We start from the raw sequence: 142,572 nt of genomic DNA, 5'->3' as shown, positions 1-142,572 counted from the left end.
TTCCCAGGCCATACAGAGAGCTGGATTGGAAGTGGAGCTGCTGGGACACAAACTGGCACCCATATGGGATGCTAGCACTGCAGGCAGTGGCTTTACCTGCTACACCACAGCACCAGTCCCCAAAGAACGTTTTTAACAGCAGAAGTGCTTGGAAGATATAATCTGAAAAAAGGTCTACTAAATTTTTTTTTTTTTTTAACAGGCAGAGTGGATAGTGAGAGAGAGAGAGACAGAAAGGTCTTCCTTTACCGTTGGTTCACCCTCCAATGGCTGCCGCGGCTGGCGTGCTGTGGCCGGCGCACCGCGCTGATCCGATGGCAGGAGCCAGGTGCTTCTCCTGGTCTCCCATGCGGGTGCAGGGCCCAAGCACTTGGGCCATCCTCCACTGCACTCCCTGGCCACAGCAGAGAGCTGGCCTGGAAGAGGGGCAACCGGGACAGAATCCAGCTCCCCGACCGGGACTAGAACCTGGTGTGCCGGTGCCGCAAGGCAGAGGATTAGCCTGTTGTGCCATGGCACCGGCCAAAAAAAGGTCTACTAAATTTTTACAAATCAAAGTAAGTTGGAGACATCCATGAGAAATCTTTCCAGGGCTAGCTGATTAGACAGTAACTCTGGGGGCAATCTAATTCAGTCCATGCTTAAAACAAAGCAAAAAATTAAAGCAGCTATACTTTACTGCACATGTGTGATTTTCCTTGAAATTTTTTTTTAAAAAGGTTTACTTTATTTGAAAGACAGAATTACAGAGAGAGGTAGAGAGAGAGAGAGAGAGAAGTCTTCTATCCCCTGGTTCACTTCCCAGATGGCTGCAGCATCGGAACTGAGCCAGTCAAAGCCAGGAGTTTCCTCTGAATCTCCCACATTGGTGCAGGCCCAAGGAATTGGGCCATCTGCTTTCTCAGGCTATAGTAGGGAGCAGAATTCGAAGTGGAACAACCAGAACTAGAACCAGTACCCATATGGCACACCAGCGCTGCAGGCCAGGGTTATTTATTTATTTATTTATTTACTGACAGGCAGAGTTAGAGAGAGAGACAGAAAGATCTTCTTTTTCTGTTGGTTCACCCCCCCAAAATGGCCACTATGGCTGGTGTTCTGTGGCTGGCGCGCTGCGCCGATCCAAAGCCAGGAGCCAGGTGCTTCCTCCTGGTCTCCCATGCAGGTGCAGGTCCCAAGCACTTGGGCTGTCCTCCACTGGCAGGCCAGGGTTTTAACCTGCTGTGCCACAGCGCTGGCCCCTTGAAATTCTTTTTTTTTTTTTTAATTAATTAATTAATTTTAAAGACAGAGTTGCAGAGAGAGGTAGAGATAGAGAGAGAGAGAGAGAGAGAGAGAGAGAGGTCTTCCATCCACTTGTTCACTCCCCAGATGGCTGCAATGGCCGGAGTTGTGCCGATCCAAATCCAGGAGTTTCTTCTGGGTCTCCCACGTGGGTGCAGGGGCCCAAGAACATGGGCCATCTTTTACTGCTTTCCCAGGCCATAGCAGAGAGCTGGATCAGAAGAGGAATGAACCGGCACCCACATGGGATGCCTGCACCTCAGGCCAGGGCTTTAACCCACTGCACCACAGCACCGGCCCCTTGAAATTCTTTTTTTAAAAAAATTTTTATTTATGTGAGAGGCAGAGAGAGACACATAGACATATAGAGCTCCCTTTCACTGATTCACTCCTCAAAGGCCAGCTACAGCTAGGGCTACTGCAGGCTGCAGCCAGGAGCCAGGAACTCAATCCATTTTTTCCATGTGGATGGCAGGGACTCAAGTACTTGAGCCATCACCTGCTGCCTTTCAGGGTCTGTATTTGCAAGAAGCTGGAATCCAGAGCAGAGCCAGGACCCAAACCTAGGCACTACGATTTAGCCAAAAGTTCTTATCCACTATGTCAAAAATCTTTCCCCACAAATTTTTTGTAATTTGATTTCACTTAAGAAGAAATGCTGAAAAGCAGTATTTTAGAAGATCATTGATATGTGGATCTCTCTGCTTACTAGCATAGACCTGGACCTAGAACTTCCCTAGAAAAAACCTTTCACACAATGTATTTTTTTCCAGTCCTTTTGTTCTACTTTTGCTTTAAATTAAAGACAAGTGCAAATGGATATATATGTATGGGTTTCTTTTGAAAAAGAGTTTTTGCTTTCATGTTTAACACCATGAATTTCTTTCTTTTTTTCTTCCCTCCCCTCCCCTCTCCTCCCCTTCCCTTCTCTCCCCTCCCCTCCCTCCCCTTCTCTTCCCTTCCCTTCCCTTCTTTCTTTTCTTTCTTTTTGTAAAGATTTTTTATTTAAGAGAGAGAGTAACAGAGAGAGAAAGGGAGAGACACAGAGAGGTCTTCCATCCACTGGTTCACTCCCCAGATGGTCACAATGGCCAGAACTGGGCTGATCTGAAGCCAAGATCCAGGAGCTTCTTCCAAGTCTCCCATGAAGGTACAGGGGCCCAAGCACGTGGGCCATCTTCTACAGCTCTCCCAGCCTATAGCAGAGAGCTGGATCAGAGGAGGAGCAGCTGGAACATGAACCAGTGCCCATATGCGATGCTGACACCGCAGGCAGAGGCTTAGCCTACTATGCCACAGGGCTGGTATAAGCCCATGTTTTATGCTTTTTAAATTTTCCTTATTACCAAGAACTCTATTGATTTATTTTCCTTAAAAGGTTGAACTATACTGCTTTTTTTTTTTAAAGATTGATTTTATTCATTTTGGAAGTCAGAGTTACAGAGAGAGAGGAGGAGAGATCTCTGCTGATTCACTCCCCAGAGGCTGCAATGGCCAGAGCTGGGCCAGACCAAATCCAGGAAGTAGGAATTTCATCTGTGTCTCCCACAAGGGTGGCAGGGAGCCAAATACTTGGGCCATCCTCTACTGCTTTCCCAGGGCATTAGCAGAGAGCTGGATAGGAACTGGAGCAGCCGGGGCACAAACTAGCATCCATATGGGATTCTGGCATCACAGGTGGCAACTTTACCTGATACATCACAATGCTGGCCCCTACTGTATGTTTCTTTGTGTTTCCTTCAGTATATAGTATGTTACATATAGGAAGGGAGAAATCTTTCATTATTTCCGTAGTAGGTACTCAGTTAAGTTTTTGTTGAGGTGATTGACTATGTCTCCTGTTATTAGAACCCATAATTTTCCATCATTAGTGCAAACAAATTTCTTTTATTCCTTTTCTCTAGAAAAGACTTCTGATATCTTTTTTTAAAGATTCATTTTATTTATTTGAAAGACAGAGTTACAGAGAGAGAGAGAGAAAGAGAAAGATGTTCCATCCACTGGTTTCACTCCCCAAATGACCGCAACAGCCAGAGTTGAGCCGATCTGAAGCCAGGAGCCAGGAGCTTCTTCCTGGTCTTCCACATGGGTGCAGGGGCCCAAGGACTTGGGCCATTTTATTTGAAAGAGTTTCAGAGAGGCAGAGGCAGAGAGAAAAAGAGAGGGCTTCCATTTGCTAGTTCACTCCCCTAATGGCTGCAATGGCTGGAGCTGCACTGATCTGAAGCCAGGAGCCAAGAGCTTCTTCAGGGTCTCCCATGTGTGTGCAGGGGCCCAAGAACTTGGACCATCTTCTACTGCTTTCCCAGGCCATAGCAGAGAGCAGGATCAGAAGTGGAGCAGCTTGGACTTGAACTGGAGCTCATATGGGATGTTGGTACTGCAGGCGGGGGCTTTACCTGCTACATCACAGTGCTAGCCCCATTTATTTCCTTTTCAATTTAAATTTTTTAACTGTTAACGTTAGAAACTTGTGGTATGTCACAGGCCAATAGAATCTGTGAATGTACCACCTAGCTCACAGGAATTTTTAGCAACCTTGCTAAGAACAAAGGCCATCTATGGTTAAAATAATGATTTATAATATTTATTAAATATTTCATACTTTAAAGTGTATCTTTTATACATTATTTTACTTATGTTTCTATCAGTCGTTGCAACTTGACCATCCAGCCCTATTAGCAAGTATTAGGATCTTAACTTTCCCTTCATTTGAGGGAAAGCTATGACAAAAATTCTCTTTTATATATGTGAGGAGATTAGTATCTGGAAAAGACTTTAACTTTTTTAATATTTTTATTGTGATATATATTTGACATGAACTAAATACATGAAACATGTATGTACTGGTTATGGAATGAGTATAAATGCGGTCTAGGCAAAGCAGCAGAAGATGGCCCAATTGTTTGAACCCCTGCCACTCATGTGGGAGTCCTAGATGAAGCTCCTGACTCCTGGCTTCAGCCTGGCTCAACGCTGGCCATTGTAGCTATCTGGGGAGTGAACCAGGGGATGGAAGATCTGTTTTTCTCTTTGGCTTTTCCCCTTTCTTTATGTAGTTCTGCCTGAAAAAATAAATAACTTTTTAAAATAAATGTTCTTGGGAAGTAAAATTAAAATACTTGTTTATTTTTTAAAAAAGAAGGAATATAAACAAATGTTTGTGATAAGAAACAGAACATTCCTTGTACCCCAGACACACTTGCTGTGGTCCTTGCCTATCACACATAGCTTTCCCCTCACTGCTAGAAGTAACCACCATCCAGTTTTTGTCATAATAATTTCTTTGCTTTTTTTGTAGAGTTTATTGGTAATGTATTATATTTCTAGATAATTCAGTATTGCTTTTTTAAAGTTGATATATATTATAAAATGCTATATGTATTTTTCTGTGCATTATTTTGTAAGTTATCTACAGTATTATTTATCAGATTTATTCATGTTATGTATATAGCTGTTCATTTCATTTTCTTTAACGTTTAGAAGTCTGTAGTATGAACATACTACAAGTTGTTTACCTATGTATGCTATTGTAAGCATTGTTGTACCTGTCTTTTAATGCACACATTTATTTGCAGTGTTTGCTTAATATAGAATTGTCCTAAGATTGCACATCTCCTAGATTAATGTCATTCTCTTTTCCAAATGGTTATGCCAGCAGTATATAAAAGACCTTGCTGCTTTTTGTTTCCATTAATACTTGATATTCTCAGTTTTTGGACCAGGCTGACCCCAGAAGCCAGGAACTCAATCTAGGTGTCCCATTTGGGTGGCAGGGACCCCCCTCCACTCCCAAGTACTGAGCTGTCACCTTCTTCCTTGCAGGGTGCACATTAGCAGGAAACTGGAATCAGAAGCTGAGCTGAGACTTGAATGTAGGAGTCTTAATCATTGTGCCAAGTGCCTGTCTCTGATTTTGATTTTCTTGATTGCTGATGAGATCAGGCATATATTCATATACATATGACCACTTGGATTTCTTTTTTTTGTCCCATTAAATCCTAAATTTTCAATCCTGAAAATATTTCAGTGACATTAATTTTTTTTTTTTTTTTGACAGGCAGAGTGGATAGTGAGAGAGAGAGAGAGACACAGAGAAAGGTCTTCCTTTTTGCTGTTGGTTCACCCTCCAGTGGCCGCTGCAGCCGGCACATCTCGCTGATCCGAATCCAGGAGCCAGGTGCTTCTCCTGGTCTCCCATGCGGGTGCAGGGCCCAAGCACTTGGGCCATCCTCCACTGCACTCCCAGGCCACAGCAGAGAGCTGGCCTGGAAGAGGGGCAACCGGGATAGAATCCAGTGCCCCAACCGGGACTAGAACGCGGTGTGCCGGCGCCTCAAGGCGGAGGATTAGCCTGTTAAGCCACGGTGCCGGCCAACATTAATATTTATTTCAGAGTTACCATAACTGATATACTTATTGCTCAGTTTAAGTCTTTATTATTATTTATTTATTTATTTATTTATTTGAAAGAGTTGCACAGAAAGAGAAGGAGAGGCAAAGAGAGAGGTCTTCCATCCACTGGTTCACTCCCAAGTGGCTGCAACAGCTAGAGCTGCGCCAATCTGAAACCAGGAGCCAGAAGCTGCTTCTGGGTCTCCCATGCAGGTGCAGGGGCCCAAGAACTTGGGCCCTCTTCTGCTTTCCCAGGCCATAGCAGAGAGCTGGATCAGAAGTGGAGAGCTGGGCCTTGAATCGGTGCCTGTATGAGATGCCAGCACTGCAGGCAGTGACTTTACCCACTACACCACAGTGCTGGCCCCTTAGTTTGCCTGCTACGCCACTGCACCGGCCCCTGGATCTTTTGTATTTCTATGTCAGATTCAGAATTGGTTTGTCATGTTTCACAGGAAAATCAGTTGAGATTTAAGATTATATTTAATTTGTACAGCATTTAGAGAGAGTTAGCATTTTTGTAATATTGCATCTTACAATTTCTTCAATTTAGATATTGTTCTTTGCCTCTCAACAAGCATAATTTTTCCATATAAGAACCAAAAATATATTTTCTAAAAGATTTGTTTATTTGAAAGTTGGAGTTACAAAAAGAGATGATATAGAGATCATCCATCTGCTAGTTCACTACCTGTATTGTCCCAAAGGCCAGGGCTGGATCAGACCAAAACCAGGAGCCAGGAGCTTCTTCCAGGTCTCCCATGTAGGTGGCAGGCATCTTTTGCTTTCCCAGGCACATTAGCAGGGAGCTAGATCTGAAGTGGAGCAGCTGGGACTTAAACCAGTTCCCATATGGGATATGGCAGCAGCTTTACCCATTACACCACAAAGCTGGTCCCCAAAAATATTTTAAATATTTATTTTTACCTGAATGAGTATTCTTTTTATTAAACATTTTGTTTCAAATTTATATTTAAATTTATAAAACAAAAATTATGATAGTAATACATACTTAAAGGCAAAACAAGACAGAGATCTTCCTTCTTCTGGTTCATTCCCCCAAGATGCCTGCAACAGCCAGGGCTGAGCCATGCTGAAACCAGGAGTCTAGAACTCAGTCTGGTTCTTCCATGTGAGTGGAAGGGAGCCAACTATTTGAGCAATGAGCATGAAGCTAGGATATTAAGTGGAGCCAGTACTTAAACCCAGGCACTCAGAGAAGGAATGCAGGCATCCTACTCTTATGCCAAACCCCTGCCTCCAAAACTGATTTTTAGACAAGTGGAAATAGATAGGCCACAATCAAAAAGATGTTAGAAAATAAGAGGACAAATTTTACAATGTTGTCAGAAATTGAAAGACAACATACGTAATTCATCTTGATGTTTTTCCCTATCCTGACTTTTCATTGCTGTGAATATCTATTAAGTCCCCAGACACATCCCTAAATGCTTAGCTGATTATCTCATTTTCTGTTTTTAGGAGATATTTTCTGTGTAGCTAGAATATTGTCAATTGTTCATTTGTTGTTGTTTTTTTTTTTTTGGACAGGCAGAGTGGATAGTGAGAGAGAGAGACAGAGAGAAAGGTCTTCCTTTTTTTTGCCGTTGGTTCACCCTCCGATGGCCGCCGCGGTTGGCGTGCTGCGGCCGGCGCACCGCGCTGATCCGATGGCAGGAGCCAGGTGCTTCTCCTGGTCTCCCATGGGGTGCAGGGCCCAAGCACTTGGGCCATCCTCCACTGCACTCCCAGGCCACAGCAGAGAGCTGGCCTGGAAGAGGGGCAACCAGGACAGGATCGGTGCCCCGACCAGGACTAGAACCCGGTGTGCCGGCGCCGCAAGGCGGAGGATTAGCCTACTGAGCCGCGGCGCCGGCTAATTGTTCATTTGTGATGTGTCTCCATAAAATTTCTCATATTTCCTTCCTTTCTTTGACCCTGTGTCTGAGAAAAGAGAATTCTTTTTTTTTTTTTTTAAGATTGATTTATTTACTTGAAAGAGTTACACAGAGAGAATAGGAGAGGCAGAAAGAGAGAGAGAGGTCTTCCATCTACTTGTTCACTCCCCAGTTGGCTGCAATGGCCGGAGCTGTGCCGATCTGAAGCCAGTAGCCAGGAGCCTCCTCCGGGTTTCCCGTGTGGGTGCAGGAGCCCAAGGACTTGGGCCATTTTCTGATTTCCCAGGCCATAGCAGAGAGAGGGATTGGAAGTAGAGCAGCTGAGACTAGAACCGGCTCCCATATGGGATGCCGGCACTTCGGGCCACGGCTTTACCCGCTACATCACCGTGCCGGCCCCGAAAAGAGAATTATTGTAAGAAGGTCCAATGCTAATCTGCCCATGCGTACCCTGATTCCAAGACAGTTGGAATACTTGTGATTGCAGGTCCTTTCCTTCTGGAGTCTTCCTTTGCATTCCTCACAGTTGAGCAAAGGCAGAGCCCTCCTAAAAATAATGCGAAGTTTTCTACTAGAAACATCAATCGTAAAAATAACTGTCATAGCTTCCTTTCCATGTCACTTATGAAATGAGCATTTTGTTGCTTTGACAGAAAAGACCACTCTTTTATCTGAGCTTCTCTGACTTGCTCCTGGGAATTTGCTGGCTCACTGAGGCACTTCTCTATGGAACTCCAGTGGCCAATAAAGATGTCATCTGCTATAATCTGCAAGCAGTTGGACAGGTGAGTGCTACTAGACTGACTATGCTTTGCAACAAAAAGACACTCAGATCTACGTAGGAAGCAGAGATGATCCATTCTGAGAAGTGGAGACTCATTTGTTACATTTTAAAGAACAATACAGGTTAATCATAATTAATCCAAAAATCTGAAATCTGAAATGATTCAAAATATGAAATTTGGTGGAAAATGCCACATCCAACCCCATAAGACAGGGTCACAGTCAAAATGTAGGACCTGGCCGGCGCCGCAGCTCAATAGGCTAATCCTCCGCCTAGCGGCGCCGGCACACCGCGTTCTAGTCCCGGTCGGGGCACCGGATTCTGTCCCGGTTGCCCCTCTTCCAGGCCAGCTCTCTGCTGTGGCCAGGGAGTGCAGTGGAGGATGGCCCAAGTGCTTGGGCCCTGTACCCCATGGGAGACCAGGAGAAGCACCTGGCTCCTGCCATCGGATCAGCGCGGTGCGCCTACCGCGGCGGCCATTGGAGGGTGAACCAACGGCAAAGGAAGACCTTTCTCTCTGTCTCTCTCTCACTCACTGTCCACTCTGCCTGTCAAAAAAAAAAAAAAAAATGTAGGACCACCAAAAATACTCTGTAAAATTACCTTCAGGCTTTGTATATAAAAGGATATGTAAAACATAAATGAATTTTGTGCTTAGATACAGGTCCCTTCCTAATAGCTTATGAATTATATGCAAATATTCCAAAATTTGAAAACCTCTGAACTCGAAAATACTTCTGAACCCAAGCATTTCAGATAAGTAATACTCTTCCTATAACATGTAATTAGTAGTTAAAATCCATGCACTAATATATTACCTATTATGAGTTTTTTTAAAGATTTATTTATTTATTTGAGAGTCAGAATTACACAGAGAGGAGAGGCAGAGAGAGGTCTTCCATCCGATGGTTCATTCCCCAACTGGCTACAACAGCTGGAGCTGCGCTGATCTGAAGCCAGGAGCCTGGAGCTTCTTATGGGTCTCCTACATGGTGCAGGGGCCCAAGGACCTGAGCCATCTTCTGCTGCTTTCCCAGGCCATAGCAGAGAGCTGGATCGGAAGTGGAGCAGCTGAATGTTGAACCGGCACCCCATGGGATGCTGGTGCTTCAGGCCAGGGCGTTAACCTGCTGCACCACAGCGCTGGCCCCTATTATGAGTTTAAAATGTCATAGAGTTGGCCGGTGTAGTGGCATAGTGGGTAAAGCCAACACCAGCATAACCAACATCCCATATGGGTGCTGGTTTGTGTCCCAGCTGTTCTACTTCCTAACTAGCTCCCTGCTTGTGTGTCTAGGAAAAGAACTGGAAGACGGGGTCAGATGCTTGGGCCCCTGCTACCCATGTGGGAGACCCAGATGAAGTTCCTGGCTCAGCCCTGGCTGTTGTGACCATCTGAGGAGTGGACCAGTGGATGGAAGATCTCTCTATCTCCCCATCTGTGTCTTTCAAACAGATACATAAATCTTTAAAAAAGTCAGAGACATACTTTGCTCAGTCCTACTAAAATTTTTTGTTGGATAGTTCTACTATCTTGTCCATTTCTAGACTGTAGTTTGTTGATTTTCTTCTCATAAGAATGAGTCATATTTTCTTGTTCATTATATGTCAAATAACTTAGGATTCCATGGTGGACATTGTGAATACTGTGTTGATAAATCTCTGGGTCCTTTTATAGCTCTCTGGAGATAACTAATGTTTTTAACAGCACTCCTCTTAAGGATTAGAATATAAATTTTGTTTTCATCATCTGTGGGCAGTGACTCAGACCTAAACCTTGGCTGTACTGATTTGGGACTGTCATTCATAGGATAGAGGGAATTGACTGAGACTTGTATAGATTGATACATCTAATTAAGATATCCTCTTTTTCTACCGCTCTCACTTTGGGGAATCTCTTCATACTTTCCTGCCCATAAAGGGCTACTTTCTGGTTTTCATGGCTGGAAAATAGATTTCTTTAAGAGTCTTTTGTTTGTTTGTTTTTGTTTTTGTTTTGACAGGCAGAATTAGACAGAGAGAGAGACAGACAGAGAGAAAGGTCTTCCTTCCATTGGTTCACCCCCCAAATGGCCGCTACGGCCAGCACTGTGCAGATCCGAAGCCAGGAGCCAGGTGCTTCCTCCTGGTCTCCCATGTGGGTGCAGGGCCCAGGCACTTGGGCCATCCTCCACTTCCTTCCCGGGCCACAGCAGAGAGCTGGACTGGAAGAGGAGCCACTGGGACAGAATCCAGTGCCCTGACCGGGACTAGAACCTGGGATGCCAGCGCCACAGGTGGAGGATTAGCCAAGTGAGCTGCGGTGCTGGCCTCTTTTATAGTCATAGATGCCTTCATTCAGCAGCATGATGACTGGAGTAAACACTGAGGCAAAGCTGCAGGAAAGGAGGGGAGTTAGGGAAACTTACCCATATGTAATGTGATTCTCTTCTGCAGTCTACTTTTATTTAATTTTCATAGTCCTCCTGTAGTTTATGAAAGTATTTTTCCAGGGCCAGAGCTGTGGTGAAGTGTAAGGTTAAGCCACTGTCCACAGTGCTGGCATCCCATATGGGTGCCAGTTTGAGTACCTGCTGCTCTCCACTTTTTTTTTTTTTTTTTAATTTGGAAATCAGAGTTACACAGAGAGAGGAGGAGAGGCAGAAAGAGAGTTCTTCCATCTGCTGGTTCACTCCCCAACTGACTGCAATGGCCTGAGCTGCACTGATCAAAAGCAGGAGCCAGGAGCCTCCCTCAGGTCTCCCACGCAGGTGCAGGGGCCCAATGACCTGGGCCATCCTCTACTGTTTTCCCAAGCCACTGCAGAGAGCCGAATCAGAATTGGAGCAGCCAAGACTCAAACTGGTACCCACATGGGATGCTGGCACTGCAGGCAGTGGCCCTACCTTCTAAGCCAGAGCGCTGGCCCTGCTGCTCTACTTCTGATCCAGCTCCCTGCTGGTGGCCTGGGAAGGCAGTGGAGGATGGCCCTGTCCTTGGGCCCCTGCACCCACGTAGGAGACCCGGATGAAGCTCTTGGCTTCTGGCTTCAGTCTGGCCCAGCCCTGGCTGTTGTAGCCATTTGGGGAGTGAACCAGTGGATGAAAGTTCTCTCTCTTCCCTCCCTCCCTCTTTTTCCCTCTCTCTCCCTTTCTCTCTCTCTCTCTCTTTCTTTCTCTCTGTCTCTGTCTCTGTCTTTCCTCTCTCTCTGTGTAACTCTGACTTTCCAATAAATAAATCAGTTTTGTCGGGGGAGGGTTGGAAACCTTTTTAATGTGGACACTCAAGGCCTGGGCATGCAGGAAGGTGGGTTGTAGTAGGCCCCTGCCAGGTTTCAGGAAGGCATGCTGGGCAGTGGAGTGAGGCCCAAGTAGGCAGACTCACTTGGGGCCCAAAGGACAGCCCTTGAGAAGGTATTTGAGGTAGATGATGAGTGCCAAGGCCAGAGCCTGGCTGGGGAGGTGGGGGTGGCAGCCAGGGGCCTAGGGGCTGGCAACACCCAGAGCCTCCCCTAGCTGCTGCTGGAATTCCAGGCAGCTCATGCAGGCAGTCATGGGGGCAGTTGTTCCCCAGATGGTCCACAGCAGAGTTGATCTGGTCCAACGTGGCATTGATAGCAGTGTATTTTGCTTCCCCAAAGCCGTTGTCCTTGCCTTCCACACCCACCTCCACTGGCACGCCCAGGTCCCCGTTGGGGCCTGACATTGTGGGCTCAGGAGGACAGAATGCCACGATGATAGCACCCAAAGCTGGTGTGGGGAGGAAGGTGGAAAAATAAATCTTTTAAAAAATATTTTCCCAGGCCAGCGCCACGGCTCACTAGGCTAATCCTCCGCCTTGCGGCGCTGGCACACCGGGTTCTAGTCCCGGTCAGGGCACCGGATTCTGTCCCAGTTTCCCCTCTTCCAGGCCAGCTCTCTGCTGTGGCCCAAGAGTGCAGTGGAGGATGGCCCAAGTCCTTGGGCCCTGCACCCCATGGGAGACCAGGAGAAGCACGTGGCTGCTGCCATCAGATCAGCATGGTGCGCCGGCCGCAGCGCGCCAACCGTGGCGGCCATTGGAGGGTGAACCAACGGCAAAAGGAAGACCTTTCTCTCTGTCTCTCTCTCTGTCACTGTCCACTCTGCCTGTCAAAAAAAAAAAAAAAAAAACTAAAAAAAAAAAAATTTTCCCTAGAGTTCTTGTTTATGATCAGAGAGAAGATGGACTGGAGAGGGTTTACATACACAAAATTATTCTGTTCATTTGTTTATTTTTTAAAAATTTGGCAAAATATATATAACCTAAAATTTACCATTTTACCCATTAAGTGTTTTACAATTATGGGTAAAAAGTAACAGACTATATAATTATAACATTTTATTTATCTTAAAATTTTATTTGAAATGCCAAGAGATCTTCTATCATTGGTTCACTTCCCAAAATGCCTGAACAGCCAGGGTTGGGCCATGCCTAAGCCCTGGACTCAATCCAGATCTTCCAAGTGGGTGATAGGGACCTAACTACTTGAGCCATAATTTGCTAACACGTAGGGTGCACACTAGCAGGAAGCTGGGTAAGAAGCAGAGCCAAGACTCAAACCTAGAACTCTTATAGGCCGTAGCAGAGAGCTGGGTCTCCCATGCAGATGCAGGGGCCAAGGGCTTGGGCCATCCTCCACTGCTTTCCCATGCCATGGCAGAGAGCTGGATCGGAAGTGGAGCAGCCAGGACTCAAACCAGTGCCCACATGGGATGCCAGCACTGCAGACAGCAGCTTTACCTGCTATGCCACAGTGCCAGCCCCTGCTCCACTTCTGATCCAGCTCCCTGTTGATGTACTTGGGGAAGCAGCAGAAGATGGCCCAAGTCCCTGGGCCCCTGCAATCATGTGGTATAACCAAATGAAGCTCTTGGCTTCTGGCTTCAGCCTGGTCCAGCCCTGACATTGCTACCATTTGGGGAGTCAACCAGAGAATGGAAGATCTCTCCCTCCTTCCTTGTTTGTTTATTTGAAAGTCAAGGTTACAGAGAGTCGGAGGGAGGGAGGGAAGGAGGGAGGGAGAGAAAGAGACAGAGACAGAGAGAGAGAGAGAGAGATCTTCCATCCAATGGTTCATTCCCAGATGGCCGCAATGGCTGGAGCTGCGCCAATCCAAAGCCAGGAGCCAGGAGCTTCCTCCGGGTCTCTCATGCAGGTGCAAGGGCCTAAGGACTTGAGCTATCTCCTGCTGCTTTCCCAGGCCGGATCCAAAGTGGAGCAGCCGGGACCTGAACCGGCACCCACATGGGATACCGGCACTGCAGGTGGTGGCTTTACCCACAATGCCACAGTGCTGGCCTCTATAAATACATTTTTTAGAGAGTCTATATGACTTTGAAAATACTGTTTGATACTATTTTATTCTATAAAATGAAAATGCTCTTGCTGATTTAATCTACTTCAAATGATTTTGAAAAATGTATTAGTTGGGGTCAGCGCCGTGGTGTTGTAGGTTAATCCTTGGCCTACAGTGCCAGCATTTTTTTTTTTGAGAGGCAGAGTGGACAGTGAGAGAGAGAGAGAGAGAGAGAAAGGTCTTCCTTTTGCCGTTGGTTCACCCTCCAATGGCCGCCGCGGTTGGCGCGCTGCGGCCGGCGCACCATGCTGATCCGAAGCCAGGAGCCAGGTGCTTCTCCTGGTCTCCCATGTGGGTGCAGGGCCCAAGGACTTGGGCCATCCTCCACTGCACTCTTGGGCCACAGCAGAGAGCTGGCCTGGAAGAGGGAAACCGGGACAGAATCCAGCACCCCAACTGGGACTAGAACCCGGTGTGCTGGCGCCGCAAGGTGGAGGATTAGCCTAGTGAGCCGCGACGCCGGCCTACTTATTTTTAAATCTGAAAACTTCAAGGTAGGTCAAATTATGAACACTGATGTGTTTGGTATAGGGGATTGAGGAATCTAACAAATATAATGATATCCTGGTTCTTCTATGAAAACACCTATTGCTTCTTTAGGCACCTGTTTCCTTAGAATGGTCACTCTGTTTCAGTGGCAGTAAGTGGAGAAAAGGACCCGAGAGAATAATCACATTTCAGATTTTTACTACCAATATTGCAGAGCCGTGTAATGTAGGTAACAGTACTTCCTCCTGTATTCCATTACTTATCTCACATGCTGAGTAACCAGTACTCGAACTGGCATTCTGATAGGTGTCACAGTGGCAGCTTAACCCATTATGCCACAATACCTGCCCCATCCAGAATATTTTGTCTCTCTGGGCCAGCATTGTGGCATAGCAGATTAAGCCTCCACCTGCAATACCAGTATCCAATATGAGCAGCAGTTTGAGATTCTTTTCCCATCTAGCTGCCTACTAATGTGCCTGGGAAAACAGCTGAAGATGGCCCAAGTGCTTGGGTTGCTGCACCTACGTGGGAAACCCAGATAAAGCTACTGGCTCCTGGCTCCTGGCTTCGGCCTGGTCCCTCCTTGGCCATTGTGGCCATCTGGGGAGTGAACCAGGAGATCAAAGATCTCTCTCTGTACCTCTGCCTTTCAAACAAATATTTTTTTCAAACAGTTATTTAAAAATCTAAAACAAAAAGAATATTTTGATTCCTAGTCTTTTGTTCTTCCTTACAAATTTTGGAGTCATCTTGTGAAGGTCACAAAGAAAACTTGTCGAGATTTTGATAAAGATTCAACTGAATTATTGAACCAATTAACAGAGAATCAATCTCTCTTCAGTTCATGAGCATGATTCTTCATATAATATCAAGGTCTGTATTTCAATAAACTTTAATCATTTTATATGTATATATTCTACATATTCTACATATTTTAAAAGATTGATTCCTAGGTAGTTCAAATTATGTGTTATATTTTATTATATAGAACTATGTATTTATGTTACATGTCAAGTGTTACCATATATCACACATATATTGTGTATTTTTTTTAAGATTTATTTTACTTCATTTTATTTTATTCTACAAAGAGAGGAAGAGACACAGAGAGGTCATTCATCTGCTGGTTCACTCCCTAAATGGCCACAACAGCTGGAGCTAAGCCAACCCAAAGCCAGAAGCCAGAGCTTCTTCCAGGACTCTCATGTAGGTTCAGGGGTCCCAGGAGTTGGGCCATCCTCTGATGCTTTCCCAGGTGCATTGACAGGGAGCTGGATTGGAAGTGGAGTAGTTGGGACTCAAACTGGTACCCATATGGGATGTCAGCATTGCAGGACAGAGCTTTAATCCACTGTGCCATAGCACTGGCCCCTTATTGCGTATTCTTTTTTTTTTTTTTTTTTTTTTTTGACAGGCAGAGTGGACAGTGAGAGAGAGAGACAGAGAGAAAGGTCTTCCTTTTTGCCGTTGGTTCACCCTCCAATGGCCGCCGCGGTTGGCGTGCTGCGGCCGGCGCACCGCGCTGATCCGATGGCAGGAGCCAGGTGCCTATCCTGGTCTCCCATGGGGTACAGGGCCCAAGCACTTGGGCCATCCTCCACTCCACTCCCTGGCCACAGCAGAGAGCTGGCCTGGAAGAGGGGCAGCCGGGACAGAACCGGCGCCCCGACCGGGACTAGAACCCAGTGTGCCGGCGCCGCAAGGCGGAGGATTAGCCTAGTGAGCCATGGCGCCGGCCCTTATTGCGTATTCTAAATAAATTTTAAAAAATGTATTTTAGATATTATGTAAATATGTAGTATCTTCCTAAATTTCATTTACTAAAAGTTTATTGCTGATATATAGAAATATACATGGGCTGGCATTAAGTGGCTCAGCAGGTTAAACTGCTACATATAATGCTGGCATCTTATATAACTACTGGTTCAAGTCCTAGCTGCATCACTTTCTTTCTTTCTTTTTTTTTTTTTTTTAAGATTTATTTATTTATTTTGAAATTCAAAGTTACACAGAGAGAGAAGGAGAGGCAGAAAGAGCGAGGGGTCTTCCATCTGCTGGTTCACTCCCCTGCTGGCTGCAATGGTCAGAGCTAGGCCAACCTGAACCCAGGAGCTTTGGAATTCCAGGTCTCACATGTGGATGCAGGGGCCCAAGGATTTGGGCCATCTTCTACTGCTTTCCCAGGGCATAGCAGAGAGCTGGATCAGAAGTGGAGCAGCCAGGACTCAAACCAGTGCCCATATGGGATCCTGGCACTGCAGACAGCAGCTTTACTTGCAATGCCAGAGCGTGGCCCCTGTACCACTTTATTTTTTCTTTCTTTGTTTCTTTCTTTTTTTTTTTTAAGTTGATTTATTTATTTGTAAGGCAGAGTTACAGAAAGGCAGAGGCAGAGCCAGAGAGAGAGAGAGATATCCTCTATCCACTGGTACTGGTTCACTCCCCAAATGGCCACAACAGCTGAAGCTGGGCCAATCCGAAGCCAGGAGCCAGGAACTTCCTCCGGGTCTCCCATGCGGGTACAGGGGCCCAAGCACCTGGACCATCTTCCACTGCTTTCCCAGGCCGTAGCAGAGAGCTGAATCGGAAGTGGAGCAGCCGGGACTCAAACTAGCACCCTTATGGGATGCCGGCACTGCAAGCGGCAGCTTAACCTACTACTCCACATTGCTGGCCCCACCACTGTCAATGTAGTTCACTGCTAATGTGCCTGGGAAAGCAGTGGAAGATGGCTCAAATGCTTGGGCCCCTGCCACCTACATAGGAGACCCAGATGGAGTTTCAGGCGCCTGGATTTTGCCCAGCCCATCCTGGCCTTTGCAGCTGTTTGGGGAGTGATCCAGTAGGCAGAAGATCTCTCTTTCTCTCTGTATCTCCCTCTTGCTCTGTAACTCTACCTTTCAAATAAATAAAATCTTAAAATATATAGTCACTGATATTTTCATTTATTGTATCTAGCCCAGCAACCAGTGGGCTGCTGGATCCTACTTTACCAGTTTTTCATTTTCTGGAATTTTTTGAGCCAAATTAAATGTAACCATTATTAAAAGTCAGTTATATAAAAAATTCAGTTATGTAAACTTGCAATTAGTTTATATTGTAAACAAAGGTTTACAATAATAAGTAATAAGATAATAATATATAACATATATTTATATAATAATATAAAATAATATATATAATAAGTAATAAGAGCTAATAATTTTCTAATTATTTTACTGTTACCTTTGCTTTGAGGATTGTTTGTGTGTACTGTATCTGTTGTGGTGAAAATACTATGTACTAGAAATCTCCTCCCCCCTCTTCTTTTGAGTAGCATGAGGTAGATAAGGCTGTAGTTCTTCTGTGTAGTCAAAAGGATAAAGTAAGTAAGGTGGGCATGTTTTAGAATAAAGATGGTATGGGACCTGCGTTGTGGTGCAGCGGGTTAACGCCCTGGCCTGAAGCACTGGCATCCCATATGGGCGCCAGTTCTAGTCCCAGCTGCTCCTCTTCCAATCTAGCTCTCTGCGATGGCCTGGGAAAGCAGCGGAAGATGGCCCAAATCCTTGGGCCCTGAACCCCCTTCGGAGACCTGGAAGAAGCTTCTGGCTTCTGATCATCACGGCTCCAGTCGTTGCGGCCAACTGGGGAGTGAACCAGCGGATGGAAGACCCCTCTCTCTCTCTCTCTCTCTCTCTGCCTCTCCTCTCTCTGTGTAACTCTGACTTTCAAATAAATAAATAAATAAATCTTTAAAAATAGAATAAAGATGGTAGGTATGGTAGAATTCTCAGACATTCCCCAGTTGATATACCAGGTGATATGTTATAAATACCAGGTGATATGTTATTAATAGAGCAGTAGATAGGTTTCTCATAATAGAAAATAATGGCCTATATTGAAGAAAATCAGAGTAGAATCATTATGATAGGTTGTTTGGATTTTCACCTAGATACTCTACATTTCCTCAATTCTCTACACCATCAATTACATCTGGTATCTGTACACAGAGCTGAGGATGAAACATAACGAGAGTGGACAGAGCACATCTCCGCTGGTAAGTTTTATTCAGAGTTGATGGTATGCTAAAAGAAACCCATGTATCCTTCATAAACAATGTAAACATTCAGAAACTAAGTGATTTTTTTTTTCATGAAGGCTACTGACTTTATTGATCTATTAAACTTTTTGAGTACAGTCACTGTTCTGCCATAAAAGGAACCAAATGGCATCAAACATACAGGAGGTAAGGGTAGAGTGAGGGAAGGGGCCAGGAATCCACTCAGGAAAGTCAGAAATTATCAGTGTGGAATTGGCAAGAGAAACTGAAGGAACAGAAATGCATACAAGAGTGAGAATTCCAAAAAAGTTGAAATGGTTAAGGCAGGGATCTCCCAAAAATACCCTTGGAGTACACTGGAGGTGAATATGACAACAGCAGTCTATTCCTTTTAAGAGCACAGTGTGAGTCCCCACTCAGTTGCAAACTGGAGACTCAGAACATCACAAGAAGGCAACACATCAGTCATCAGATGCACCCAAAGCATCCCAGGACTGGTTGGCCTTGACACTACGTGTTCTTCAGCCACTCCTGGAAGAGTTTTTCATCTTTCTTTAGCACTAGAAACTGGCTAAGGACCACAGAGGCCTTGTCAAAGCCTCGTTCCTCTAGCTTCTTCTCCAGGACTTCACAGGTCCTAGCCAGGCTCCCCAAAGACATTTCCCCCTTGAGTTCCATCGTCATCCTGATGAGGCTTAATTGGCAGGTTGGCAGGTTCGGCTGCCACAACAGCTGTTCCCACCACTCAGCTGCTCACTAGCACTGTGTGAATTTTTGAAGGTTAATCAAAGAGAAAACATGTTATCACAGTTTCCATTCTGTTGACATCACTTTATCTCCTTTGCTTCTTCCCCCTGTCCCCACACACAAAGGTTTAATTATAGAAAACACCATTTATACTGTTATTTCTGCCTGTTGATTCAGTAAGTGAAATCTTTCTTGGCTCCATACCAATCCATCATAGTTACTAGAGTAAAGAAAATTATTTTGAGGGTTGCATTGTGGTGCAGCAGGTTCAGCTACTGCTTACAATGCCAGCATCCCATATCGGAGTGCCAGTTTGAGACCTCGCTACTCCATTTCTCATCTGCCTCCCTTCTAACGCACCTGGGAAAGCAGGAGATGATTCCCAAATACTTAGACCCCTGACACCCTTATGGGAGACCCAGCTGGAGTTTCAGGCTCCTAGCTTCAGCCTGGCCTAGCCCCTGACATTGCAGCCATTTGGGGAGTGAATGAAAGATCTCTGTCTGTCTCTCTCTCTCTTTTCCCCTCCTCTCTGTTACTTTGCCTTTCAAAGAAATAAATAAACCTTTTTAAAAAGATTTATTTTTTTCTTAGAAAGGCAGAGTTACAGAGAAGCAGAGGCAGAGAGAGGTCTTCCACTGGTTCACTCCCCAAATGGTTGCAACGGCCAGAGCTGGGCCAATCTGAAGCAAGGAGCCTGGAGCATCTTCTGGGTATCCCACGTGGGGTGCAGGGGCCCACAGACTTGGGCCATCTTTATCTGCTTTCCCAGGCCATAGCAGAGAGCTGGATTGGAAGTAGAGCAGCCAGGACTTGAACCAATGCCCATATGGGATGCCGGCACTACAGGTGATGGCTTTACCCACTATGCCACAGTGGCATAAATAAATAAATAAAGAATAAAGAATAAAAAATAAATAAATCTTTTTAAAAAGAAATCTTGGACAAGAGTCAAGGAAGGTGCTCTGTCTGCAGACGGAATTTGGGGCTACAGCTATTGGAGAGGGAGAGTGTTCTGCTCTGGTGTGTTTCTTCAGTATATGCAAGTGACAAGTGTTGCTTTGCAGATGGGCATAGGAATTTCAGTGTGGTAGTCTGAAAAGAAGATGGGTCTAGAGAGTAATCGTCTTCCCTTCTTTGTTTCATAAAATAGTATGGGAGTACTGTCCAGCATTACAGTTATAAAAGATGAGAGAATACTAAGTATATCTGGATTCTTCTTTGTGCGTACATATATTATATATCACATAGTTCATCTATTTCAAGTGTACAATTCAATTATTTCTGTAAATTTACCAAATTGTACAATCAGCATCATAAATAAGATTCAAGATATTTTCTCTGACCCAATAAAATCTTTCACGCCCTTTGTCACTGATACTTTTCTTATCTTCTGTACTAGGTAGTCACTAATCTACTTTCTGTCTCTAAATTTGCTTTTTCTTGATATTTCTTATAAATGAAGTCATATAACACGTGGCCATTGTGACTGATGGCTTTCACTTAGCATAATACTTTTGAAGTCTAGTCATTGTTCTTTATCCTTTTATTTTTACTACTGAGTGGTATCCTATTATATAGCTCACTGAATCTCTTATTTATGAATCTTTTAAAAAATATTTTATTTATTTGGCCGGCGCCGCGGCTCACTAGGCTAATCCTCCGCCTTGCGGCACCGGCACACCGGGTTCTAGTCCCGGTCGGGGCACCGATCCTGTCCCGGTTGCCCCTCTTCCAGGCCAGCTCTCTGCTGTGGCCCAAGAGTGCAGTGGAGGATGGCCCAAAGTCCTTGGGCCCTGCACCCCATGGGAGACCAGGAGAAGCACCTGGCTCCTGGCTTCGGATCAGCGCGGTGCGCCGGCCGCAGCGCACCAGCCGTGGCGGCCATTGGAGGGTGAACCAACGGCAAAAAGGAAGGCCTTTCTCTCTGTCTCTCTCTCTCTCACTGTCCATTCTGCCTGTCAAAAAAAATATTTTATTTATTTGAGAGGTAGAATTACAGACAGTGAGAGGGAGAGACAGAGAGAGATCTTCCAAATGCTGGTTCACTCCCTAAATGGCTGCAATGGCCAGAGCTGAGCCAATCTGAGGCTAGGAGCCAGGATCTTCTATTTTTCCCATGGGAGTGCAAGGGCCCAAGCACTTGGGCCATCCTCTGCTGCTTTCCCAGGCCACAGCAGAGAGCTAGATTGGAAGAGGAGCAGCTAGGACCAGAACTGGCGCTGCAATCAGAGGATTAACCTACTGTGCCACAGCACTGGCCCCTATTTATGATTCTTTTAGTATGTCACTGTGTGATTTTGACAGATGATATTTTTATGATGTTACCAATTTTCATTTCATTAACTGCCTTTGTGTGTTTTGGCCTATATCTATATCTATATCTATATATCTAATAGTCTTTCTGTTTCTGCAACATTTATTATGTTATGGTTTTTGAAAAGGAATTTTTGTTAATGACTTGATGGAGTAAAATAATCTGAAAGCCTCCCAACGCTTCCTAGAGCCTGAAGATCACTTCTAGCACAAATGAAAGTGGTATGCTCTCAGGCACATGATGAAGCTAAATACATATCTGTTGAATGAATAAATGGTACTATAATATAATGAACACTTCAGAGTAAATCAGGAGATGTGTCTTCTAGTCCCTGTTCTGTCACTTACCTCCTATATAACCTTGGCTACGTCATCTTTTCTTGGGCTTCAATTTTTAATCATGAAGTAAAACATTGGTTTCTGTGGGTTTTTTCTTTTTTTTAAGATTTGTTTATTTGAATGGCAGAGATACAAAGAGAGAAAGAGAGAGAGAGAGAGAGAGAGAGATCTTCCATCTGCTGGTTCACTCCCCAAATGGCTGCAACGACCAGGGCTGGGCCAGGCCAAAGTCAGGAGCCAGGAGCTTCTTCTGGGTCTCCAACATGAGTGCAGGGGCTTAAACACTTGGGCCATCTTCTCTGCTTTCACAGGCACATTAGCAGAGAGCTGGATCAGAAGTGGAGCAGGCAAGACTCAAACCAGCACCACATGGGATGCTGGCACTGGAGGCAGCGGCTTTACCAGCTATGCCACAGCGCTGGCCCCAAGGCTTAACCTTCTACACCACAATGCTGACCCCTCTGTGTTCCTTAATATGCCTTGTAGCTCTGAGATTATATGAAATCTTTATGTAATTGACTTTTTTGAAAAGATTTATTTATTTATTTGAAAGGCAGAGATACAGGGAGGCAGAGGGAGAGATTGGGAGAGAGAGGGAGAGAGGGAGAGAGAGAGAGAGAGAGAGAGAGGTCTTTCATCCACTGGTTCATTCCCCAGATGGCTAGAGCTGCGCCAATCTGGAGCCAGGAGCTGGGAGTTTCTTCCAGGTCTCCTATATTGGTGCAGGGGCCCAAGGACTTGGGCCATCTTCTACTGCTTTTCCAGGCCATAGCAGAGAGCTGGGTCAGAAGTAGAGCAGCTGAGACTCTAGCCAGTGTGTATATGGGATGCCAGCATTACAGGTAGCATTTTGACCTGCTAACTATAGCCCCAGTCCTATCCTGAGTAGTTTACCTCTCATTACAAATCTGAGCTTTGGTTGGGGAAACTTTATACCCTTGCTTCCTTAAAAAGTTTAAGGCCTAGAAGCTATTTTCATGGAAGGACTGCAGATGAGAATATTATTTACATATTATAGAGTGGCTCCAGTCTTTAATTGGAGTTCCTAATTTCCTTTGCAAGAACATTGCTGAACAAATGAGGACTACCTCTAAAACACTGAAGATCAGTCCATTCAAAGGCAGTCCATTCAGAGGGATTCTGGGCTTAGTGGCATGTAAAAGAAAGCATCTTTTATTTTTTTAACAGAAGTTTTAATTTTTTAAAAAAGATTTATTTATTTGAAAGACAGAGTTACAGAGAGAGGTTTAGACAGAGAGAGAAGTCTTCCATCCGCTGGTTCACTCCTCAGGTAACCACAACGGCAAGAGCTCCGCCGATCCAAAGCCAGGAGCCAAGAGCTTCTTCTGGATCTCTCATGCAAGTGCAGGAGCCCAGGGACTTGAGCCATCTTCTACTGCTTTCCCAGGCCATAGCAGAGAGCTAGATCAGAAGAGGAGCAGCCGGGACTAGAACTGGCACCCATATGGATGCTGATGATTCAGGCCAGGGCATTAACCTGCTGTGCCACAGCGCTGGCCGCAATAAAGCATCTTTTTGGTGTAGGACTCTGTGCCATGAGGTACATTCAGGTATCTGTGTTAATATAGTGTAAGGATTTGGTACAAGTGGGGAAGTGGAATAACTACCTTATTAATAGTTCTTAAGTCCTGAATCATTCTGTAGTCTCCATTTGGCTTTTTTTTTAAAGATTTATTTTTTTATTTTGAAATTCAGAGTTACACAGAGAGAGAAGGAGAAGCAGAGAGAGAGAGAGGTCTTCCATCTACTGGTTCACTCCCCAGTTGGCCACAGTAGCTGGAGCTGTGCTGATCTGAAGCCAGGAGTGCAGGGGCCCAAGGACTTGGGCCATCTTCCACCTCTATCCCAGGCCATAGCAGAGAGCTGGATCAGAAGTGGAGCAGCTGGGACTCAAACCAGCATTCACATGGGGTGCTGGCACTGTAGGCGGTGGCTTTATCTGCTACCCCACAGCACTGCCCCCCCCCCCCCCCACACACTTTGGCTTTAAAACAGGTGCTGTGGGGATATTCCAGGAAGACTGACATGGAACCAGGACTATATGTTTGAGAAACCTATTAGTCAAGGGTTGGAATCCTCATCTTGCTTCTGGCTTGATGGGTGCTAGTGCTGAGGAAGTGCAGTCCTGCTCTTTAAGAGGCCTCTAACAGGCACAGCACGTGTGGCCTGTCCTGATCTCAGATTTGTGGATGTACTGTATCCTTTATTTCCTCCGGAAGATCAGGCTGGATCTGTCTCAGTGCTCGTTAGCATCATAACCAATGACTTAAACTTGGAAACAGTTAACCTGAGAGATGCACCAGGGTGATAGCAAATCCCTTCCAAGCAAAGGAGCTGGACATCTTCTATTTGAAAAACTGAAAGACAAATTGCCTAGAATGAGGTTTGCTATCACCTCCCATAATAATACAAATTTTTTTAAAGATTTATTTATTTACTTGAAAGTCAGAGAGGAGAGGCATGGCAGAGGGTCTTCCATCCACTGGTTTACTCCCTAGATGGCTGCAACAGCTGGAGCTGCGATGATCCAATGCCAGAAGCTTCTTCTGGGTCTCCCACATGGGTGCAGGGGCCCAGGGACTTGGACTACCCTCCACTGCCTTCCCAGGCCATAACAGAAAGCTGGATTGGAAGTGGAACAGCCGGGACTCAAACCAGCACCTATATGAGATGCCAGTACCTCAGGTGACGGCTTTACCTGCTATACCACAGTGCCGGCCTCAATAATAAAAACTTTTTAAATATGGGGTCCTGCATGGGAATTTAGTACATAGTGACCCCTGTGTCACTTAGAATGAACACCCTTACCTGTGACATCAGCAGTCACCTGGAGCTCCAGACATGCAATGCCTAGGCAGAGTCCTCAGGCCCCAGTAGTCTTCAGACAAGACAACAAGGGAAGTGGGACCCCTTTCCTCTTTTTAAAGGTTGGAAGAGTCCCTCTTCCTTTGACCACTTTTCTTGCATTGGGCATGTGTTGCAGTTGATTTCTCCACAATGTTGCAGTGGGTTCGTTTCTGAGAGGAGCAGCGTGGTAGGGGCAAGAGGCGCGGAGTCACCACACAGACCCCGGGAGTCGGGTGAAAGCAGGCTTGAGGCGAGCAGCCCGCAGACTCGTTTATTACAGTTGGTACAACAGCTTATATAGCCAAGACCAGCCAATCTGGTCAAGGGGCGGTCTATACCCCAACCAATCACAGCCTGTTTCCAGGCAGTTTCCAAAGCCATCCAATCACAGCCTGTTGCCAGTCAGGCTCTTGTTGCCAGGCAGTTTCTGAAACCATCCAATCACGGCCTGCCGTCAGTCAGGCTCTTTTGTCATGTGGTTTCCTCTTTTGTCATGTGGTTTCCGAAGCCATCCAATCACGGTCTGTTGCCAGGCAGTTTCTGTTGTCAGCGGCCATCTTAGCATGACCTTTTCACCTCAGTGGCCATCTTGGCATGAACTTTTCACCTCAGCAGCCATCTTGGCATGAACTTTTCTCCTCAGCAGCCATCTTGATATGACCTTTTCACCTCATTCCACCACAGGCATGAGTTGGGGGGTCCTTCACAGAGGGACACACCTTGTGTCTGTGTCCTACCTTTCCATACCTGAGATACCCTCCTGTGGTCTTTTTTAACCAGACCTAATGTCCCCTGGGCTGATTCTTACATTGCTAAATGCCTGAAATGCTGTTTCTACCATCTGGCTTATGGGTATCTGGAGTCCTATGGCAAATTTTTGAAACTATGCATAGGAGTAAGTCCATGAGAACAAATGTAAAATGATACACAGCTGAAAAATCTCTAGAACCTGAAAGACAAAAGTAGGCTGTCCACAACAATTTATATTTAGTCATGTGATTGGACTCCCTTGTGTTTGATAAAATCTGGTGTCCCAAGATCTCCCTTTTTTTTTTTTTTTTTTAAGATTTATTCATTTATTTGAAAGGAGAGCTACAGAGAGGGAGAGAGAGAGAGAGAGAGAGCGCGAGCTTCCATCCACTGGTTCATTCCCCAAACGGCTCCGTTGGCCAGGGCTGAGCCAGGCCGAAACCAGGAACCAGGAGCTTTCTCTGGGTCTCTCACATGGGTGCAGGGACCCAAGGATTTGGAATATCTTTCACTGCTTTCCCAGGCACATTGGCAGGGAACTGGATCAGAAGTGGATCAGTTGGGACTTGAAGCAACACCCATATGGAATGCCAGCTTTGCAGGTGGTGGCATTACCTACTACACCAAAGTGCCATCCCTGTAAGATCTCCTTTTACATCTCAAGGTGGGGTTCCCTACCCCAGACTCAGAGTTAATCCAGTTCTGCAGTATTCTCCCACACCTGCGATTACCATCTCTAAGCGTGGTCCATGGTGGAAAGAAAGAAATCAAGAGTAGTCCCTCTAAACATGGTCCATGGCAGAGAGTGAAAGGCACTTCTAAATATGATTCTTGGTGAAAAGAAGCCTCTCCCCTTCTCTCAGTCCTTTTTTTTCATGCAGGGGGTAGTACCTTAATTGAATATGCAAATAGGATGTGGTCTTAACATGCACTCTGGTCCCAGATGAGACAGGTGCATCCAAGGAATGTGGATGTATCAAGCTGACAGTTAAAGAGAAAAAAAAACTTTCAGGAGTACAATGAATTTAGCTCACCTAAACTTCAGCTGCCTACTTACATATTAGTTTCACCTTACAATATATATATTTTTAAAGATTTATCTATTTTACTTGTAAGTCGCAGTTACACACAGAGAGAGGGAGAAGCAAAGACAGAGAGGTCTTCCATCTGCTGGTTCACTCCCCACATGGCCTCATTGGCTGGAGCTGCTCCGACCCGAAGCCAAGAGCCAGGGGCTTCCCCCAAGTCTCCCATGCAGGCACAGGGGCCCAAGGACCTGGGCCATCTTCTACTGCTTTCCCAGGCCATAGCAGAGAGCCAGATCAGAAGTGGAGCAGCCAGGTCATGAACCGGTGCCCACATGGGATGCTGGCACTGCAGGCGGCAGCCCCACCTGCTATGCCACAGCACTAGCCCCTCACCTTACAATATTTTTTTAAAGTTTATTTTATAATCTTTTGTCAAGCAATCTGTTCAATGTCTTTCATTATTAAGTCCTAGTAAGTAGGAACAATTCGTTATAAGTATCTAATATATAAGTAGGAGTTTTTTCCTGTTCTGTCTTCTAGAGTCTAATGATCAGACATCCAAGGCTGGCACCGCGGCTCACTAGGCTAATCCTCCGCCTTGCGGCGCCGGCACATCGGGTTCTAGTCCCGGTCGGGGCACCGATCCTGTCCCGGTTGCCCCTCTTCCAGGCCAGTTCTCTGCTGTGGCCAGGGAGTGCAGTGGAGGATGGCCCAAGTGCTTGGGCCCTGCACCCCATGGGAGACCAGGAGAAGCACCTGGCTCCTGCCATCGGATCAGCGCGGTGCGCCGGCCGCAGCGCGCCTACCGCGGCGGCCATTGGAGGGTGAACCAACGGCAAAAGAAGACCTTTCTCTCTGTCTCTCTCTCACTGTCCACTCTGCCTGTCAAAAATTAAAAAAATTAAAAAAAATAATGATCAGACATCCAAAGGGCTTATTTCATCCCACTCTATTATTCTAAAACTGGATCAATGTACTTTATTCTGATCATCTGAATTCCCAGGGTTTTATTCCACCCATGACATCTGAAAATATCCACGCGTCTCTGAATATTAAAAAGAAAATGAGCATTACTGTTAGTATGTGATTTAATGTTTGCCTTTGTTTTGAAGATATTCTATACTAAACTATATAAACAAATCTTACACTAAACTACTTCCTGTAGGCTCTCCTTGTCTCTTTTGTTATTGCTGCTCTTCTTAGACTACAGTAATACAGGTGAAATCCTGTCATGTCCAATGCTAAGGAACTCTGTTTCACAAATTTTATAGCAAATATCGTTTCACAGGAGGAAACTGGCTCTTGGAAATCTTTTTTTCTATTGGTTGGTGATTGATGATCTGGTATTTGTTGTTATGTGACTGGCAATGTCCTAAAACATTTCTCACATTTTTTCTTACCACAGATGATAAATTATACATGTCAACTTGGTCAAATAGCCTTCATTTTGTCAAGGTAAGACTTTCCTTTCCTTCTCTGTTTATAATTCCATTATTGTGATTTCCAAGTGAGAACAAATAGTACAGTGCCCTTTATTTCCATTGTTACTCCTACGTCCTCATAGTGCATACTCTGCAACAAACATTGATTTCATTTTTCCACATGGTATATGCAAGCACTTTAATGTTACAGTTTAGATGTTAGCTCTGATTGCCATCAACTCTATGTGGCCTTGAACAAACCCCTTAAGTCTTTGGATCTCTAATTTCCTTTTTTCTGTTATAAAGAGTAAAAATCAATGGCCTTCAAGATCTCTTCCACTTTATAACAGTGGTCAAGACTCTTAGGATTATAATACCTGGGAAGGGTCTAGATCTCACCTACAGTGATCATTTCAGAGTTGGTTTCAAAAATTATAAGTTTTTGGGCCGGTTCTGTGGCACAGTGGGTTAAAGCCCCAGCCGGCAGTGCCAGCATCCCATATGGGCGCCAGTTGGAGTCCCAGCTGCTCCTCTTCCTATTCAGCTCTCTGCTATGGCCTAGAAAAGCAGTAGAAGATGGCCCAACTCCTTGGGCCCCTGCACCCACGTGGGAGACTTGAAAGAAGCTCCTGGTTTCACATCAGCTCAGTTCTGGCCATTGTGGTCATTTGGGAGTGAACCAGCAGAATGGAAGACCTCTCTCTCTGGCTGTACCTCTCTGTAACTCTGTCTTTCAAATAAATAAAAATAATTCTTAAAAAATTATAAGTTTTGCTCCTTGGTCTTCTTCTCTCTATATATTTTTGAAGATTTACTCATTTATTTGAAAGGCAGTTACAGAGAGGCAGAGGTAGAGAAACAGAAGTCTTTCATCCACTGTTTCACTCCCCAAGTGGCTACAATGGCCAGAGCTGCACAGATCCAAAGTCAGGAGCCAAGAGCTTCCTCTGGGTCTCCCACGTGGTGCAAGGGCCTAAGGACTTGGACTATCTTCCACTGCTTTCCCAAGCCCGTAGCAGAGAGCTGAATTGAAGTGAAAGCAACTAGGACTCAAATCGATGCCCATATGGGATGCTGGCACTGCAGGTGGCAACCTCACCCACTAAGCCACAGTGCCAGCCCCCTCCTCTATATTTAGCTAGATAAATTGCTGGCTGTTTAGTTTTTTTTTTTTTTTTTTTGAAGATTTATTTGTTTCTTTGAAAGTCAGAGTTACATAGAGAGAGAGGGAGAGACAGAGACGAGATCTTCCTATCCACTGGATCATCCTCCAGATGGTTACAATGAGAATCGTGCAGATTCTTCCTGAAACTCTGTTAGGTATATTAACCTAGGTACAAAATGTATTCTCTACTGCACTTCCCCAGGAACTGGAAAGGAAGAAATCCTTAAAGCATTTGAAGTATTTTTCTTGAAAAAATTAGATGTGTATATTTGTAGATATTGGTAGAGTTAAAAAATTCAGAGAAAAGGAAAATATTATGCAAAAGGGGAAAAGCATGACAATTTGTGTTAGATCCACCCAGTCCTGAGTGCTGTGGGCATTTGAGCAGTGGACTGGCAATTGATAGTTTGGTAGTTTGTTGTCTCTCTCTCTCTCATCATCCCTCAAATAAATAAAAATATCTTCAAAAAAATTTTAAGTATGGATATTAGAGTGATGGATATTAGAGTGATAACAGTTTTTCTTCCCAGCCTGATACCTCTACTATTAATGACACCTGTATTCTGTCTGGGCAATGCCAGTGAATGTTTCCACAACTTCAGCCAGAGCCACAGGTAAATAAGAATCAAATGTATCATTTTCATGGTAGACCATACCCACCTTTCTCTGTAAATGGAGCTAGATAAAGACTTTCTGCATACACTTTAGTCAAGGTGCTTGTATTGGAAATGGGCTATGGAACAAGGTACAGTCAAGGCTGAGTACATAGGTAAAAATGTCACATAAAGTGACTGTAAGGTAATGTGTCTGTCAGAAGGAAAAAGGGTTAAAGGCAGGGGTTAGCAAAATCAGAAGTAAAGTTACATACTTATTAACTTGTGTTGTACTGAATGTCTCTCTTATTCCTATCCGTTGATTCTCTTCCTAGGTGTATCCTTCTGCACTCACCACCATCAACTATGGCTGAATTCCTGAATTCGATCAACACGTCTGTCTGCAGCATACTTTATTTTTATGGCATCACCATTTTCCTGGCTAGCTTTCTACTCAGCCTTCTCACCATTATGGTATGGTGCCATTTTACCTGCTTTTGTGGAGCCAGAGGGAATTGGAAGTGACAGGCCTGTATTTCCAGGGCCTGGGATAAATGGAGCAGAGAGGTGCTTCCTATGATGGTAGAACTAAAAAGGTGGCCAGCAGATCTTGGCAATGTAAATACCACCTCATTCTTCTGGACTTCTCAAAATCAAACGATGAGTAAGGGAAAAGAGCTGTATTCATTATGTGATGCTCATTCTAGAACTAATATATGTTTGATTGATCCCCAAGGAGGACCAGACCAGAAAACTTATTTGTGTCAAGTATATACTTTAAGGGTTGGCTCCATGGCGCAATAGGTTAATCTTCTGCCTGTGGTGCTGGCATCCCATATGGGCACCAGTTCTAGTCCCAGCTGCCCTTCTTCCAATCCAGCTCTCTACTATGGCCTGGGAAAGCAGTAGAAGATGGCTCAAGTGCTTGGGCCCCTGCATCTGCATGGGAGACCAGGAAGAAGCACCTGGTTTATGGCTTTGAGTCGGTGCAGCTCCAGCCGTTGCAGCCATTTGGGGAGTGAACTAACGGAAGGAAGACCTTTCTGTCTCTCCCTCTCACTGTCTGTAACTCTACCTCTCAAATAAATAAATAAAATCCTTTTTTGTTGTTTTTTTAAAAAAATATTTATTTATTTGCAAGTTAAAGTTACACAGAGAGAGAGGTCTTCCATCCGATGGTTCACCCCCCAGTTGCCGCAATGGCTGGAGCTGCGCCGATCTGAAGCCAGGAGCCAGGAGCTTCTTCCAGGTCTCCCACGCAGGTGCAGGGGCCCAAGGACTTGGGCCATCTTCTACTGCTTCCTCAAGCCATAGCAGAGAGCTGGATCGGAAGTGGAGCATCCAGGTCTTGAACTGGCGCCCATATGGGATGCCAGCGCTTCAGGCCAGGGTGTTAACCTGCTGTGCCACAGTGTCAGTCCTAATAAAATCTTTTTTAAAAGAAGTATATACTTTATACAAGGTAACAACGATGGAACATTAGAGATGGCTTTAGTCAGCTAAATAATGAAATAATTTTCTTAATTCTTTATATGACCATAAGTTTGCATTTATGCCATGTCTAACTGTGATTGAAGTACTAAGTGATTCATGCAGTTATCAAATAATCATTTTCTGTCATCAGGATGACGTACAGTTAAAATAATCAGCCATGAGATAGTTATTTTGACATAACTGCCTAGTAGAAAAGCAATAACCAAAAAAAAGTGCTGTATCTATATTTTTTACATCTTTTTTTTTTTTTAAGATTTATCCATTTATTTGAAAGTCAAAGTTAGAGAGAGAAGGAGAGGCAGAGAGAGAGGTCTTCCATCCACTGGTTCACTCCCCAGTTGGCTGCAATGGCTGGAGCTGGGACAATCCAAAGCCAGGAACCAGAAGCATCTTCCAGGTCTCCCACGCGTGTGCAGGGGCCCAAGGGCTTGGGCCATCTTCTACTGCTTTTCCAGGCCATAGCAGAAAGCTGGATCATAAGTGGAGCAGCCAGGTCTTGAACCAGTACCCATAAGGGGTGCTGGCACTAGAGGTAGCAGCTTTACCCACTATGCCACAGCACTGGCCCCTTGGTATATTTTCTCCTCTCATATTCTAGTTCAGGAATTACAAACTATCTGTAGATCACATTTATCTCACAACAGGTTTTTTTTTGTTTTGTTTTGTTTTTTTTGTGAGAGGCAGAGTGGACAGTGAGAGAGAGAGACAGACAGAGAGAAAGGTCTTCCTTTGCCATTGGTTCACCCTCCAATGGCCGCCGCGGTAAGCACACTGCGGCCGGCGCACCGCACTGATCCGATGGCAGGAGCCAGGTGCTTCTCCTGGTCTCCCATGGGGTGCAGGGCCCAAGGACTTGGGCCATCCTCCACTGCACTCCCTGGCCACAGCAGAGAGCTGGCCTGGAAGAGGGGCAACCGGGACAGGATCGGTGCCCCGACCGGGACTAGAACCCGATGTGCCGGCGCCGCAAGGCGGAGGATTAGCCTAGTGAGCTGCGGTGCCGGCCTAACAACAGTTTGTTTTGCTAACACAACTAGCAGTTGTGAACCAGGTAGAATCATAGGGAATTTCCTTTGAAAATTCAGAAAGGGGTTACAGAGATAGCTCAGCTCAAATCAGCAACTTGGTAAAGAGTGACTAGTTTATATTAAAATACTGTGATGGTTTACATTTTGAATTGATTGACAAGAGGGACAGATCTTCCAAGACTTGGCATCCTAAAAGTTCCTTTTTTACTTCTTTAGAATGTTCCAGGCTCAATGAAAATTCAGATTAACATTCTAAAATCTTTAAAAATAAATAGATGGTGAATTGATTCTTCCAGACATAAGTATCCTCAGATAAGCTCAAGCCTCTTTTTGATTCCTATATTTGTGAGGAAAGGAGGCTACATAGCTGAATTTGATTAAGTGTTTGGATTAGTGATTTAAAGAGTAAATCTAGATTGTTAGGGAAAAGATTCAGATTTGGTCAGATTTCTGCCAAGATTACTAATTTATTCTTTACAAAAAAAAACAAAACAAAACAAAAACCACTACATTTCACTTCTGACTTGTATTTCTTTCATTACTAAACCTTATTTAGATAGATGCCAAATAGAAGGGGAGAAAATGATCTATTTTGGGGGCCAGTGTTGTGGTGTAGCAGGTTAAGCCTCTGTTTATGATGCCAGCATCCCACATGGGTGCTGGTTCAAGACCTGGCTGTTTCAGTTCGATCAAGCTCCCTGCTAATATGCCTGGGAAAGCAGTGGAAGATGGTCCAAGTGCTTGGGCTCCTGCACCCATGTGGGAGTCCTGGAATAAGGTCTGGGCTCCTGGCTTTGGCATGGCCCAGCCCAGGCCATTGCAGCCATTTGGGGAGTAAACCAGCAGATATGGGATGCTGGCACTGTAGGCAGTAGCTTACCTGCTATGCCATGGGCTGGCCCCTGAAATATTAGTTTTAAGGGTATTAACATAGAGCACTTTCTAATAAGCTCTAATGTATTTTTTTAAATTTTTTTAACTTTTGTTTAATGAATATAAATTTCCAATGTACAGTTTATGGATTACAATGGCTTCCCTCTCCCATAACTTCCCTCCTACCCGCAACCCTCCCCTCTCCCGCGCCCTCTCCCCTTCCATTCACATCAAGATTCATTTTCAATTCTCTTTATATACAGAAGATCAATTTAGTATATATTAAGTAAAGATTTCAACAGTTTGCACCCACATAGAAACACAAAATGAAACATACTGTTTGAGTACTAGTTATAGCATTAAATCACAATGTACAGCACATTAAGGACAGAGATCCCACATGAGGAGCAAGTGCACAGTGACTCCTGTTGTTGACCCAACAAATTGACACTCTAGTTTATGGCACCAGTAATCACCCTAGGCTCTCGTCATGAGTTGCCAAGGCTATGGAAGCCTTCCAAATTCGCCGACTCTGATCATATTTAGACAAGGTCATAAAAGACAGGGTGAGGATAGTAACCAGTGATCCTAAGAGTGGCATTAACCAGGTCTGAACAATTATACAGCATTAAGTGGGGAAGAGGACCATCAGTACACACAGGTTGGGAGTAGAGCCATTGGTGGTAGAGTAGAGGTTATGATTACAAAAGAATGAGGCCCAAGTGTGCTAGACAGGGTCTAGAACAAAGGACAGAGTCATTATTAGAGGAGCTAAGAAAGGTGCTGTCTAAGCTACAATTAAGTTTTCTGATTGAGAGGCAAATAGAACCTGATAGAAGGGGCTTGATAATAATCTGTTGGGCTTTAGGCCTTGTAAATTAAGAGGCCCAGACCTATCTATCTCTTCACATGGGATACATTCTAAGGGAGGTGTGAACCTCCTAGGGAAGGCACTCTGTTGACTTTCATTACTTAGCTGGCCTGGGAGGAGAGCTGGCCAGGTAAAGGCAGGTGGCATCTCTAACAAGAAATTTACAGTTCTGCCTGCAATGTTGCTGACCCTACTTGGCCGTCCCCTGAGCTGCAGTGGTCACTTTGGAAGTTGGGCTGAGTGAAGGGCTTTTCAGCTTAGAGCCAATAAGATCTGTGGCTCTGACCTGGGCATCCTTCGACTCCAGGGCAGGTTCATTTCCAGTGATCCAACTCTTGGTAGAACTGCCAGGGCTCTTCACAAGTTGACTTCTGCTGAAGCCCAGGCTTACCACATTGAAAGCTACTGCAGTGGACTTGCCTGTTGGGTCTCCTTGAGTGCAGATCACTGTACAGATCAGCCATTAATAGGCCTGCCACCCATTGCTTCTGATGCCTAGCTTTCTTTTCCTCCTGGTTTTTGTTAAAGCAGACCAGAGGATGCAAGCCAAGGGAGTGCCCAAGTTCCATCTCTAATCTTCGGTGGCCTGAACTACAAGTCTATAGTCACAGGCATGTTCTGTAGTAGTTTTCCTAAGGTAGACAATGCCCATGAGGAACATTATATTCTCACTTTAAAACTTTCTTTCCCTTTGGTCTGAAAGGGAGGTTTTTTCTACTTACTGTTTACTTCACTGATGGCGAAGTAAATCTAGCTATGAGATTATAATTTAAGCTCTTATTTTGGCTATGCTATTACAGAAAAATGTTAGCCATCTCTTTTATAAGGTCTAAAGATTAAATTGTGCGTCCTACAGATTCCTTCATAATAGAATTAGTTTCCTACCTTGAGGAGAATAGAGAAATGAAAGAACAAGTTGGGCTTAGAATAGAGAAATGAGGGAGCAAGTCCTAGATCGCTTGCTGACAATAGCAATATTACACGAATACTTAGCAAACAGTTTCAACCATTAGATAACAACTTAAGAAAACATTTACCAGAAGGTCCAATGCCTTCTATTAATTTTAAGAATCATGTATTTGGAAACACCTCTTAAATATCTAACATGGTGTAGTTTGTTTAACCAGTAAACTTAAGCACAACCATATAAAATGTTTTTAGTTTCTTTCTACCAACAAGTATAAAACATATGATGCAGAGATTCAGGTCACACGAATTAAATGTATCTTTGATTAATTTTAGCAGCTTAAATTTATGGACAATCTTATCTATAAGCCAATTAAAATAAAATTCTTAATAAAATTTTCCCATGTGGACATACAATATGTACACACATATAACATAACATAATAGACCAATATAGCAATTTTAATAATAGCTTTTAAAATCTTTAACTCTTTTTGTAGATTGCCAATTGATTTGAATTGCTTTTTGTTTTTAGTAACCTCAGTTAACCATACTTTCTCTCAGTTGGTACTGTTAATACATTATTGGCTTCATCTGTTTACAGAGCCATCCCAAAGTACTGAATACAATAGAAGCGGCTGGGAAAAGTCCATAGGAACCTATAGGAGGACAGCTAAACACAGAACCAACCACGCTTTAGTTTTATGAGCAGCAAATCATATATAACTGTGGATGACAAAAGACTTTAAGTTGCCATGTGTAAAATTATAAACTCATCAACCAAGAAGAGGCACTTGCTTACTTCACAGTATTTTTGAAAGCACCTGTAGGATTTTACAAGTATTTAGCCTTTAGGCCTCTGGGGCTTTCTCATTAAGATAACTATCATGTCTAGTAACACAAGATCGTTAGACTTTTTAATTCGCAAACATTTGTAAATAACCCATAGCTCTTAATAAAAATTCAGCTGTTTTTGAACAATTAGAATTTAACAGACATCAAGAGAACCTAATAAATTACTTTAACACATTGCTTTAACATAGAATCAGATTTTAATTCTATGTCAAAGAGAAATTGAGCTTCCTAGCTCTAATGTATTTTAAAGAAGGTCCGACTGGAGCTTACTTTGAACCACACACACACACACACACATAGTGATTAGCCTCAGGGCAGAAAAAGATTCAGAAGATTGATACAAGGTTCAGGTATTGGGGGCTGGCATTGTGATATAGCAAGTTAAGCTGCCTCCTGCAACACCACTATCCCATATGGGTACCGGTTTGAGTCCTGGCTGCTCCACTTCTGATCCTGCTCCCTGCTGATGTGCCTAAGAAAGCAGCAGAGGACAGCCCAAGTACTTGGACCCCTGCACCTATGTGGGAGACCTGGAAGAAACTCCAGGCTCCTGGCTTCAGCCTTGCCCCGCCCCTGCTGTTGTAGCGATTTTGGGAGTGAACACAGATGGGAAACCCTGTCTCTCCCTCTTTCTCTAACTCTGCATTTCAGATAAATAAAGTAAATTTAAAAAAAAAAGAAAAAGGTTCAGGTATTGACCTGACCATGATAACCACAAGTTTGAATAGAATCTCTTCCTGTCAAGTAGAACTTCACTCTGAATGTACTTTCTCTCTCAAAACAAAACAAAACAAAACAAAAAAAAAAACCTGCTTTCAGATTTTAATGACACAATGGTCTTTCCTGCAGTGAGATTCTTAGAAAATGATCCTTTGTTGCAAAAATGATAGGAGGATAGACTTGAGAAGTTTCACTGATGTTTAAGCAAACTATTCAGTGCTACACTCCTGTTTAGGTCTTATTTATCCAAGCCCGGACACTGTGTAAGAAGTTTGTGAAATCAGCTGACTTTCTGGGGAATGAACAGTGGGCAGTGATTCACACTGTGGAGCAGCGTGTGCACTTCTACCCAGTCACCTTCTTTTTCTGCCGGGGCCCAGGTAGGTATCTTAATAGGAAGATATAGGCAGTGAAGAGAGCAGCTATTGGGTTCTGATCAAACAGAGTGACCTCACTAAGAATGATTGCTTTTGTTCAGCTTATAATTTAAAAAAAATGTTTTTTAATTTATATATTTTAAAGTCAGAGAGAGAAAAGCAGACAGAGAGGTCTCCCATCCATTTCTTCCCTTCCTAAATACCTGCAAGAGCCAGAGGTGAGTCCGGCCAAAGCTAGGAGCTAAGAACTTAATGTGAATCTCTCCTACTTGAGCTATCACCTTCTGCCTCCCAGTGTACATATTAGCAGGAAGTTGGAATTGGGAGTAGAGCCAGGACTCAAACACAGGCACTCTGATATGGGATATGGGCATTCCAAGCAATGCCTGGTGCATTAAACACCCATCCCCAGCTTGTAAAATTTAGGTTGGTTCTACAATATTTCCACTTTTTCTGTCACCCTAATTTCTTTTTCTTCTTATGTTTTAGAAATTAAGATAATTAGACATGAAATGCAACCTGACATGAGAGGAAAAAAGGTTCCTGACAGAATTTAGATATGTTAACACCTGCTCTTCCCACTGTATATGGTTGTAGTGAGGATCTTGTTAGATGTTTATCAAAGAGCTTGATAAATTCTGAAATGCTAAGAAGTATAGATTACTGTCTTCCTATAGTATGTTTTGTAACTGTTACTGAAATAATAATCTGCAGTGTTTAATGAATAACAATTAGAAGTTGGAGGCCAAAGCCTCAGTATAAATAACTGGTTAACCTCAATACTAATATACATTATGCCTGTAGCTTCCATTCTAATAATTCTCTGGCATGAATACTAAAGAACTTTATGCTTTAGGCACTCAGGGCTAACAAGTTTTACCTTTATATTTTCACAGCTGTCATTCTGATGATCGTTAAGCTGACCAAGCCACAGTATACCAAGCTTCAGATGGCCCTCTACGTTCTCCAGGTAACACTTTCAACATCCAGTGCCTCTATTCTCACAGCTTCTCATTCTGCCTTCTTACACTGCTAGTACTCAGCATATACCCTCAGGGTATTTATTTCTGTGTTGCAAATGAGAAAATGTATTATTTATACTCAGTTATGAAGTATGTGAAAATTTCCTTGGAGATGAGGTACTCGTGTTTGTAAAAGTGCTACCCTGAATTCCAGAGCCTGTTTCTTTGGTCAGCTTCATTTTATTGATTTGTTTTTAAAGGATGATCATCATAAACAAAAATGAAAAAAAAACCTGGGCATATTCTCTGTTAATGACATGAATCTCTCCAATCCAGAGTGAATCAAATGAGACAAATTAGCTATTTCTTAGGGATGAAGGGAGTAGGTGGAATAATTGTGTCTCCTCCCTTTATCAGATTGGAAAGCTATTTCAGGCTATATAACTGTGCTGATAAGGCCATTTTCCCAAGTCTAATCTGGAAAATGAGGCAATATGGAGGGGCATTGAAGCCACTTAATTCTCCTTTTGTGATTTTAAGAAATATGACCAAGTCTCATCTATATCAAGATACACTTTGAAGAGTAGGTTTAGGAAGGGCTAGAAAAATACAGCAAAAAGATGCCAAGTCTTGATGTTTAATAGAGAAGAAATATAGAAATGCTTATAAATAAGGGGAATGGGTATTATTCCCTGGATCTCCGAAAATCTGAAGGATGGGCTCCATCACCCCTTCATCTCCTCCAGGCACTAACAGCGACTTCCCAGGGTCTGCTCAACTGTGGAGTGTATGGCTGGACACAGCACAAGTTCTACCAACTAAAGCAAGAGGCCCGACGTGACGTAGACACCCAAACACCATTATTATGCTCACAGAAGAGAATCTATAGCAGAGGCCTAGATCCATTGGGATCTACCCTTGCTTTTGCTACCAGCACTTCCACCATTCTTTGAAAGTACAGTACTGGGACAACCAGGAACTAGCGTTATTCCAATCTAATAGACTTGGAAAGATATTGTGGAACCACATCTTAAGGCTTTTCTAACCATGCCCTAAACTATAGAACTGAAAAGGAATATAGTGCCAGAGTTAAATTTTCTGGGTAAACTGAGCAGGATTTCTCCAGTCATTCCCAGATTCACTAATGATTCTTAAAGTTATCTCTGTTCAGCAAGATGAAGCCACTTTCCATCTAAGAGATAGATTCACATTACCTTGATGAATATTATATATCTATATTTATCAATTTATTCCAGAAAAACAAATTATAGATTTTTGTTTATATATGTTATCAGTTGGTGTTTTACTTCATGGTTGCAAAGGTATGAGAATGTGCAACAACTTGCTCAGCTCTTACCATTGATATAACTCTCTCTAAAGCTAGACAGAGGACCTGGGTTTGAGCAGGTGTCCTTGTTCAGAAGAAGCAAGCATAATAATTAGCAAACAACAAAGGTGACAATGGAGTTCTCAGACCCACCACATCCAAGTCCCAAATGTTTAATTCAAAAAGGACTATTTTGCTCTAGACAATCTGAATCATTTTTTGAGTTACAGGGATAATAAGATTTAAGAGAAATCAGGACTGTTGTGAGTGTTGTGGCAGAGCAGGTAAAGCCACTGCCTATGACACTAGCATCTAATATGGGCATTGGTTTCTGTCCCAGCTGTTTCACTTCCAATCCAGTGCCCTACTAAAGGCCTGGGAAAAGCAGCAAAGGATGGCCCAAGAGTTTGGGCCACAGCCACCCACGTGAGAGACCCAGAAGCTCCTGGCTCCTGGCTTTTGATTGGCCCAGCTCCAGCCTCATCTAAGAGGCTACCTTAATATCTTTAAAAATATAACAAGTGGAATGGGCACTATGGTACAGTGGACTAAGCTGCCACCTGCAGCCCTGGCATCTGATATGGACGATGGTTCAAGTCCCAGCCACTCCACTTCCAATCCACCTCCCTGCTAATGTGCCTGGGAAAGCAGCAGAGGATGGTCCAAAGTGTTAGGGCCCCTGCACACATGTAGAAGACCTGGGTGAGGCTCCTGGCTCCTGGCTTCAGCCTGGCCCAGCCTTGACTGTTTGAATCATTTGGAGAGTGAATCAGATAACACTCATGTGTTCGCTCTCGCTTGCTCGCTTGCTCTCTCTCTCTTTCTGCCTCTTCCTCTTCTCCCTGTAACTCTGCCTTTCAAATAAATAAATAAACCTTAAAAAAAAAACCCTTATATATGATATGAGTCAATGCATGTGAAATGTCCAGAAGAGGCAGATACTAAGAAAGAAAGTAGATTGCTGGTTGCCAGTTCAGGCATGGAGGTGTGGAGATAGCATGGTTGTTAGTGGGAATAGAGTTTCTTTTGGGGATGATGGAAATGTTCTAGAATCAGATTGTGGGGATGGTCGCACAACTCTGTGACTCTACTAGAAAATCATTGTAGGGGGCCTGGCATTGTGGCATAGCAGGTTAGGCCATTGTCTGCAATGCCAACACCCCATATCAACACTGGTTTGCGTTTTGCAGTGAACCAGCAGATGGAAGATATATATATATCTCTCTCCCCCCTCTCTTTGTTTCTCTCTTTCTCTGCCTTTCAAATAAATAAGTCAGAGTTACACAGAGAATTACACAGAGAGTTAAAGAGGCAGAGAGAGAGAGGTCTTCCATCTGCTGGTTCACTCCCTAATTGGCTGCAACAGCTGGAGCTGCGCCAATCTGAAGTCAGGAGCTTCTTCCAGGTCTCCCATGAGGGTGCGCAGGTGCCCAAGGACTTGGGCCATCTACTACTTTCCCAGGCCATAGAAGAGAACTGGTTAGGAAGTGGAGCAGCCAGGACACAAACCGGCTCCTGTATGGAATGCCAGCACTGCAGTTGACTGCTTTACCTGCTATGCCACAGTGCTGGCTCCCTTTAAAAAAAAAAAATGTCAAGTTTATTTATCTTACTGCTCTGGTTATTTTTTTTTTTTTTGGCCTTGACGTGGGTCTTAGATATTATATAGATATATAATAGTAGTGAAAAATAAGAGTCTAGATAAGACCTAAATTAGGATTATCCATTCTGAGAGTCAGAGCTGACATATGGATTTGGGCTACTCTTCAAACTATCCCTGTAATTCTTGAATTCAGGGACAGATGAGACATAGCCATAGACACAGCAGCAGTTCTTAAAATTGTTGAAAACATCCCTCATGTTAGAGTTGCAGTTATAGTTTAGTGGAGTGATATCTAAGGTTCAGTTCATAGAGATCATCTGTGGACCACATGGAGTTCTACCCTTTACCTTATCCTCTTCAGCCCTGTTTGTAGCTTCAAAAAACTCTCCACCCCAAAACCACATGTCCTGCATGGGGAACTAGGTAAGTGTTTGATGTTTCTCAATGAGTGGAAGCCTTGAATGCTTTAACATAGCCACTTATATCTTGGGGCTTACACTTGCTGAAGACTTTAAACATCCTTTTAGACTTACTGCTATGGTGTGTAAACCTGTCCCTTTGCTAATGATAATAACTTTTCTGGTAAGTCCTTGGGCCCTTTCCAAAGACTTGACTGCACGGTTCTCTGGGCTTCTGCACCGCCCCTGGAAACAACAACCTTGTTCTTTGCAAGGAGTATCATCTTGATTATATCTCTGGCAGCACTTGGAGCTGCCATTAATGTACTCTGGGAAGTCACACTCATCTACACTGAGGTTGTGAGATGTGACTATTCTTAGAAATTTGTGTTTTTTTTCTGTGGTATCCAAATGCATTTGGCTAGCATGGGGTAGACAATGGTGATCCTTGTGACAATTAAGGACACCGCCACAAACACATTTATTGTCTCTGTTCACTTTCTTATTCCCACAATATGGCTTTCCAAAGCACTTTGGAGCTCAGATTTATTAAACAGGCAGTCTCCCTTTGTGTGTAAGCAGCGGCTGATGAAAGTAATGGAAGCTGTGATTGCTGAGGCCCATAATGCGAGTAATGAATTTATGCGCAGTACAGAGACTCTAAATAGTCATGATTAATTCCAAACCTGTGGCCAAGCTTTTGAGCCATGAGAACTTCAAAATAGAACGAGTCTTCAGGATAGGAAAATTAAATGCTGATCATGTTAACAGTGTAGACACCTCCTAAAAACTGCACAGCCATGGTACTTTCAAGATTTTGGCCAAAATCATGTGAGCATGTTTTTTTTCACCTTTCTTAAAAGATGCCAGTCTCTCCAACAGTTAATATTTTGAAGTGTTTTCTGTGGATTTAGGCATATTTGTAATGGGTTTCTCTCTGTTTCTACTCAAGAAAGAATTACTTCTACAGTTGGCTCATTCATTGACTAGCATGTGAATATCCATTACCATCTCTGTTGTCTTGGCTCACATATTATTCCTCTGTTTAAACATAGTTACACATATTTAGGAAATGCTCATATATAGGACAGGAGGACTGAGTTCCATTCTGCTCTGAAATTGTGAAGAAGAGGCCAGCACTATGGAGTAGCAGGTAAAGCTGCCAATTGCAGTGCCAGCATCCTATGTGAGCACCAGTTCGAGTCCCGGCTCTTCCGCTTCTGACCCAGCTCTCTGCTATGGCCTGGGAAAGCAGTGGAAGATGGTCCAAATCCGTGGGCCCCTGCAGCCATGTAGGAGATCTGGAAGACGTTCCCTGGCTCCTGGCTCCAGATTGGTCCAGCTCTGGCCAATGTGGCCATTTAAGAAGTGAACCAGCAGATGGAGGACTTCTCTCTCTCTCTGCCTCTGCCTCTCTATAACTCTGCCTTTCAATTAAATAACTAAATCTTTAAAAAAATTGTTCATCTCTAGTGATTGCACAGAACTTACCTGGTTTAGAGATGTGCTGGAGTGGCCAGCTTTTCTTGCTCAACAGGTTAAGCCACCATCGCAATGCTGACATCCCATATAGGTGCCAGTCCAAGTCTTACCTGCTGTACTTCCAATCCAGCTCCCTGCTGATGAGCCTGGGAAAGTAGCAGAAGATGGCCCAAGTGCTTGGGCACCTGCACCCACATGGGTGACCCAGAAGAAGCTCCTAGCTCCTGGATTCAGCCTTGTCCAGCCTTAGCCATTGTGGCCATTTGGGGAGTGAACCAGCAGACAAAAGATCGATCGATTGATCTATCTATCTATCTATCTATCTATCTATCTATCTCTGTCCCTTCCCTTTGTGGTAATTCTACTTTTCAAATAAATAAATAAATCTTTTTTTTTTTTTTTTTGACAGGCAGAGTAGATAGTGAGAGAGAGAGAGACAGAGAGAAAGGTCTTTCTTTTTGCCGTTGGTTCACCCTCCAATGGCCGCTGCGGCCGGCGCATCTTGCTGATCCGAAGCCAGGAGCCAGGTGCTTCTCCTGGTCTCCCATGCAGGTGCAGAGCCCAAGGACTTGGGCCATCCTCCACTGCCTTCCCGGGCCATAGCAGAGAGCTGGCCTGGAAGAGGGGCAACCGGGGCAGAATCCGGCGCTCCAACCGGGACTAGAACCTGGTATGCCGGCGCCGCAAGGTGGAGGATTAGCCTGTTAAGCCACGGCGCCGGCCATCAAATAAATAAATAAATCTTTAAAGAAAAAGAGATGCTGGAAACCGTGTATTCAAAACTGTAGTATTTATAGCCTTGATGACAAAGACAGTGCTATGGAAAATCAGGATTTCCGTTACCCTCAGCATGGGCTGCTCAGAAGAGAATCCAGATCACCCTCAGAATACCCATCATAGTAGAAGTCATCTCATATAAAAGGAAAATCCAAGCTGTATTTTTCCCATTTTGATGTGGAAAATAAAGTTGTGGACAACCAATCCTCAGATCCGGGGCCAGCGCTGTGGCGTAGCAGGAAAAGCCGCCACCTGCAGTGCCAGCATCCCATATGGGCACCAGTTAAAGTCCCGGCTGCTCCATTTCTGATCCAGTTCTCTGCTATGGCCTGGGAAAGCAGGAGAAGATGGCCCAAGTCTTTGGGCCCCTTTACCCACATGGGAAGACCCAGAGAAAGCTCTTGGCTCCTGGCTTTGGATCAGCACAGCTCTGGCTGCTGAGGCCAATTGGAGAGTGAACCAGTGGATGGAAGACCTCTCTGCCTCTCCTCTCTCTGTGTAACTCTGACTTTCAAATAAATAAATCAAATCTTTTTTTTAAAAAAATCCTCAGATCCTTTCTTTTGCTTCAAGTTGATAATATTCCATGTTTCTCATATGGGCAGGACATAGACATGTTCCCCTCTCTCCTCTTTTTTTTTCCCTTTTACTTCTAGTACTCTGGACATCATCAGGTTCTGAGGGATAACTATTTCACAATAAAGAGATTCTTGCTTATGAAACATTTATTGTCAGAAACAGGATAGTATGTTGCAGCCTAATGTAGGAAGGTCCCATTCTCAACAACCCATCTGAGAATTCCAGGATGAAAAATCCCAGATTTCATAGATCAATTGATTTCATAGAAGAAATATTATGAAAGAGAGAGAGTAACTAGCTAGGGATATCATTGCCATGAGTCAAGTGAAACAGCTAGTGTTCCTGGACCTCTATATCTCAGTTGCCTTCCACTAACTCAAACCCTAATGAGTGACACAGTTGTTTGGTCAAAGCTTAGACCTCTGCTGCCTACCAGAAAGGTAGCTGCTTCTGCTTCTCAGTATTATATGATGACACCTGCCTTTTGCACCTCCTCCTGTTATCTCTCTTCATAAGTGTCCTTCCCTTGCAACTTCTCAAAATCTTAGTGCTCCTTGGATGAGCTCCTGCTGTATTCATAGAGGAATATACCAAGTAGTGGATGCTTTCTGATGCAGCCACTGCTATGGGCCAGGGTCAGGCCACATGAAAAGGAAAGAAAAATAACTTTGCCCCTTCAGCCCCCGTTCTTTTGGAGCGGAGTTCTCCCCATCCCTCCTGCAGGCATTAGAGTCGTTGAAATGAAGGGCTCCAGACCAGGGATTTGTGGGTCTCTGAGTAGGTCACAGGCTTCTGCTGTCCAATACCTCTTGTATCATTCTTTACTCTGTACCAGCCAGCCCATTTCAAATGCCGAACCCTTTTCTGCCTCCAAACAATTTTGTGGGCATAATCTTTGACTTACGTTACTTTGTTGTCCTAACAGTCTCTTCCAGATGGACATTTACCTCATTTAAATTGGCTGACTTTGATCCTTGCTTTAAAATTGCTTCTGTATTTGACATCCGGGTACTACTTTCTCCTATCTGATGAATGATATGTATACATTATTGTTAATGGAAAGCAGTAATAAGATCCTGAATATGAAAAACCAGCAATCAGCTTCAAAAAACAACAGCAAATCCTAGAAATATAAGTAGATCTTTCCTATAATACTTGAGTAGCAAAAAGAAATTAGGTCCTTATGAATTGAAGAAGCCAGGTAATTTTAAATCTTCCAGGGTCCTTTTTTTTTTTAAAAGACTTATTTATTTATCTGAGAGGCAGAGTTATGGACAGAGAGAGGGAGAGACAGAGAGATCTTCCATCCTGTGGTTCACTCCCCAAATGACTGCAATAGCCATAACTGGCCCAATCAGGAGCTTCTTCTGGGTCTGCCACATGGGTGCAGGGGCCCAAGCACTTGCTATCTTTATAGTTCTGCCTTTTCCAGAATATCAGCTACTTAGAAAATAGTATACAGCCTTTCAGACTGGTTTGTTTCACTTGACAGTATGCATTGAAAGTCCTTGTGTCGTTTTGTGGCTTTGTAGAATTTTTCTTACTACTGAATGTCCATTGTCTGAGTGTACCATATGCTCATTGAAGACATCTTACTTATTGGATGACATCTTCTGGTTTTTAAAATTTTGAGGCCAGCACCGCTGCTCACTAGGCTAATCCTCCACCTGCGGCGCCGGCACCCCAGGTTCTAGTCCCGATTGGGGTGCCAGATTCTGTCCCAGTTGCTCCTCTTCCAGTCTAGCTCTCTTCTGTGGCCTGGGAAGGCAGTGAAGGACGGCTCAAATCCTTGGTCCCTGCACCCACATGGGAGACCAGGAGGAAGCACCTGGCTCCTGGCTTCGGATCGATGCAGCGCGCCAGCCGTGGCAGCCATTTGGGGGGGTGAACCAACAGAAGGAAGACCTTTCTCTCTGTCTCTCTTTCTGTGTCTAACTCTGCCTGTCAAAAAAAAAAAAAAAAAAAAGAGATTTTGAATAAAACTGCCATCCACTTTTATGTGAAGATTTTGTGTAATCTGTTTATTTTTAAGATTTATTTATTTATTTGAAAGAGTTACACAGAGATAGAAGGCGAGGCAGAGAGAGAGAGAGAGAGGGAGGGAGGGAGGGATGTCTTCCATCTGCTGGTTCACTCCCCATTTGGCCTCAACGGCCGGAGCTGTGCTGATCCAAAGCCAGGAACCAAGAGCTTTTTCCAGGTCTCCCACTCAGGTGCAGGGACCCAAGGACTTGGGCCATCTTCCACTACTTTCTCAGGCCATAGCAGAGCTGGGTCGGAAGTGGGGCAGCCGGGACTAGAACCGGTGCCCATATGGGATGCCGGCACTGCAGGCAGTGGCTTTACCTGCTGTGTCACTGTACCGACCCCATAGTCTAAGTTTTCAACTCATTTGGATAAATAACTAGGAGTGGGCACTTCTCGCAGACACAGTTTGCTGGGTGGCTGGGTCAGGTGATCTGAGGAGACATCAAGTCGGTTTAAAGCTGCCCATCTGGGCTTCTAGAGTGCCGGCCAACCTGGCCAGTCAGTCGCAGGGGATCCAGCACCTATACAAGCTGAGAAGTGGGCCATGGAGAAGGTGTCGGAGGCCAGCAAGCAAAAGAACTAGAGGCTGAGGCAGGCCAAAGAAGCAGTAGAGGCTGAAATTGAACAGTACTGCCTGCAGAGAGAGAAGTTCAAGGCCAAGGAAGCTGCAGCACCAAAGTGGAGAAGACCCAGGAAAAGATGACCACCCTCCAGACCTACTTCAGCAGAACAGGGATAATGTCTAGGATAACCTTTTGGCCTTTGTGACATCCAGCCAGAAATCCATGAACAGAAATGGATAGAAGGAAGCTGCACTTGTTCCACAGAAGGGTGTTTTAGATGCTCTCGTGGAGCATGAAGCTTCAGCAAAGCCCGTGCTCTGCTCTCATGACAGGATATTAAATTGTCTCTTCGTTTCATAGGAGGGCCCTTTATTTGTTAGCTTCTTTGTACAGACTTAGAACTTCTCCAAAGAGTCATCTTTTTACTTCGTGTTTGTTAGATACATTTAATAAGTATATATTGTGTGTTTTCCTGTGCCTTTTAGTCCAAGCAACGTATATGTCAGTGTTGACTTTTTTCTTAGACCTAGTAGGAAAAACCACAGTTCCTTGAAGAAAGAAAGGGATTAAAGGACTTTTTTCCCGTGTGCTTTTTTGAAGGCCAGGGGCTTTATGAAAAAGTAGTAAATACTTTCCTGTAACTTGTGAAATGCAGCAGCCAGCCTTAATGTCTATTCTAAGGGTGAAAATAGTGAATTCCTTATATAATTGCTTAGGCTGTTTTTAGCTTCTTAATCAAAATTACTAGATGATAGAATTTAAGAACTTATTACATGTTATTATTTGGTGTACTGATAATCATTTAAAAGTAAAGATTTTGTCATATGTTCTCCCTCCTCCGCATCTCTGGTTCATCCTCTATGATAATGCAAAGTGCACTTTGGTCCACTTGTTCTGCAGAATTTCGCTTAAGAAATTAGCTCGCATACCTCATTTGCATTCATAGTTAGAAATTGTTCAAGATGTATGGCTTATCAAGAAGCAAATGCTTGTAATTTTACCCAAAAATTGTTTTAAAAAACAGCAATAACTAGTATAAATAAAATGATTATGATGTGGCAATAAGCCTGTGTTTAATTTTGTAAGAAACTGACTTTTCAAAGGATTCAAGTTTCTATTGCACCAAATTCTTGTCAGCACTTGGTATTGTCAGTGATTTGTAGTTTCTAACTATTTTAGTTGGTAGTTGTATTTTGTTTTAATTTGCAAAATCCTAATGACATATATTGAATATCATTTTATGTACTTGTTTGCCATTTATATACCTTTGATACAGTGTCTGGTCAGATTTTTTTTCTACCATTTTTTAAAGATTTTTTAAAAATTTATACAAAAGGTACAGTTACAAAGACAGAGAGAGAAAGAGATCTTCTATCCACTGGTTCACTCACTAAATGGCAACAACGACCGGGGCTGAGCCAAGGCAAAGCCAGGAGCTTGGAAATCCATCCAAGGCTCCCACATGAGTGCCAGGACCCAAGTACTTGGACCGTATTCCACTGCTATTCCAGGTGCATTAGCACGAACCTGGATCAGAAGTGAAATGGGCTGGTGCTGTAGCGTAGAGGGAAAGGCACCACCTGCAGTGCGGTTCCCAGAGCTCCACTTCCAATCTGGCTCTCAGTTATGGCCTGGGAAAGCAGTAGAAGATGTCCCAAGTTCTTGGGCCCCTGCACTGTGTTGGAGACCAAGAAGAAGCTCCTGGTTCCTGGCTTGGGATCGGTCCAGTTCTGGCCATTGAGGCCATGTGGGAAGTGAACCAATGGATGGAAGACTTTCTCACTCTCTGTGTGTCTCTCTTATCTCTGTCTGCCTCTCCTCTCTGTGTAACTCTAACTTTTAAATAAATAAATAAATTTTTAAAAAATAAAAAAGAAGTGAAGCAGCTAGGACTTGAACCAGAACCTGCTGCAACACAACACCAGCTGTGTTGTTCTTTCTTTCTTTCTTTCTTTCTTTTTTAAGATTTACTTAATTATTTGAGAGGCAGAGAGAAAGATCATCCATTTACTGGTTCACTCCCTAAATGGCTGCAACAGCTGGAGCTGGGCAGATGTGATGCCAGGAGCGAGGAGCTTCTTTGAGGTCTCCTACGTGGGTGCAGGGGCCCACGTACTTGGGCCATCTTCTATTGCTTTCACAGGCCATTAGCAGAGAGCTGGATCAGCAGTGGAGCAGATGAGATGTGAACCAGTGCCCAAATGGGATGTTGGCACTGCAGAAATGGGATGTTGGCACTGCAAATGGGATGTTGGCACTATTGCGCCATGGTACCAGCCACTGTTGATCTTTTTTTTTTTTTTTAAGATTTATTTTATTTACTTGAAAGACAGAGTTACAAGGAGAAGTAGAGACAGGGATAAAGAGAAGTCTTCCATCCACTTGTTCACTCTCCAGATGGCCACAATAGCCAGAGCTGAGCCCATCCAAAGCCAGAAGCCAGAAGCTTCTTCCAGGTTTCCCATATAAGTGCAGGGGCCCAAGGACTTGGGCCATCCTCTGCTGCTTTCCCAGGCCATAGCAGAGAGCTGGATCTGAAGTACAGCAGCCAGGACTGGAACTGGCACCCATAAGGGATGCTGGCACTGCAGGTTTGGGCCTTAACCCATTGCGCCACAGCGCCAGCCCCAATCATTTTTTTTTTTTTTTAGATTTATTTATTTATTTGAAAGAGTTACATAGAGACAGAAGGAGAGGCAGAGAGGTCTTCCATCTGCTGGTTCACTCCCCAGTTGTCCACAACAGACAGAGCTCTGCCAGTCCAAACCCAGGAGCCATGAACTTCATCTGGATTTTCCCACATGGGTGCAGGGGCCCAAGCACTTAAGCCAGCTTCTACTACTTTCCCAGGCACATTAGCAGAGAGCTGGATCAGAAGTGGAACAGCTGGGACTCAAACTGGCATCCATATGGGATGCCGGCATTGCAGGCATCCTGCTACGCCACAGTGCCGGCCCCCCACTCATTTTTTAAATTGGGTTGTTTTCTAACTAAATTTTAGGAGGTCTTTGCATGTTTTAAATACAAATCTTATCAGATATATTTTGGAAATACTCTTTCCCAATCTGTTGCTTGTCCTTTTATTTTCTTGACAATGTCTTTGGTAAAGCAGATTTATAAAATTTTAATGAAGTACAACTTACCAATTTTTTCTTCCATGAATCATGTTTTTGGCATTGTTTCTATAGAGTAATCACAAAACCCAAGGTCACTGATATTTTCTCTTTTATCTTCTAGAAGCTTTATGTTTGTGAATTTTATTTTTAGGCATATGACTGATTCTGAGTTAATTTTTGTCTAAGGAGTAAGATCTGTGTCTAGATTTTGATTTTTTATTTTTAAAAATTTTTTAAGATTTTGGTTTTTTATTTGAGAAATAGAGTTACAGACAGGGAGAGACAAAAATAAAGGTCTTTCATCTTGCTGGTTCACTCCCCAAATGGCTGCATCAGCTAGAGCTGGGCTGATCTAAAGCCAGGAGCCAGGAGCCTCTTCCGGGTCTTCCATGTAGGCAGGGGCCCAAGCACTTGGGCCATCCTCTACTGCTTTCCCAGGCCATAGCAGAGAGCCAAGTTGGAAGAGGAGCAGCTGGGACACAAACGGGCGCCCGTATAGGATGGTGGCACCACAGGCAGAGGCTTAGCCCACTACACCACAGTTCCAGCCCCTAGATTAGTTTTCTTTTTTTCATGTAGATATGCAGTTTTTGCCACTGCATTTGTTGAAAAGATTATCTTTTCTCCATTGAATTACCTTTGCTCCTTTGTCAGAGATCAGTGGATTGTATTTGTGTGGGTCTATTTCTGGAATCTCTCTCTGTTTCATTGATCTAGCTGCCTGTTCTTTCATCAAGATCACACTGCTGGGGCCGGTGCTGTGGTATAGTAGGTTAAGCTTCTGCCTGCAGCATCAGCATCTCATATGTGTGCCTATTCAAGTCCCAGCTGTTCCTCTTCCTATCTAGCCTGCTAATGGTCTGGGAAAGTAGTGGAGGATGGCCCAAGTGCTTGGGCCTCTGCACTCAAATGAGACACCTGGAAGAAGTTTCTGGCTCCTGGCTTCAGATCTACTCAGCTCCAGCAGTTGCGGCCATCTGGGGAGTGAACCAGCAGGTGGAAGACCTTCTTTCTTTTTCTCCCTGTCTCTGTCTGTAATTCTGCCTCCCAGATAAATAAATAAATCTTTTAAGAAAAGAATCAAGAAGACTAGTGTCTGCTAATACTTACTGATAGAATTAAAAAGGAGAGAACAATCCAACATGGGAAGCAGAATACACAGCAGACTCATGGAATGGCAGATGTCCTAAACAGCACTCTGGCCTCAGAATCAGCCCTTAAGGCATTCAGGTTTGGCTGAAAAGCCCATGAAAGTATTTCAGGCATGGAAAGCCAAGACACTGTGGCAAAAAAAAAAAAAAAAAAAAAAAAAAAAAAAAAAAAAAAACAAAAACCTAAATGAAAGATCTCTGCGAGTGAGATCCCAGTGGAAGGAACGAGCCATCAAAGAAGGAGGTACCTTTCTCTGAAGGGAGGAGAGAACTTCTACTTTGACTATGACCTATCTCTGTCCTTAATGTGTTGTACTATGTGAATTAACGGTATAACTAGTACTCAAACAGTACTTTACACTTTGTCTTTCTGTGTGGGTAAAACTGTTGAAATCTTTACTTAGTATATACTAAATTGATCTTCTGTATATAAAGATAATTGAAAATGAATCTTGATGTGAATGGGATGGGAGAGGGAGCTGGAGATGGGATGGTTGTGAGTGGGAGGAAGGTTATGGGGGGAAAAAGCCACTGTAATCCAAAAGCTGTACTTTGGAAATTTATATTTATTAAATAAAAGTTAGAAAAGAATCACACTGCCTTAATTACTGTAACTTTATAGTATATTTTGAAGTCAAATAGTGATTTCTTCCAGTTTTGTCCTTTTGTGTCATGCTGGATTGTGATTTCCATATAAGCTTTAGAATCATTTTATCATTGTCCATAAAAATAACTTTCTGGGATTTTGATTGGGATTACATTAAATCTTGTAGATCAATTTGGAAAAAATTGATGTCTTACCAATATTGAGTCTTCCTATTCATGAACATGAAATATATCTCCACGTATTTAGATCTCCTTTGATTTCTTTTATCAGAGTATTATGGTTTTCCTCATATAGTTCTTATATATATTTTACTAGACTGAAGTATATCTCATTTCTAGGGTGTTAATATAAGTGGTTTTGTAGTTGTAGTTTCAAATTCCACTTGTTCATTGCTAGTATAAGGGAAAGTGATCAACATTTATGTTAACCTTGTAATCTGCAGTCTTGGTATAAACACTTCTGAGCTCCAGGAATTTTTTCATCAGCTCTTTTGGAATTTCTGTGTAAACAATTGTGTCATTTGCAAGCAAAGACAATTCTGTTTCTTCTTTTCCAAATTATTTGCTTTTTATTTCCTTTTCTTGGCTTATTGTTTTAGAGAAGACTTCAACATGATATCAAATAAGAGTGTTGAAAGGGAACATCTTACCTTATTTCCAATCTTAATGAGTAAGCATCCATTTTCTTGCCAATAAATATGTTAGTTGTAGAATTTTTGTGGACAGATGTACTTTTGTGTTTTTTTGTTTTGTTTTATTTTTTAAGATTTATTTTATTTATTTGAAAGAGTTACAGAGAGAGGTCTTCCATCTGCAGGTTCACTCCCCAGATGGCTGCAACGGCCAGAGCTGTGGTGATCCAATGCCAGGAGCCAGGAGCTTCTTCTGGGTCTCCCACATGGGTGCAGGAGTCCAAGGACTTGGACCATCCTCTACTGCTTTCCCAGACCATAGTAGAGAGCTGGATCAGAAGAAGAGCAGCCAGGACTAGAAACGGTGCCCATATGGGATGCCGGTGCTTTAGGCAAGGGCTTTAACCCTCTGTGCCACAGCGCTGGCCCCGAATAAATCCTATTTGCTTATGATACATAAGTCATTATATATTATTTTTTTAAATTTTTCTTTGAGAAGTCTTTTTTTTTTTTTTAATCTTTATTGGAGCTGCTACTGTGGCATAGCAGGTAAAACTGCTGCCTGCAGTGCCAGCATCCCTTATGGGCGTTGGTTCAAGTCCCAGCTGTTCCACTTCAGATCCAGCTTTCTGCTATGGCCTGGGAAAACAGTAGAGGATGGCCCAAGTCCTTGAGCCCCTGCGCCCACTTGGGAGACCTGGAAGAAACTCCAGGCTCCTGGCTTCAGATCGGCCCAGCTCCAGCCATTGCAGCCATTTGGAGAGTGAACCAGCAGATGGAAGACCTTTCTCTCTCTGCCTTTGCCACTCTGTAACTCTGCCTTTCAAATAAATAAATAAATAAATAAATCTTTAAAAAAGAAAACAGGCTGGAGCCACAGCTTACTAGGTTAATCCTCCACCTGCGGTGCCGGCACCCCAGGTTCTAGTCCCGGTCAGGGCGCCGGTTCTGTCCCGGTTGCTCTTCTTCCAGTCCAGCTCTCTGCTGTGGCCCAGGAAGGCAGTGGAGGATGGCCCAAGTGCTTGGGCCCTGCACCTGCATGGGAGACCAGGAGGAGGCGCCTGGCTCCTGGCTTCAGATCGGCACAGCGTGCCCGGCCGTAGCGGCCATTTGGGGGGTGAATCAACGAAGGAAGACCTTTCTCTCTGTCTCTCTCTCACTGTCTAACACTGCCTGTTAAAAAAACAAACAAACAAACAAACAAAAAAGGCAGAATTACAGAGAGAGGAGAAAGAGAGGAGGAAGAGGTAGAGAGAGCGATCTTCCATCTGCTGGTTCATTCCCCAAATGGCCACAGTGGCCGGAGCTGGGCCATTTCGATGTTAGGAGCCAGGAGCTTCTTCTGGGCTTCCCACGTGGATGGAGGGGCACAACCACTTGAACCATCTTCCACTGCTTTCCTAGGCACATCAGCAAGGAGCTGGTTTGGAACTGGAGCAACTGGGATTCAAACTGGTGCCCATATGGGATGCTGGCATTGCAGGCAGTGGCTTTACCTGCTATGCCACAGCACCAGCCCCTAGTTTTGTTTTGTTTTGTTTTGAATATTTATTTACTTGAGAATCAGAGTTAGAGAGAGAGAGAGAGAGAGAGGTCTTCCATCCTCTGGTTCACTCACCAAATGGCTGCAATGGCTAGAGTTGAGCCGATAAGGAGCCAGGAGTTTCTCCCGGGTCTCTCATGTGGGTGCAAGGGCCCAAGCATTTGCAGGACTTGAACCAACACCAATATGGGATGATGGTGTCTCAGGTAGTAGCATTACCTGTTAGACCACAATGCTGGTGCTTTAGTTAGATTTTATTTGCTATTATTTTGTTAATAAAATTTTCAGCTATATTCATGAGAGATCTGGATCTGTAGTTTTCTTTCTTGTAATGTCTGTCTGGTTATAGCATTAAGATAATGCTGATTTCATAGAATGAGTTAGGAAGTATTTCCTCAGGAACTATTCTGGAAAAGATTGTAGAGAATTGGTATCACTTCATTTTTTTAAGATATATTTTATTTATTAAGCCAGGGTGATGGGAGAGAGAGAGAGAGAGAGAGAGAGAGCCAGCCTTTGTCCCCTAGTTCATTACCTAATTGGGTACAACAGTGAGGTCTGTGGCATGCCAAAGCCAGAAGCCTGGAACTCCATCCTGGTCTCCCATGTGAGTGACAGGGGCCCAATTCCCCTGGGCAGTACTCTGCTGCCTTCCTAGGCACATTAGCAGGGAGCTGGATTGAAAGTGGAGCAACCAGGGCCAGTGCCGCGGCTCAGTAGGCTAATCCTCCACCTGCAGTGCCGGCACACTGGGTTCTAGTCCCGGTTGCTCCTCTTCCAGTCCAGCTCTCTGCTGTGGCCCGGGAGTGCAGTGGAGGATGGCCCAAGTCCTTGGGCCCTGCACCTGCATGGAGACCAGGAAGAAGTACCTGGCTGGCCGCAGCGGCCATTGGGGGGTGAACCAACGGCAAAGGAAGACCTTTCTCTCTGTCTCTCGCCCTCACTGTCCACTCTGCCTGTCAGAAAAAAAAAAAAGAAAGGAAGGAAGGAAGAAAGGAAAGAAAGAAAGGAAGGAAGGAAGAGAGAGAAAGAGAGAGAGAGACAGAGAGAAAGAAAGAAAGAAAGTAGAGCAGCCAGAACTAGAACTGGCTTTCTGATTTGGGATGCCAGAATTGCAAGTAGCAGGTTAACCCGCACTACAGTACCAGAACCAGTATCACTTCTTTCTTCTATCTTTGGTAGGATTCACCATTGAATTCTCAAGTAAGTCAGGTGTTTTCCTTTTAGAAAGTTAATTGATTCAGGTTTTTAAAATTTTTTGTTAGAGATTTGTTTGAAAGATTTAAAGAAAGAGATATCTTTCATCTTCTTGTTCACTCCCCAGATGGCTGCAACCACTGGGACTGGGCCAGTCCGAACCCAGGAACCAGAAACTTCTTCTAAGTCTCCCACATGGGTTGAAGGGGCCCAAACACTTGGGCCATCTTCTGCTGCTTTTCTCAGGCCATTAGTAGGAAGCTGGATTGGAAGTGGAGCAGCTGAGACTTGAACTGGTGCCCATATGGCATGCCGGCATCACAGACAGAGGTTTAACCCACTGTGCCACAACACCGGTCCCTAATTTATTCAATTTTTAAGTAGATACAAGCTAATATGATTAATTTTTGTGTATGTGAACTTTGGCAGATTATGTCTTTGAAATAATTGGTCCATTTATTGTTAAATTTGGGAGCATGGAGGTATTCAGAATATTCTTTTTTACATTTATAATATGCATGGAATATGTAATGATAGCTTTTCTTTATATTTTTTAATAAAGATACTATTTTCTAATACTAATTTTAAAAATATTTATTTACTTCAGAGAAAGAGAGGGCTCTTACCTGCTGGTTGGTTTCCCAGGAGCTGGAAACTCAATCCAGGATCCCCATGTGGGTGGTAGGAAACCAATCACTTGAACCATCACTGCTGCCTCCTGGGGTCTGCATTAGCAGGAAGCTGGAGTCAGGAGCCACAGCTGAGTATTGAACTGATGTGGGACTCGGGCAGCTCAACCAGATTTCCAGCTGCACAGCCAAATCTCAGTCCCCTCTTTAATTTGTGATATTAGTAATTTATTTTCTTTCATTATTATTATTATTATTTGGCATACAGGGATTTTATCTTTTCAAAGAATCAAGTTTTGCTTTCATTAATTTTCCTTATAAACTTATTTTCTGTTTCATTGATTTCTACTCTGATTTTTGCTTTAGGCTTACATCATCCTTTTTCTGATTTCTTCAGCAGAAGCTTAGATTAAAAATTTCAGATCTTTTCTACTCTATTCATTCAGTGCTATAAATTTAATTTGAAACATTGCTTTTCCTCCTCTCTCTCCCTCTCTCTGTCCCTCCCTCTGTCCCTGTCAAATAAGTAAAATAAATCTTTTTCAAAAGGAAACACTGCTTTTGCTGCATCCCACAAAATTTGATGAATTTCATTTTCATTTATTTCAAAACATTCTTAATTTCTCTTGAGACTTCTTTGACCAGCGTGTTAGAAATATTATTGCTTCAGGGCTGGCGTTGTGGCATAGCGGTTAAAAACTGCTGCTTGAAGGCTGGCGCCGTGGCTTAACAGGCTAATCCTCTGCCTTGCAGTGCCGGCACACCGGGTTCTAGTCCCCGTTGGGGTGCCGGATTCTATCCCGGTTGCCCCTCTTCCAGGCCAGCTCTGCTATGGCCCAGGAAGGTAGTGGAAGATGGCCCAAGTCCTTGGGCCCTGCACCCACATGGGAGACCAGGAGAAGCACCTGGCTCCTGGCTTCGGATCAGCGAGATGCGCCGGCCGCAGCGGCCATTGGAGGGTGAACCAACAGCAAAAAAGGAAGACCTTTCTCTCTGTCTCTCTCTCTCACTATCCACTCTGCCTGTCAAAAAACAAACAAAACAAACAAACAAACAAAACCTGCTGCTTGTGACTCCAGTGCCAGTTTGTGTCTTGGCTGCTCCACTTTTAATCCACCAGTGCTCCCTACTAATGACCTGGAAAGCAGAAGACGACCCATGTGCTTGGGCCCCTGCCACATGTGTGGAAGACCAAGGTGGAGTTCTAGGCTCCTGGAATGGGCCTGGCTCAGCACTGGCCATTGCAGCCATGTGGGGAGTGAACCAGTGATGGAAGATCTCCCTCTCTGTCTCTCCCTCCCTCTCTGTAACTCTGACTTTCAAATAAATAAGTAAGTCTTTTTTAAAATGTGTTTATTTCATGTCCAGATATTTTAGGATTCTCCAACTATCTTTATGTCATTTATTTCTAATATAATTTCATTGCAGTCTGGGGAACATACTTTATGATTTATATTTTTGTCTTTTTTTAAAGTTATTTATTTGAAAGGCAGAGAGAGAGAGAGGTCTTCCATCTACTGGTTTACTCTCCAAATGGATCTTTTTTTTAATTTTTTATTTTTTTATTTTTTGACAGGCAGAGTGGACAGTAGAGGGAGACAGAGAGAAAGGTCTTCCTTTGCCGTTGGTTCACCCTCCAATGGCCGCCGCGGTAGGCGCGCCGCGGCCGGCGCACCGCGCCGATCCGAAGGCAGGAGCCAGGTGCTTCTCCTGGTCTCCCATGGGGTGCAGCGCCCAAGAACTTGGGCCATCCTCCACTGCACTCCCTGGCCACAGCAGAGAGCTGGCCTGGAAGAGGGGCAACCGGGACAGGATCGGTGCCCCAACCGGGACTAGAACCCGGTGTGCCGGCGCTGCAAGGCGGAGGATTAGCCTACTGAGCTGCGGCGCTGGCCTCCAAATGGATCTTATGGTTGGAGCTGTGCTGATCCGAAGCCAGGAGCCAGGATCTCCCACACAGGTGCAGGGGCCCAAGGACTTAGGCCATCTTCCCCTGCTTTCCCAGGCCATAGCAGAGAGCTGGATTGGAAGTGGAGTAGCCAGGTCTCAAACCAGTGCCCATAAGGGTTGCAGGCACTGCATGTGGTAGCTTTATCCGGTATACCACAACACCAGCCCCATGTATGATTTATATTTTTAAAGTTTCTTAAAGTATATTCTATGACTCAGAATGTGGTCTAGCTTAGTGGATTATCCATATAAGCTTGAGAAGAATGTGGATACTGTTGATAAAGCATTTTGTGTCTTTGAATTTCTAGCTAATTTGCATATTTGTTTAGAGGAAATGGGAATGAATATAAATTTCTAAGTCTGTATTATGGCGAATATAAGCCATTTCTACATTCACATTCTCAAATCTGACTGTATTTTAACTATAAAGGAACATGCCTAAGTTAGTTTGATATTTTTTCTAATATTCTCCAAGATGTAGGTCCAGGATCCTTCCTTCACCCTGAAAATATTTTTATGTTTTGTTGTTTTTATAATGAGTAAACTTTTCTTCCCTCCTCTATGGTTTATAATATAAACTCCATCCTTTTAAGTCATCCAAGTATTGACTTCTTTTTTTTTTTTTTTTTTTTTAAAGGCAGAGTCACATAAAGAGAGAGAGAGAGAGATGCACTGGCTCACTTCCCAAATGGCCGCAACAGCCTAACTGGGCCAATCTGAAGCTAGGACCTTTCTTCAGGGTCTCCCATGTGGATGCAGGGACCATCCTCTACTACCCCACAGGCCCATCAGCAGGGAGCTTCATGGGAAGTGGAGCAGCTGGGACTTGAACCGGGGGATATGGGATCCCTGTGCCACATGCTGCGGCTTTACCCGCTACACCACAGCTCTGGCCTCCAGGTGTTGGCTTCTTGGAATACAACTCTCCTAGCCTCCCTAAAAAGATCATAGTTTTTCAATAAATCAAAAATACTTAGATTTCCAGGGGCTGGCACTGTGGTGCGTAGGTTAAGCTTCCACCGGTGGTGCTGGCATCTGATATGGATGCTGAATTAAGTCCAGGCAGCTCCACTTCCAACCCAGCTCCCTGCTAATAATCTGGGAAAGTAGTAGAAGATGGCAAGTGCTTGGGCCCCTGCACCCACATGGGACACCTGGAAGAAGCTCCTGGCTCCTAGCTCCCCATTGCCCTAGCTCTGGCCATTGCAGCCATTTGTGGAGTGAACCAGTGGATGGAAGACCTCTCTCTTTCTGTAACTCTACCTCTCAAATAAATAAATCTTAAAAAAAGCTTTGATCTTAAGATAATCTTCTGTGCATAGAATTCTAGGAACCTATTTCAGAACCCAAAATAAAAATTTGACTTTATTGTTGCTCAATTATTTTTTCTTTAATTAATTTTTAAATTTTAATTTGTTTATTGAGATTTGGACAACAGACCTCCAATCTGCTGATTTAGTATCCAAGTGCTTGCAACGGTTTGCCAAGATAAAGCCAACAGCTGAGAACTCAGTCTAGATCTCCCTTGTAGATGGCAGGGACCAAACTACTTGAGCTGATCTGGAATCTACATTAGCAGGAAATTGGAGTTAGAAGCCAGAACTGAGTATCAGATTTGGAATGCAGGCATCTTAACCAGTAGATCAAAGGCCCACCTCTTATTTTCCTTTTGACTTATACATAATTATACATATTTATGGAGTACAAGGTTATGTTTCAATACGTCTATATAGTACTCAATGATTAAATCAGGGTAATTAGCATAGCTGTCACCTTAAAACATTTATCATTTCTTTGTGTAAGGAACATTCAAAATCCTTCGTACCAGCTTTTTGATATATTTAATTGTTGTCAACCATAGTTATCATACATACTATGTTACAAAGAATTAAAAGTACCCTTATAGGGGCCAGTGTTACAGCACAGTGGGTTAAGTTGTCAGCATCCCTCATTAGAATGCTGGTTCAAATCCATTGTCTAGCACCCTATGCAGCTCCCTGTTAATGCATTTGGAAAACCAATGAAGAATGGCCCAAGTGTTTGGACCCCTGCTACCTGAATGGGAGATCTAGATGGAGTTCTAGGCTTCTAGCTTTACCAGCCCCTGCTGTTTTGGCCATCTGGGGATTAAACCAGCAGATAGAAGATCCCCCTCTCTGTTACCCTGGCTTTCAAATAATTGTTTTTAAAAATAGATAAAAGTAACCTCATATAGGCATACATTTTCATACTTTGATGTGCAGTTCAAGGCCAGTATTGTGGTCCAGCATCCCAAATTAGATCTATTTACCCACTCCTGCCCACATTAAATGGATCCTTCTCTGCCATAGTCTGAACTAACAGAATTTCACTTTCTTTGGCTGGAGTTTAAGGTTTTATAAACATTTTGAAACTTACTTCAGCTTATAATATTGACAGTATTGCATCAATTAATGGTTTCAGTTGTAGAATGTCTACATACTGGAAGGATACATCCTGCCCAAGGCGCAAACGTTATGCCATATATGAAGATTGGCTCTGGTTAAATCACTCAACTTGGTCTACATATACTGAGCACCTACAGTGAGCTGCATCCTATAAACTAAGTAAGATGCCAGCTCACCCCTCCATGCTGTCAGGATCAGCAGGGGAAAGGACACCAATCCATGCTGATGACACAAAGCGGTGGCTTCAGGAGAGATCAGCATCCATTTGTAAGGTTTTTGTTACATTAGAGTGACTGAGAAAGAAGCCAGGCTCTGGGTAATTAAGGATGTATCAGGCCGGTGCTGCGGCTCACTAGGCTAATCCTCTGCCTGCAGTGCCGGCACTCTGGGTTCTAGTCCCAGTTAGGGCACCAGTTCTGTCCTGGTTGCTCCTCTTCCAGTCCAGCTCTCTGCTGTGGCCCGGGAGGGCAATGGAGGATGCCCCAAGTGCTTGGGCTCTGCATCTGCATGGGAGACCAGGAGGAAGCACCTGGCTCCTGGCTTCAGATCAGTGCAGCACACTGGCCATAGCGAACATTTGGGGGGTGAACCAATGGAAGGAAGACCTTTCTCTTTGTCTCTCTCTCTCTCTCTCTCACTGTCTAACTCTGCCTATTAAAAAAAAAAAAAAAAAAAAGGATGTATCAGCTGTCTTCCCCATCACTTTTTCATTATTGAAGTAGAAAGCTCATGAGGTCATGGAGAATGCTGATGTGGTCATACCTGGGGAGGGTTGCAGGTTCCAGCCCTTTGCAGCTAGCTCAAGAACAGACTGTTTGATCTCTGTTTCCTCATAGACAGGGTAGAGGTTCCACTGCGAAATTGGCTTAATTCAATTAAGATAATGAATGTAAATCTTTTTAATATAGTGGCTGACACAGAGTTAATAGTTAATTTTATATTTGCATTATGCTGTCTTCCCAAAGTAATTACTACCTCTCAAGCACTGTTACTGCTACTAGAGATTCCTTCTGATTATCAGTCAAGTTACTAATTTAAATGTTTACAATAGAAAGATTTAAATTTCATATATACTCAGAAGGGTTGTAAGATCCATTGTACTGTTTTAAAATTAGTACGGTTTCCAAACTCTAAGTGTTTGTTCATTGGCCATGAGATATGTAGGGATATGAAATTCACCCCAAGAAAACTAGGAAAAAGGAAAGGCTATGAAAGCTATACACAAAGGAAAAAAATGGTTTAGATAAAAAGATAGTATAGTTGAGGGAAACACCTAGAAATACTAGGAATAATAATTGAGTATGCATATGTCATGTTAAACATCTGCAAAACTCATAAAAATAAGTGACTTCAATGCTATCCTGTTAACACAGGGAGTCAGAGTCTTCTGTGTAAGATCCAGACCTTCCCATAGACCCACAGAACAATGTATGCTCAGGAACTGTATCAATGGAACCAGAAGAAGTATCTAACAGGAATATAGTTTTATTTATTTTTGGACTTGGAAACTCCTTATTTGTTGAGTACACTTGTATAGAGCAAGTCAGAACAGTCACAAACAATTGTCCTCATCTAATGGGTAGTTGTTACCTAAATGAAAATCACTATAATGGTAGTAAATTCAGGTACATCTACTACTGTATGTTAAATAACATCCTGAAGATATCATGTCCTGGAAAGAGTTTCTAGTGACTTGAGAAACTGGCTCAAAGGAACAAGGACGTTGATGTCCACTTACGTATGTGAAGACTTCAAATTAAATGTGAAAAAACAAAATATACTGAAATATTTAATATATTAAATAAAAATTTCTAAAATTAATAAAAGTGGAGGAATTTCTCCTTCTACATTAATATATTTTTATAGATTGTGGAGGCCTGGTGAGAGCCACTGGAGCCTTAAGTTCTTTCTTCGCCTTTGTTTCATTGAGCCTCTTATTCCCACATAGGACTTGAAAAGTTTGATGTATTTGGCTTCCTTCTCTCACTACTTATGCCTATCCTTCATCCTCTTCCTCTTCCTCCTCCTCCTCCTCCTCTTCCTCTTCTTCAGGTGCTTCCTCTTCTGGTGCTTCCCCTTCAGGTGGAGCTGCTGCTGGTGGTGCCCCTGCTGGTGGGGGTGGGGCTTCTTCAGGCTTGGCTTCACCTTCACCTTCTTTTTTACCAGAAATTTGACTTTTGAAAAGGCAAAGGAAGCAAATAATTATAGCTATTATTATCAGTGCTATAAGTATAATTATTATTAATATTGTCAAGTTTACAGTTTCTTCCTGTTTGGTAGTAGTATTCTGACCACCCCCGCCACTTGGGGGATGAGCAGGTGCTGAACCAGGGGGGCCACTGTCTATACTACCCCCATCTCCTACAACATTGCAGTCGGGGGGTCCATAGCCCTTGTTACAATGACAGTGCCCTAAGTCATTACAAATCCCATTGCCATGACACGTTGTATCGTCCTTGCAGTTCAAGTGGTCCAAGGAAACATCAGAGCATTCAGAAGACTTGCAGTTTTTAGATGGGGCACAGTAAGTGTCAGCCCTCACATCTCCAATGTCAGCAATATCGGAACCACTGTACGCATCCATACTCCAACACCAGCCATTTCCAATAGGGGCTTGGATCACTGTGAAGTGCTCTTTAAGTACTGGTATGCTTGTAAGACCTGTACATACAAGCTTCCCACAAAGTTTGTTATCCGATGTACATTTTGTATACGCTTCTTGAGGACTGCTGGGATGACCACAGTTTCCAAACCTGTCCCCTTTGCCGTTTAGTGCCATGTAACATTCTTCTGGGGCAGACTTTGCAGGGAACCCAAAAGTTGATGTACACTGCAAATTAGGGTCCATGCATTCACCACTAACACACCCAAATGATTCATGACACACGGTGCCATCCTGCTTGTGTCTGTTTTGAGGACATACTGGAGATGCACCATCACAATATTCTGGGAGGTCACATGGTCCCGCAGGACGTCGACAAAGTTGTCCAAGAGACGCAGGTTTGCAATCAACACAGCAGGGTCCAATGTCACATGCTGCTGGGGCCTTCAGTTTACATTCTGAGTCACAGCATTTGCTATGAGCACAGGCAGAACCACAGTCACACTGCTCTCCTGAGTCCACCACACCATTTCCACAGTTTCCATCCCTGCGCATGCGGCTTCTGTGCCATGGCTTGTTAAATAGGCAGGCTCCTCGGTGTTCACGAAGGAAGCGATAGAAGTCGTCAGAACTGCAGTTACTGAAGCTACTCTCTTTAGTGATATTCTCACCCATGAGACAGAAGGGCTGATTTTTACAAGTGCAGGCCGAGTGGTCATGCTGAATACCCAGGTTGTGCCCGAGCTCATGGGCCATGAGCGCTGCAAACAGGAGGACATCTTCGTGATGGAAGGACTCCACAGCTGCCGCAAAACCGCTCGAGCAGGCGCCGTTGAGAAATGCCTGGCCCGTGTTCTCTCCAGGATGACGGCCGACAATCATGTGAGCAACATCATGCCTCACGCGGTGGACGAGCTTCTCTCGTCTCCAGCTGTTGAAGTTCCTGAGTGTCACTTGTAAGTCCTCTGCAACCTCTGTCAGGTCCCCCTCAGTCCAGATCTCCATTCCAGCCAGTACCACCTCTGTGTTTATTCCCCTCGTGAAGCTGTTGACCAGAGCAATGATGTCCATGACCCTCTGAACCGTCTCACTGACGTTACGGCCCCACATCTGGAACCGCTGGTTGTCGACCACTACAAACATCTCCACATACTTGGTGTGTGACCACAAGTAGGACAGCGCCTGTGGGTTGTGAAGCTTCCTGCTTCCCTGTTGCCGGCTGGTGGACATCCCTTGGCCGCCTTTGGAAGTGACACTACAGGAGACGTGAGCTCCGTGTGCCATCGTGTACAACGCATGTTCAAATCGTTTGGAAGAGAGAATGGGCTCAATGCTATAGGATGTTTCCCCCTTAACCAGAATGCCCCTGAGGCCCGAGCAGGTGTTGACAGAAACAAAAGAACCTGGCACCCCATCTATGTAGCCTTCATAGTAGCAGTTGCGTGAGATGAAAAGCATTTCTTGCCCTAGCACCCCGTTGTGATAGCTGTAGACTGGAAAATCATTCACAAAATAGTCTCTCTTCACATGTAGGTGAACCAGCTGCTTCTGGCCTTGCGTGAATAGTATGTAGGATGCCTTTTCTCCAGGTTTTTCACTTCCCTCAACTGTCAGACTCTCAGGGATGACCTTTTCGTAAGAAGCATAATGTACCAATTCCATGTATATGCTTGGGAGAAAAATCATCCCCCAGAGCAACATGGTCCCCAGTCTGACACGTGGAAGACCTGGCACTAGTCCCAGCCTCAGACCATTCATCTGGGGAACCCAAGATTGAGGCGCTCTTGTAGCCTCATTCAAAACCATGTGGGGTTGCCAGAGGGAATACAGGGAGGAGGAGGATACTCTGGCTGAGGCTGTCGCCAGCATGGCCCTAGTAAATCTGTTGGTGATGCAGGACCTCTGTCCAGCAGCAACAGCTCTGCATGGCACACAGGATCAGAGACAGGTATCAGTGTCAGGTCAGGGCTGGCTGTAGAAACAGGGGTGACTGACTGCTTCTTAGACTTACAGCCTTCTTTTTCAATTTGGTTATACTTAGTTTTTCTGATCTCTCTGTCGTCCCTCAGGTCATTCGTAGTTGGTGGTATCCTCCCGCACCGTCAGCTTCAGTTTCTTTGGCTACAGGCTACAGTCCGTTTGACATCGTGTTATGAAGGACTGCAGACTCTATCCATAGGACGATACCTTGAGAGAGGAAACGAAATCTCCAAACCTTCCTCAACAGGGCCACACGGAACACTCCTCCCCTCCCCTCCTGTTGTCCGTTACTCAGCTAACACTGAACGTTCCAGACCTGGGGCTTAAGGACCTCTTTGGTGGGCATACTTCATTGCCCATTTCCTCTCTTCCCAACTCTCCTCCTGTAACACATGAGCCTATTAATCCAGATTGATCTTTTCTGCTCAGTGAGGCATCATAGATGTGTATGCATCTCAAAGACCAGTCTGTTAGATCTGGCAAGTGAGGTGGCTGCCCTGTGCCCCAACACAGACACTGAAGTTGGTTACACATCAGGGAGGGACAAGTTCTGCTACTTTTTAACTCACCAAAATTCACTTACTCAAATTCTGTTAATAACACTGCCCAATAGTATATGTTAGAGATGCTAACTCAGTAGTCCTATTATGTGTGATTGTCATGGCCCTGCTAATGATGGCCCTGACATATCAGTATCCTAAGATCATACTTGTTGAAGGCTTTGTATTCTCTGTTGGAATATAGTCTCCATGTTTTCAGTGGCCGCTTCTAATTGCTCATCTTGATTTCCCTGTGGGAGTCATAGTGGAGAACTTGTTTTAGAGTAGATGAACAAGAATTATTTTTTGAGTGAATAAGTGACTCACAGGTATGAAAGTCATCCTTAGTATGTTCTTTGTTTGGATTGGCTTTGTGCCTGCTCTAATGGCTAAAAATGCCTTCAGAAAACCCCCTGTGCTCATTAATACTGGCTATTGGTCATTAATATATTCCAAATTTACATCCTACTACGTTTTGTTGGTCAGTTAGCTGGCCTGTCATGTTCTTGCCTCACATTTCACTGAAAACAGTTGGAACCATCAAAAGGGCATTTCTTGCTGGTGAGGTGGCTCAAAAGGCTAATCTTCCGCCTGTGGCGCCAGCACACCGGTTCTAGTCCCGGTCGCAGTGCCGGATTCTGTCCCAGTCGCTCCTCTTCCTGTCCAGCTCTCTGCTGTGGCCCGGGAGTGCAGTGGAGGATGGCCCAAGTCCTTGGGCCCTGCACCCCATGGGAGACCAGAAGCACCTGGCTCCTGGCTCCTGGCTCCAGATCAGTGCGGTGCGCAGGCTGCAGTATGCCGGCCGCAGCGGCCATTGAGGGGTGAACCAATGGAAAAGGAAGACCTTTCTCTCTGTCTCTCTCTGTCCACTCTGCCTGTAAAAAAAAAAAAAAAAAGACTGCCCTCCGCCTTCACAGTAACTAATGTATAGCCACTACCTTTGTTCACCTTTGTCCCTTGGGGATAACATGTTAAGGACATACAAATACCCTAGACTGAGAACAGCTGGAAACAAATTGATGCCTGAATGGGATGCCGGCATTGCAGCTTTACTGGTTATGCCACAACGCCAGCCCAATAAATAAATCTTTTAAAAAAAATAAGTGTTAATCCTAATTTTAAAATTTCTTCAAAGCTGGATATTCAGTGGTATACAGAGAAATAAATTTGAAAACCTATTTTGAGCTCCTTGGAAAAGGAGGAGTTGACAGATAGTTTCTGCATGATTTATTTTGCAGGTGCTTTGTTATTTCACAGCAATAGTAAAAGCAGCAACATGCTAAATTCCCTGTACCTAAAATGCACTTCAGAACGATGAACCATGTCACTGCTGCTGCACTTTGATCCAGCTCCCTGCTAATGGCCTAGGAAAAGCAGCAGAAGATGGCCTGAGCGTTTGTCCCCTGCCACCCATGTGGAAGACTAGGAAGAAGCTCCTGGCTCTTGGCTCTATTATCCTTGCCCAGCCCCAGCAGTTGTGGCCAGCTGGGGAGTGAACCAACAGATGGAAGATCTTTCCTTTCTCCCCTCTCCTCCTCTCACCTCCTCTCCTTTCCTCCTCCTTTCATCCCTTCCCTTCCTCTCCTCTCCCCTCCTCTCCTCCCCTCTCCTCCCCTCACCTCTTCTCTTCTCCTCTTCTCTCCCCTCCTCCCCTCCCCTCTTCTCTTCTCCTGTCCTCTCCTCCCCTCCCCTCTCCCCCATTTCTCCCCCCACCCCGTCCTTACCTCCCTCTCTCTGTATCTTTGACTTTCAAATAAATAAGTAAATCTTAAGAAAAAGAAGAAAGATGAACAGTTTTCACATCAAGGGCTTTCCATCTCAAATGAGTAGAGCCATTGATTGAGGTTCAGTGTGGAGATCAGACATAGTAATAAACTGGTAAAGAGCTAAGAAAATGTTCCCTGAGCCATTAGAGTTGTATACGAAACAGTTGTATACTAAACTGTTTTAATGAGAGCACAGATTTCCTCTTTAGGTGGCTGTGAAGATATTGTAAGTCATTTGGCATTGGAGGATTACCTTCATCAGTAGGAAAACATAAGAACAATCCTCTTTATTTCTATACAGCCCAGTAGACATATAATAACCAGAAAAAAGCATACTTAGAGTAAGTATAAATCTTACTTTCTTACCTCTTCCAAGGCATAAGGCATGGGTGAGGGCCATGAGTTAACCTTTTGGGAAGAGGTACCTGGTGGCAATGCTTTTGCTTCCAAAGTTTCCTGAAAGGTTACTACTGCACGTTTAATCCATTAATTTCCCTAATATGTTCAATTGTTTCTATCTATAAAGAATAACAGATCTGGAGTTACTAAGGAAACATCAGTCAGATGCAGCCTGCTAGAATATACTGTTCAAAGTGTTAGGTAGGATGTTAGAAATGAGCCTGTGTGTGTGTCCGAGACCTAAGGGAAAACAAAGCCTCAGAAGCACACCTTAAAAGCAACCAGTAGTTTACAGAGGAAAGTCCTGCCCACACCCTGATAACTTTACAATTGGTCCCAGACTTTTCCACAGAGAAAGATCCCCAGGAAAGTCCTCTCTGCTCAGCACCGAATTGGTTACCCAGCCTGATAAAACTGGGCGATAAAGCCTTCACAGCCTTCCCCCAAATCTAGGGAAGTCTCTGCTCTGCACCAGGAAGGCTATCCAGTCTGATAAAACTGAGCAGTAAAACCTTGAAAGGACTTTTACCTGATTTACATTCAGCATCCTCTTTGTCCAGGAGAATAGGGAAGAGGGGAAGGAGAAACAGCAGCAAGAACCGAACGCTTAAACCTCCTTAAAAACCACAGTCTAAATGTAAACTACGGACCCCCGTTCAGATTCTGTCTGGAGAGATACCCCTCTGTTCTGACAGATGCCCCAGCCCATTAAACCTTGCTGCCTTGCTTACCACCCCTCTGTGTCACATCTGAATTCTTCATTGTGAAGACAAGAACTTATTCTATGCATCTCCACGAACAAATGCACTTATGCATAGGTTCCTCAGAAGGGTCTGGAAGCAAGGTGGCTGAATTTAGAGACAATATAATTTTTAGAGTAATGTTTACGTTGTCAGGTAATATGGCCAGATGTTTCCAAACAGCCATAAGGGAACTGGTAACCTCCCTGTTGTTCCATAAATGAAAACACAGTGAAGTGGTCTGCCCAAGAGTGAACTACTCCGCCTCCTGCAGTACATCACAAATGGCTGTTAACCTCAGATATGCAAGTCAGCCTTGGGTGATAGTTTCCACATTTTTGAAATGTATGCCATTGGGTATTTCATTTTTTAGATTTTGAGTCAGTTCTCTCAGTCCTGATCCTTACTTCATGGTTACCAAGAAGTCAGAGAGCCATGTCAAGCTTGGCAACCTCAGTATGGGTGCTATATATAGATTCTAGCATAGGATATGAGAATTCCAAGCATCACATCTAATTGGCTTATCCTTAATCTTTTTTTTTTTTTTTTTTTTTTTTTTTTTTACAGGCAGAGTGGATAGTGAGAGAGAGAGACAGAGAGAAAGGTCTTCCTTTTTGCCATTGGTTCACCCCCCAGTGGCCGCTGCGGCCGGCGCATCTCGCTGATCCGAAGCCAGGAGCCAGGCGCTTCTCCCGGTCTCCCATGCGGGTGCAGGGCCCAAGGACTTGGGCCATCCTCCACTGCCTTCCCGGGCCATAGCAGAGAGCTGGCCTGGAAGAGGGGCAACTGGGACAGAATCTGGCACCCTGACCGGGACTAGAACCCCGTGTGCCGGCGCCGCAAGGCGGAGGATTAGCCTGTTAAGCCACGGCACCGGCCTAATCTTTTTTTTTTAAAGATTTATTTTATTTATTTAAAAGAGTTAAGTAGAGGGGCCGGCACTGTGGCGCAGCAGGTTAAAGCCCCAGTCTGCAGCACCATCATCCCATATAGGCGCTGGTTCAAGTCCCGGCTGCTCCACTTCCAATCCAGCTCTCAGCTATGGCCTGGGAAAGCAGTAGAAGATGGCTCAAGTTCTTGGGCCTCTGCTCCCATGTGGGAGACCCAGAAGAAGCTCCTAGCTCCTGGCTTTGGATCAGCTCAGCTATGACCATTGCAGTCATTTGGGGAGTGAACCAGTGGATGGAAAACCTCTCTCTCTCTCTCTCTCTCTCTGGCTCTGCCTCTCTCGGTAACTCTTTCAAACAAATAAAGCAAATCTTTAAAAAAGAGAGTTGAGAGAGAGAGAGTTCTTCCATCTGCTGGTTCACTCCCCAAATGACCACAATGGCTGGAGCTGACTGACCAGAAACCAGAAGTGTCTTCCAGGTCTCCCACGTGGTGCAGGGGCCCAAGGACCTGGACCATCTTCCACTGCTTTCCCAGGTGCATTAGCAGGGAGCTGAATCAGAAGTAGAGCAGCTGGGACTCGAACTGGTGCCCATATGGTTCTGGCACTGCAGGCCAGAGCTTTAACCTGCTAGGCCACAGCAGTGGCTCTAGTTAGCATATCTTTAAAATGATGGCCTTCTGTAGAGGCTGTAACTGTGGCAATCTATTATGATAGATACTATCAGGTAATTAAGAACCCTTTCTTTATAACCTCTCAGCCTTATGTTGTAGTTTAGGGTTAACCCCACTCCCATGGCTCCTCCACAAACCTCTTGTCATCCTTTTCTTGAAAACATTATTGATCAGTCATTTTGTAGCCAGACTCATTTTTTCTCCATTGCCAGGATGAACTTGGTGCTGGTTGTTGGTGTGCCCTAGTAGAGCATACAAATTGGGTGGAGTTTAGCTTGCATGAGGCTTTCTGGAGGCTTCACGGTAGCTCCATGTGGAGCTTAACTTCCCTGCGGCCATCGTAGCATCCCTTCCTTCCTCATCTGAGATGAGACACAGGTGCATCATGGGAAAGTGGGCACACCAGATTGACAAGTAAGGGGATCAAATTACAATGCAGGACTGGCAGAGATTGCAGCACATCTGTACCTAACTCCCTGCTTAGTTTTCTTATGTAATTCCTTCATCTGAGATTGTCCCTTAATCTCTATGGGAGGTTGAGACTATTGCACGTTGAATTAGGTCATTGGCCCTATCTATCCAAGGAACAAAAATCTCTGGGTAGCTGATCTATTGTTTCCATATTAAAAGCGGGAAGATTTTCATCAGTTACTGCTAGTAGCCATGGTCCTTTCCATGAACATCACTTCTCTGAAAAGTTTTCAGATTCTGAAAAAGACAGATTTGTCAGTTAAGATGACAGGTTGAAGGTAGACTCCCTCTTAGAAAATGGAAAGTATTTTGTATCATTTCTCAGATAACAGGGGCTGGCAGACTTTGCTTACACAAATTTTAAAACCATTTAGTTTGTATATAAATCCTTGCAGTGTCTCTTTCTGTGAGCATAGTGTTGTTAAAAATAAATGTGACATTCCATTAGTTAGTGCTCATAGTCCACCTTCTTCTGACCAGTAGGTAATTGGGGGCTAATGGATCGTCCACAGCTTTCCACTCGAGAATCCACAGACTTGAGTAACTGCTGCCAAATTTGGCCTGTTCGCCTTTCTCTGAAGGGAGGAAGGAACCTCCACTGTGATACGGCCTTGACTAAACAAGTTCAGAGTCGGTGAACTCAAGGGGCTTCCATAGCCTAGACAGCTCATAGCAAGAGTCTCGGGTGATTGCTGACGTCATAAATAAGAGTGCCAATTGTTAAATCAACAACGGGAGTCACTGGGTACATGCTCCCCACGTAGGATCTCTGTCCTTAATGTATTTTACTATGAAACTTAAAAACACTACTAGTCGAACAGTACCCTATACCTTGTGCGGTTGTGTGAGTGCAGCCTGTTGAAATCCTTGCTTAGTATATACTAAGTTGATCTTCAGTATATGAAGGTAATTGAAAATGAAACTCGATAAAGGGCGGGATGGGAGAGGGAGTGGGAGAGGGGAGGGCCACGGGAGGGAGGGAGGTTGGCGGGGGGGAAGCCACAACAATACAAAAGTTGCACTTTGTAAATTCACATTTATTAAATAAAAAAAAAATAACTATATAACAAACAAAAAAAACAAGAAAAAAAAAAGAACTTAATACTTTACCCTTTTAGTATTTTTTATGTTCTACTTAAAACTATTGGTTGAACTCTGTAATTAATACACAATTATTCTTGGTGTTTAATTAATGCTATAACTAGTACTCAAATAGTATTTTACACTTTGTGTTTCTGTGTGGGTGCAAACTGTTGAAATCTTTACTTAAAATATGCTAAATTGATCTTCTATATATAAAGATGATTGAAAATTAATCTTGATGTGAATGGAAGAGGATGGGGGTGGGAGAGGGGAGTGTTGTGGGTGGGAGGGAAGTTATGGGGGGGGGGGAAGCTATTGTAATCCATAAGCTGTACTTTGGAAATTTATGTTCATTAAATAAAATTTTTAAAAAAAAGGAAGACCTTTCTCTCTTTCTCTCTCACTGTCCACTCTGCCTGTCGAAAAATAAATAAATAAATAAATAAATAAAATCAATGGTATGCATCACGAAAAAAAAATTTTTTTGGCCTGTTGTCTGAACTAAGCTGTCCAAAGTATACACAGATTTTTTTTTTAAGTTTTATTTTATTTATTTTGAAGGCAGAGTTAGAAGGTGGTGGGGAGAGACAGAGATCTTCAGTCTTCTCATTGACTCCTCAGGTGGCTGCAACAGTCAGGCCTGGATCAGGTTGAAGCCAGGAGACAGGAGCTTATCCAGGTCTCCTATGTGGGTGCAGGGGCTCAAGAACTTTGGCCATTTTCCTGCTGCTTTCCCAGGCACATTAGCTGGGAGATGAATCAGAAGTGGAGCAGCTGGGTCCCGAATCGGTGCTCGTATGGGATGCTGGTGTTGCCTGCAGCAGCTTAACCTGCTGTGCCACAATGCTGACCCCAATACATAGGATGTTTTTTTTAAAGTGACTTCTTGAGATGTTGCAGGGTTTTCTCCTATTACAGTGGAAGAATTTAGTAGGGAGTTTTCCTGCCAATAGTAGTTTCCTGAGAGAATCAGAAGAGGTAGGTAAAACATGTCTGCTAGAATGCAAAAACGTTAATAAAACAAAAGCAGAGATTTTAGTTTTTGCTTTTTGAAGAGGAATTTGTTGTCTCCACTTGGTTCACAAGAGTAGGTAGACTTATCCCCTGTGTGCACCTGTGAATGAATACTCTAGTGGTAGTGGTTTAATTCTTGACAGATGAATATAGCTAGAAATTCCCTGTAATTTAACTGAAGGAGGAGTGCTGAGTAGCGCCTGATAAGGTCCCTTCCATTTAGGCTGTAACTAGTCAGAAGGTAATCTTTCCTTCCAAGTTTTTTTAAAATATTTACTTTATCTATTTGAAAGGCAGAGTTAGAGAGGGAGAGACAGAGAGAGAGGACTTCCATCTGCTGGTTCCCTCCCCCAAATGGCAACGTCTGGGACTGGGCCAGGCCAAAGCCAGAAGGCAGGAGCTTCTTCTGGGTCTCCCACATGGGTGGCAGGGGCCCAAGTGCTTGGACCATCTTTTGCTGCTTTCCTGGGCCATTTGTAGAGAGCTGTATCAGAAGTGGAGCAGCCAGGACTGAAACCAGTGCCCATATGAGATGCTGGGTTTGCCCCCTAGCACCTGCCCCACCTTTGAAGTTTTTAACAAAACTAGATCCGGATAGATCAGCTGTTCATGACTTTTGCAATCTGGCACTGAGAGATTTTTGTCCCTGTATTCTGTCAGAGCCTTTTGTACCTGACCTGGATTGATAATGTGGTTTATCTGATCCTGGGTTTATCTGATCCTGGGTGTCTGAATCAAAGAGCATGTTATGGGTGAGGAATAGTCTCTCGTAACATTTCGAAAGGGCTAAGTTTGAAAGTAGTGTTAGGTCCTGCCATCCTAAGGAAGCCAGTTGTTTAAGCCGTGATTGGAGTTCTCTTGCCAAAGCTTAGCCAGTGTCCCTTTAAGATTACAATTAGCTTTTTTCGTCTTACCTGAAGATTGAGGTCTCCAAGAGGCATGGAGGTGTTAAGAGATCCCTAAAGCAGTGCTGTCTGCCGGTCACTTTAGACACAAAAGGGGCACAGTTATCACTTTGGAGTGATTTTTGGGCTTTAGACACTTCTTGTGCCTTTTGTGTTGGGGTTGGAAAAGCCTTTACCATCCTATTAAAGTAGTGCTGTAGACTAATAGGTATCTATTTGCTAAGGGCATGTTAATGAAGTCTGTCTGCCAGTCTTCACCTGGGTGTGATCCTCTCCCTTGTACCAGAGGGGAGTTAAGGGGATGAGAGTGTGCATTCTGATGTGACCACTAGGGTTATTTTATAAACAGAATACACAGGACTAAGCTACTTCTCTTATAATATTATCCATATATTATTATTTCCCTCCAGATATCAAAAACGATCTGTATTAGGGCTTCTCCTCCCAGATGGGTATTTTCCTAATATTTTCCATTGAGAGTCCACCAGGAACGTGACCTTATAATCTAAAGTCCACTACCCATCTTTGGTGCAACCTTGTTGCTGAGTCTATTTTATCTCAGCCATGGTATAGTAGGGCTATCTGATTGCCTGTATAGGCTGTTGAGATCATTAGAACCGTTTTTAGAACCTCTTGAGTACCAGCTTTCTTTGCTGTCCTGTCAGTGAATCCCTTTGTTGACATGGTTGATTTCCTTTTGGGGTCCCCTGCAGTGGACAACAGTCGATCTTCCAGATGTTCCAAAACTTCCTGGAAGAAAGCTAGAACTCTTTCCCATGTTTAATAGTTCTTTGTAGTCAGTAGGCCTCTTTCTTCCAAAGTGCTGTATGTTCATGTAACACAAGGAAAACATATTTGACAACTAGGTAAATATTAACTCTGTCCTTTTCCTAATTGTAAGGCACCAGTTAATATAATAAGCAGAGGGGCCGGTGCTGTGGCGTAGCGGATAAAGCCCGCCACCTCAGTGCCGGCATCCCATGTGGGCACTGGTTCGATTCCCAACTGCTCCACTTCAGATCCAGCTCTCTGCCATGGCCTGGGAAAGCAGCAGAAGATGGCCCAGGTGCTTGGGCCCCTGAAAGCATGTGGGATACCCGGGAGAATCTCCTGGCTTCATATCAAACCAGCTCCAGCTGTTGTGGCCATTTGGGGAGTGTACCAGCAGTTAGAAGACCTTTCTCTCTCTCTGCCTCCTCCTCTCAGTAACTCTGCCTTTCAAATAACTAAGTAAATCTTTTAAAAAAAAAAATACAGTACGCAGAACACTTTGAGCTGAGATGTTTGAAGGCAACACCTGAACTTATTGTTCTGTGAGTGACTTCCACCACGGTAGATCCTGCCTTTCTAGCTCCATCTTTCATGAAACCACTGACATCTGTGAATCACTCAACATACAGAGCTTCCAGAGGTTGATCTCATAGATCAGTTCTGTTAGGTCTGCTTCATGGTCTCTACACAAGAGCAAACAAGCTTTTCAGTACATTTAGGTGGCAGGAGAGTAGCTGGACTGGTGACTTGGCATATTTGGAGTTAGCTCAGGTAAATCTAAAAGAAGAGCCTGATATTTAGTAAGGTGTTCAACTGCCATCCACTGATGTCCTTTATTCTCTAAGGAGTCCTAGAACTCCTTGTACCTGGTTTGGAGCTTGAACTTCAAGATGCAGGCCTGAAGTCAGTTGCGTAGTTTCCACTAAAAGCTCTCTAGCAGTGACTGCTCTTAAAGATGCAGACCAACCCTTCGCCATTGAATATAATTACTTAAAAATATAGGCCACTGGTCGTGAAAGTGGACCCCATTTCTGAGTAGGCACCCCAGAACTATTACCTGTTTCTCTGCTACAGAATGACAGCGAGGTTTGCCATCAATTCCCATAATAATACAACTCTTTGAGGACAGAGGTCCTCCTTGGAAATTTAGTACAGAATAAGTGGCTACCATATTAGTTAGAAAATTAATGCTCTTATATGTATTGTCACTAATCACATGATGCTCCTGGCTTGAGATATTTGGATTGTGTGAGTATTCTGAGTCCCCAGGCCCCATCTATCTTCAGACAAGGCCGTGAGGGAATTGGGAGGCCCTCTAAGCTGAGGAGAGTCCCTCTTCCAGTGACTGTCTCTCTTACACTGGGGATACAGTCTAGGTGGGTCCTTCAGGTAGGGACACTCTGCATCATGTCCCTCCTTCCCACACCTGAATTACTCTCCCTTGGCCTTTCAACCATAGCAGAATGCTTCCAGGGTTGACTCTGAGGTCTCCAGGTGTTGGTTAAGCAACTGCCATCTTATGAGCCTGCTGTCTGGACCACTTCCCATGTTGGAATATTCCTTCCTCTGCAGCTCTGTCTCAAATATCTGAAATGTTACTTCTGTCATCTGGCTCATGGGAATCTGGGTTCCCATGGCCATTTCCTGAAACTGTACCCTTAGGAGTGAGTTCATAGGAATGGATGCCGAATTACCCACAGCTGAAATTCTCTTCAAAACCTGAGAAGACAAAAGTAGACGTGGCTCTATAGGAGCCCAGTTATGTTCAAACACTTAGGTTGAACACTTACATTAAGTGAGTGTCCCAAGATCTTTCTTTTTGCCAGATTGAGTTCCATATAGATCTATATCGCAGCCCTCTTTAGGGCTCCCTACAGGTTGATCTAAACCTGGGGTCTCCTTCCAGAACTGAAATAAAAATGCTCCAACACTCTGATTATTTTCAGGGGCTTCTACCACCATGCCTAGGACTTTTGACCTCTAGGGGGCACTGCCATGCCTAAGGCTTCATCTGAGCCAAAGTAGGCTTTAAACCCACAGCTGGGATTGATAAACCCATGTCCAACCATGTTGGTCCTAAGAAACCAGCATTTAAATTTCCTGAAGCTGTCTCCTTCAGTGAGAGATGAAGAGTTTGGTCACGAGAGATACCAAACCGCAAGCTGGCTAGCAGTTGCCACACCCATAGACCATGAGGTGGGAACCAGGTGAAGCTAAACCTGCTTCCCTAGTCCTGGAGGCTGCAGCCTTCCAGAGCAGTGGGGCTTGCAGCAGCGATCTATGGGAGTCAACACACGTATGGCCTGGTGCTTTTGATGTGTCTGGGCAGTGAGCTGACTGGGGAGAGAGAGTGGCAATGTTTTACTTCTCAAACTTGTCAGGTGCCACCCAACTGTCCTGTTTATTGGGGTCAGTGACAATGCATCTTTTACCAGAACAAGAAGTCCCACCCCTGGCAGTCAGATGGAGAAACTGGGTAACAGGAAGTGGATTATTCCCCTCCCCTTTTGTTCCTTATCAGAAGAGAAGGAGGGAAGAGGAGTGAAGGAAACACATGCACTGAAAACAAGGGAAGAAAAGACTAAAGTAAACCTTGTGGAATTCACACACAGTGGACAATTAGAAGAGGGTTACAGCAAGTACATCCTGTGAGCTGATGCTCAGGAAATTATCTGAGACTTAGGACTTTTACTCAGACACAACAGTGTTGCACCTGAGAAAGACTTTGCTTGTGACCAGGGTCGAGAAACCCCCATATATGAAGATTGGCTCTGGTTAAATCACTCAACTTGGTCTACATATACTGAGCACCTACAGTGAGCTGCACCCTATAAACTAAGTAAGATGCCAGCTCACCCCTCCATGCTGTCAGGATCAGCAGGGGAAAGGACACCAATCCATGCTGATGACACAAAGTGGTGGCTTCAGGAGAGATCAGCATCCATTTGTAAGGTTTTCTTTTCTTTTCTTTTCTTTTTTTTTTTTTTTTTTTTTTGACAGAGTGGACAGTGAGAGAGAGAGGTCTTCCTTTTTCCATTGGTTCACCCTCCAATGGCCGCTGCGGCCGGCACACTGCGGCCGGTGCACTGCGCTGATCCGAAGGCAGGAGCCAGGTGCTTCTCCTGATCTCCCATGCGGGTGCAGGTGCCCAAGCACTTGGGCCATCCTCCACTGCACTCCTGGGCCACAGCAGAGCGCTGGACTAGAAGAGGAACAACCGCGACAGAATCTAGTGTGCTGGCGCCGCAGGCAGAGGATTAGCCTATTGAGCTGCGGCACCAGCCATTTGTAAGGTTTTCATTACATTAGAGTGACTGAGAAAGAAGCCAGGCTCTGGGTAATTAAGGATGTATCAGCTGTCTTCCCCATCACTTTTTCATTATTGAAGTAGAAAGCTCATGAGGTCATGGAGAATGCTGATGTGGTCATACCTGGGGAGGGTTGCAGGTTCCAGCCCTTTGCAGCTAGTTCAAGAACAGACTGTTTGATCTCTGTTTCCTCATGGACAGGGTAGAGGTTCCACTGGGAAATTGGCTTAATTCAATTAAGATAATGAATGTAAATCTGTTTAACATGGTACCTGGCACAGAATGGGTTATGTGATTATTCTTCCTTTATGCTTACATAAAGAAATAATTACTACATCAAAAGTTCTGCTACTTCTAATTGGAGAGATTCTTATTAATTCATTGTGTAGAAAATAGAAATTTTGCCGGCGCCGCGGCTCACTAGGCTAATCCTCCGCCTTGCGGCGCCGGCACACCGGGTTCTAGTCCCGGTCGGGGCACCGGATTCTGTCCCGGATGCCCCTCTTCCAGGCCAGCTCTCTGCTGTGGCCAGGGAGTGCAGTGGAGGATGGCCCAAGTCCTTGGGCGCTGCACCCCATGGGAGACCAGGATAAGCACCTGGCTCCTGCCGTCAGATCAGCGCGGTGCGCCGGCCGCAGTGTGCCAACCACGGCGGCCATTGGAGGGTGAACCAACGGCAAAGGAAGACCTTTCTCTCTGTCTCTCTCTCTCACTGTCCACTCTGCCTGTCAAAAAAGAAAAAAAGAAAAGAAAATTGAAATTTTAATAGAAAAGTCTAGCGCAATGGAAGGAGGGAGGGAAGGAGGGAAGGAAGGAAGGAAGGAAGGAAGGAAGGAAGGAAGGAAGGAAGGAAGGAAGGAAGGAAGGAAGGAACTCCCAGCATGAGCTCACCACTGTGCAATGGGAACCTGTCCTTGTGGCTTTTCCTTTTCTCCCAGGTTGAGTTTGTCAAATCTTTGTAAGTCAGATTTAGTCTCTACTACAGAGCCCCATGTGGACTAGGCTGTGGATTCTGAAGAAATGCTTTATTGGAACAGAAGTCTTTTAATTATTTAAAAAAATCACCTCTGTTTCCTGAATAGAAATCAAAAGGGAATATAGAAGTATTCAATTATATAATATTTCTACCCAATGGGTAGTTAGACTGGGATGAATAACTTGTTGATAACAGTGTAATTATATTATGTGAAACAATGTGATGGAAGATGGCATGCCCTAAATATTTTAGGTGACACAAAATTGGCCCTATTGAAGCAAAACAATAATAGCAAGAATTCATGAAAAGAATAAAATTGTTTCATGAAATGTGAAAAAGCCAAAGTACAGAATATTTTATGTACAATTTCATACATGAAATATAACCTCTTTACTAAAATGAATATTAAATGTGGGATAATCTCCCGTATTTGAATCTTTCTGCAGATATAGAGTCCAGTCAGAGCCACTGCAGTCATCAATTCTCATTTCACTTTTGCTTCTTGAAGCTTTTCATTCCCACTCAGTGATGGACGAGTTTAATGTATTTTTCATCCTCCACTGAATTTCTGCTGGTTTTTCATGGCCTTCACCTGCTTCCTCTTTGGGTGCAGACTCTTCTGGAGTTTCTGGTGATGAGGACTACTGTGGTGGTGGGGGCGCCTCTGGAGGTGGGGGCGCCTCTGGCGGTGGGGGTGCCTCTGGAGGTGGGGGCGCCTCTGGCGGTGGGGCCGCCTCTGGAGGTGGGGGCGCCTCTGGCGGTGGGGGTGCCTGTGGCGGTGGGGCCGCCTCTGGAGGTGGGGGCGCCTGTGGTGGTGGGGCCGCCTCTGGAGGTGGGGGCGCCTGTGGTGGTGGGGCCGCCTCTGGAGGTGGGGGTGCCTGTGGTGGTGGGGCCGCCTCTGGAGGTGGGGGTGCCTCTGCGGGTTTGGGTGCCTCTGGTGGTGGGGCCTGCTGTGGTGGTGGGGCCTGCTCTGGAGGTGGGGGCGCCTCTGCGGGTCTGGCTGCCTCTGGTGGTGGGGCCTCCCTCGCTTGGGGGGCCTCTTGCTGTTCCGGGGCCTGTTGTTGAGCAGGTTGCTCTGGTGGTGGGGCCTCCACTGACTCCTCTGAGGGGAGCTCTTCTGAGGTCTCCTCTGATTCCTCTTTTGAGTCCGCTATTGATACAACTACTGACTTGACTTCAGTCCAGAGGTAGGAAAGTATAATTAAAACACACAATACTATTATAAGAAATATAGGGACTACAAAAAATAACACATTCAGGTTATTAGGTTTTTTCTTTCTTACGATACGACTGCTATTTGTACTTGAACTTATATTTCTATTATATGGCTTGCCAGGGGGTCCACTGTCCACACTACCTCCAGTTCCTGGATTTCTGCAGTCAGGAGGGGCATAGCCACTGTCACAATGGCAGTGCCTGAAATTGTTGCAAACTCCTTTCCCATAACACATTTCATCTGCTTGGCAGTCAGAGTTGGGTGCCTGGTAAACAATGCAGGAGTGATCCCTGCAGACTTTATTTAGGGCACAGTAAGTGTTGCTCTGCACATCTCCATAATCAGAGCTACCGCTATTGCTATCAATGCTCCAGCACCAGTCATCTTCATAAGCAACTTGGATCACTGTGTGCTGGGGTAGTATTTGTGGTAAGAGCTTAACTTCGGTACATATAAGTTTCCCACAAAATATATTTTCATCTGCACATGGAACATATGCTGATTGAAGTGCAGTTAGACTGCCACAGTTTCCAAACCTGTCCCCTTTGCTGTTCATTGAAACGTAACATTCTTCTGGGGCAGATCTTGCAGGTATTCCGTATATATTCGAGCATTGCTTATCAGGATTCATACACTGCCCTCCAAGGCAGCGGTAAATTCTGTCACACGGTGTGCCATCTTGCTTGTAGGCGTCTGGAGGGCAGTTGGCAGACCTACCACTACAATACTCCGGGAGGTCACAATTACCCTGGATAGAGCGACATAAAAACCCCTTTCTTCTGTACTTGCAGCGGAAGCAGCAGAGTCCATAACCACACTGTGCATTGTCTTTGAGTCTACACGTTGAATCACAGCATGGGTCAAGTGCACAGTCAGAGCCACAGTCACACTGCTCTGGTGTCTCTACCACACCATTTCCACAGCGGGAAACCCTGCGCATGCGGCTTCTGTGCCATGGCTTGTTAAATAGGCAGGCTCCTCGGTGTTCACGAAGGAAGCGATAGAAGTCGTCAGAACTGCAGTTACTGAAGCTACTCTCTTTAGTGATATTCTCACCCATGAGACAGAAGGGCTGATTTTTACAAGTGCAGGCCGAGTGGTCATGCTGAATACCCAGGTTGTGCCCGAGCTCATGGGCCATGAGCGCTGCAAACAGGAGGACATCTTCGTGATGGAAGGACTCCACAGCTGCCGCAAAACCGCTCGAGCAGGCGCCGTTGAGAAATGCCTGGCCCGTGTTCTCTCCAGGATGACGGCCGACAATCATGTGAGCAACATCATGCCTCACGCGGTGGACGAGCTTCTCTCGTCTCCAGCTGTTGAAGTTCCTGAGTGTCACTTGTAAGTCCGCTGCAACCTCTGTCAGGTCCCCCTCAGTCCAGATCTCCATTCCAGCCAGTACCACCTCTGTGTTTATTCCCCTCGTGAAGCTGTTGACCAGAGCAATGATGTCCATGACCCTCTGAACCGTCTCACTGACGTTACGGCCCCACATCTGGAACCGCTGGTTGTCGACCACTACAAACATCTCCACATACTTGGTGTGTGACCACAAGTAGGACAGCGCCTGTGGGTTGTGAAGCTTCCTGCTTCCCTGTTGCCGGCTGGTGGACATCCCTTGGCCGCCTTTGGAAGTGACACTACAGGAGACGTGAGCTCCGTGTGCCATCGTGTACAACGCATGTTCAAATCGTTTGGAAGGGAGAATGGGCTCAATGCTATAGGATGTTTCCCCCTTAACCAGAATGCCCCTGAGGCCCGAGCAGGTGTTGACAGAAACAAAAGAACCTGGCACCCCATCTATGTAGCCTTCATAGTAGCAGTTGCGTGAGATGAAAAGCATTTCTTGCCCTAGCACCCCGTTGTGATAGCTGTAGACTGGAAAATCATTCACAAAATAGTCTCTCTTCACATGTAGGTGAACCAGCTGCTTCTGGCCTTGCGTGAATAGTATGTAGGATGCCTTTTCTCCAGGTTTTTCACTTCCCTCAACTGTCAGACTCTCAGGGATGACCTTTTCGTAAGAAGCATAATGTACCAATTCCATGTATATGCTTGGGAGAAAAATCATCCCCCAGAGCAACATGGTCCCCAGTCTGACACGTGGAAGACCTGGCACTAGTCCCAGCCTCAGACCATTCATCTGGGGAACCCAAGATTGAGGCGCTCTTGTAGCCTCATTCAAAACCATGTGGGGTTGCCAGAGGGAATACAGGGAGGAGGAGGATACTCTGGCTGAGGCTGTCGCCAGCATGGCCCTAGTAAATCTGTTGGTGATGCAGGACCTCTGTCCAGCAGCAACAGCTCTGCATGGCACACAGGATCAGAGACAGGTATCAGTGTCAGGTCAGGGCTGGCTGTAGAAACAGGGGTGACTGACTGCTTCTTAGACTTACAGCCTTCTTTTTCAATTTGGTTATACTTAGTTTTTCTGATCTCTCTGTCGTCCCTCAGGTCATTCGTAGTTGGTGGTATCCTCCCGCACCGTCAGCTTCAGTTTCTTTGGCTACAGTCCGTTTGACATCGTGTTATGAAGGACTGCAGACTCTATCCATAGGACGATACCTTGAGAGAGGAAACGAAATCTCCAAACCTTCCTCAACAGGGCCACACGGAACACTCCTCCCCTCCCCTCCTGTTGTCCGTTACTCAGCTAACACTGAACGTTCCAGACCTGGGGCTTAAAGACCTCTTTGGTGGGCATACTTCATTGCCCATTTCCTCTCTTCCCAACTCTCCTCCTGTAACACATGAGCCTATTAATCCAGATTGATCTTTTCTGCTCAGTGAGGCATCATAGATGTGTATGCATCTCAAAGACCAGTCTGTTAGATCTGGCAAGTGAGGTGGCTGCCCTGTGCCCCAACACAGACACTGAAGTTGGTTACACATCAGGGAGGGACAAGTTCTGCTACTTTTTAACTCACCAAAATTCACTTACTCAAATTCTGTTAATAACACTGCCCAATAGTATATGTTAGAGATGCTAACTCAGTAGTCCTATTATGTGTGATTGTCATGAGCATATTGATTAGTACCCCTAATGCCACAGCACTGGCCCCTTGGATTTGGTTTTGATGTAGATTTCCTTGGTGTATTTAGCAGAATAAATTTAAATGGTAAATAGGGCTTAAATTTCCTATTTCTGGCCCAATTTTTATCCTGTGCATTCTAAAATGCACTAAAACAAGGCTTTACATCTTTTATCTTGCATAAAAATAAGCTTACATCAAGTCAGAAATTTATAGCATTTAACTTTTTTTTTTTTTAAGATTTATTTATTGAAAGGCAGAGTTAGGCAGAGGCAGAAAGAGAGGTCTTCCATGCAATGCTGGTTCACTCCCCAAATGGCCACAATGGCTGATCCAAATGGGCTGATCCAAAACCAGGAGCCAAGAGCTTCTTCTGGGTCTCCTACATGGGTGCAGGGGCCCAAGGACTTGGGCCATCTTCTGCTGCTTTCCCAAGCCATGGCAGAGAGCTCGATCAAAAATGGAGTAGCCAGGACTCGAACTGGCACCCATATGGGATGCCGGCACTGCAGGTGGTAGCTTTACCTGCTATGCCACAGTGCTGGCCCCTTTAGCATATAAGATTTATTTATTTATTTGAAAGTCAGAATTACAGGGAGAGGGAAAGACAGAGAGAGATCTTCCATCCGTTTTGTCCACTACTTGAATGTCTTCAGTGGCTGAATGTCCTCAATAGTGGGCCGGCTCAGGCCAAAGCCAGAAGCCTGAAACTCCTAGTCTCCCACATGGGTGCAGGGGTCCAAGCACATAGAACATCTTTTTTCTTTTTAATATTTATTTATTTGAAAGGCAGAGTTACACAGAGAGAGGAGAGAGAGAGAGAGAGAGAGAGAGAGAGAGAGAAAGTAAGTCTTCCACCCGATGGTTCACTCCCCAATTGGCCGCAACAGCCGGAGCTGTGCTGATCCGAAGCCAGGAGCCAGAAGCCTCTTCCGTGTCTCCTATTGGGCCATCTGCTCCTGCTTTCCCAGGCCATAGTGGGGAACTGGATCGGAAGTAGAGCAGCTGGGTCTCGAACCAGCGCCCATAGGTGATGCTGGTGCTTCAGGCCAGGGTGTTAACCCGCTGTGCCACACTGCCAGCCCCCCCAAAAATGTAGTGTATGTTCCAGGGCCAGCGCTGTGGCGCAGCAGGGTAATGCCCTGGCTTGAAGCGCCAGCATCTCATATAGGCACCAGTTAAAGACCCAGCTGCTCCACTTCCCATCCAGCTCTCTGATATGGCTTGGGAAAGTAGCAGAAGATGGCCCAAGTCCTTGGGCCCCTGCACCCATGTGGTAGACCCCGAAGAAGCTCCTGGCTCCTGGCTTTGGTTCGGTGCAGCTCTGGCTGTTGCTGTCAATTGGGGAGTGAACCAGCAGGTGGAAGATTCGCTCTTTCTTCTCTGTGTAACTCTGACTCTCAAATAAATAAATAAATCTTAAAAAAAAAAAAAAAAGAGTATGTTCCTTGTATTAATTTGTGAAAGCATAAGTTGAGGAATAGTATCTAAATGTTGGTCAAAGAAGTCAATAGATTTAAATCAGATCTTGTGTGTCTGTACAAGTGCCACACCACAGTGCCAGCCCCAGCATCTAACTTTTAAAATATAAGGTTTAGGCTGGCACCACGGCTCAATAGGCTAATCCTCCGCCCGCGGCACCGGCACCCCGGGTTCTAGTCCTGGTTGGGGCACTGGATTCTGTCCCGGTTGCTTCTCTTCCAGTCCAGCTCTCTGCTGTGGCCAGGGAGGGCAGTGGAGGATGGCCCAGGTCCTTGGGCCCTGCACCTGCGTGGGAAACCAAGAGGAAGCACCTGGCTCTTGGCTTCATATCGGTGCAGTGCGCCGGCCGCAATGCACCAGCCACAGCGGCCACTTGGGGGGTGAACCAATGGAAAAAGGAAGACCTTTCTCTCTGTCTCTCTCTCTTTCACTAACTCTGCCTGGCTTAAAAAAAAAAAAAAAAAAAGGTATAACTACAGATAACTATCAAAAATGGGGAAATGCCCTATTTTATTCAGAAACGATCAGTATAGTACCATAAGATCTCAGAAATCAGCAGGCAAGCAGATTACATCATCATGTATTCTTAATATTTAATTCCTAATACACATGATAAAATATACAGTTAACAGCAAGAAAATTCAAACTTTCATAAATCCTTTTAGAAAAATCTATAGCAATAAAAAAGTTTACACCAGCTGGTTTTCTTTTCTTTCTGTATTTTATGTAAGAGCAAAGGCTCTCAAAATTATTTATTTTGCAAAGTAACAAAGATTTTAGGGTGTTTCCTAGTGTCCTAACCAAAACAAAGAGAGCAAATTAGGGAAAATCATTCGGTGAGATACAAATCAATAATCGTGAATGGGGGTCCTGAGCGAGTAAAGCTGCCGCCTGAGACAACAGCACCCCATGTGGTTACAGTTTGTGTCCTGGCTGCTCCACCTCCCTGCTGATGCACCTGGAGAAGCAGCAGACGGCCCAAGAGTCTGGGCCTGCACTCACGTGGGAGACCCAGATGAAGCTCCTGGCTCCTCTTTTGCCTGGCCCAGCCCTGACAGTTGTGGCCACCTGGGAGTGAACCAGCGAATGCAAGATCTCCCTTCTCTCTCTCTAGCTCTTTTCAAATAAATAAATAAAACTTTTTTAAAAATCACCAGTGAAAGAACAGTTTTAAATGTAAAAATATATAATTAAAATATCCAATTTTACAACTCTCAAAATTGTGCACATACATACCACACAAGATCTGATTTGAATCTGTTGACTCCTTTGACCAACATTAGATACTATTCCTCAACTTGTGCTTTCACAGTTAATACAACAGACATACACTCTTTCTAAAAAGTTTTTTGGGGGGCCACCTGCAATGGCAGCATCCCATGTGTGCACTGGTTCATGTCCTGGCTTCTCTGTTTCTGATCCAACTCTCTGTTAACATGCTTGGGAATGTAGTGGAAGATGCCCAAGTGCTTGGGTGTCTGCCACTCACGTGGGAGACCCAGATGGCTCCTGACTTCATCTTTGCCCAGGCCTGGCCATTTGGAGAGTTAACCAGCGAATCTCTCTCTCTCTCTCTTTTACTATACCTTTAAAATAAATAATTTTTTAAAGAAATCAAATTTCCCTATCTATGTCCTTCCAACAACTAATTAATGATAGGCATTCTCCTTTGCTCATATAATATATCAAAAAGACACACAAGTTGTTCTATCTCAGACTTGATATAGCAAAGTCTAAAGGAATCTGAATGACAAGTTTTAAAAAGTAGAAGGTTAGCAAATCATGTAGAAAAACTGGAAACTAACTTGCTACTATACAAGAATTATCCTTACAGGGCCAGTGCTATGGCACAGTGGGTTAAACAGCGACCTGCAATGCTGGCATCCCATTCCCAGTAGCTCCCTGCTACTGCATCTGGGAAAGCAGGGGAAGATGGCCCAAGTCTTTGGGCCCCTGCATCCATGTGGAAGATCCAGATGAAACTCCTGGCTCCTGGCTTTGGCTTAGCCTTGGCCATTGCAACCATTTGAGGAGTGAACCGCTGGGTAGAAGCTCGCTCTCTCTCTCTCTCCCCCTCCCTTCCTCTATTTCTGCCTTTCCAGTAAATGAAATCTATCTTTTCTTAAAAAAAGATTGCATTTCACTGAAAAATAGAACAGCCAGCCCTTAATTCAACTTACCACTGGATTTTCTGTCAGTAAATAGATAAAAAAAATTTTTTTTCGCTTTTACTCCACTAACTCTTAGATTTTGCCATCTTAAAAAAGAATTTAATATTCTTTACAGGGTTTCCACTTATAATAGGCATCAGTCATCTAAAATTTTGAACCTTATCTCAAAACATATCTTTTTTTAAAATATTTTTTATTTATTTATTTGACAGGTAGAGTTACAGACAGGGGGGAGAGAGAGAGAGAGAGAGAGAGAGAGAGAGAGAGAGAGAGAGAGAAAGAAAGGTCTTCTGTTGGTTCACTCCCCAAATGGCCGCAAAGGCTGGAGCTACGCCGATCCAAAGCCAGGAGCCAGGTGCTTCTTCCTGGTCTCCCATGCAGGTACAGGGGCCTGAGCACTTGGGCCATTCTCTACTGCTTTCCCAGGCCACAGCAGAGAGCTGGACTGGAAGAGGAGCAACCAGGACTAGAACCAGCACCCATATGGGATGCCGGCGCCACAGGCAGAGGATTAACCTAGGGTGCCACAGTGCCAGCCCCCAAAACATATCTTGAATTACAAAGTCTCCAAGATAAAAGGAAACCAGTGTAATAAGGTAATTCATAAAAGATGCTTTGTGCTTTTATGATATATTCCCACCATTAATCACACATAATGCCATTGTGAAGACATACTCAGCAAAGTGGAGTTAGAAAATAAGTTTAACTGTGAGAATGATTTTGATTGGAGAGAATATGGATATAATAGAGACTACTCATCCTTGCCTCTGCTCTGTGAGTTTGCCTCTTAGCTCTTTTATTTACCAATACAGGTACCCACCAACTGCTTCAAAAAAACGATAAGAAACAGTGTGTTATGGAAGCCCATATGCACATCAGAAAATTAGAAAAGCCTTATTTTCATTCCCACAGTTGCTCTCTAGGCCAGAACCACACTTTCTGAAAATGCAAGGTATGGAACAAAATAAATATAACCTAGAGGATTTCAAAACAAACCCAATCAGAAACATTACAGAGAAAAAGGGCAGCTTTAAGGGAAAAAACCAGATCATCTTGGATGCTAATCCAGTTTCTATTATATGTTACTTTTTTGGGAAGACCATCCCCAAAAGGCAGCCAGAGGAACAGGGAAAGCAAATACGAAGCAATTAGGTTGGTGAGGGCTACAGGGCAAGAGAGGACCAAGGAGAACCTCAGGGAGGGGACAGGGAAGCTGTGGCTGAACATATAGAGTCAACTCCAAGGAGAATCCTGTTAGATTTAAGACATACCAATACCCTTTTAACAAACAGGACAGAGAAAGGAAATGTCCCTCCTGTTCTCTAGAGAATTAGGGGCAAGAGAAATGAGGGCTCAGCTTCCTTCCTCTTGTCTCAGGGGAGTTGGCTCCTCAGGCCCCAAGTGTGCGTCCTGTGCATTCTAGCAGTCTCCATCCACAAAAGTTTTGATTCATAAAAATTTCTTGGCACTAGAGGTAATCTACCAATAGTGAAGAAAATAAACACACAGAGCAATTGAAACCAGATTCCATAGTAGTTGATTCAACTGTTTACTAAGCAAAAAGTTCAGTATAATTGGTCCTGTATCTACCTCTGGGTTTTCTGCATCCTTTATTACAAATAAAACAAATCTTGTCTGAGAATATCATCTATCATCTTACAAATATATGACTAAAGAGTCCTAAAGTAATCATATATCTCTAGGAATGGAGCTTCTCTTAAAAACAAATAATTACTATTAGTAAATCTTATATCTAAATCTATATAGCAACTTTAAGCAATGTGGAAGTGAAATAATGATTTATTAATTTACATTAAAAATTACATTATACATTAAAGAATAATTTTTCAAAATGTTAAAAAACAAAATTTGAAGCTGTCATTATTGGGATTCATGGGACGTGGTTTGCTCTTCTATCACTTGTTTCACAATTTCTGCCAGTTTTAGTCGATCTACTTTATCTGTGAATCCACGACCTGAAACCCAAGAAAGAGCAAGGTTAATTTTCAAACTGAGTCCTGACAGGGATACCTTTCCAGTGTCAAATTCACCCTCACCAGTGGAATAACCATCCCCACCACTGATCAAAAGCAGTTTAAACCTCCCATTTTTTAGGTTACAATTGAATAGTTCCATTAACCTAACCGTTCACTCCAGTAACACACAAACCAGAAAGAGAGATCTTTGCATATCCAACAAAAGACTCACACCTAGAACACAAAAGATTTAAATGGGCACTTCAAAGAAATCTAAATGGTTGGATAATGCAAATTAAAACACACTCTAATACTACTTCATACTAGTCAGAGTGACTAAAATTCAAAAAGACAATAGCAAGAGTTGGCGTGGATATAGAGTAACCAGAACTCTCAAACACTGCTAGTGGGGGTTTATAAACTCATATAATCACTTTGGAAAACTGATGTAGTACCCTCAAAAGCTAAACATAAACTGTATAAGCTATCAATTCCAGTCCTGGATATGTAAGAGAAATGAGTTCATCAACATGCTCATCAAAAGACACACAAGAGTGTTCAGAGCAGCCCTTAATTATTAAAACCTTGGAAACAACACTAATGTCCATTCAGTCGTTTATGGATCTATGTAGTATTTTCAGACAATGAATATGAAAGATTTGCTACACAAAACAACATGGATGGGTCTCAGAAATGTAATGTTGACTAAAAGAGCCAGACATCAAAGAACAGCCTTGTCTGATTCTATTTACATAAAATACAAAACCCGGCAAACTAATCTGTAATGCTAGAAATCAGGACTGTGACTTCCCCTGAGTAGAGGGAGAGAAGAAATGAAGAGAGTGTGTGTTCCACTGCATGATCTATGTGCTGCTTACAGGGGAGGGCTCACTTCAGGAAAACTCAGAGTGTACACTTTGTACTAATCTTTTCCAAGTAAGGGAATGAGTAGGCTAGCACTTTGGATTTCTTATGGAATGTCCAAGGCAGGCCTGAAGTCAGAGTTTGCTCCCTTCCCTGAGCATCCTGGAGCTTAATATAGGCCACTAAACTGGAATGACAATATAAAAATCAGTTCAAAAAATGCTAATTAAAAAAAGGAAGAAAATGTATTTCTATATTGATTGCCTGGGAGGGAGAATTCAAGTAGCAGCCCATGTGGGAAGATGTTCAGTGAAACGGCCCTTCTCTGAGAAAGGCCGATCAGCAGAGTGGACTCCCTGGCTTCTCTTCCCCTTCTGGCATGTGCTGCTCATTTAATGACCTCGTGAAGAGCCCTGGCATATGGGAGAAGTTCTGAGATCTGGGTTGTTTGTCTTTCGTGCCTTTTTTTCTTCTTTCCCCCAGGTGGTTTTCATTTGGAAAAGACCAGATGTCCAGATATGTGTGGGCAATTAATGTCGGGTTGAACCCTACCCCATTAATACTGCAGTCACTCTTCTGCCTCGTTTTACCTGAAAACAGCCCCAGAGGCCCCAAAAGAGATCCCACATATTCTAAACACAATCATTCTGCAGCATTCCTGAGGAAAAGAGGGATTAAGGCTCCTACCATTCCAGCTGAAGCTCTGCAGACTGTCTCTCAGGAGCTTGCACTCCCGGTTATACTTCCAAGCTTCCTGCATTACTTCATTCAGCTTCTCATCTTCATTCTCTCCTGTTGGTAAGGATGAAGAGGAAGTTGCATTTGTCCTGCAGCACCATGGGATTTTAGTGTCAGAGATGGAAGGACTTGATATCCAACCGTTTGAGCAATGGTGATGAAATCTCCAAAACTTCACCAGACACTGGCTTTACTGACAGTTCCTACATTACATGAAGGCCTCTTCTGGAATTGACCACTACTACTCTGATAGCGTGACACAAATCCCCTGGCGGTCCCAGAGTCTCAGTACTGGAGAATGGCAAATAGGGAGTGACAGACACTATGGCTGAGAAAACTACTGGACCAAGAGAAGGAGGGCAAACAAGACTGAGTAGGCTAAACTCATTCTCCTAAATTCATTTCTTACTTTAGAAGGCTCGCTAAGGTACACTATATGAATTTTCTTAACACATGAGAATTCTAGGAAGAACAGCCCAACATTTTCTGGCCTCATTCATCTGCTAAGAAAAGCCTGTTGTGCCCCATTGGGCAGAGACAGAACACACTGAAAGAAAGCTCTCGCCCCAAAGGAGGCGTGTGTGAGTCACTGCCCATGACAAGTGCACAGGGGCCAAATCTAAGCCAAGGAGGTGTCCTCCTCACACTCATAAGCTGGTGGAAGCCTCGTCCTCCAAGGGGTCCGGGATGACACCTGATAGCCTACTCCTTGATGCTGACCCTCACCATATTTTCCATTCTCCACCCCTACCCTGTGCCCTTAGTGTCAAACTAAGAACACACAAAATTACATGCAGTGCCTGACTGGCAATTCAGCCTAAACCAGAACTATCACAGAAAACCAAGGCATCGAACTTATCACATTTCTGAATTCCCACTGTCCACTCTTTCGCAGGTACACACCAATTTATACAGTGTACTTATTTTCTTAAAAGACAAAGATGGACAGACAACCCAGCTTAAAACATGGCTTCTATGTGTATGCACACATGCGCACACACGCACACTCAGAGCATTAGTAAATGGCATGACCTTTACCAGCCTGTGGGAGAATACACTGGGCAATCACATCTCGGAGCTTCTCCAAGGCAACATTTGAGTCTTCAGCGCCATTCTCTTGGTCGTGGATATAAACACCATCCTTTGGCTTGGTGCTTTCAAAGTTTGGGCGAGAGGTAATAACAAAGTGAGACCCCAGAACCCAACTCTGAATGGATACTAAGTGTTAATGTAAGATAAGAGATTTTTCAGACACATAACTGTAAACTATGTCCATATTATAATGCTATTTTACACTTGATCTTAGCCAAAAGGCCGAGAAGCGATATATAATGCTATTTTAAAGAACTTTTTCTCCCCACCCTCTTAAGAGGCAGAAAAAGAGCAGACCCCTGGCTGAGCTTTCAGAACCCAGCACTCAACGATGCCAGCCATGAAAAAGAATTGAAGACATAAACTCAGTTACCCAAGTAGCTTCCTCTTCCTCAGAATGGGGTTGTTCACCGAGTGCAGGGGTTTGAGGCTGACTTTCAGGTCCTGAATCCTCATGTTGGCCAACTGCTCCGCATGAGCCTGCTGGATTCCTGCCACCACCGCCTGGGGGCAAACCTGTCATCAGTGTCTCACATCATTGCTGAGCCTCAAAAAGCCAGTCTAAGAATGCAGGAGGGTGAAGCCCAAGGTACTAAGAAGACAATTTCACTCTTGTGCCGATGGTATACAAAGTTTTGGTAAGGCAGAGGGCTCTTCCCTGTAGCTCAGCAGGGCCCAGTGAACACCAGACCAGACCAGAGGCTGCACTACCAAGAGCCCTTCTTCGCCGGCAGGGCAAGGAGAGATACAAAGATGAGGACACAGGCCAGAGCCGTGACTCAACAGGCTAATCCTCCGCCTAGTGGCGCCGGCACACCAGGTTCTAGTCCCGGTCGGGGCACCAGATTCTGTCCCGGTTGCCCCTCTTCCAGGCCAGCTCTCTGCTGTGGCCAGAGAGTGCAGTGGAGGATAGCCCAAGTCCTTGGGTCCTGCACCCACATGGGAGACCAGGATAAGCACCTGGCTCCTGCCTTTGGAACAGCGCAGTGCGCCGGCCGCAGCACACCAGCCGCGGCAGCCATTGGAGGGTGAACCAACGGCAAAAGGAAGACCTTTCTCTCTGTCTCTCTCTCTCTCTCATTGTCCCCTCTGCCTGTCAAAAAGTAAAAAACAAAAACAAAACAAAACAAAAAAACCACAAAGATGAGGACACACACGAGGCTCAGGCTCAAAGTGCCTGACAAGAGCAAGTGTGAAAGAGGCAGAATAATCACAACAGGAGGGCTGCGCGGCTGCTGCCCGAGAAGCCTTGCAGACTGGCATTTAGTCACTGCCTTCACAGCACGGACAGTCACCCCAGAACCCGACAGTATCACTAGGTAAATATGGGCAAGCCTGAGGAGCAGACCTTCAATAACTGAGGCCACAGCCTGATCAATACACAAGCTGATGAAGTTACAATGAGATATAACTGCCATGGAGTCTGGCACTCTCGAAGTCTGGTCTTGATGGCCAGTGTGTGTTGTCACTATGCACAGACTAATGTGGAGAGCCAAGAATCAGTCAAATGGCTTTTAAGAATGAGACAATCCCATTTTTTAAATTTAAGCAGGATAAACTGTGTGTGTATGTGTGTGTGCATCCCCAGAAAAAGATCAGAAAGGAAGCACCAAGACATCTGAGGGAAAAGACTGTACTAGGTGGCCGGCGCCACGCCTCAATAGGCTAATCCTCTGCCTGTGGCACCGGCACCCAGGGTTCTAGTCCCGGTCGGGGCGCTGGATTCTGTTCTGGTTGCTCCTCTTCCAGGCCAGCTCTCTGCTGTGGCCCGGGAGGGCAGTGGAGGATGGCCCAAGTCTTTGGGCCCTGCACCTGCATGGAAGACCAGGAGAAGCACCTGGCTCCTGGCTTTGGATCAGCGCGGTGCGCCGGCCACAGCGGCCATTGGGGCGTGAACCAACGGTAAAGGACGACCTTTCTCTCTGTCTCTCTTTCACTGTCTAACTCTACCTGTCAAAAAAATTAAAAAATTTAAAAAAAAAGACTGCACTAGGGGAATAAATTGGAACTTCTGGTTTTGTTTTGTTTTACTTTATTACTTTTTTTTTTTAAGCATGTTTCATGGCAGGCATTTAGCATAGCGGTTTGGCACATCCTGTATTGGTACACCTGGTTCAAGTTCCAGCTCTGCTCCTGATCCAGTGTCCTGTTAAGGCACACTCTGGGAAGGCATCAGATGATGGCTTAATACTCGGGTCCCTGCCACCCACATGGAGACCTGGCCCAGCCTTCACTGTTACAGGCATTTGGAGAGTGAACCAGTAGGTGGAAGATCTCTATTTTTCTGTTACTGTATGAAAGGAAGGGGAGGGGGAGGGAGGGAAGGAAACGAAGAAGGAAGGAAAAGTAAGAGAAAAAAGAAAAAAAAGTTTTTAAAAATAGCACTTTTTATACTATCATTTTTTAAAAATGTATTTGAAAGGAACAGAGATAGAGCTCCCATCAGCTGGTTCATTCCCCAGTATCTGCAGTGGCCAAAGGGGACACAGTGAGGAGCTGGGAACTCAGCCCAGGTCTCCCATGTGGGTGGCAGGAACCCATCTACTTGAGCCAATACCAATGCCTACCAGGTCCACCTTAGCAGGAAGCTGGAGTCAGAAGCTGGAGACTAGACTCCAACCCAGGCACTTCAATATTGAGAGGCAGGTCTCCGAACTGTTGACTTACCCACTAAGCCAAATGACAACTCTTGCTTTTTATTTTATACCTCAGTATAGTCTGAATTATTATACCAACATTTAAAAGATGACCAATTTATAAAAGTAGTCACTTGTTGAGCAGTCAATCAGATAAGGAAGAGTCTGAACTCATCTATACTCATGGCCAGCCCCAGCTACACTCTCATATACCCTAGCATGTGTCTCCTCATCAATAATGGTTCAATCAAAAAGATGAAATAGCTCAATGTCATGAGCTCAGGTCCCTAGGCAGGGCACGGATGGGTATTATTCAACATCTGTATTGAGGACATTTTTCTGCATTTCCAAACATGACCAACCCACATCTTAATGCTATGATGTCTTTAGAAATGAGAATCCCATCTTCTAGGCCAGGGAATCACTCCTTTTCATTAAGAAGATTCTGCATATCCAGATTTGGCTTGATTCTGATTTTTAAGTAACTCCAGAAGGCAATGTTATCTCCTGATTTCCAAGATCTTGAGGACTGCCACACCTCCTCATGTGCTAACAACCAGGATCTGTGTAATCCATTTAGATTTGGGAATGACCACACCATCTCCAGACTACTAAGTATATTTAAACCAAGAAGACAATCATAGATAATTCAAAGAGGTGACAGAGAACACAGTTCCTTCCAGCTGTTTTCCATGCCCTAGCTAAACTTAGCATTCTTTTTTTACCATACATTTATTCTTATTCACACTTGAACTACATCCCTTCAAAGCTAGTAATGCTCGAGACTGTCTCACTGCCTTGACTTCTCAAGTGCACTTTGTTCCCACAGCCTGCACCTCATTCACTGGAATGTCCCTCTGCCACTGCTGAGTCTCCCTCTCCCCAGACCAGCTTCCTTCCTGATCTCCTGTCAGTAGTATCAGCTGATAGGCCACCTGCTGTCTCCGTATATTTAATCAGCCAACAAAAACGGTAGAAATTTTTCTTCAAAGATATTGAGGCTATTCATTCATCTCTGCTTCTCTGTCCCCAGAGCTACCCCTTAGCTTCCAGATCACTGCAGAAATCTTAGGTTGACAAGTCTGCAAGTCTAGCTGGCTAGCCCTAAAGTTCTTCTCAATGGCAAAGTTCTTCTCAAAAATCTATCATGAGGGACCCACATTGTGGCGGGGTGGGTTAAGCCATTGACTGTGACACCAACATCCCATATGAATGCAGGTTTGCGTTCTGACTGCTCTACTTCCAATCCAGCTCCCTGCTAATGTGCTAGGAAAGGTAGCTGACAGAATATGGCCCAAGTGCTTGGGCCACTGCCACCCACATAGGAGACCTAGATAGAGATGTGCACTCCTGGCTTTTGCCTGGCCCAGCCCTAGCCATTGCGACCATCTGGGCAGTGAACCAGCAGGTGGAAGACTGATCTCTCCCTCTTCCTCTCTAATTCTCCCTTTCAAATAAATCTTAAAAATGACTTTTTTTGTTAAAAAGATTTATTTGTTTATTTGAAAGTCAGAGTTGCAGAAAGAGAGAGGGAAAGACAAAGACTGATCAATCTTCTACCCTCTGGTTCACTCCTCAAATGGCTGCAACAGCCAAGCTGGATCAGGTGATGTCAGGAGCTTCCTCTGGGTATCCCACATGGGTGCGAGGACTGAAGCACGTGGGCCATCTTCTGCTTCTTTCCTAGAAGCATTAGCAGGGAGCCAGATCAGAAGTGGAGCAGCTAAGGCTTGAACCAGTGCTCATAAAGGATGCCAGTGCTGCATACAGCAGCTTATCCTGCTGTGCCACAGTGCTGGCCCCCATGTTTTTACCATAAAATGTTAAATGTTAGAGAAGCTATATGTGTTTGTCCTGATTGGACATTACACAATGTATACATGTACAGAAACATCACATGATACTCCATAAATATGTAAAATTTTATGTACCAGTTAAAAGAAAATATTAAAAAAAATTTTTAATCTACCGTGGCCTCTCAGTTACATCCCACTAAGACTTAAAGCCTTTGGTCAATTTGCAGAGGCTGGTCCTGCCACACCTACCTCACCAACATTCATTAGTGAGGCCAGGTTGTCTTTCCCACCAATGTACAACAGTCTCCGAATTTTTCACTCCTGTAGTTCCCCATGCTTGGGCACTTAACACCATCCACTCAAATTCTTCAAGGACAGCTTATGCTTAAACTTGTTTTGAAAGAGCTCAGAAGCTGCTATAGTAAAGAGTTAATGAATGTGAGGTGCTTTGCTTTCTCTTTGGGCAAATGACACCTCTTCAAAGATGTTCTCTTTTTCCAAATTCCCATAGCAGTCACAGAAAATGTAACATGAGATTCCAATGCCTGTTGGTGTTTCCTCTGTTCGTGGTTATTGGCCTTGCCTTCCCAACTAGTCTTGTTTAAATCCCTTGGTGATGGAAGGGTATATTATACTTCTCTGCATCCCCAAATCCATAGTACAAATATGGAGGATATTCTTTTGAGTGTTCCCTTAGTGTATATTTATTGGGCCTTGACCTGGTCTTTCATGGAGAGAAGTCCTTTATTCACATTCTAATTTTCAGGAAACCAGAGATGTTTCTCTGGGAAAAACTGCTTGTGGTCCTTTGTTTTGCCTTTAACACCTTACTGAGTCTGGCCCCAGCATTCCTTTTCAACACAGCCTTTTCAGGCAACAAAATAAGCATTATTCAAAACCTTATCCATCATCAGTTGAGCAGACGGTAGCACATTATCCAGGGCTTCAGTGGAGTTGAGCCAAGGGTGGTCCAAAACTCCCTCGATGGTGAGTCTTTCCTCTGGCTTGACTTTCAGGAGCCTGTGTAGAAAAAGCCAACAGTGCTGCCATACTCATTTGCTCCCAAAAAGCCATAGGAAGTTCCTGGGTCTGGCTCTCAACACTCTGACTTATTCTGACTTTCTACCAACTCTCGCAGAAGCATGCTTTGCACCTGCAGGCGGGGGTGGAATTCCAATCCCCAGCCACCTGTTGTATGGTACAGTGACTTGAAGTGGTCCTTTCTAGACTGACAAAGCAGAAAAACATTGTAGGAAAAGGCTTAACCCAGTGATACTTCAAACTGAGTTCTAGGTTCAGTAAGATAATCTTACATATACCTTATAGTCCCTTATAATTTAAATCTCCATATTGAAGTTTCTAGGACAATGGATTCTATTTCCAAAAGAAACTCCAAGTTCTCTTTTGACTGATAGTAGCTGCAAAACTAGATGTAGGGTCATGTGGTTTTGAAAAGCAGGCTGCTACCCATAATAAAACTCTTATTTGTTACCATATGGCAAGACATGAATTCTTTATTCCAGATATAGTCAAAGAATAAAAATCTAGAGTTTCTGAGATGGGAACAGCATTTCCTTCTAAGCCTGAGAGATTCCTTCTGCACCTCCCACTTTCTGGTCCTGCTTCTTTCCCTCCTGTCCGTTCACACTAATGTGACTCCTCGCTCACCTCAGCATCCTGCAGCACCCCTTCCTCCAGTTACACAGCCCCAGTCAGGACAACAGGCCTAACTGCTCTTTTAAGGTTCTCATTCTGAAGAAACAGTTCCAGATTTCTAAAGAAGCTCCCAAAGCTGAAAGAAGATAACCACTGTTGCATTCTACAGAAAGCTGGCAAAAACCACTTACAAGCTGTCGAGGTTTCAGTTAAATAACCAGCAACACAGCATGTGAAGATAGGTGATGATTGAAACATCAGTCCCACTCTTCTAAAAATTGTCCTTGCATATTCTAGAAAACAGTCCCTCTTTCTAGCACATAGACCAACTGGGCTCGCTCACCTTTGAAAAGGAGTGATCTGCATAGAGAAATGGCTACGCTGTCAGGGTTCAATTCCCAGGGACCTTTTTTTCATTAAAGATGAAGAAACTGCTCGGTGAAGACCAAGTAGTAGGAATAGCCGAGCAATGCCCAAGTCCACGGGCAGCTGAGCTTCCCATGTAAGTGGTCATAAAAAGCAACTGTACCTCAAATTTCAGGTCTGACTTCTTACCTAGTCCTTTCTCTACCAAAGGACTCTGAATATCAGCTGTCTTGAGCTACTCATTAACTCCAGTTCTTAACCAAATACTTCTGGCCTAATATAACTCAGAGAAAAAACTGGCACAGGGAAGGCAAGAGGCAGAGGTTAGATGGCCTAACAAAACTAGACTGCAACAATTTCCAAGGGATGAAAAAGCCACCCATGTCATCCTCATCTCAGCACCCCGGTTCAGGTTCCCAGCATCATGTCTGTCCCAAAAGGCGGGCAAAGGAAGGAGGGTGGGCCAGGAGGGCTCCCACCTGGTGTCCTGAATTAATGCCCACAAAGACTGGCTGCAGAGGGTCCTGAGCTCACAGCCCTGAGGATAAAGTCTAGAAATGAAGCAGGACATTTTCACAGAGGTGTGGACACTGAGAACTCTCTCCTCAGATTCCAGGGATAAGATTCTCTTGCTATTAAATAGGAAGGAATCTACTGAAGAAACAAATTACTTTACGCACCATTCACTTGTACTCCCACCAGCTCGAGGCCTTCCTGACCTCCCCACCCAGCAGCCCAGGGACTCACTTCCTCACAACGTCTTTGGCCATCTCTGAGATCTGGCTCCACTCTTCCTCTGGAAACTCAAAACTGCCTGTCATGATCTTCCTCCGCATATCCTTTGGGATCGTCCGGCTGTGGTGTTTGGAGTAAAAAGGGGGATATCCACACAGCATCACATAGATAATCACCCCTAGGGACCACAAATCACAACTCTGAAAGCAAAAAAGAAAACAGTCATTCCTACCAAAGGCAGAGCCCCGAAGTGAGGCCCCAGGACAGGCTCAGGAATAGCCCCTGACATACACGGGCTAGTGTCTCCCACAGTCACTTAACAGACTGGACAAAAGTTTCACACACCTTAGGAGAACTAACCTTTCCATCCATATTTTTTATATGCCAACACTGCATATTTTTTATATGTCAACACTGCATACATACATGCACATTCTCACACAGGGCAGTCTGGGATAAAACAGTCATTTTTATTCTCAATGTTTAGGTTCAAGACACTTTGCCTCTCTAGTCAAAGAAGTAACTGATATCAACCAGTGTGGTTGTGAAATGTACTCTGTAAAGCTGCATAGGGCTGAGGGTACGGAAATAATGTGGCTAAGACACATGTACACTGACCTCATAATATAGCACAAGTCATTTTGTAAAAGCCAAAAACAGTCTGACCTAGATCAGGGAGAGCCACTAGAGGGAAAAACAGGAGGTCTAAAAGAATTGTTTTGGCCGCAAAGGACTTAACCCCATTTGTGAGAACTTCTACCATTCTCAGGGGAGATTATATCAAAGAAAGAAAACTGCTACCAACTCTGTGAATGCGGGTCCTGAGGAGACTTGCGTGACCTGTAATTTCTATATGATTATTAATAAACAACTCTTATTTTTGTTAAATGTAGCTCTATTTGCCCTGGGAAATGGGTCTGCAGAGGCTTCAATTCAGTTCTTGAATTATGGAACAAAGAGGTGTCTGCTTCAGAAGGGTGCCCCCCTGAGCCTCCCTGGGCCGTACACCCCCCCACACCACAGCTGCACGCTGCTCAGAGAGGAGCCGGGGAAACAGGTGTCTCAGGCACTCTCGCCCATTTTGGTATCACACTAGTGGACATTTATGGGTAACGTGACTTACGCTCTAGAATCACAGAGGTGAAAAGGGATCTTAAAAATGACTTAGTTCAGGGACTGGTGTGGCATAGTGGGTAGAGCTGCTGCCTACAGCGCCGGCATCCCACATGGGTGCCAGTTTGTGTCCCAGCTACTCAACTTCCAACCCAGCTCTCTGCTAGTGGCCTGGGAAGGGCATCGGAGGATGGCTCAAGTGCATGGGCCCCTGCTACTCATGTGGGAGACCCCTTTTTTTTTTTTTGTGGGAGACCCTTTGAGGAGGCTTCTGGCTCTTGGCATCAGCCTGGCCCAGCTTCAGCTGTTGCAACCATCTGGGGAGTGAACCAGCAGATGAAAGATCTCTCTCTCTCTCCTCTATATATAGCTCTTTTACATAAATAAATATTTTTTTATTTTAAAAAAAGGACTTAGTTCAAATCCCTCATGTTACAAATGAGAAAACTGATCCTACTAGAGATGACACAGAGATCATGATATCTCTCAGGTCCTCTGTTGAGTGAAGCTAAGGGGCCTGCACTGTGGCATAGCAGGTTAAGCCACCATCTGCAGTGCCAGCACCCCATATGGGCGCAGATTTCAGTCCTGGCTGTTCTACTTCCTATCCAGCTCCCTGCTAAAGGCCTGGGGGAGCAGTGGAGGATGGTCCAAGTCCTTGGGCCCCAACATCTACGTAGGAGACCCAGAAGAAACTCCTGGCTGTTGGCTTCAGCCTGGCCCAGCCCCAGCTATTATGGCCATTTGGGGAGTGAACCAGCAGATGGAAGATTCTCTCTCTCTCTTTAACTCTGACTTCCAAATAAATAAACAAAGCTTAAAAAAAAAAAAAATAGTCAAGCTCAGTCACTTAACCAACATGGCACAGCTGGAGAGTGGCACAGGCAGAGCAGGGACCCCCCCATTTTTACCATCCTAAGCTCCATCTCTTGTCATCTAGATCCAATCTCAAGTCCCAAAGCAGACTTTTATTTTCTGACTTACTCTGCGACTCCAGGACCTGTTTCAAGAGGCCCTAAACTTATTGGAGTCTAGAATAGGGATATTTGGTATGTGGGCTACAGATTAAGTACCATGACAGTAACAAGTAACATTTAGGAACACTTGCTATGTGTTCTGGACATTGTTCTAAGTTGGGTATTTTATGGGGCAAGAAAGAATGGCACCATAAGTGACCAGAGTTTTCTCTAGCTTTGGCCTCTCAGAAATGGTGCCCAGCTTGAAAAAGCAAGCTAACCACATCTTTTCAATGTGGCCAGCAGGCTACACAGCCAACCAAATAACCAAATAAATAACCCAGTGGGTGACCACAGCCCTTTGTTCTGCTACCACAGCCAAATGGATAAGAACCTTATTCCACACTTCATCAGATAAAACACTTGAATTCCAAATTCGTTCCTGTGTGTCTTTTGGACAAGAGGCTAAGGATGGAAGTGACTGGCTACACTCCCAGAGGGCCACAAACACTCAAAGGATGAGGGGGGTTATATTCAAGAGGCAAAATGAGCATCTCTCCCCTACCTTGTTGTAAGTGTAGGGCGTGGGCGAGGTAGGTATGATGCCAGACTTCTCCTTCTGATGCCTTCTCTGTGCCTCCAGTACCTGTCAAGAGTCAAACCAAAGGGGATGACTTACTGGAAATTCACCACCAAACACCTGCAACTTGACACAGACTTGGGAAGCCGGAAGAGCGTAGACAGCTGGCAATCAACAGCTCGGAAAATCTCCACATAAACACAGCACTTTAAAACTCTTTTTCTCCTTACACACAGGAATCTTGTCAGTCAGTCAAAGGCCTGTCCAGACACAGGTGAAGGACATAAAGGCCAAGCCCTTGGAGGAGATAAACCACTTCCTGCCCACCAAGAAGACCGAGACTCACTTCTCCCGGAGACATCCTCCATGCCTATACAAAAGCATATGGGTAATGGCCACGGGTCAGGTTCAAGACGTTCGCCACCACTAGTCTGAGTATTACGTGTTCCAAAGAGGAAGGCACTGGCCTACGTGGGGCTGTCATCCTGGCCTTGTTCCATTCTGCTGTGCACCAGAACTACCAGGGAGGGGGGAACTCTTCCCTGTGGTCAGCTGAATTCCAAAAATATTCAGTGGAAAGATTCAGAAGTAAATGGTTTTAAACTGGATGACATGCAATCACAAGGATAAACAAGCAATAGTTTACAGTGTGCCATGTTGCTAGTGTGTGATGTTCGTAGGCTGTGTATTAAATACACTCCCCCTTAAGATTCCTCCCTCCCTTCCTTTCATATTTAATGTATTTGAGACAGACAGACAAAGAACAAGACAGAAAAAGAGTTCCCATCTACAGGTTTACTTCCTGAATGCCTGGCCAAGGTGGCATAGCTGGGAGCTAGGAACTCAACCCAGGTCTCCCAAGTGGGTGATAAGAGCATGTGACTACTGGGGCAGGTGTTGTGGTGTGGTGGGTAGAACCAATGCTTACAACCTGGCATCCCATATGGGTGCCAGTTTGTGTCCTGACTGCACCGTTTCCTATCCAGCTCTCTGCTAATGGCTTGGGAAAAGCAGAAGAAGGCCCAAGTACTTGGGCCCCTGCCACCTTCACAGTAGACACGGATGAAGCTCTTGGCTTCAGCTTGGCTGTTGCAGTCACTGCCATCTTCTGCTGCTTTCCCAGGCCATAGTAGAGAGTTGGATCAGAAGAGGAGCACCCAGGACTAGAACTGGCACCCGTATGGATTAACCTATTGTGCCACAACGCTGGCCCCACTCAGGTGACTTAATGGCTAGGATAAATACACACCCCAAATCTTTTGAACTAAGAATGGGTTTTTTTTGTTGTTGTTGTTGTTTTTGTTTCTTTTTTTCTTTTCTTTTTTTTTTTTTTCTGACAGGCAGAGTGGACAGTGAGAGAGAGAGACAGAGAGAAAGGTCTTCCTTTTGCCGTTGGTTCACCCTCCAATGGCCGCCGCGGTAGCGCGCTGCGGCCGGCGCACCGCGCTGTTCCGATGGCAGGAGCCAGGTGCTTCTCCTGGTCTCCCATGGGGTGCAGGGCCCAAGGACTTGGGCCATCCTCCACTGCACTCCCTGGCCACAGCAGAGAGCTGGCCTGGAAGAGGGGCAACCGGGACAGGATCGGTGCCCCGACCGGGACTAGAACCCGGTGTGCCGGCGCCGCAAGGCGGAGGATTAGCCTAGTGAGCCGCGGCGCCGGCCTAAGAATGGGTTTATATCGATGTATTTCAATTGTAAGTCAAGAAGCATCCATACTGACCTTACACAAACTGCTTCAGAAAGTAGAGGACATACTTCCCAACTATTTTTATGAGGCCAATCAATATTACCCCGATACCCTCAAACTAGGCAAAGACATTACAAGAGAAGATTATAGACCAACATCCTTCTTAATAAGACTTAAAATCCTTAACAAAATATTAGCTAATCAGAGGCAGGTGTTGTCTAGCAGTTAAGACGTGAGCCACAGAGCACAGCCAAGGTTTGGTTTGGTAAGCAGCCTCCTGCAGGCTCTAGAAAAGAATCCATCCTGGCCTTTACCAGTTTTTAGCAGCTGGCTGCATTTTGGCGGTAGCCTCTTTCATCACCAAAGGCAGCAGTGTAGCATCTTCCAATCCCGGTCCTTGAGCCTCCTGCCTTCTAAAACTACACTGGCCTCCCTAAGTAACTCCCTTTTAAGCTCCTCAGTCAGATCTGCAAGGTCCCTCTTGTAAAGCAGCATATTCACTGATTTCAGCGATTAGGACATAGATACCTGGGGAGCCCCATTATTCTACATATTTCTCCAAGTCTGTGGCTTGCCTTTTAATTTTCTTAATGGTCTTTTTAATAGCAGTTTTGCATTATAATCAAGGCCGTTCGTCATTAAAATGGTTAGTACTTTTGTTCCTAAGATCCAAAGGAATGAAGATTTTCGCTTACATTTCGGTCTAACATCCATTAGAGAGAGAGAGAGAGAGAGAGAGAGAGAGAGAGAGAATGTGTGAAATAAGAACAAGTCTTGTCTCCCTATGGCTAACAAGTTGTAGCATTTGTAATAAAGAACGTCCCTGCATCACTGAATTACCTTGGACTTCTGTTGAAAACCAACTGATGACTGACAGACAGGGTCTATTGTAGACTGCATTCTTTTTACTTAATGTATGTCTACAGTAAAATCATCTGGGATTACTATAGCTTTACTTATATTTTAACTCTGATCACAGGTAGGATAATAAGTCTTCTAAACTTATTCTTTCTACAAAACCAATTTTTTTTAGAGAACTTTTATTATTTCCAGGAACAGAAAACCCAATGGTGAACATCTGACCCCAGTTCCATGATTCTTTTTTTTTAGAGATTTATTATTTATTTATTTAAATATTTATTTATTACACAGAGAGAAGAGAGGCAGAGAGAGAGGGAGGGAGAGGTCTTCCATCCATTGGTTCACTCCCCAGTTGGCCGCAACAGCCAGAGCTGCGCTGATCCAAAGCCAGGAGCCAGGAGCTTCCTCCGGGTCTCCCACATGGATGCAGGGGTCAAGGACTTGGGCCATCTTCTACTGCTTTCCCAGGCCGTAGCAGAGAGCTGGATCGGAAGTGGAGCTGCCAGGACTCGAACAGGCGCCCATATGGGATGCCGGCACTGCAGGTGGCGGCTTCACCCGCTGCGCCACAGCGTCAGCCCCTCCATGTGATTTCTCTAGCCTTTGCTTTTCCCAGCTTGGCTGTGTGAGCCGCAGAGTGCAGGCCCAGGACGCGGCCTCCCCAGGGTCAGCAAACCTCCTATGTGTCACTGTAGGTGACAGCACCCATCCTAACCAGAGCACTTCTCTCATGTTAGCTCACCTGTGTGAAGGCAACAGCAGGTCTCCTACAGGCCAAATATCCAGTCTGGCCGCCTTTTTCTCTTTTTAAGATTTATTTATTTGAAAGGCAGAGTTACACAGAGTGAGGGAGAGACAGACACAGAAAGAAAGATCTTCCATCCACTGGTTCATTCCCCAGATGGCCACAATGGCCAGGGCTGGGTCAAGAGCTTTATCCAGGTCTCCAACGTGAGTGGCAAGGGCCCAAGCACTTGGGCCATCTTCCACTGCCATTCCAGGCACATTAGCAGGGAGCTGGATTAGAAGTGGAGCAGCTGGGACTTGAACCAGTGCTCATATGGGAATGCCAGCACTGAAGACGATGACTTAACTCACTGCGCCATGATGCCAGTCTTGGCCTTCCTGATGATGCAGTAGGGAACCACCACACACACTACAACACCGGGCAGATAGAAAAATGGCCAGACGGATGGGATCCACATCATGTGTCATCGGCACTAAGACTCTTGTTCTTCACCACGGTGGTCATAGTACTGACCCTACGTGAAGGACAGGTGGTCTCTGAAATGGGGACATCACCTTGCAGGCAGCTTTCTCCTCAGCCTGGGCCAACAGCCTTGGTTCTTCTCTTGCTCTGTCACTGGTCTCTACCTGGGGGCCACCTTAAGCAGCTACACGGCGGTGTGAACTGGGTGAACTGGTTCCTCCCAATCTGAGCTGTGCGCAGTCCCTTACTCTCTGTCAATGCAGCCAGCTGTGGCAGGGCTATTTAACAAAACATTTGGTGAAGTCCTTTTGGGGCTGGATATCCTGTCCATTGCTCAAATTCTTGGGTCTTTTCTCAAACGGAATTTACCACCTTCTTGGCCTCCTGCTTCTTTACCACAGAGAAACTGGGGCCACCTTCTTCCCTTTGAGCAACTTGGACATATGGAGGAAAGACTCAAAATTGGTTTGTTTTGGTTTAAAGATTTCTTTCTTTATTTATTTGAAGGTCAGAGTACAGAGAGAGAGAGGGAGAGAGAGACATCTTCCATCCATTGGTTCATGCCCTGGAAGGCCGCAATGGCCAGCACTGGGCCAGGCCAAAGCCAGAAGCGAGGAGCTTTATTGTGGTCTCCCACATGGGTAGCAGGGGCCCAGACATTTGGGCCCATCTTCTGCTGTTTTCCCAGGCCATTAGCAGGGAGCTGAATTGGAAGTAGAGCAGTCAGGACACGAACCAGCGCCCATATGGGATGCTGGCATCACAGGCAGCAGCTTTACCCAGTACACCACAATGCCAGCCCCTCAAAATTGTTGTTTTAAATGTTACTTACTTGAGAGATTGAAAGAGAGGTTGGAGAAGTAGACAGTGAGATAAGACAGCAATCTCCCATCTACTGCTTCACTCCCCAAACACTGGGCTGGGCCAAAGCTGGAAGATAGAAACTCAATCCAGGTCTCCCCAAGGGTGGCAGGGACTCAAGTACTTGAGCCATCACTTGCTGCCTTCCAAGATGCACATTAGCAGGTAACTCGAGTTGTGAGTGGAGATAGGACTGGAACCCAGGCACTCTGATACAGGATCGAGGTGTCCCAACCAGTGACTTAATCAGTAGGCCATATTCTCACCCATCAAAATTGTTTTAACCGTCCTCTGCATTTCTCTCTACGTTTTATTTTATTTACTTGAGAGGCAAAGAGAGATCATTGGTTCACTCCCCAAATACCCACAACAGCTAAGACTAGGAACAAAGCTGGAAGGTGGGAACTCACTTCAGGTCTCCTACGTGGGTGTCAAGAAGCCAATAACGTGAGTCACCATTAGCAGGAAGCCGGAGTCAGGAGCAGAGTCGGGAACTGAACCTGGTGAATGGCCCTCTCTGCTTCTCTCTCTCTCTGTGTCTCTCAAATCATAAAACTTGTTTAAAAAAAAAATGTGGGGCCGGCACTGTGGCTTAGCGGGTAGGGGGCCACCTCTTGCAAATGCCAGCATCCCATATGGGTGCCAGTTTGAGACCCGGCTGCTCCACTTCTGATCCAGCTCTCTGCTATGGCCTGGGAAAGCAGTAGAAGACAGCCCAAGTCCTTAGGCCCCTGCAGCCGTGTTGGGGATCCAGGGGAGGCTCCTGGCTCCTGGCTTCGGATCTGCCAGCTCTGGCCATTGCAACCACTTGGGGAGTGAACCAGCGGATGGAAGACCTCTCTCCAGCTCTGCCTTTCAAATAAATAAATAAATCTTTTTTAAAAATGTAAAATATTACAACCACTTTGAAAAAAATGGCAGAATATATATCCCCAAGTCTTTTAATTTTTATTTTCATTTTATTTGCAAGGCAGAGAAAGATCTTCCATCTGCTGGTTCATTCCCCAAATGCCTACAATAGCCAGGGCTGGGCCAGGACAAAAAGAACTCATAACTCAATCCAAGTCCCCCACATGGCTGGCAGGGATCCAAGTACTTGGCTACCATCTGCTGCCTCCCAGGGTGCACAATAGCAGGGAGCTAAAATTGGAGGCAGAGTAGCCAGGAGTTGAATGAGGCACTCCAATATGGGACGTGAACATCCCAAGTAGGGACTTAACTGCTGTACCAAATGCCCACACAACCCCAAAATTTAAATGAATGCTCCTAGCAGATTTATTAATAACAGCCAAAATGGGGAACAACTCAAATGGCCACTGCTCAGTGAACAGAAAAACAAATGTGGTGTAGTCATATATTGGAATATTTTGCTGAGTAGTATTGAAAAAGAAACAATAAAAAGTACCAATAAAAAGGAATTAACTACTGATACATGGAGCTACATGGCCAAATCTCAAAAACTTTCTAAGCTAAAGAGGTGAAATACAAATAGTCCATGATTCCATTTTTATGAGATTCTTCTACAACAGGTCAAATTAATCAAAAATGCAGAGAGCAGATCAGTGGTTGCCTGGGATCAGCGGTAAAATTGGGAGGGGCCTAACTGCAAAGGGGCATGTGGCAGCTTGTGGAATGACAGAAACGTTCTGTGTCCTCACTGTGGTGGTGGCCGCATGTGTGTGTATTTGTAAAACTCAAACCAAACAAGGGGCTGGCGCTGTGGCACAGTGGCTTAGCTTAACGCCCTGGCTTGAGCGCTGGCATCCCATATGGATGCCAGTTCAAGACCCAGCTGCTCCACTTCCCATCCAGCTCTCTGCTATGGCCTGGGAAAGCAGTGGAAGATGTCCCAAGTCCTTGGGCCCCTGCACCCGCATGGGAGACCAGGAAAAAGCTCCTGGCTCCTGATCGCCGCGGCTCCAGCCATTGCGGCCAATTGGGGAGTGAACCATCGGATGGAAGACCTCTCTCCCTCTCCCTGCCTCTCCTATCTCTGTGTAACTATGACTTTCAAGTAAAATAAATAAATCTTTAAAAACAAAAATCAAACCACACCCGAAGTAGGGGTACGGTAGTGCCCCTTATCTGTGGCTTTCATCTTCTGTTTCAGTTATCCACAGTCAACTGCAGTCTAAAAATATTATATGGAAAATTCCATAAATAATTCCTAAGTTTCAAATTGTGCAGTTAGTGATGTGATAAAATCTCCTGCCCACATCCCCCAGTGCTGGAGTCATCCCTTCAGCAGATGTACTTGTGATGCACACACAACCTACCTGTTAGTCACTCAGTAGCTGACTGGGTTCTCAGGTCAACTCCAGTAATATCACAGTGCTTGAGTTCATGTAACCCTTATTTTAATGAACAGTGGCCCCCAGGCACAAGAGTAGTGATGCTGGGCCAGCACCATTGCTCACTTGGCTAATCCTCCACCTGCGGCACCGGCACCCCGGGTTCTAGTCCCAGTCGGGGCACTGGGTACTAGTCCCAGTAGCTCCTCTTCCAGTCCAGTTCTCTGCTGTGGCCCGGGAGGGCAGTGGAGGATGGCCCAAGTGCTTGGGCCCTGCACCCGCATGGGAGACCAGGAGGAAGCGCCCAGTTCCTGGCTTCAGATCGGCACGCAGCACTGGCCGTGGCAGCCATTAAGGGAGTGAACCAACAAAAAGAAGACCTCTCTCTCACTGTCTATAACTCTCTCTCTCTGTCTCTCTCTCTCTCACTGTCTAACTCTGCCTGTCCAAAAAAAAAAAAAAAAAAAAAAAGAGTAGTGATGCTGGCAACTCAGATATGCAAGAAGCTGGTATGTGCTTCCTTTAAGTGAAAAGGGGAAAGTTTATCATGTATAGCATATAAATATATAAATATATAAACACAGTGTATATATATACATATATAGTATATAAAGTATATAAAAAATACTTAGGTAGAAGTTTTTGAAGAGTCTTGACTTGGGGTCAGCATTGTGGCATAGCAGGTAAAGCCACAGCCTGCGACACCAGCACCCCATATGGATGATGGTTCATGTCTCAGCTGCTCCATTTCCAATCAAGCTCCCTGCTGATGCACGTGGGAAAGCACCAGAAGGTGGCCCAAGACATTAGGCCCTTGCACACACATGGGAGACCCAAAGGAAGCTCCTGGCTCTGGCCTGGCCCAGCCTCAGCCGTTACAGACATTTAGGGGGTGAACGAGAGATGGAAGATTCTCTCTCTCTCTCTCACTCTGCTTTCAAATAAATAAATAAAATCTTTAAAGAAAAAGAAAAAAAAAGCTGAGGTCTTTCCTCCCCTTTATAAAAAAAAGTCTTGATTTGGGGCCAGCATCATGGCGTAGCTGGTAAAGCCGCCACCTACAGGCTGGCACTGGTTGGAGTCCCAGCAGCTCTGCTTCTGATCCAGCTCCCCACTAACAAGCCTGGAAAAGCAGTGGAAGATGACCCAAATGCTTGGGTACCTGCCACCCACACAGGAAATCAGAATAGCTCCTGGCTTCAACCTGGCCCATTCCTGGCCATTGCAGCCACTTGGAGAGTGATTAGCAGATGGAAGATTTCTGTGTGTGTCTCCCTCTCTGTCACTGGGCCTTTCAAATAAAATAAAATACATCTTAAAAGAAAAATTAAAAAGCCTTGATTTATCCATGCCTGAAGCCTGTAATATCTATTCTGGACTTCTTAGTGAAATGTACAGGAAAAAACATGGTATTTCTAGGGTTTGACACTATCTGTAGTTTCAGGCACCTACTGGGATGTGTTAGAACATATGCCCCACAGGTAACAGGCACTCTTTCATTGTATGTAAGTCATACCTCTAATCATACCTCAATAAAATTGGTTTGGGTGCCATTGCTGCAGCAGGTTAACACCCTGGCCTGAAGCACCCACCGGCATCCCATATGGGCACCGGTTCTAGTCCCGGCTGCTCCTCTTCCGATCCAGCTCTGTGCCATGGCCTGGAAAAGCAGTAGAAGATGGCCCAAGTCCTTGGGCCCCTGCACCTGTGTGGGAGACCCAGAAGAAGCTCCTGGCTCCTGGTTTCGGATTGGCCCAACTCTGACCACTGCAGCCATCTGGGGAGTGAACCAACAGACAGAAGACCTCTCTCTCTCTGCCTCTCCTCTCTCTGTGTAACTCTGACTTTCAAATAAATAAATAAATCTTAAAATAAATAAATAAAATTGGTTTGAAAAGAATGAAATATCTATGCCAAATGAAGCAATCAGGTTTCTGAAGCTGAAGTCGCCCTCTGTCTGCACCACACGCCTACATGTGCTGTAAAGTGGAAGACAGCTGCGTGACCCACCTGGGGCGGAAACGGCACGTGCTTACCTGAGGTGCTACATAATAAGGGGTGAACTGGGGTGTCATCAAGTCACCTTGGTCAATTTTAGCAAATCCAAAGTCACATAACTTCACTGGGGCATCCTGAAATAAAATGAATGAGAGTCACTGCTCCAGAATTCTCAGTAGACATTCAAGGAAAACCCAGGTTTAAGACAAGTTACCCTGAGCTTTCAGACATCTCTGGCTGAGACCTGACCCAATGAGTAACATGTCTCCAGGCCAGGAGGCAATTATTCACACTGAAAAATTGTTCTTAGGAACCAAAAGCACAGAATTTCTACCCACTCAAATAGTTAGCCTTACATTATAACTTGCAAGGGCAGCACTAAAACCAAAGCCTTGGCCTACTGCCCCCTGAACCATCAGTCATCTCCCACCATCAGCCATAGCCTGCACAACAACACAGCGACTTACTTGGTGGGACAAGATTCAGGGGCAAGGCCATCGGGGCAAGCAAGGTTCACAGCCATGAAACCATTACGCTTTAAGGCATATTATAACAGCATAAAGATCCCTGCCCCTTCCTAATGACTCTCCAAATAACGTCTAAAATCTTAAGACCCACAAATTCATCTCAGCATGTCAGAGTGGCAGCACTGAAATTCAGGAAGAAGCGTTCTCACCAAAGAATTATCCTTGAAAAGAAGATTTTCAGGCTTGAGGTCTCTGTGTGCGACGTTTAACGAGTGACAGTGCTGTAGGGCCAAAGCTATCTGGAAAACGACACAGTGGAGCAGCTGCCTCTTAGGAAAGATCAATCTTTAATGTCCCTGGCGTATACAACTCAGGACTTCAGATACAAACAAAACACGGTTCCATGAAGTCAATTAAGTCACTGGTTGGTTTCTATTTTAACACAGAAATTAGTTAAGATTTGAGGTACCAAAAAACAGGAATGAATTATGCTTGGTTTAACTGTAACCTACATTTTGCTAAACAAAAAGAAAAACACAACAGTGAAACAGTTCTTGTCCTAATATACTGATGGCTGGATGCTGTGAAAATGGGAAAACGTTCATTCATCTGAGACATGATAGGCAGCGTGCAGAGAAAACACCGCGCTAGACAACCTGCAGCAGGCCTGGGTTTCCCCAGCCGGGCACCAGGCAGAACCACTTGGTTTGGGAGAACTGCACTCCTCAAAGAGCGGAACAGAAACTGATTGGATTGTTCCAACTGACATTGGAAACATCGTCTAGGTTCTTGAAAATATTGCCTGTTTGAGCAGACTGGAAGGGCTTTTTTTTTTTTTTTACAGATGATCAGAGCTCATCCTTTAGTCCTAGTATTTGTAAAATGAGAGATATCATTTTAAAAATTAAATGGAACAGACTCTACTGCCTGCCAACTCTCAGTATGGAATTTTCTCAGCAATCAAAATATCAGTCCATCCCTACCGGAAAGAAGACATCCAAAATGGCTCAAGGTTTATGGGAAATTTGAAAGAACTTTTTATTCAGAACCAGTTGGTCCATGCTGTCTGCTTTTCTCTGCCCTGCTTGCTTGGTCTGAAGATAAGACCGGACAGCTTAGCTTTACACCTCCATAAGAGGTTATTACCAGTTGGATTCCTAGTACTGTTTGTGACATAAGTTATTTCAATAATAAAGTTATGATGTCAAAACAGAATATAATTAGGAATAACCAGAATTACAAGGATCATAGAATACTACTAAAATCTGAATAAAAGAGAGAAAGGTACCTCATACAAGAAGTGTCTTAGAACACATGTCTTTCAGGTGAGATTAGCAGCATTTTATCTCAAAGTCTAGTAACAGTGGAAGCTGCATGTCTGCAGATAGCTATGGTCTACCAAGGAGTTGAGATCAACTCTCTTCCAGAGTTTACTGAAATATCACAACAGGCCTCAGGAAACAGCTGGCAACCAATTAAGAATACACCCCTCCAGGCAGCCCTCCCCTAACAGAGTCACATCACTCTGGTCTGATTACATAACAAAGCAGGCAATGAGAAGTCAAATAGAGCTTTTCTTTAAGCTTTCTTTTATTCCCCCCCAAAGAAATTGCACTTGTTAACCAATATGGTTGGCAGCTTGATTGGTACCCGGGGTTGACTTGCCTGCTTTGTTACTTGGCTGGCTTGCTTCTCTGTAAAGTGCCGGTGCTGGCTGATTCTGTGAAATAGCTCGCCCCCTTCCATCATCTCCATTACAATTAAGAGTCGAGCCCTGTTTGAAAGCATTTGATTTTGTTAAGTTTAAAAAAAAAAAAAAAGCAAACAAAAAAACCCCTGAAACATCAAGAAGCTGACCTAAATGTATCTATGTTGGCTATAAAGTGTGTAACTACTTCCTTAAACCAGGATAACACAGCTACTAAGAGTAAAACCTCTTATGTACTTAAAGCAACTCCCCACACAGACCCTGAATTCTGGTTACCATAATTTGATAGAAATGTTTCCAGCTTCCATCCAAATGCTTTCACCAACAGAGCACAATTGTGAAAATCATCATGTGACTTTGTATTTTAATATTCCATCTTCTTTCTCCACCTGTAAAATTCCTACCCTCCCTTCAAGCCCTGAGTTCCACACAGCCTCTGTGAGACACCTCCCTTCTCAGACTACAATCAGCTGTTCAGCTCCTGAGTAAACTCTCCTCAATGCCCAAAAAGCAGCCATAGCTTATTTAATTTTGAATTCCCTAGAAGAGACTTAGAATGCCACCCAATGAGCTTGCCAAACATTTGGCATCCAAAATAACAACACTGATTTCTTCCTTTGAAAGGAAAGCCTGACTAAGCAACCAACAGGGGCATTCTACTCTATCAGCCCCTAAGGCTTTGCCAGAATGACATGTGGGCCTCTTTCAGTAACTTTGAAACAGAACTGTTTAAATTCCACATCACAGGATTTCTCCTTTGTTTTGTTGGTTTTTAATTTCAGAGCCAGAGAGGAGGAGAAAGACAGAGAGAAAGTAAGACTAACATAAACGTAGAAAAACAGTTCCCCTCTGCTGGTTCACTTCCCAAATGCCCACACTGACCAAGGGTGGATCAGGCTGAAGCTGGGTGCCAGGTCTCCCGCATGGGAGGCAGGAGCCCAGTCCCTGGAGCCATCGCCTGCTGCTTCCCTGGCTCTGTGTTAGCAGGAAGCTGGAGTCAGGAGCCGGAGCTGGGTGTTAAACCCGGCACTCCAGTGTGGGACAAGACACCTGAACCAGCAGACTAAATGCTACTCTGAATGCCTCTTCTTAAACAGAGAAAGTAACTGAGATAATCAGGGGGCTGGGAGAGTGGGTGGGGTACAGAGTAATCAAGACTGGCCACAAGACACAGTAATATCAGATGTGGTTGGGGACTCATTTTATAATTCTTTTCCAAATGTCTGACATCTTCCAAAATACAAGGGGACAGAGAAAAGGAGGAGAGGGAGAGAGAGCAGAGAGGGAAAGGGGGAGACAGTGCATAAGAAAAGACTCTGCTACAGCTTGCCTACTATGGGCATGAGATGTTGATCCTGTGTACTCTTACCTGGGACTGGACTCATGAGGAAACTGTACACTGTTAGCAAACACTTCAATAATCTGAACTATATTGGGGTGTGTGGCACACATCATGTGCAGACGTACCTTAAAGAGAACACAGGACATGTTTGTGTACATACAGGATGCCAACTCCAAACTTCCCACCAAAAGCTGACCACACCCAATATGAGGGGATGATCCTGTTATAGTAAAAGTCTTATCAGCTGGAATTATGTGAAAAACAAAAATCACAGTAATATCATACACAGACTATCTCCATGATGCTCTTCCCCTACATAAAATCTTAACAATATCTTTGTTTCCTACTGCTCTATTAGCAAATGAGAAATGTGACAAGTACCTCATTTTATTTCAGAAATTATCCATGCCCCCTCTCATCTGAAACCTGTGTACATTTTAGAAGCTAGAACACATCCTAAGTCCTGCAGCATCATCTTCTATAGACACTGCACCTGATCCATCATCCTTCAAGTACTGTTATCAATGAGCAAAAACTCAAGTGAACTTGCAAGTTAGGGTACAAGAATCCCACTAATTAAAAAAGAACAAGGGGTAGCTGAAAGGGAACAGACTCTCCTAACAGTATTCAGTACTGACAGATCTAGGAGCTCTTTGTAATGATAACATGGACATAAAATTCTTTATACACCCCTGTATTCTCTGTAGGAAAATGTCTTACTTTTATAAAAAGTGCAGTTCTTGGGCACTTCAGTTATTAGGTAAATCAAGGCAATAAAGGACCATACCTCATTTCTAGCTTTTGGACGATCAAGAAGAATTTTCAGTGCAAGCCGTTCTTGGGTAGATTTCTTCACACAGACTCTAGATTTGGAGAAAAACGAAGCCAATCAGAGATCAACTATGTTACAGTGAAAGTTAATTTAACGAGTTTATTTTTTGAGAATTGTACTTTAATCAAGGATATATCCAGCAACATGAAAACAAACTTGTCCCCAAGGCAGACAGGTGAGCAGTCACAGAAGCACCTTACCCCTTTCAAGCTGCCAGGGTGAACCATGTGACATCAACTCACTGTTGTGAGCCAATAAGAAGAGTCTCTGGTGGCTGCCAGTGACTCGTGGCCCCACAGTGCCAACACTGAAAATGATTCCCCATGACAGACCATGTTCCATGGTCACGTAATTGTATTTCTAAATGTTAAGAAAAAGTCCAATGTAAAAATGTCTTGTTAAACTAAGGCTCAGTCTCAAATCTGACACACCTAAAGCGGCTAATTCAAGACGCAATTCCAATGGCCTTTCTCAGAACAATTTTTCCATAGTATTCACATGGGCCTCTTACCTAACTGGACCACTAATTCCAGCTCCCAGCTTCTGAGTCCAATTGATATTGTATTCTTCTAAAATGGAGGTTTCCTATTAAAATAAAAAGCAGGGAGGGCAGAGAATGATTCCCTAATTAAAAAGCTGAATAATTAAGCAGGAGTTGGACAACAGAAGCCCTGTCACTCAACATCTCATCTTCTAACATAATCTGATAAGCAAAGCTTTGTGTTCCATAGAGCTTTGTAATCAGACTTTTCACAGACATGATTCAGTCAGTGCTTTCCAACACAAAGGAAAATACTCTAGAAGAAAAAGAAATTATTCAGTTCATCATCAGGGTTTATTTGAATAGACAGTCAATGCTTTTTTGAGGGTGCGGGGTGAAGATATTCTTTCAAATTCCTGCAACTGGGCATGGCAGGTTAAGCTGCCACCTTGATGTTGGCATACCATACTGGAGAGCCAGTTAGAGTCCCAGCTGCTCCAGTTCCCTGCTAATACACCTGGGAAAGCAGCAGATGACCCAAGTGCCTGGGGCTCTGCCACCCACATGGGAGACCAGGATGGAGCTCCTGGCTCCTGCTGGCGTCAGCCGTGGCTGTTGCGATCACTTGGGGAGTGAACCAGAGGGTGCAAGGTATCTGTCTCTGTCTCTCTCTCCCTCTCTCCAACTCTGCCTTTCAAGTAAAAATAAAATCTTTAAATTAAAAAAAAAAAAAAAAAAAAAAGAAAGGCTGCAACTTCTAAATGCCTGTGCTATCATTTCAGTAAACTTATCTAATTCTCTCAGGTGAATAGCAGGGACCCAGTTATTTGAAACATCACTGCTGCCTGCCAGAGCGCATACCAGCAGGAAAACTATGATCAGGAGCCAGAGTGGGGTACCCAACCCAGGTACTCCAATGTAAGACACAGGAGTCTTAACCAGCATCATAATTGTTAGGTCAATACCTGCCCCTGTAGCTGTATTTTTTATAAACAGCTTCAATAGTTCAGGATAGAAACTCCACAGTTCAGGGAAAGTTTTTATGAAATTCCTGACTAGTCACTGCATGCTTTGCTTCCATTCCCATATTTTCTCCATTAGAAGTCATATTTAAATTGTCATCATCTACAATTCATTTTGCAGGGCTCCACAAGTACAGAACTTGAGAAATCAAGCTAAGACCTGGTATTTTAAAAAAAAATTATTTTCCTTATTTGAAAGGCAGAGATAAAAAAGAGGCGAGGAGAGGGGAATGGAGAGGAGTTGACAGGAGTGGAGGGGTAGGGAGGGGAGGGGAGGAGAGAGAAGAGATCTTCCATCTATTGGTTCATTTCCAAAATCCCCACACAGGCCAGGGGCTGGGCCAGGCAAAAGTCAGAAGCCAAGAATTCAATCCAGGCTTCCCGTGGGTGGCAGGGACCCAACTACTTGAGCCATCACCTGCTCTCAAGGTGCACACTAGCAGGAAGCTAGAATTGGGAGCAAAGCCAGGACTGGAACCCAGGCATCTGAGTCAAGATATAGTTGTCCCAACTGCCTGCCCCTGACTTATCACTAGAATCTTGGTGTCGGGGAACAGGATACTTGTTTGTGCAGCACATAATCACTGGACAATTAGAACATGCCTGACACCAGGCCAAGGTCAGAGGCGAAAACACAGATTCTGCACAATATATGCGCAAGTGTATAAAACAAACTGAGTGGGGCCAGTGCTGTGGTGTAGCGGGTTAACGCCCTGGGCTGAAGAGCCAGCATCCCATATGGGCGCCAGTTCGAGTCCTGGCTGCTCCATTTCCGATCTAGCTCTCTGCTATGGCCTGGGAAAGCAGTAAAAGATGGCCCAAGTCCTTGGGCCCCTGCACCCATGTTGGAGACCCAGAGGAAGCTCCTGGTTCCTGGCTTCGGATCAGTGCAACTTCAGCCATTGTAGCCAATTGGGGAGTGAACCACTGGATGGAAGACCTCTCCCTCTCTCCCTCCCTCTCTCTCTCTCTCTGCCTCTCTTCTCTCTATGTAACTCTGAATTTCAAATAAATCTTTAAAAAAAAAAAAAAAAAAACTGAGTATAGCCTTTACTTCCACCCCTTTCTGTTGCCCAGTTCTTTGGTTTGGTTAATTTGAGAGCTCCCATGTGCTGTTTCATTCCCCAAATGCCCACATGGCTGGGCTGAGCCAGGAACTTAATCCAAAGTGCCCACACGAGCAGCAGGAACCGGTCTCTTGAGTCATCAATGCCGCCTCTCAGGGTCTGCATGGGCTACAGCCAGGAATCGAACCCAGGAACTGCGATTAGGACAGGAGCTTCTAGGTTAATTACCCACTCCTACTGCCCAGTTCTTGGTAAAGGTCCTCAGTACTGTCTGTGGAATGGATGACTGGAAAGGTAGACTACACCCAGATAATGAACAGATCCTGAGTTGGGGGAAACAGCAATGTTACACACATTGCCTTCTGAAAACCTGCACAGCAGGGCTAAGGGGCTTGCCCAGGTTACACAGTGAGTTACAGGCACGATCAAGACCAGTGTCTACCTGTGGGCCCTCTCCCTACTTCACACCACTTCTGCTCTCCAGGCAACTGCCCAGGCTCCAGCATCAAGACTAGGGACAAATCTTGCCAATCAGAGAGGAGTCTTCCTACACGGAACTCAAATCTACACATCTAACCTGTGTCTATTTTGTGTTCAGAATACCTGAAATTGGGTAATTTGTAAAGAACAGAGGTTTTTTTTTTTGTTTTTTTTTTAATGTTGTTTATTTTTATTTAAAAAGCAGACAAAGAAGAGAGAGATCTTCCATCCACTGGTTCCCGGCTTAAATGTCCCCAGCAGAGTTGGGCCCAGCCGAGGTAAGGTGCTGCACCTCAATCCAGAGCTCCCATGCGGGACCTAACCACCTAAACCGTGCGGCTCCCAGAGTGCACACTGGCAGGGACTGGGCATCAGAGGTGGAGCTGGGACTGGACCTGGGAGCAGGACACCCCAGGAACAGAGATCATTGTTTTCCTTACAGTTCTGGAGGCAGGAAAGTCCAAAGTTGAGGGATCCACAGGCAAAAAGGGCTTTCTTTTTTTTTTTTTTTTAAACTGAATGGAGACATCAGCAAACTTCAAAGACAGACTCTAGTTTAATTCTAGGGTCAAGAGTAAGAATCCAGAGCTGCCACAATCTATTCTCTAAATGCCCAGTTCTCAACCAAAAAGTACTAGACACACACGCACAAAAAAAGTGTCACCCAAGCTCAGGAATAGGAGAAAGTAACAGCAACTGTCTCTGATCGGATGCCAAAGACTCTGCAGAGGTGGGGAGCCTTTCTCCTGCCAAGGGCCACTTGGATATTTATAACATCATTCGCAGTCCACACAAAAATATCAGCTTAAAAATTAGCCTACTAAGGCTGGCGCCGCGGCTCAATAGGCTAATCCTCCGCCTGCGGCGCCGGCACACCGGGTTCTAGTCCTGGTTGGGGCGCCGGATTCTGTCCTGGTCGCTCCTCTTCCAGGCCAGCTCTCTCTGTGGCCTGGGAAGGCAGTGGAGGATGGCCCAAGTGCTTGAGCCCTGCACCCGCATGGGAGACCAGGAGAAGCAGCTGGTTCCTGGCTTTGGATCAGCGCGATGCGCCGGCTGCAGCAGCCATTGGAGGGTGAACCAACAGAAAAGGAAGATCTTTTTCTCTGTCTCTCTCACTGTCCACTCTGCCTGTCAAAAAAAAAAAAAAAATTAGCCTACTATAGATTTACTGAATTTTGAGTCACACCTGTAGTTGCTTTGGCCAAGCCAGACCAAATGATTTCTGCAGGATAGATGTTTCCTACCCTCTTTAAAGCAACTATTTTTAAAGTGTTCAAAGAATTAAAGGAAACTATGATGAGGAGCCAGTGTTGTGGCACAGCAGCTTAATCTGCCATCTGCAAAGCCAACATCCCACATAATGCCAGTTCAAATCCCAGCAGCTCCACTTCTGATCCAGCGCCCGCTAGTGCGCCTGGGAAAGAAACGAAAGATGGCCCATGTGCGTGTGCTCCTGCTTTCCACGTGGGAGATCCAAATGTAGCACCAAGCTCCTGATTTTGGCCTGGCCCAGCCCTGGACACTGTAGCCATTTGGGGAGTGACCAGTGGATGCAAGAGCTCCATGTGTGTGTATGCCTCCCTCTCTATTTAACTTTGCCTTTCAAATAAATAAACCTTGGAAAACAAAAAACAGAAACCATGAAAAGTAACCATATGGATATCCTAGCCGTGAAAAGCACAATAACAAACATGAAAAATTCATCAGCGCATCAACAGATTTAAGGTGGCAGAAGAATCAGTGAATCTCAAGAGAGACCCAGGGCTGCCGCTGTGGCGTAGCAGGTAAAGCTGCTGCCTTTGATGCCAGAATCCCACACGGGTGCTTATTCAAGTCTCAGCTGCTCCACTCCCAATCCAGTTCCCTGCCAATGCACTTGAGAAAGCAACAGAGGATGGCCCAAGTGCTTGGGCCCCTGCACCCACATGGGAGACCTAGAAGAAGCTCTTGGCCCCTGGCTTCAGTCTGGCCAAGCCCTGGCTGTTGCAACCATTTGGAGAGCGAACCAGCAGATGGAAGATATATCTCTCTGCTCTCCTTCTGTCTGTCTGTAACTCTGCCTTTCAAATAAGTAAAACAGATCTTAAAAAAAGAAACACACACAACAACGAAGAAAGACCCTAAAAAGGATCAAATCTAATGAACAGAGGAAAACGAAAAAGATTCAAGATAGAAATGAGACCTGTTTATTAATGCCAACAGTTCCAACAAATGTGCAGTGGGAGACCCAGATGAAAATGAGGGTAAGAGGGGCTTCTGTGGTGCAACGGGCTGAGCCCCATCTGCAGTGCCAGCATCCCATATGGGTGCTGGTTCAAGTCCTGGCTTTTCCACTTCCAACCTGACTCCCTGCTTATGGCCTGGGAAAGCAGTCAAAGGTGGCCCAAACCCTTGGGCCCCTGCACCCTCATGGGAGACCTGGAAGAAGCTCTTGGCTCCAGGCTGTGACCTGGCCTAGCCCCCAACCGCAGCAGCTGCTTAGTGAACCAGTAGGTGGAAGATCTGTCTCTTCTCTCTTTCTGTAATTCTTTCAAATAAATAAATAAATCTTAAAAAAAAAAAAAAAAAAAAGGAGGGCAAGGGAAAATATTTGAAGAAGCAATAAGGAAAAAAAAAAAAAAAAAAAAAACCAACCTTGATAAATAAAATCTATTGCTCCAGAAGCTCAACAAACTCTAAATAGGAAAAACACAAAGAGAACCACACCCAGACACATCACAAATCTAAACAGTGCAAGAGTAAGAAAATGATGTATGTAGCAAGCAAGAAAAAAGAAAAAAAGACATATCACACACCGGGGAACAATACAAACAATTTTCATTAGAAACAACGGGGCTTTGAGACAATGGAATATAAAATACTGAAAGAAAAACAAAAACAAACAAGAATTCTGTATTGAACAAATCTATCCTCAACACAACAGGGAGTGGTGGGAGTTGTGGTACAGTGGATTCAGCCAACGTCTACAATCTGGCATCTCGTATGGGCACTGGTTCCAGTCCTGGCTGCTCCACTGCTGATCCAGCTCCTTGCCAACATGCCTGAGAAAGCAGCAGATGATGGCCCCAGGACTTGGGCCCCTGCTACACAGATGGGAGACCCAGATGGGAGACCCAGATGAAGTTCCTGGTTTTGGCCTGGCCCAGTGTCAAGTCGTTGCAGCCATCTCAGGAGTGGATCAGTGGATGGACGATCTCTGTCTGTCTCTCCTTTTCTCTCTCTATAAATGTCTTTCAAATAAATAAATAAATCTTAAAAAAAAAAAAAGAGAAGGAAATAAAAGCATTACCAAATAAAGAATTCACTGGTAATGTACATGGCCTAAAGCACTAGTGCAGTAAATCCTTCAGAGAGAATGTCACCAAGTAACTTAGATCAGCAGGAATAACTAAATATAGAAAAAAAAGTTCTTTTCTTAATTTGATAAATATATATGATTGTTTAAAGCAACACTTATTAAACTCTACTGTTATAATGTACAGATATACATGACAGTAAGAATACACAGGAGGAAGAGGGAAATAGTTATACTGGAGCCAAGATGCTACATCTTACCAAACTTAGTAAACACCCAACTGTGCTCAGATGCATATTATAATCCTTACAGAACCTTTTTTTAAAAACATGCCTACAAATTCAACAAAGAAATTATACTAGATAATGACTTGGATCAGAAGGGAAAAAATTCAGAGTACCAGACATGGTACATTTACTGCAGGCTAATATAAAAGCCTGTAAATATACCCCCCCCCTTTTTTTTTTAATTATTTATTTGAAAGGCAATGAGTGAGAGAGAGAGAGAGAAGGAGAAAGCTTCCATTGCTGTTTCATTCCCTTCAAATGCTCACAACAGCTGGGGCTGGGCCAGCTGAAGCCAAGAGCTCCAGATGGGTCTCCAGACTTGAGTTATCATCTGTTGCCTCCCAGACACATTAGCAGGAAGCTGGACTGGAAGCTGGAAGCAGGGTTGCAGGGACTAGAATCAAGCACTCTGACATAGGATGTGGGCATCCCAAGAATGGCTTAACCCAATGCCTTTCAAGTAGGTGAAAATAAACAAACAAAGAATAAAATATGAAAAAATTCATCAAGTAGTACAAGATCTACATACCAAAAACTATAAAACTATGCTAAGAGAAACTAAAGGAGTCCTAAAGAAATGGAGCACTATACCATGTTCATGGATTAGAAGACAATATTGTTAAAATGACAACTGTACCCAAACTGACCCATAATTCAAGGTAATCTCTAGCAAAATCCCAGAAGACTTTTTGAAGAAATTACAAGATGATTCTAGAATTTGGAAATATAAAGGATGCAAATAGCCAACACAATTCTGAAACAAACAAAGCTGGCTCAAATACTATTTGAAAACTTACAATGAAGTTTCAGTAATAAAATCAGTGTGCTCCTGGCAGTAAAGCATACTACCAATGGAATACAGCAGAGAATCCAGAAGTATATTTATATATTTTTCAACAAAGGTGTCAAGATCATTTAATGGGCAAAAGACAGTTTTTCTTTCTTTTTTTTCTTTATTTGACAGGTATAGCCAGTGAGAGAGACAGAGAGAAAGGTCTTCCTTCCATTGGTTCACCCCCCAAATGGCTGCCACAGCCAGCACTGCACTGATCCAAAGCCAGGTGCTTCCTCCTGGTCTCTCATGTGGGTGCAGGACCCAAGGACCTGGGCCATCCTCCAATGCCCTCCCAGGCCACAGCAGAGTGCTGGACTGGAAAAGGAGCAGCCGGGACTAGAACCCGGTGCCCATATGGGATGCTGGCGCTGCAGGCGGAGGATTAACCAAGTGAGCCACGGCACCAGCCCCAAAAGAGTCTTTTCTTTTCTTTTTTTTTTTTTTTTTTTTTTTTTTTTTTTTTTTTTGACAGGCAGAGTGGATAGAGAGACAGAGAGAAAGGTCTTCCTTTTTGCCGTTGGTTCACCCTCCAATGGCCGCTGCAGCCGGCGCATCGCGCTGATCCGAAGCCAGGAGCCAGGAACTTCTCCTGGTCTCCCATGCGGGTGCAGGGCCCAAGCACTTGGGCCATCCTCCATTGCCTTCCCAGGCCATAGCAGAGGGCTGGCCTGGAAGAGGGGCAACCGGGATAGAATCCAGCGCCCCAACCGGGACTAGAACCCGGTGTGCTGGCACCGCAAGGCAGAGGATTAGCCTGTTAAGCCACGGCGCCGGCCCAAAAGATAGTCTTTTCAACAAATGGTCCTGAATAATTGGATATCTGTTTTAAAAAAAACAAACCTTATACCTTTATGTCTTACCAAACACAAAAGTTAACTCAAAATGGATATTAGATATAAAATCACTACTTATCCATCAGAATGGCTTAAATAAAAAAACTGACAGTATCAAATTTTTATGGTAGATAAACTAGAACCCTCAAACACTACTGGTGAGAACATATGATGGTACAGTCATTATGGAAAACAGTTTTATAGTTCCTTAAAAATTTATCATATAACTCAGTAATTCCACTCCTATATATCTACCCAGAAGAAAATAAAACATATTTCACACAAAAACTTGTACAGATTTATCATTTTATTCCTAACAGCTAAAAACTGGAAACAGTGTAAATGTTCATCAACTAGGGCTTGGTAAGCAATGAAAACATCTAATCAACAATAAAAACTACTGAAGCATGGCTGAACCTCAAAAGTTTCATGCCAAAAACCTGCTATAGGATATCATCAACTTGGAAATTTAGAGAAGGCAAAATTAGAGTAACGTAAAGCAGATTGGGGGCTGTCGGAAGGAAGGATGAGAATAGGGGCAGACTACCAACAGGCAGAAGGACCTTTCTGGGGCGATGGAATGTTCTAAACTGGGTTATAATGGATGCACTACTCCATGAGTTTACTGGAAATTACTGAATTGCACACTTACATTGGAGAAATTTTATGGTGTGTCACTTATACCAAAAACTAAGGAAATTAATTCTCATTAATTCCATCTAATATTAACAACGTGTTATATATGGGTAAAAGACAAATAAATGTTAGAACCCATTGTCTCAAGATGCTCATTCTGCAGGTTTGTCTCAAGTGTCTAGGAAGTGGTGAAGTCAATGGGGCTATTAAGGACTAGAGACACAGGCAGGAAGGCAGGGCCTTCAGTTGTAGCCTTGTCTCATCCCAATATTTTTAACAGTGACAAGATGAAATCTGAAAGTCCAATCTGCACAGTTTCAGGTAGTTAGGAAGAAGTTCAAGAGCTGTGGTTAGAGGCCAGGAAAGGGTAGCAGGCAAAGCCACTGCCTGCAGCGCCGGCATCCCATATGGGCACCGAGTCCTGGCTGCTCCACTTCCGGTCCAGCTCTCTGCTGGGGCCTGTGAAAGCAGTGGAAGATGGCCCAAGTGGAAGCTCCTGGCTCCAAATGGGCCCAGCTCCGGCTGTTGAGCCATTTGGGGAGTGAACCTGCAGATGAAGACTTCTCTCTCTCTGTGCAACTATGCCTTTCAAATACATAAAACTTTATATGTGTGTGTGTGTGTGTGTATATATATATATATATATATATAAAGGCCAGGAAAACACTTTCCCAGATGAATCTTATAGGTCTCGATGCTCACTGTTTGATAAATACTTCAACTAAGCAATGAATACAACATGATACAACAGACCAAATTTGTTTTTTTTTTTAATTTAACTTGATGTAATGCTAGCCTGTTTCCAAAAATGCTTCCAAGAGAGCACAGCCCAGTCAGTATTTTTTGTCAGACCAGGTATTTTCAATTCCAAGAATTTGTATTGGCTGGACAATCCAAATAGGAAAATTCACCAATGATCTGTGAAGTGCTTTTAGTAAAGAAAAGCTAAAAAAAAGTTCAAGAACATTAGGTTTGGAAATAGTCAACAAGTAAACTATGACTGCATATCATCCATGTTTCTATGAGCTAATATTTGTGTGCTCTAGTTATCAGGTATTACCATAAGCAAATTTAGATGTATTTGCTCATTTAATCTTCAGCTGAGGAAGGCTTTATTTGTCTTTAATTAATTTATGTGAAAGAGAGAGAACAAGCTCCTATCTGCTGGTTGGCTCCACCAAATGTCCACAAGGGCAGGAGCTGGACAGTCAGTCCAATTCTCCCACAACACCGGAGCCACCACCACTATCTCCCAGGGGCTGCATTAGCAGGAGGCTGGAGTCAGGACTGGAGAGGCGTCGGACCGGAGCACTCCAGTCATGGGACGCAGTCATGTTTCACCTGTTGGCCCAAAGGCCTGCCCCAGGAATGCTTTTATTTCCTTTCTATGGATAGGGAACTCAGAAAGGACGTGAGGTACTCAAGGCCACAAGCTAATGGAAAGGCTGGTATTTCAATTACGACTCCCTAAATCGTTAACAGCCTCCCTATCTGTATTCCTGTCCACTAGAACTAGTCCCTCTTCTGCCTGAAATCCCTAAGAAGTTAGAGTCAAAGCCAACATTCTTAGCATGACCTGCACAGTTCTGACCAAGGCCCTAAGTGCTCTGCTGCCTGCACATTCCCACTGCCCTCCAGACGAGCTGCTGTTCAGTATCTGCCTGTAACATCCTTCCCCCTCAATGGCCTTCCAGTTCTACACAAACGTCACCTCCTCTGAGAGCCTTCCCTGACCACCCTATTAAAATAGTACTACCCATCCTTTCTATACTGATTTGCAACCATCTGGCAACCCCCTAGACAGAACACAAACTTCATGAAAACAGGGAGTTAGGAGTTTGGCTTTTACCACTTACGCATAGGAAAGCTCCTGGTACAAAGCAGATACTGAATTTTAAAATCTGCTACATACGCTTTGATTCACAGCCTAATCACGTAATTTCAGACAGCGGGGCAGGTGCCTGGCATAGTCAAGGCACTGCCTGGAAGGCCTGCACCCCACATGTGAGTGCCTGGGGCGGGGCAGGTGCCTGGCATAGTCAAGGCACTGCCTGGAAGGCCTGCACCCCGCATGTGAGTGCCTGGGGCGGGGCAGGTGCCTGGCATAGTCAAGGCACTGCCTGGAAGGCCTGCACCCCGCATGTGAGTGCCTGGGGCGGGGCAGGTGCCTGGCATAGGCAAGGCACTGCCTGGAAGGCCTGCACCCCGCATGTGAGTGCCTGGGGCGGGGCAGGTGCCTGGCATAGGCAAGGCACTGCCTGGAAGGCCTGCACCCCGCATGTGAGTGCCTGGGGCGGGGCAGGTGCCTGGCATAGTCAAGGCACTGCCTGGAAGGCCTGCACCCCGCATGTGAGTGCCTGGGGCGGGGCAGGTGCCTGGCATAGTCAAGGCACTGCCTGGAAGGCCTGCACCCCACGTGTGAGTGCCTGGGGTCACGTCCTGGCCGTTTCCAGTTCCAGGTTCCTGCTAAGTGTGCGCTCTCGGAGGTAGCTGGTGACGGCTCGAGTAGCTGGGTCCCTGCCACCAACATGGGCAGCCTGGATTGGGTTCCAGGTTCCGGGCCCAGCTCCTGCCATTCCAGGCATCTGGGGAGTGAACCAATGATTGGAAGATCTGTTTATCTACACTTTTGGAATAAAATTTTCTTTAAACGTAAATAAAAATAATAACAAGGCAGCACATCACAAGTCTGTACCAATAAAACTCAAACGAAAGGGGGAAAAAGATTTCTTTTAGGAACTTTATTTTCGTTCACTGAAATTTGATGGTCTTTGATGTGTATTTGTTGATTTCACCTCTAAAAGGTTACGTTTATTTGGAGTAATTCGTAATTCTGGAAACTATACAGAGCATCCTCCTAATTGCTGGAAGTGTTAAGTTCATCTAGTGACTGTATCTTCAAGGAGAAAATAACCCCCAGCTGTGACTGGGTGCCTGTTGCTAGAGGAAAAATGAAATTCTTAAATGCCCTGGGCTGGCTTTAACAACGTAAAATACGCCTGAGTCACACAGCACACTTTAAGCTTCGGTGTTCAACTGAGAAAGACTCAAATCTCCCACTACAGCCGTCAAGGCTGAGAACTCTGTGTGCAAAACTTGCCTGTTTAAAAAGAAAGTAAAAAAAAAAAAAAAAAAAAAAAAAAAAAAAACGGTTTTAGAAAACTCGTCATTTTATTCAAGCCATTTTAGGACACACATATTTGCTTTTCTTTTGATTAACAGAGCAGTAGATCGCAGGAGACTGTCAGATCTCCACAAAGAAACTCAATGCTTCCCGGGGCGGGGGGGGGGGGGGGGGGGAGGAAAGAGAAAGGGGGCGAAGAACGCACGCAACAGCGAGATCCAAGGGCGAACTACCTCTGAACAGCGCATTTCCAGGGGCCGATTTCGAATCAATCGGGAGGGACGGGCAGAATCCAAGTCGCCAAGCCGGGAGCGCCCTGCTCCCCGCTCGCAGCACGCACCTCCAGGCCACTCACCTGCACCCTCGGGGCTGCAAGGCGTCAGACGCGACACACACACGCACACGCGCGCCCTGCACGGAGTGCGGGGAGCCCTAGACCACGGAGTCGCTGCGAACTCTCATCCCGAATTTCTCTCCGCCTTCCAAGTCTGGAGCCGAGAGGAAAGCCACAGGACAAAGCGGGGCAGGCGGGGGCATCGCCCCCTTACCTTGATGGCTTTCTCCATGTCGCTCTCCTCCGACATGCTCCACGGGGCCCCCGCGGTCAACAGCGGCCGAGGCTGCGCGGCTGCACGGTCCCCCAGCAGCGGCGGGAGCAGGGGGCTCGGAGCTCCGGGCCCCGAGCCTCGGAGCGACGGGCAGCAGCCGCCCCTGGGCCCCGGCGCCGGCTCGGCCTCCGCGGGCGGCTCTAGGCTGGCGGAGACCGCCGCGGCCCCCGCGGACGAGGCTTTGTGCTGGGCCCCGCGCGGCCGCCCCCCGGGCTCATCCCCGGCCGGGGAGGCGGGCTCCCGGGGCAGGGCGAGGCGCGGAGGGCCCCGGCCCGGGGCGCGGTGCACGGGCCTGGCGGGGCCGCCGCTTACGCCCAGGCTCGCCAGACCCCGAGGAGCAGCCTGCGCCGCCGCCGCCGCCGGCACCGCCGCGCAGCCGAAGCCGGAGCCGAGCCCGCCGCCGCCGCCGCCGCCGCTCCAGCGCCACACATCGCCGGGACACCCGCGCCGGGCAGCCCTGCCGGCCGCCCGCTCGTGCGCCGGGGCCCCGCCCGCGCTCAGGGCCGCCCCCGGCCCCCGGCCCCGGGACCCCGCGGCGCCACGCGCCCCTCTCGGCGGGCCGCCGGGGTCCCCGGGCCGCCCCCGAGCGGCGCGGCCGGGGTGCAGGCGCCCGCGCGGGCATCTCCGAGGCGCGCCTCACGCAGGACAGGTCCCCGGGCCTTCCGCCGCGCTGGCGCCGCGCTAATGACGCACGGGGCGCCCGCCCGAGCGGGGCCGCTGGAGGTCGCCGCGGGAGCCGGCGTGGCGGCGGCGGCGGGCGCCTTCCGCCTCGCGTCTCCGCAAGGTAGGTGCGGGCGCCCGCGGTGGCCGGTGCGGTGCGGGTTCGGTGACGGACGCTCCCAGAGCCGGGCTCGCGTGCCCAGCGCAGACAGAACCCAGGGTCGTGCCCTCGGCCGCACCGGGGGCCTCTCGGGGGACCTGGGAGGAGCCGGTGATCCCCTCGCCAGCCGCCGGGCCCCCACACCCGGGAGCCAGGCCCGCCGGACGCCGGGGGACACCGCGGGAGCGAAGCTGCTCCTGGAACTGTCCGGAAAGGGGAGAGTGCGGGGCCGAGAGGGCAGGGAGGGGGATGCCGAAGGGGCTGAACGGGGCGAGGGGTCCATCCTGGGCGAGGGGAGGTTGCTCAGGAGGCTAGAAGAGGAGCCGGCCGTTGGAAACCCGAGGGAGGCGTTTGGGAGCAGACGGGGCGGCGTGAGTCTTCAGGTGGAAACAGAGCTTAATGGGTTCCAGAAGCTGGAGTAGACCGAATAGCGGGAAAGTGACCCAAGATGAGGCTGGAGATGTGGCAGGGACGCGAGTCGTGTCTGGACTTCGGGTTTTATTGTAAACCACTGGGACGTTGTGAGCTAGTGATGGCGAATTTCTCTCTTTTAATTAATTAATTCAAAGATTTATTTACTTGAAGGGCAGGGCGACAGAGGGAGAGGGCAAGTTAGAGAAAGAGAGAGAGGAGGATCTTTCATCCACTGGCTCACTCCCCAAATGTCTGCAACAGCCAGGGCTGGGCCTGCCCTACCCCAGCAGCCAGAAACTCCGTCCTGGTCTCCCACATGGGTGGCAGGAGCCCAAGCACCTGAACCAACATCCGGTGCCTCCTGGTGCATGCGTTAGCCGAAGCTGGACGGGAAGTGGGGCTGCCAGGACGACAGCCAGCACTCAGATGTGGGCTGCTGGTGTCACAAGTGGCAGCTGAACCGCTGCGCCACAGTGCTGGCCCTGATAAACGTGTTTTGAAAGATCGCCCTGCTCTATAAAGAATGGCATATAGGCAAGCAGAAGCCAAAGTGTCTACAACCATCTTGACCATTGGGATAATCCAGATGAAAGACTGTTGCTCGAATACAGGAGGTGGCAGTGTGGAGAGAGGAAAAAAATGGATTTAAGATAAGTTTTGGATGACGTTGACAGGACTTCCCGAAGGACTGGATGTCGTAGGTAACCAAGAATTTCATCAGGGAGAACTGCCACGTGTTTGGCTTAAGCCACTGGGTGAGTGATGATGCTGTTCAGTGAATGAAATACTTGCGGGGAGAGAGTGTGCGCTCCTGAGTTCTCTTCTGTGGAGGCCGCCTGGGAGCTTGGATGAGATACACCAGAGGGTCAGTCAAGTAAGTAAGTGATGGAGACCTGCTTGTCCACCAGAATAAAATGATTGCTGTCTCTGTTGGCCGTCCACCTGCACTCCATTCCCCAGCCCCTAAGTAGCTGTGGCCACGTACCTGTGCTCTCCCCAGTGGACGGTGAGCAGGACAGCCGTGCTCAGTTTCCAGACGTGGCCCGGAAAGCCCTCCTGCAGGTGCTGCACTGTGCTCTTACTGGACACGGACCATGAGAAGAGTCTGGACAAGACACAGGCTCGGAGTAGAAGATTCCTGGGTAGAGAACTCTGCCTCTCTTCACAGATGTCTACATGTGAATGTGATGTGAGAAAAATAAACTTCTTTTCTGTGGAGCTTCTGTGTGATTCCGGTCACTTTATTACTGCAGCTTTGCCTTTGCAACCTAATCCACAAGATGAAAAAGAGACAAGGCCTGAGTGAGCTGCTCAGCTTACTGACCCCTTTCCCTGTGCTCTCCCACTTCCTGGAGACTTCCTTCCCTCCCAGCACGCACACACACAGCCAAATTTCTACTCTTTCATCACTCCACTGATGTTTTCAAAAAGCTGTGCCTAATGCTGCCCTTCCTTTCCCAATCTGAGTTAGATGTTCCTGTTATAATCTCCTGACAATTTAGCTTGGGTTTGTCATACTTTGTGTTTATGTATGAAGGTCCTTCAAAAGTTCATGGAAAATTAAAGTAAACGGTGTTTGTTTTGGTGCACAAAATTCTGAAAGCCATGCATGAGTGGTCTCCAAAGTTCATTGAGATCTGTGTTTCAAAAAAAAAAAAAAAAAAACTACAGGGATTTAAAATTTTTGGCACTAACTTTTTTTTTTTTTTAAGTAAAATGAGAAAGAGGCCAGGGCATTTCTGTTTTTTCTTTCTTTCTTTTTTTTTTTTTTTTTTTGAAAGGCAGAGAGAGAGAGAGCGATCTCCCATCCGCTGGTTACTCCCCAGCTGCCAAGAGCAGGAATCTGTAAGTCTCCCCGATGTGAGTGGCAGGGACATCACCCGCTGCCTCCCAGGGGGTGCATTAGCAGGAAAATGGAGTTGGGGATGGAGCTGGAGCTCACACCCAGCACTCTGATGTGAAAAGTGGGCAACCCAAGCAGCACATTAACCACTGTGCCAAGTGCATGCTCCCCTGCTGATCTTTTTTTTTTTTTTTTTTTAAGATTTATTTGTTTTTTACTTGAGAGTCAGAGTTACACAGAGAGAAGAGAGGAGAGAGAGAGAGAGAGGTCTTCCATCCAATGGTTTATTCCCCAATTGCCCACACAGCCGGAACTGCGCCAATCCGAAGCCAGGAGCCAGGAGCTTCTTCTGGGTCTCCCATGGGGTACAGGGGCCCAAGGACTTGGGCCATCCTCTACTGCTTTCCCAGGCCATAGCAGAGAGCTGGATTGGAAGTGGAGCAGCTGGGACTAGAACCAGCACCCATATGGGATGCTGGTGCTCCAGGCCAGGACGTTAACCCGCTGTGCCACAGCGCCAGCTCCTCCCCCACTGATCTCAATCCCGTGTTTTGAACTGTCCTAATACTTTCTTTAGTGTTGTTCCCCACTAGACAGTAAATCATTTTTCAAGGGAAAGAGTCTAACCTGGTCATCTCATGGCACACGCTTAGGAAGTTTGTTCAGGACTCAATGAATGGAGGAGGCCACGCCCGGAGGAAGAAGAGGCTTCTGATGAACTTCCACTTTTGGCTGGTCAGGTGGCTGGGTAGGCAGCCTATCAGGTAGCCTCCGGGGTGCCCACCTGCTGGCAGGTGCAGTCCCTTCATCCTGCACGTGGGGCTGCCTCTAGCAGCTTGCTTCTGATGATGGGCGTCATCCAAGATGAGGTCACAGGAAGACGCCTCTGTCGGGGAGGCCCTCTGCCACTCGCTCGTCTGCCTGAGGGAAGCTGGCTCACTTGTGAGCTGCTCTGTTAGTTTCTAGGGACTGCCAAAACAAATCCCCACAAACTGGGTGACAAGCATGAAACGTTTAAAGTTAATTTAATAGCGTGAGAGAGAGAGATCTATCCTGTGGTTAGCTCCCCAAATGCCCAGAACAGCTAAGGCTGAGCCAGGCTGGAGCCCAAGTAGAAGCCCAAGGTAAGAAGAAAGAATTTGTGGGTGTGCCTTGTTGTCTAATAGAGGGAACCTCAAGAAGACTCCCAGGGAGACAAAGCCCTTGGAAGAGTTGCATTTGGACTCTAACCCAGGACAAGGCAAAACAGCGGGGCTCCTGGCAGAAGCGGACACACTCTACTCCAGGTGTGCTGGTTTCCCTGGAAGGGTGACTCCGTGGAGCCAAGAGCTGTGAATATGGCCCGCGCCGCGGCTCACTAGGCTAATCCTCCACGTGCGGCGCCAGCACACCAGGTTCTAGTCCCGGTCGGGGTGCCGGATTCTGTCCCGGTTGCCCCTCTTCCAGGCTAGCTCTCTGCTATGGCCCAGGAGTGCAGTGGAGGATGGACCAAGTGCTTGGGCCCTGCACCCCATGGGAGACTAGGAGAAGCACCTGGCTCCTGGCTTCAGATCAGTGCGATGCACCAGCCACAGGAGGGTGAACCAACGGCAAAGGAAGACCTTTCTCTCTGTCTCTCTCTCTCTCACTGTCCACTCTGCCTGTCAAAAAAAAAAAAAAAAAAAAAGCTGTGGATAATGAGTTCTCAGTCCCTGGGAACGGACTGGGTTTTCCAGCCTTTACCCAGCCTTCTCGGAATGGCTAGGCCCTGGGCACTCCTCTGTGCCACTCATTTTCCTCCTTTTTTTAAAAAAAAGGTTTTTTAAATTTATTTATTTGGAAGAGTTACAGAGAAAGGCAGAGACAGAGAGAAAGGTCTTCCATCCGATGGTTCACTCCCCAGATGGCTGCATCAGCCAGAGCTGTGCCAGTCAGGAGCCAGGAGCCAGGAGCTTCTTCTGGGTCTCCTATGTGGGTACAGGGGCCCAAGGACTTGAGCCATCTTCTTCTGCTTTCCCCAGGCCATAGCAGAGAGCTGGATCGGAAGTGGAGCAGCCAGGACTAGAACTGGCGCCTACATGGGATGCTAGCTCTTCAGGCCAGGGCATTAACTCGCTGTGCCCCAGCGCCGGCCCCTCATTTTCCTCCTTTTTTAACAAGGAGGTCTGATGCTGTTTGCTCTGTCTTCCTCTGGTGGCAGGGCTAGCTTACATCGAGACTGGAGCCCTTGACCAAAACAGTTGAAGACCATACAGTCTCTCCCTCACCCCAAACTCTTTTCCTCTAGTGGAGACTTCGATTCAGGAGTGTCGTGTTTTTTAGATGTCAGGGATGTTTTTAGATGTCTCCACCAGAGACAGCCCCTGTCGCCCTGTAATAGCAGCCAGCCTCGGGGTGCGTAGTGCACACCCTTTCCCAAGCTGCAGAAATGCGGGCTCCCCCCCACCATAGGATGGACGCCTCCAAGGTGACTTCCACCTGCCCTTGTATGTTTCGACCCCTAACGGCTTCCCTGGGCACTGCTCAGCATCCCCATTAGGAAGACTCTTGGTGCTTCATCCAGAAGCAATTGCTGCCTCACTGTGCCCAGCAAGGGGCCGGATCATTGAGCCGCTTAAGTGGCAGCTGGTCCTAGCGTGGAGGGCAGGCCCCCACTCTGGCCGCTGCCCCATTCCTGGCCCTGGCACCCCTTGGCTCAGCCGAGGCTCAGGGCTTCCATGGGCTGCTGTGCTTCCCTGGAGGGTCCCATCACCTTCTCAGGCCAAGAACAAGTTCAGCTGTGCCAAGGTCCGGCAGCACCTCCTGGGACTGCACTTCCAACATCTCGATGGGCAGCCCGGGCACCTGGGGATCCGGTTAGACTGCGATCCAGAGTCAGTACACCTGAGCCGTGGCTGAGACTGCATCTCTGACAAGTGCCCAGGTGCCCGTGCTGCTGGCCATGAATCCATGAACCGTACTTTGACCGGCTGGTGCCCTCTTCCGCCTTGAGAATTCATTTTCCACACCTCCCTGTCCCGGGCCTGCATTTCCTGGTTCAGAGTATTGTCCTTGAGTAACCCCCAGCACAGTTTCCTATGTGGGTATTCTAGGTGTGTCTGCATGCCCCTGCGAGTGTGTGGTGTGTGTGGGGGTGGGTGGGTGGGAGATGACCACAGATACACAGACTGACAGGAACCGCAAGTCCTCACCAACAGCCACCAGCATCACCTCAGAGGTCTCCCAGCTCTGTGGCCCCGAGTGGAGGGAGAGAGGAAGAAGAGGGAGGAAGGAAGAGAGATTTGAGGAGAGCCCCGTGGGACGTGACGCTCCCCCTCCATCTGCCCTCCCAAGACCTGCGACAGCCTGGCTTGAAGCCACGTGTGCTCTTTGGAGAGGATCTGAAACGTCCCAAGTCTAGCGCTGGGCATTGGCAGCAGCTGCCCAGCAGGGCCCACTCAGTGAGTTGCTGCGATGATTACTGTTTTGAAGACGTGGTCTAGCCCAAGAGATAGGGAAGCATGTTCACACAGGCCTGCTCAGAGCAGTGACAGACACAATGTGCTCCGACATACAGTGGAATATTGAGCATGAAATGGAATGCTGTACTAACAGACTGCAATGTGGATAAACTTTGAAAGCAGTACACTGAGTGAAAGAAGGCAGGCCATATACAGCTATTGTGTGACTCATTTGTATCATTTTTAGGATAAGTGTATCTATAGAGACAGTAAGTAGTGGTCATGCAGAGCTTGGGGGAAAATGGGTGCAATCGGGGTTGATTGCTAACAGGTACAAGGTTCTTTGGGGGCCAGTGAAAGTGTTGTAAAGTAGATTGTAGCATGCGAGATGCACAACTCTGCATATATTAAAAGTTGAATTCTACACTTTAAGTTGGTAATTTATATAGTGTGTGGGTTTTATCTAAAAGCTGTTTTAAATGGTAGGAGAGATGAAGGGAGGGAGGAAGGATGGATGAGCAGTGTCTCTGAAGACTGCACACGCTTACCCCTGGGGACCGACTTGGAGCTGTTAGGAGTGGGGCAGAGCGCTGGGTTTTGCGCTGCTGGGACTGCCTTCATGCAGATGCCAGTCGCGGACCATCCCTCAAGCAGCAGGTGCAGATAGCTGCACGCTGCTGCCCATCACCCAGCAGCCTGTTTATGGCATAGGCCTAATGTCATATGTCATGTGAACTCCTCCCCTAGCCAAATTGGCTCAAGAATGGACATCTGACCCATGCTGGGTCCATCAGAAATAGCATAATCTGTTTTCTGTTGCTAAACCAAAACACTTGAGAGCAAGTCATGTACCAAGTGTAGAGGTTTCTTCAGCTCGCAGTTCTGGGGACCGGGAAGTCCAAGAGCATGGCGCTGGCACCTGGGAAGGGCCTTCTTGCCGCGTGCTGACATGCCAGAGGCACCTGGGTGCCAGCTCGGCTCCGTCTTCCTCTTGCGGAGCCGCCGGTGCCATCGTGGGCTCACCAGTCCACGCCGCATGACTCCATCTGATGGCAGTGGCCCCACCTCCAAATGCCAGTCCCGTATGAATTTGGGGTTCAAGTTTCCAACACATGAACTTCGGGAGGACAGCTTCAGACACAGCAGGATCCTGGGGAGTGAGACGGGAGCAGGAAGCCGACTGTAGGTTGTTGCGGAACGTTGTGCAGAGAGGGGGCAGCGTCCCACTGCCACACAGTCCCTGTGTGCCCTGTGAACGGGGAGTGGTGGGAGCCGGTCTGCGGGGAGGGAGAAGGCTGTGGAGGAGCAGGAAGGAGCAGCCGCCAGCCTGCACTGCCTGCCCCGCGTCCTCCCCAGCAGTCACTGAGATCGGGAGTTCCATGGTAGCACAGACAGCTCTGGCTCCGAATGTGCTTCACGCACTTGGCTGCCTGTTTTCCTGGTCTTGGACGCCCCCCAGAAGTTTGGACAGAGTTAGTTGTCCTTGTAGTATGAGAGCACCACCTGGTTTCTGACCCAACTTTCTGCCCCCCAAGTCTGTCCTATTTGATCATGTCTGACAGTCTGTGCATGGAAAGTCCTCCTCAGAGGCGGAGTAGGAAGGAGCCTGCTGACCATGAAGGCCGCCCTCGCCCCCCAGCACAGCCCACCATTCCCACAGCAGCCCTGCAGGGGCGCCCCAGGTCCATCTGGAACGCGTCCCCTGACCTGGCGCAGCCTTCGCTGCAAGAGAGACCCCACTGCCTTCCCTGGGTGCTTGCCAACTGGCCAAGGCCTACCTTTGAGAGCTCACAGAGTGAAGACCATCCCTCCTGGGGCAGCTCAGATCTCTGACTCGGTGACCTCCCCCTCCCTCCCCCGCCTTTAAGTGTATTTACTTGAAAGACAGAGTGATACACAGAGAGAAATCTTCCATCTAACGATTAACTCCCCAAAGCAAGAGCAGAAGCTCCCACGAGTGGCATCAGCCTAAGGAGTTGAGCCACCATCTGCTGCCTCCCAGGGTACACAGCAGGAAGCTGGATCAGAAGCAGATCAGGACCTGGCCCCAGGCACTCTGATGCTGGATGCAGGTGTCCCAAACACAGCTTAGCCCACGGCACCACAACACCCAGAGCCTCTCCCATTGCAGTGACAGGTGCACAACAAGCGTACCCTCCAGCCCAGTAATGGCAAGCACTCTCCTTGGACAGCCACGCTGCAGAACGCTTCCTGTTGGAAAACTGAAACTCTATACCCAGGAAGCAACACCACCGCCTGAAAGCCTTGCGAATCCCAGATGGAAAGTGGGTTGCTGAGCAGGCACAATGTGAGGTCTCGCTGTGCAACTCGGACTCGACTCACGGCTGGAAAAGAGGTGGAGAGCACTGCAAATACACAGGGGCACGGCACTCTGGCTTAGCTTGAAAAATTAACCAGTAAACTCGATTCATTACTACCAGACATCCTCCTCAACCCCTGGCATAGACGATACGGTAGGTGTTAGAGGTGGTTGAAGGTGAGGTCCTTTGTGGAAAGAAACCACGTATGGCCACGCGTGGCCACGCATCCCAGCCATGCCTCATTCCAGCATATCTCCATACAGCCACTGGGCATACTGGGCCCTGTTCTGGACACAACTACATTAGTGCCATAGAGGCCCCACTGGGGGTCAGCATTGTGGCACAGCAAGTTAAGCCACCTCCTGCAGCACTGGCTTTCCACAGGAGCACCAGTTCTAGTCCCGGCTGCTCCACTTCCGATCCAGCTCTCTGCTGTGGCCTGGGAAAGCAGTGGAGGATGGCCCAAGTGCTTGGGCCCCTGCACCCACATGGGAGACCTGGATGGAGTTCCAGGCTCCTGGCTTCGGCCTGGCCCAGCCCTGATCATTGCTGCCATTTGGGGAGTGACCCAGTGGATGGATGGAATATCCCTCTTTGTCTCTATCTCTGCCTCTCTAAATTTTTTTTTTTTAATTTAAAAGAAAAAAAAAAGTTCCTCCTGTTTTGGAGCTTATATCCCAAGTAGAAGAGATACAAAAATAAATAAATAAATACTTTAAAATAAATAAATAAATAAATACTTTGAACAGACCCACAACGCCAAGAAATGAGATGTGCTCTGATTTCAGATAGAGCTGGTTAAAGAGAGTGACTGAAGGACAGGTTGTTGCAGACCTGGAGGCCTAGGCAGGCCTCCCTGAGGGGGCTCAGAGCAGAGATCCGATGCGGGGAGGAGCAGGCCTGGAGAGGGTCCTTTGGAGCAGTATTGCTGAGGCTCCGGCCACGGGCAGTGTTCTCGGATTCTGTCTGTTTTGTGCGGTGGACCTCGGATTCTGTCTGTTTTGTGCGGTGGACCTCAGATTCTGTCTGTTTTGTGCGGTGGACCTCGGATTCTGTCTGTTTTGTGCGGTGGACCTCGGATTCTGTCTGTTTTGTGCGGTGGACTTGAAGCCCTGCCTTTGTGGCTCCAGAGTCCTGTTCGCCCAGTGCAGCCTCCGTGTACAGAGCTGAGACCCCTTGTTTGCTGTGGGAGGCCAGCCACTGGAGGGTCACCACAAATGTTACTTGGCCATGTCAGTAGGCTAAAGACAGCACCTCCAGTTACGCAAACACGAACCCAGGAGCTGCTGGGAAGGTGCTTTGTACCTGTGCTTAAGGTGGCTAACCAGCTGACTTGAAGAAAGGGGGTTTCTCTGGTAGACCCTGGTGGGCCGATTCGGTCGGATGGGTGGGCTCAGGAGTTCTGTGGTGGCTGCAGGATGGAGGCCAGGCCACTGGCTGGCAGCTGCAGGCCGCCCTCGGGTCCTGGAGGCTGCCTGTGACTCCCTGCCATTGGCTCTTGCCTTAGCTGCTTGTGTAGTGGAAGTTTGCTCCTTCATGGCCAGTGGCCAGGGGGAGCGTCTCTGTGTATCTGTTAACAAATGGAGCCATATGTATTATATACAAGAGTGCTCCTAAAAGAGCATGGGAAATGGAATTTAAAAAAAGGTTATTTTAGTAGGAAGAAATTTAAATCCATGCACATAGTTTTTTCATACTACACCTTTGTTGGAACTTTCTGAAGACCCTTCATACACTAATATGATTCACAAAGTGATGTCGCGTCACCTTTACATCCTGGTTAGAAGCAAGTCCCCAGTCCTGCCCGCCCTCACATTAATCAGAAAGAGCCCACCACCACGGTTATTCAGCCTCAACACAACAAAGCTGCGTCATGAAAAAAACCACAAAAACCCATAGGATTTCATTGTACAGCTGTCCCAGAATTTGTCAGTTAGTCAGATGTACAGGGTACTTTGGGCTGCACCCCTCGTTTTGTCATTATAGAAACACTATAATGTGTGTCCTTAACAGAGTGGGTCTCTCCACGTGCACATTCAGTGTAGGAGTTTCCACACGCACGTACTCTGGATTCTGTCTGTCGTGTCATCCGCTGCACTTCAGATGGAGCATCATGTGTTCACCCACTGCTGGCTTTACATACCCGTTGAGCACCTGCTGTGTACCAGAGGACTGGAACTGGGGGAAGAGTGACTCCCAGGATGCATTAGCAGGAGGCTGGATCAGAAGTGGAACAGCTGGGATTCGAACCAAGCAGCAGCTCAACCCCCTGCACACAGTGCCTACCCCAAGGTCTGTTTTCCATGTTTTAAATGGAAAAGTTCAGGTTCTAATTAGGTCTCTGTTTGATTGCACTTAGTTCTTTTTTTTTTTTTTTTTTTTTTTTTTTAAGACAGAGAGAAAGGTCTTCCTTCCATTGGTTCACCCCCCAAATGGCCACTACAGCCACCGTTGAGCTGGTCCAAAGCCAGAAGCCAGGTGCTTCCTCCTGGTCTCCCATGTGGGTTCAGGGGCCCAAGGACTTGGGCCATCCTCCACTGCCCTCCCGGGCCACAGCAGAGAGCTGGACTGGAAGAGGAGCAACCGGGACTAGAACCCGGTGCCCATATGGGATGCCAGCGCCGCAGGCGGAGGATTAACCAAGTGAGCCACTGCACTTAGTTCTTAACCACTCCACTGTGGTGCAGACCATGATCTAGAGTCTGTATGAGGTCCTAGGTGCTAGCTCCAGCTGAACACGAGAATAACAGGGAGCTTTAAATATATATACCCTTGTGGATTCAGGATCAACACACAAAAATCTGTTAATATTAACAGTGAATCTCCCAGAATAAATTTAAGAAAACAATCATAAAACATCAAAAAGACTGTAGCGCGCCAGCCGCAGCGGCCATTGGGGTGGTGGGGGTGGGTTGGTGAACCAATGGAAAAAGGAAGACCTTTCTCTCTCTCTCTCTCTCTCTCTCTCTCTCTCTCTCACTGTCCACTCTGCCTGTCAAAAAAGAAAAAAGAAAAAAGAATAAATATTTAGAAATAAAACTTGGGGCCAGCACTATGGCATAGTAGGTTAATTCTCCGCCTGTGGTGCCAGCATTCCATATGGGCACTGGTTCGAATCCTGGCTGCTCCTCTTCCGATCCAGCTTTCTGCTATGGCCTGGGAAAGCAGTGGAAGATGGCCCAAGTGCTTGGGCCCCTGCAGCCATGTGGGAGACCCAGAAGAAGCTCCTGGCTCCTGGCTTAGGATCAGCGCAGCTCCAGCCAAGGCAGCAATTTGGGGAGTGAACCAGCAGATGGAAGACATTTCTCTCTATCTTTCCTTCCCACTGTCTATAACTCTACTTCTCAAATAAATAAATAAAATCTTAAAAAGAAAAAAAAGAAATAAAATTTAACCAAGGAGATGGAAAATATATGCACAGAAACTACAAAACATCTCTGAGACATTAAAGAAAACACAAATGGAGAGGCAGCCATGTTCATGTATGGAGCACCCAGTACTGTGAAGGAGTCAGTACTACACAAAGCAATCCACAGGTTCGGTGTGATTGCTGTCAGAATCCAGGCCAAAGCCAGGAGCCTGGAGCTCAGCCTGGGCACCCTACGTGGGCGGCAGGGACCCACGTAAGTCATCTGCCTCCTCCCAGGAAGTGGATGTGCCTTAGCAGGAGGCCGGATTAGAAGCAAGCTGCTGGGACTTGAACCAGACGCTCCGGTCTGGGATTTGAGCATTCCAGGCAGTAATTTAAGCCACTGCACCGAACCAAACCCTACCCCACACTTCCTGCTGTTAAAACTTACTACCAGGCCGGCGCCGTGGCTCAACAGGCTAATCCTCTGCAGAGCAGTGATAGCACACCGGGTTCTAGTCCCGGTCAGGGAGCCGGATTCTGTCCCGGTTGCCCCTCTTCCAGGCCAGCTCTCTGCTGTGGCCAGGGAGTGCAGTGGAGGATGGCCCAAGTCTTTGGGCCCTGCACCCCATGGGAGACCAGGAGAAGCCCCTGGCTCCTGCCTTCGGATCAGCGCGGTGCGCCGGCCGCAGTGCACCGGCCGTGTCGGCCATTGTGGGGGTGAACCAACGGCAAAGGAAGACCTTTCTCTTTGTCTCTCTCACTGTCCACTCTGCCTGTCAAAAATTAAAAAACAAAAACAAACAAACAAAAAACCTTACTACCACACTACAGGAATGAAAACAGTGTGGTACTGGCATAAAGACAGATTTGTGAACTCATGGGATAGCATAGAGAGTGCCAATAACAGAACCCTCACTCTGTGGCCAGATGGTTTCCAACAAGAGTATCAAAGTCTCTCAACGAGGACAGGACAGTCTCACCAACAGATGGTGTTGGGAACACTATCCAGATGGAAAAGAATGAAGCTGGACCCTGGTCTCCTATACAGAAATTAACTCAAAATGGACCTCACACAGAACACCTATCAAAAGCACTTAAGCCACAAAGCTCCTAGAAGACAAGACGGGAGAAAAGCTTGTGACATCGTATTTGGCAATGATTTCTTGAATATGATACTGAAAGCACTGGCAAGGGGCAGGCTTGAGATACCGCCTGGGGAACTCCCACGTCCCGTATCGGAGTGCCGGGGTTCGAGCCTCGCTCTGCGTCCACGCCCAGTATCCTGCTGAGGAGCGCTCTGGGAGGCACCAGGTGAGGTTCCCATTCTTAGGTTCCAGCCTGAGTTCTGAGCTCTTGGCTTCAGTCTGGCCCAGACCAAGTGGTTGTGGGCCTTTGAGGATATAGGTGAAATATCTCTCTCTCCCTCTATCAAATAAATAAACAAGAAATAAAGAATTTGGCCGGAGCCGTGGCTTAACAGGCTAATCCTCCACCTTGCGGCGCCGGAACACCGGGTTCTAGTCCCGGTTGCCCCTCTTCCAGGCCAGCTCTCTGCTATGGCCTGGGAAGGCAGTGGAGGATGGCCCAAGTGCTTGGACCCTGCACCCGCATGGGAGACCAGGAGAAGCACCTGGCTCCTGGCTTCGGATCAGCGAGATGCGCCGACTGCAGCGGCCATTGGAGGGTGAACCAACGGCAAAAAGGAAGACCTTTCTCTCTGACTCTCTCTCTCACTATCCACTCTGCCTGTCAAAAAAAAAAAAAAAAAAAAAAATGAGCAATAGTGGCCATCCAAGAACAATAATCTAGCTTAAAAAAGCTTAAATCTATTTAGGTTGCCATCAATTTTATAAAACCATAGACAGTAGAAGTGTAAACAGATTGGACTACAGCAAATCTGGAAATTTCCGAGTCTTAAGGGGTCAAAGTCAATAGGGTGAAAAGGCAACCCATAGAATAGGAGAAAATATTTGCCAGTCACGTGTCTGATTAGCGTCTGGTGTCCAGGATGTACAAAAAGCATGTGCAACTCAACAGCAAGAAGACAAACATCCAAATTAAAAATGAATAAATGGGGCCGGTGCTGTGGCACGGTGGGTTAAAGCCCAGCCTGTGGCACCACCATCCCATGTCCTGAGTCCTGGCTGCTCCACTTCCAATCTGGCTCCCTCCTGTCGTGCCTGGGAAAGCAGTGGGGGATGGCCCAAGTGCTTGCGCACCTGCACCCACATGGGAGACCTGGAAGAAGCTCCTGGCTCCTGGCTTTGGCTAGGCCAGCCCTGGTCATTGTGGCCATTTGGGGAGTGACCCAGCAGATGGGGGACCTCTCTCTCTCTCTCTCCCTCTGTAGCTCTGCCTTTCAAATAAATAAAATAAATCTTTTAAAAAAAAGTGAATAAAGACCTGACGCATCTCTTCAGTGCCAAGTACAAGAGGTCTACAAGCCCAGGACCAGAGGCTAGACCTCACTGGCCAAAGCCGTCATGAACACACCTCATGCCCCCCGGGTGGCCGCTGTCAAGAAGGCCAGAACAGAGCCAGCGCTGGTGAGCACGTGGACAAACCGGCCCTCTCGCGCTTTGCCTTGGGGATGTCAGCCAGCGCTGCACTGTGAAGACAGGGTGGCAGCCCTCAGGAAAGTAAACAGAACCATCTTGCAAGCCCAGCGCACTTCTGAGAGAGCAGGGCCTTGCCCCACGTTCACGGCAGTGTCGCCCACCGTAACTGGTAACCGAAAGGTGGAGGCAGCCCGACGGCTTTCCCCGCCCTCGGCCTGGCCTCTCCCCTGCCTGCCTGCACATCAGCTCCGTCATTCTCTGCTCTGCTTCCATTTCCACGCTGCACCACGGACCCCACCGGCTCCACGTCCAGTTCCACAGTGTCGAGGGATCCCATTGGCCCGCCCCAGGTCAGAGGGCAGTGCTGCACGTGCCAGGGTCCCCACTCCAGGAAGACAGATGAGGAAGACGATTCTGATGGGGCCGTGAGCTAGGTGAACCCCCCAAAACTCACCGAGGAGACAGAGTGGCTCCAGGAAGCATCACCTGCGTCTCCTTGGAATAATCCCGCCCTTTGGATGTTTCCAACATTTTCAGAAATTCCCACAATATTCTTTTTTTTTTTTTTTTGACAGGCAGAGTGGATAGTGAGAGAGAGAGAGACAGAGAGAAAGGTCTTCCTTTTTGCCGTTGGTTCACCCTCCAATGGCCGCTGCGGCCGGCGCATCTCTCTGATCCGAAGGCAGGAGCCAGGTGCTTCTCCTGGTCTCCCATGGGGTGCAGGACCCAAGCACTTGGGCCATCCTCCACTGCCTTCCCGGGCCATAGCAGAGAGCTGGCCTGGAAGAGGGGCAACCGGGACAGAATCCGGCACCCCGACCGGGACTAGAACCCGGTGTGCTGGCGCCGCTAGGCGGAGGATTAGCCTGTTAAGCCACGGCGCCGGCCAGACATTCCCACAATACTGAATCATTGTGGGTCCAGTTAGATTTCCCAGATCTGCTAAGTATGTAAGAGAGCATCCCAGGAAAAATGGCACAGGAAAAAGTCCCAGGAGGTAAGCGGGCTTGGTGCCTGCAGCCTCCTAGGTGGCCCGGGGCGGGCAGGGGAGCTGTGTTTGGGAGGTGAGAGGACGGTGGGGCTGGGGCGCACAGACCAGGTGGGCAGACGCCAAGGGGTGTTCCTGCGTGCAGGGTGTGTGAGAGGCGGAGGTGTTGTTCTTAGAACTTCTCTGTACCTCTGAAGAGGAGACAAACACAACGCTTTCTGAAGGGAGCTGTGGTCCCCCATGCGAAGGCGGGGCCCCTCTGTGATGGGGTCCAAGTGGCCGAACGTGCTCCCGAGCGCGGCCCTGACCGCCTGGCCAGAGACGCAGAGCGTCAGCGCCTCGGGGGCTTTCACCAGCCCTCCAGGGGACGCTGATGCACACGCAGGGCTGAGACGCGCTGTCCTGGGAGGAAGGAGAACGGGGCGCCGGGCAGCTCCATTGTGGCACAAGTGCACCGCCATCCACCCGGGGGAGGCCGGGTTCAGTCTGGATGTGGCCAGCTGGTGCTGTGTGACCTGTGGGTTGCCACTGCACCCCCATTTCCTAAGTGAGGCCCGGGCAGGCTCTCGGCACAGCAGTTAGGATGGCACTCGGGACTTCCACGTTCCCTACTGAGTCCGCGTCCTGGCTCCTCCGCTTCTGCTCACGCTTCCCGCTAATGCACACCCTGGGGGAAGCAGATGATGGGGCGAGTGTTTGGTTCCGTCACCCACGAGGGAGCTCTAAATCGAGTTCTAGTTCCTGGCTTTGGCTTTGCCTAGGCCTGGCCATTGCAAGCCTCTGGAGTCTGAACCAGTGAATGAATGATCTCTCCCTCTGTTCTCTTCCTCCTCCC

At 45.9% G+C, this 142,572-nt stretch overlaps 4 protein-coding genes, 1 long non-coding RNA gene and 1 pseudogene across 15 annotated transcripts in view; 3 read left to right on the top strand and 3 right to left on the bottom strand.

Moving 5' to 3' along the window:
• The window catches only part of TMEM116 (transmembrane protein 116), an 81,225-nt gene extending 16,761 nt beyond the window's left edge, over positions 1 to 64,464 (top strand). For 3 of the 8 annotated variants that reach the window (XM_062182180.1, XM_062182188.1, XM_062182184.1), the window contains 8 exons: positions 8,231 to 8,362; positions 18,144 to 18,248; positions 27,705 to 27,754; positions 29,416 to 29,499; positions 29,814 to 29,952; positions 36,461 to 36,605; positions 37,499 to 37,572; positions 38,311 to 38,728. In XM_062182180.1, the coding sequence (XP_062038164.1) occupies positions 8,231 to 8,362; positions 18,144 to 18,248; positions 27,705 to 27,754; positions 29,416 to 29,499; positions 29,814 to 29,952; positions 36,461 to 36,605; positions 37,499 to 37,572; positions 38,311 to 38,517 (936 nt within the window). In that variant the 3' untranslated portion in view covers positions 38,518 to 38,728. Of the gene's footprint in view, positions 1 to 8,230; positions 8,363 to 18,143; positions 18,249 to 27,704; positions 27,755 to 29,415; positions 29,500 to 29,813; positions 29,953 to 36,460; positions 36,606 to 37,498; positions 37,573 to 38,310; positions 38,729 to 64,242 lie in introns of those variants that run through there. The other 5 variants (XM_062182182.1, XM_062182185.1, XM_062182183.1 and 2 more) reach the window with 4 other exon arrangements.
• On the top strand, positions 41,518 to 47,318 carry LOC133752320 (V-type proton ATPase subunit G 1-like; annotated as a pseudogene).
• On the bottom strand, positions 61,124 to 64,042 carry LOC133752319 (disintegrin and metalloproteinase domain-containing protein 1a-like). Its single transcript, XM_062182821.1, has 2 exons — positions 61,717 to 64,042; positions 61,124 to 61,161 (listed from the first exon to the last, which is right to left on the bottom strand). The coding sequence occupies exons 1-2, from the start codon at positions 64,040 to 64,042 to the stop codon at positions 61,124 to 61,126; spliced, it is 2,364 nt and encodes a 787-aa protein (XP_062038805.1).
• A 13,865-nt stretch (positions 64,465 to 78,329) lies between the features above and the next one.
• LOC133752347 (disintegrin and metalloproteinase domain-containing protein 1a-like) lies at positions 78,330 to 81,158 on the bottom strand. The gene has a single exon (XM_062182841.1). It carries the CDS (start codon positions 81,156 to 81,158, stop codon positions 78,330 to 78,332), a length of 2,829 nt encoding a protein of 942 aa, XP_062038825.1.
• Positions 81,159 to 87,125: 5,967 nt separating this feature from the next.
• MAPKAPK5 (MAPK activated protein kinase 5) lies at positions 87,126 to 126,178 on the bottom strand. Of its 3 annotated transcripts, XM_062182753.1 has the most exons (14): positions 125,963 to 126,120; positions 113,866 to 113,939; positions 113,310 to 113,385; positions 112,550 to 112,647; positions 111,138 to 111,246; positions 109,682 to 109,771; positions 109,044 to 109,139; positions 100,083 to 100,163; positions 97,461 to 97,648; positions 95,591 to 95,711; positions 90,633 to 90,763; positions 90,206 to 90,321; positions 89,117 to 89,221; positions 87,126 to 87,565 (listed from the first exon to the last, which is right to left on the bottom strand). In XM_062182753.1, exons 1-14 carry the CDS (start codon positions 125,996 to 125,998, stop codon positions 87,471 to 87,473), a joined length of 1,416 nt encoding a protein of 471 aa, XP_062038737.1. In that variant the 5' UTR covers positions 125,999 to 126,120; the 3' UTR covers positions 87,126 to 87,470. The 3 variants fall into 3 exon arrangements, with proteins under 3 accessions (XP_062038737.1, XP_062038735.1, XP_062038736.1); XM_062182751.1 differs by lacking the exons at positions 111,138 to 111,246; positions 112,550 to 112,647 and having other exon boundaries at positions 90,200 to 90,321; positions 125,963 to 126,178; XM_062182752.1 differs by lacking the exons at positions 111,138 to 111,246; positions 112,550 to 112,647 and having other exon boundaries at positions 125,963 to 126,178.
• A 569-nt stretch (positions 126,179 to 126,747) lies between these two features.
• LOC133752182 (uncharacterized) lies at positions 126,748 to 128,474 on the top strand. 2 transcript variants are annotated; one of them, XR_009864896.1, is made up of 2 exons: positions 126,748 to 126,806; positions 127,518 to 128,474. It is a non-coding gene; the product is annotated as an uncharacterized LOC133752182 (long non-coding RNA). The 2 variants fall into 2 exon arrangements; XR_009864895.1 differs by having other exon boundaries at positions 126,751 to 126,806; positions 127,428 to 128,474.
• Positions 128,475 to 142,572: the final 14,098 nt, after the last annotated feature.

This window comes from Lepus europaeus, chromosome 23, assembly GCF_033115175.1.
Source record: "Lepus europaeus isolate LE1 chromosome 23, mLepTim1.pri, whole genome shotgun sequence".
Taxonomy (NCBI): Eukaryota; Metazoa; Chordata; class Mammalia; order Lagomorpha; family Leporidae; genus Lepus; species Lepus europaeus.
Note: the sequence above shows the minus strand (reverse complement) of the source record. Positions and strands in the feature narration are given on the sequence as shown.

Bases quoted from the DNA above. Each gene is read 5' to 3' on its own strand.
- LOC133752347 (XM_062182841.1), bottom strand. From the start codon at position 81,158: ATGCTGGCGACAGCCTCAGCCAGAGTATCCTCCTCCTCCCTGTATTCC.
- MAPKAPK5 (XM_062182753.1), bottom strand. From the start codon at position 125,998: ATGTCGGAGGAGAGCGACATGGAGAAAGCCATCAAG. The intron at 97,649-100,082 runs GTAGGGGAGAGA...TTTTGCTTTCAG, and splicing joins CGCCCTACACTTACAACAAG to AGTTGTGATTTGTGGTCCCT. The intron at 95,712-97,460 runs GTGAGTCCCTGG...TTTTCTACACAG, and splicing joins GCCAAAGACGTTGTGAGGAA to GCTCCTGAAAGTCAAGCCAG.
- LOC133752319 (XM_062182821.1), bottom strand. From the start codon at position 64,042: ATGCTGGCGACAGCCTCAGCCAGAGTATCCTCCTCCTCCCTGTATTCC. The intron at 61,162-61,716 runs GTGAAGCCAAGC...ATTTTCATTTAG, and splicing joins TGGTAAAAAAGAAGGTGAAG to GTAACAACTACCCATTAGAT.